This window comes from Coturnix japonica, chromosome 2, assembly GCF_001577835.2.
Source record: "Coturnix japonica isolate 7356 chromosome 2, Coturnix japonica 2.1, whole genome shotgun sequence".
Taxonomy (NCBI): Eukaryota; Metazoa; Chordata; class Aves; order Galliformes; family Phasianidae; genus Coturnix; species Coturnix japonica.
This window is the reverse complement of record NC_029517.1, coordinates 93,967,617-94,072,600: the sequence shown is the minus strand read 5'-3', so window position 1 is coordinate 94,072,600 and position 104,984 is coordinate 93,967,617. Positions and strand designations below refer to the sequence as shown.

The 104,984-nt window shown below is 40.4% G+C and overlaps 2 protein-coding genes across 6 annotated transcripts in view; one reads left to right on the top strand and one right to left on the bottom strand.

Annotated features, from left to right (window-relative positions):
* Nucleotides 1-407: 407 nt before the first annotated feature.
* TAF4B (TATA-box binding protein associated factor 4b) lies at nucleotides 408-67,502 on the bottom strand. Of its 3 annotated transcripts, none has more exons than XM_015855488.2 (15): nucleotides 67,119-67,502; nucleotides 53,877-54,025; nucleotides 52,870-52,977; nucleotides 47,943-48,110; nucleotides 47,713-47,838; nucleotides 45,542-45,631; nucleotides 40,816-41,394; nucleotides 35,626-35,761; nucleotides 34,994-35,099; nucleotides 29,388-29,560; nucleotides 26,540-26,670; nucleotides 21,344-21,469; nucleotides 20,359-20,415; nucleotides 9,848-9,967; nucleotides 408-723 (listed from the first exon to the last, which is right to left on the bottom strand). In XM_015855488.2, the coding sequence occupies exons 1-15, from the start codon at nucleotides 67,372-67,374 to the stop codon at nucleotides 556-558; spliced, it is 2,493 nt and encodes an 830-aa protein (XP_015710974.1). In that variant the 5' UTR covers nucleotides 67,375-67,502; the 3' UTR covers nucleotides 408-555. The 3 variants fall into 3 exon arrangements, with proteins under 3 accessions (XP_015710974.1, XP_015710975.1, XP_015710976.1); XM_015855489.2 differs by having other exon boundaries at nucleotides 29,388-29,557; XM_015855490.2 differs by lacking the exon at nucleotides 67,119-67,502 and adding an exon at nucleotides 55,752-55,851.
* A 15,401-nt stretch (nucleotides 67,503-82,903) lies between these two features.
* SS18 (SS18 subunit of BAF chromatin remodeling complex) overlaps nucleotides 82,904-104,984 on the top strand; it is a 40,766-nt gene continuing 18,685 nt past the window's right edge. For 2 of the 3 annotated variants that reach the window (XM_015855469.2, XM_015855467.2), the window contains exons 1-5: nucleotides 82,904-83,057; nucleotides 86,226-86,302; nucleotides 87,428-87,512; nucleotides 100,311-100,464; nucleotides 104,397-104,618. In XM_015855469.2, the coding sequence (XP_015710955.1) occupies nucleotides 82,989-83,057; nucleotides 86,226-86,302; nucleotides 87,428-87,512; nucleotides 100,311-100,464; nucleotides 104,397-104,618 (607 nt within the window). In that variant the 5' untranslated portion in view covers nucleotides 82,904-82,988. The remainder of the gene's footprint in view (nucleotides 83,058-86,225; nucleotides 86,303-87,427; nucleotides 87,513-100,310; nucleotides 100,465-104,396; nucleotides 104,619-104,984) is intronic. The other variant, XM_015855468.2, reaches the window with a different exon arrangement.

Here is a 104,984-nt window from a genome sequence, read left to right as displayed (position 1 = left end):
CCCTCACTCCTTCTGTTTGCTCCACAAAGTAGCATTCAGTAGTAATTCTAAACCCAGAAATTTTAAGGACATCTGACTTAAGGAGAATTGTTGAGACAAACAGGCAATACATTAGCATGTTGACTGACTGCTGGTTCATGAACAAATACAATTGTCATGCTGTGCAGTGCCTTTAAAGATTTACTTGTCCCCTAGATGAAGCTGGATTAGAAGAAGGCACTACAAACAGATGTTGCAGATTCTGGAGTACTGAAGCAAGTAACATACATCAACTAGGTACACATATAGAGCCCTCAGAGCCTGCAAGACACATCAATGCAAGGTAGTCAGGGGCTTGTGTGTACAGCTCAGTGTTTTCACTGGTTTACAGACTGGTTTAAGCCAAACATTATTAAAAACCCTACCGGTGCTAAGTTAGGTATTTAATAAAAATGTTTATCTGTAAACAAGAGTTATCCTTACAACGGATCATTTTCCAGAAATTGGAATTTCAAGACAGTGCAACAATGCTTCAGTGTTTTCTTTGGCAGTAGACAGCAAGTTGAAATGTGAAATTCACTTCAGAAGAGCACGGTACAAGGTTAGAGAATGCTTCATCTCCCTTTCTTGTTCCATGCAGAATATCAAGTCCCTGAGACAGACACGAGTTATTCTTGGACGAAGAAGCTGTTTTGTAAGGCTAAAATTCGATGACCCAGGAGCAATTCCATTGCTGTTCAAACCCTAAGAGTAGAAGGGGAAAGAAAAGAGAAAAACATTAACATTTCATGTCAATACAAGTTTTTAAATCAAACTAGTTGGGTTGTACTGCCTACTTGCATAGAAGTAACCCACTGATATTCAGCTTTACTTGTTACAAACCTGAAATCCAGATGCCCTTGGTACATTAGATAGTTCAAAAGACAAAGCAAACACATGCCAGTTAATGGTTTACTCCAGTCAAAGCAATGAAAAAATTCTTCCAAAAAAAAAAATAAAATTCCTTTTTATCCTTAAACTATATTAATGTAAGATAAGTAACTGCTGTTTCACTGAAGTCATATTAAACAGCTGTGCTTTCTCACCACAAGCTCACAACAAAGGCGGTACTAACACTGCTCCTGTGCAGAGCCCTGTGCTGTGCCCCTAGTTGCAAGAACTCCGAATGCTTACATCTCTTCTTAAAGAAACCATCACTTCAATGGGCATCGGCCTTAAAACATGGCCAGAAGAAACTCTTAACCTGGCCATCACCTGTCAAATATCCCTTACAAAAGCAAGACATACACATGGTCAAAGCATCTGCGCATTCAGAGTGTTGTATCCAAGCCTAGACATTTCAGACAGCAGCCTCACTTGGTTATGAAAGCACAACTGGTGTGGAGATGAGGATGTTTAGTAGTTATACATTCAGGCTATTGGAACGAGGAACCCCCATGCATTCCAAAATGTCCTAAGATTTATTATTAGGAGTGGGAAGGAGGAAGATTACCATGAGCTGCACAATAGACCGGCTACTTATCTTGGAGCCAATCTATGCTACACAGCCAGTCTCTTATCACTACTGGAGGGTTCTTGGTAATGAATGCAATTTGTACAAATACGAGTGCTCAGTCTCTGTAACTTCAGCACGGCAATGCCTGCCAGCATCAACACCACTTGGAGATGGTGTTGCTTGGATGCTGTGCTAACTATATCAATTCTTACCCTAACACTCTCTGTAAGACTTCAGCAAAATGACTTTGCCCACTTTGCTTAGAGAAATCCGGTTTAAAAACCCATATATTAGATACAAATACCAGTGGTGGACTATCTATAGCAGTGAATGCTACTATTGTTAGGAGGAAAGCATTGAAATTTATTATAAAAAAAGAAAAGAAAAAAGGATTCACCAGAGAGCACATACTGGCCACAGAAAACCCAGGGCATATTGCAGAAATGGAAGCTGTATTTCTTACTAGCAGCATGCAGGGTATTCAGCACCATTTCATTTGCTTTACAGTCGATACTATTAAACACTATGAAATGCCATCATTTGAAACTTTCAGTTTGTTAAATGGCTTGGAACAAATGCGTGTGTGGGGAAGACTGCTGGCCACATAGCACAGAGAGGGCACTGCTGTCCTGGTAAGACACAAGGGGGTCACAGTTCAAGTTTGTCATATGACAGCCCCGAAGGATCTAGGGAAAAGATAGCTCTGCAATGCAGCTGCCAGCACGGGTTGAAAAGGAGGTCAGTCCAACAGGATGCGGCAGAAGGCCCGAGGCAACGTTATAAATGAAACAAACCCCAAGGGTTTGCAGGAACCCAACAGTAATGTCCTTTGTAATTCAAAGAACTTTACAGAGGGGAAAGTATTTTCTCTCTGAACAGTCATTAAGACTAGGAGGCTTACCTTTAGAAAGATGCAAACCAAAGCCACCTCAATGCAGTTTCCCTCCTTACAAAAAGAAGGCAGACATCACAAATCTCCGAGTCTGCTTTGGAAGCTATCAGAGCAGCAAGCTGTTAAAACAGAGAAGCTGCCCATGCTTGAGATAGAATGGTGGATTTGTTTATGCTTATATTCTTAGCCATCGTGCCCAATGCAGGGACACAGAGTGATGTTCTGCAGTAAAGTCAATTCCAAGGCCAAAGCTTATACCGCACTTCTGTTTGCTAAGACAGACTATTCATACTCTTCAGTTTCACACAGCATCACACAGGTCTATCAGAGCTGAGTACGGCATTTCAGGGGCTCTTCAGCTAGCTACTGAACATATCCAAACCAATGGCTGCCACATCCATGTTAACAGAACCTCATCCTTCCTTGGACAGGTACCAGCAGCCCTTATCTTTGCATTTCATATACCCCTTCTTGAACAGAAGCTGCTTTTTAGACATCAGTATTCATGTTAGAACAACACCAGTCTGTACCTTACCCCCAGATATTTCTATTATGTTCCCTCCAGTGGGGCAGCAAAAAAAATAATAGAAAAAAAAATGTCTTGTTAGTCTGGGAGGCTGTTCACAGCAGGTTTTCTGTCTATCCTCAGACACCTCCGTCATCCTTTTCAGAAAAGAATTGAAAAATAAGGCTTTTTATTATCAGTACCTCAATGAGCAAACAAATAAGGGAATTACCCAGCACAGGTACCGCCTGCCCAACAGGGTACCAGCAGCAACGCTGCAGCTTTAGTATAGCTTACAGACCCCATCTGTAAGTTAAGGAAGGTACTGCAGCAACTGGGCTCTGCGCTGCTGGAAACCACCTCTGTCAGCATGCAAGGCAGCTGGCTTAAAGCCAGCATCACAGGGCTACACAGGCTGCAGTTCTGTGCTTCACATACCCTCAGAGTCCGGTCAAATCAGCAGCACTGTCAGAGCAACGTGCCTTTGTGATCCTCATGGCCTTTTGTATATTCCTAACAGAGATCAGTTACTCTTACTGACTGTGGCAACAGAAAATACTGTGGAGCTCCTGCAGCAGTTCCATACCTGTTTTGCAGCTCCTGTCGTCAGGAGACTGCTCCCGAAACACAACTTTAAGATCTTTAGAGCTCTCTCCAGTGGCCAGATGAAGAATTAAATATTGATTCTCTTTTCAAAGGCAAAAGCAAATTTGATACAGAGTCACAGTAAGGCTGCAAGACAAGACTCTTCCTTTACCTGAGCCATCATCATGCTCCTAATTCCTAGTCTCCAGTGTACTTGGAGAACACACGATATAGAAATCCACATCTTAAGCACTGGCAAGGAATACCAGAGCTGTTCAGAGCTATTACACAGGACTTAAAGCAACACAAAGCATTGTGGAAATGCTGATTATACAAATAAGTGCATAATTTAGGCTAGAATCAATTTAGGCAAAGTGAAAGTAGTTAATAGTTTGGTGGCAAACCAGCATACTGATTCTGCCTATTCTGTAAAGTCTTGCAGTGTACTAGAAATACACCCACACTCGCAATGCTAAAATACTACGCTACTCAGTGTTTATAAAAATGATTTATTTTTTACGATGTTGTTTTTGTTGTTGCTGTTTTTCATACGTGTTGACATTTAAATCTCATAGACCATTAGGACAGATCAAGCTGACGTCTGAAAGGCTCAGATCTCTGTTTCCTGACTGTTTCGCATACAGCTGAAAACAAACATGTATATTTATGATGTTATCTGTAGTCTACAAAGAAGTCTCACCAAGCTGTCAGATCTATACAACAGAGAATGCTATCCAACTACGCGCTTTCCTCAGATTTCATTGCAACATTCCTACAAGTCCTTTCATATGTAGGCAACAACATGCTTTACATATTGAAGCAAATTACTGTGAATGCAACGTCAGTTTATTCACTATTATGCCCAAGATTCATGTACGCATGTCGCTTCGTGTGGCTACATCAGATGCTTAATCTGTACCTGGAGGTAATGAATACTGTACAAATATGTCATGTTAGTTAATAGACAATTATTAAGCTGAAATTTTCTGGCTCTTTGCCACATCTTTTTAAGCAATGTATTGTCAACTAAATTATAAATCTCTTGACCCTTCACATGTCATCAACATTTCTGCGTTACCAATATGTTCAGCCTAAAGCTACAATGCAATTAGTCATTTAAATTGCAGATATCTTTCTCACATAAGAAGAATTAAGTTCCTATCTAGCACGGAGAAAGCACAATGTGGGCCGATGAACTGAGGTTCTGAAATGCATGAATGGCAGTCAGGAATATTTTGGCCTATTTACAGGGGGGAAAATTCACATCAAGTGTATGTATGGCCTAGACTGACAGCAGCCAGGAAATTCAGAGCTCAGATTGAAACTCCATAACTGATAGGGGTTTGCACGCATATCTGCTCTGCAAGATCTAAGTAGTACAGCTTCAGCATCTTTTCCAATACCTTCCCCAAAGGTACGACTACTCTGTAGACTCCTCAGTCGTCCAACAGCTTGAATTAAGAACTAGAAATCAAAATCAAAAGTCCACATATGTTATGCGTATGCAAAGTAGAACAAAATGAAACTCTCCCGTATCACTTTAAACCTAAGTCTCAAAACAGGCTAGGACACAAAAGGAAGAGAGAGACTGACACAGAGAGACGCTCACTGAGAGGAAGAAGAAAACTTCTCAAAAGTAGAAAGAGATTTTGTAGCCTGGATCTGAAGACCTACTTACATCAAGTAGTCTAGGTATAGTGATATAGTCTAGGTATAGTGATTGATTTTAGATCCAATTTCAGTGGCTTTTAAGAAAATACCTTAGCAGATCACCACATACCAATACCAAACAGCAGACAGAAACCTCTCTATACCCCACAGATACAGACAGGGCAGCAAACTCATCCTCCTTCACTGCAGAGCCAAGTTTAATTCACATTCAGGCACAGTCACATCCTTCACACAAATATCAAAGAAGATGAATTATGCTATTGTGTCCTCTCAGGAAGTCAGAAAGGTGGCGGTAACTTCTAAAGCTATCAGTTCTAATAGTGTAAAGCCACATGACCCTTCCCTTGACTACCACACATTCTTTTCCCAAACATTAAAAAAAAAAAAAAAGCAAACAAACCAACACAGTAATTTGATTGTCACACTGTGGGAAAACAAACTTTCCCTTCCTCAGTCATTTGGTTTTCCTTCATTTTGCAGGAAAGGACTTGTTGCTCAATGGCTTTTATCTTCCTAGGTCAGCCCAAAGAGCATCTCCAAAGCTTAAATATGCACCATTTACAGAATACGTTTGATCCACATGCATACTGGCATCCTAATCTGTAAAACAAGCAGGGTAAATTTAAGTTCTGCTAACACTGATTGGATGTGGCACAGAGGTTGCCCTAAAAGAGGAGATGACAAGCTTGCTTTCTCCACATGCATTCAATATTAAAAATGGAACAATGACCAGCACAAAAGATGTGTTTCTCCTGTTTCTTCTTGCCAAATTTTCTTCCAGAAGGAAAATGCCAATTTAGTTGTGCCCTTCAATATTGGAAGATGTGCATCACCCCCCAAACTATATGATTTTATGCTTGTTGACAAGAGCTAGGTGTTTTACAGAGAGAATGTATTTGAACAGCTATACACAGACCCCAAGATTTCAGCTGCACCCTTTGCTTCTGCAGCAATACCCCAATGCGACCAGTCTGGGAGAAGACAAATGAAGGTACAACACAACAGCGCTCTGGGGCAATGCAAACCTCAACGCTTCCTTTTTTCCTTTAGGAAAAACAAAAAGGAAGTAATCTGGATGGGTTTTCAAACTTCTAAGGCTGCGGTTACAGTGAGAACTAGACAAAACCATTTTCAGAAAGGCTTTGACATCAGAAATGCAGCAAAATAAAAAAATAATCTTGACTGTTTCTCAATATTGAACACATTAAAGTGTATGTTACTAACCAGTAAGGAAGCCATGAAACAGCACTTGAGATCAGGCAAATAAATCTGTGGCTTTGTTTTTACAAGACGTGGTCTCCCTTTCTTCAAGTTACATCTCAAGTCTTCCTACTCTTCATTAGTATTCCCCACACGCCCCCAGGATGGGGGAAGGATAAAGGAGCAATAAATACACCAGCCCCAAAACAAACATGAATCAAATCTAAAAGACTCTCCCACACTTTTGTATCCAGAATAAGGACCAGAATGAGAGATGAAGATATCACCACTTCTGAAACACAAGTAGCACCAATTACCACAGCAGATGGATTTTCTTACCACGATCTTCTGAAATTGCTGTTTCTGAACAATACCATCCAAGCGTCAAGTTGCAATGAAGTCAATGTGCAAAATAAAATTAATGTGTAAAACTACCCCAACTAGTGTTTGAAACAACAAAACTACAGAATTTCCAATATATTGTTTTGCTTTTTTTTTCCTGGACCTGACTTTTTAATTTTGTGATCTTTGTGGATTTGCCCCTGCTACCATTTCAAGTGCAGCAATGCATAAGCAATAAATGAACAGGGCAAGATACAGTTTACCACTTTTATAATGCTTTTAGGTCCAAATTGGTTGAGAAAAAATCCTCTGGGCAGGAGCATCTGGGCAGGATTTACGTTCACTTGTTCCCTGCCACTCTGCAAGATGATATGCCTGCTTGTAGGCAGGTTTTTAATGTAAAGCATGTGCCTGTGCTTCATCACATTTTAGGTCCAGAATTAAAATAATCCATAGCAGGTCTACTTAAGTAATGATACCATAATTTAAGAGAATAAGGTGTTGTGAATAAGCAGTAATAGGGGGCTCAAATATCCCAGGAAAAACACTTTCCAGAAGAGGTACAAAGCCAAGTGATTGAGTGTAGAAGAAGCAGATACTCAGAGCTGAGGAACCATCTCAAATAAACACATTCATTTGTGGAGAAACAGTCTTTTAAACAAAATGCTGTTCTACACCCTTTGCACTTCCTATTACTACAACTGAAGGTACTAAAACCAATTCCAGTCAAGTCCATTAAGCTGTACTCTTTCAGAATCTGTAACATTTTGGTACAGGATAAATGTATATAAGAAATCTGCTTACAGTATTTCACTTTTTCAATAGTGTAACCGATTATTTCTTCCCTGTCTCTCCAAATACCCCAGGGCTTCAGTTTACATCAATAACAGCTTGAAAGAATTCATTTCCTTTAATTACTACAGTAGGCAATGATTAAAAAAGCTGAATACACAACTTTGCTGTAACAGAGACTTAAGAGATACAGACTCTGTACAAAGAACATAAGGGAAGTTGAAGAAGTCTCTTAAAAAAAAAACACAAAACCATCAGTGATTACATTCAATACTATCAAAGGATCACTCACATTCAGGAATAATTCCTTCCATCATGCCTGTCTGCCAAGATATTAGGCTTAAAAAATGGTCACAGGAGTATTATGCACAGATTTACTTTTTGACATTGCACAGTCGGGAAGTTCTGACATTTAATATTATTTGTGAGTGAAGCTGTCTGTATTTGCAATTTGAAATGAGAAAGTACATCCTGCCTGTTTAAATTATTCTCAGACAGGTTGCCCGAAAAGATGATTTTAAAGATGCCCAAATGTGTATCAGCCTAAGGCCATATTGTACTTGCTTTCAGTTTCAAAGACCTCCTTTCATCTCTGAAGAATGGAATGTTGTTTACTGCTCAGAATGTTTTGCCATGTTATCATGAATGTATTACAAACGTTCTGCTTCTTGAAATATAGCGTTAGTCTGAACCATTTTTTATTCTACATGAGAAGTCTTAAGCCTTCTATAAATCTTGTTTGGATATATTGGGACACTTAAACACTTAAGTAGAAAGTGCCTTCACAAGTTTGTCATCCTGCATAATTTCACAGAAAAAGAAAATCCTGCAGAGAATTGCATATGGTAGCATGAAGATTAAGTTCTAGACACTGGAATGCAAGCAAGAACAAAAGTAGCTTCATTAGCAGAATTACTTTCCCCTTTTTCCCTTACAACTCAATAACTAGTAAGGCAATCTTAAAAGTAGCAGATACATTTGTGATAATGGCTATGGTGAGTTTCAGGCACAGTCTGCAGGTTCTTTTTAAAAATGACCATGTAAATAATGGATTGCCAGTTTATAATACCAACACTTTTCCATCTCATTTTGGCACAATTCCGTAAAGCTTTTAATAAAACCGATATACTGCAGCTGATGAGAAATAACTGAAAGGCACCCAACAGGCAGACTTGTTAAATATTCAGAAACAAATCTGGCAATAATCATAGGAAACCACTGAGAAGAAGAAAAAAAGTTATTTGATAAAAGCTTGGGAAAAAAGAGAAAAGGAACGGGAAAAGTTCTCATTTTTAAATCTTTTTTTCCAAATCCTTCCAGGAGTTTAGGAAACCTAAAGGCCAGATACCCCTGCTGTCTCAAGTGTTGCAAATATCAGTTGAGCTTCATACAAGGTCTTCCCAGATTCCGGCATACAAAATAATGGGAGAGTATTTTCATGCAAGAACCTATTTAAGCTTCTGAGAACACAAGTAAAAAAAAAGCCTAAGGTTTATCAGAAAGGAAAAGCACTGTTTCTACCACAAGTTACTTCCTGGGGCTTCTGCTCATTGTGCTCAGGTCACAGGCCAAGCAGCCATTCACTTATGCAGCACTGAGGCTTCATGATAAAGAATGGCAAACCTGGTAACATTTACATCGCAGCTGGCAATACCCTTCTCCCATTTCCAGCCAAAATGATGATGTCTAACAGAAGCAGGCTGTCAGTCGCCTTGGAAAGAACTTCAGCAGCCTCATTAACTGTTTCCAGGTTTTGGAAACAGTTAATCTCCATGAGAACATTAAGAGATATGTTCAGACCAAGGTCTGTTAAAAGCACCTTCAAGGCATTTTTAAAGTGCTGGATAAGACAGAAAAAGAGATCTGACTCACTACAGGAAGAGAACGGTCTATCTTTATATATTTATTTATTTTTGGTGGGTTTTTTTTTGGTGATTCAGCCAAGGCAAACTGAGAGCACTGTTAAAAAGAGTCCCTGTGCATTGCACATAGAATGAAGCGCACAATCAAATGCCACATTCATTTCAAAAAGCCATCCAAAACTACCATGATTTCAACTGGTAAGTGATGACAACTAGCTGCCACAGAAGACTACTACAGCAGCATTATCCTCCAGAAGTTTCTCCAAGCCACCACTTGATTCAGTCAACACACAATATTCTTCATAGCTTTTCATATAACACAAACATGCCCGTTAAATTTACCACAAGTAATCCTTGAAAGTATCTTAACACGTGGACTGGTTTCTTTACTGTAGGTAACCAGTCATTTAGTAAGAAGAAAATTCCTTTTCCCTGTAGGAATTTTTTCCTACAGTGAAGAATGAAAATTGTTCAATATAAAGACGCAACACCATCATGCATGTCATTGCAAATCATCTCAGTACCTCTGTCCCAGATCCAGCATTTGATGAATCCAATGGTCTCTTCTTCCTTGGTCCAATGGCTGCCAAAGCTGTAAGGTTAGCTTCTCTTTGTTGCATTTGTGCTAATTCCAACTGTTGCATCTAATTCAAAAAGAAAACACCTTGAAATGTTAACAGTCTTAGAGGCAGCACTGCATAAATAATGATTTTACAGAGACTGCACTGTAATATCAACACAGTCACAACAGGAGCCTCTATGCTGGTTCCTTACATCAGAAACCATTGATCATTAGCACAGAACATTTCATCAGAAGTAATGTATGTGACTGCATTAGTACTATAAACTGAAGTTACTGAGCTCTATGGATTAAGAATACGCCTAGTACCCAATCTCAATTCACAACTGTAAGACACTAAAATTCTTCAAGCTGATTTACCCCAACCAACCATAAACTTCATATAACCACTCCATAATATCTCATTATCCAGCTAAACAGGATGCTTTCAGTTCACTGATGTGTTCCCCTGCCCTCCCCGATAATACCTGAATCTCCAAACATATCATTCAAGTCAGAGACGTAGATGTGTTGGCATATATTTGGCTTTCACTCACCTCCAAAATCCCTCAATGCAAAGACATACTTAGAGACAATCTCTGCCTGAGTTAGATACACTTAGGATGGGATTATCTATTTAAAGTCAGATCAAATAGCCAGCATATCTCTTCAACAATATTTTTATGAACCTCAAGTAACAAGGCAAGACTTCCTTTTCTTTTACATGTCTGAGGATAGAAAATAGCCTCTAGAACAGAGAAGGAAGGAGAGAAGGAAGGAAGAAGAAAGGCATATGTCCACACTTCAAGATACATACTATTTTGCTCTGTTCAATAGATGCCACCTGTTCTGTAGCTCAATCCAGACAAGCCTGTTGACAGATCTGTTAGCTTGGATTGCCCCTTTGCTAATACAGCTACATCACTTTCAGATGCTTCAGCTGTCCGGCTGGGATCACAGACAGAAGGGAGTACTCTGCCTGAAGAAAACACAACTTCTCTATTTCATCAGGATGAGTTTGTCGTTCAACACAAATCTCTGAGTTTGATGCCAGTCTTTGGATTGTCTGACATGCAACTGCAATAGTTCCACTCTCCCTGCTCTCAGAACTTATAAAATCGGTTTGGATCAGAGTTCTCTGCATGCATGTGCATGCATGTGTTTTTAGAACACAACGCACAGCCACAGCATGGCAGCAAATTATCCAGTCCTCCTTTCTTCCTCCCCCCCAGTCATTAAAAAATTAACTGGAATTCCTCGTTTAGTCAGTACAGTTATTTCACTTATTAAGCCTGACACTGCTTGCTTTTATTTTTGATCGCTTTTCAGCTGAGATTTCACTTGAAGAAAAAATCAACTTGAAAGACCACCTGAGCTTGTCAGACCTACATTACCTCCTCCACTTGCCACTACCTCCTCTTAAATCAGAATCTGCAATAAATACTGTTGCTGTTTGTTTGTCACAGGGGCAAGGGGAGGGTTTCCCTTCTCCTTTTATAATTTTGCTGATTTCATTTTTTTCTACTGATTTACTTCAGATAGATGGACTCGTTCTTATTTTTACTGATGCTGGCAGCAGTACTTTTACAGTAGCAGTACTTCTGCAACATTAGATACCATCGCTCACTTACCACATGCTATTCTTGCTCTTCTGCTCAGTGTAAACATTTACAAGTTTATTCATCAGGATTAATGTAGTTCTGTGTGCTTAATATCTTCCCCTCAAAGCATTTTTTTTTCCTTCAAGTTACACTGCTTTGTTTACAAGAATGCTTTTAGAGCCTGTGAGGTTTTATGTCTCCCTTAAACTTGAGAAGTGCTAGTGCTCCACTGTTGTCCAAGGCTACCTCCAGCTGGCCTAACTGTACAAAACGTTTCAGAGCTAATGGATCTTTCACCAAGCAGTTCCCAAGATGATGTTGGAAACACAAACACACTATAATCTATTCCTACAGTAACTTCTCCACCCCGTAACCATTCAGATCATTCAAATCAGTCAGAATCAGACAAAGGCTTCAGAGCAAAACAAACAAGGAAACTGCAGTCTTGTTGCATACTTGACATCTTGTGTTTCTTTTTGAGATCATAGTTAAGACAAACAAACTTAAACATTCAATTTCATATTGTACTCAACAGATTCCCACTCAGAGATACAGGCAATCATCCAAACTACAGCAAAGCCAGCAAAGCCATCATTTCAACAAGTTCTGTTCCCTTTAGAAGTGTAGCATTAATGTCCAACCATTGTGAGAACAGCTAAAGGATTGGGATATGGAAATGGTGAAGATAGCATCAAGGGACAGCTGAGGATACTGACTGGCTTGCTACTGTTGTGTTTTCCTAAGCAAAATTAGGAAAAAATAGGCAACTAGGCTTAGTCATATCTTTTAACTGGCATATTCGTAGCACAGAAATTAGGGAAGAATGATCACTGCAATACATGAAAGGCATTAAGACTAGTATATACACCACACTGAAATACAAAGCAAATACATCTACCATTGTTTTTTATCTTGGAGCTGCTTTTTTTTTTATTAATATCAATATCTCTGAATAAAATAGGATATAAATAGAAACTGTCACATTCATACTTATATCTTGAAAACACATTTTTTTTTGTCTTCAAGACAGAAGCGTATAATGGCAATTCAAGAGGGGCAGGGTGAACCTGTCAGACGCTGACCCACAACTAGCAGGTTTCCCCCTCAATCCGACCTACTTCATCTACTGAAAGATGCTGCTGTTCTGCCATGACAGAGTCAAATTTATGGTCCATCCTAAATTCATTCCTCAGGATCGGAGTGAAGAGGGGACAAGCTCCAGGCAAGAGGCAGATGAGCGCTCCTGCTCCCCTTCTTTTCTGATTTTTACATACACAAAGAGTTACAGTACAAAGAGTTCTAAAAACCTGTATATAAAGATCAAATTGCTACGAAAACGTCTCAGAACTTGTAAAATAGTCTTTGTTGCTGCTGGCCTTTTTAATAATAAAAATAGGGTTTAAAGTCTGGTCTTGCAGCAAGCAGGAATCTCTAGGGTGACACAATAACCATTTTAGCTAATCTGACCTGCAGCACAAATCAAGAAGTAAGGTATGTTTTAAAGGCCTCCCTTATACTGAAACAGCATTTGCAGCATGGCTGTAATCACACAAAATGAAAGGTTTTCAAATTGACCTCTCTGTTCTTCACTCAATCCTCTACTGGGGAAAATATTGCTTTTTCTTCTCACAGAAATTGTGGTCACGATGCCTCGTATCCACATTTCAGAAAATATGCAAGATCTATTTTTACTGTTACATCAGTGACATCTTTGGTGGCATTTTAATATTAACAATTAAATTTCAAGCTGACAACAAGAAGCACTTGGGATGAAGCGTTGAGACTTTTTAAAGTTGATACTACATGTTATTTTTAAGCCTTCTGAGCTAAGAAGTACATGACACATGATTGTTCACACTATCAAAGCTCCAATAATTCAAGCCATGTAAATCTAGTAAAGCTTTCCCTAAACATGCAATGAAGAATCCCTTAAGCACAATGGAAAAAAGAGAAAGTATTCTCTACTAGAAATAAAGTAAACTCATTGATACCAACTAATCCATGAAGCAAATGTCAGCAGGTGACTAACATCAAGTAAGGAAAAAGGAGAGCTACCTTCCCAAACGCATCTCCACTTTTGAAAAGGAGTAATAAAAGTGCTTGTGTTCAGTCACAAAGCAGAACATGATTCCAGTATTTGGTACAAGCTGCTTCCACAGAAGAAAAAGTGCATGAAACCTTTACTCCCTATATTGTCAGTAACAGGTCTGAGGTTAAAGAGGAGTCAAACAGATAGCAGTCATCCAGCACAGTGCTGGATTCTAGATTGGGTTTTAACTGATATAAGGGAAGAGACTAAAAAGCGTATCTAGAAGATACTAGTTTCAATATCGAGCAAAGAGCAAGGATTGGGATATCTCCACATGCAACGCTGTAGACTGACAGAGTATGGGACAGATGAAATAAAATATTTAAAGTAACAGAAGAACTGGCAGGGAAGGAAAGCAGGGAAGGCAAGACAAGTTAATGTATGCCTAAGGGTTATGTGTGCTACCCAGCAATAAGTACATCAGGAGTAATAAAAGCATTACAGCAGATGAACAAGAATTTGTGTAAGACCTGCAGAGGGGAAAAAAAGTAAGGGCTACAGGCGTACAGGAGAGGTATAAGACCCAAATTCTTCCAGCTTCCAAAATGAGGAAACTAAATAATAAATTGATATTAAAACATTACAGATAAGTCAAAGCAACTCTCACCAAATGACAACATTTCCTTCTAACTAGCTTGCAGCCAAACACCTACATGTGTATATACTATTGCCCCTTACTACACGTTTTAAACACCTTAATTCTTTAAGGTGGGGCACAGAACACTCTGAAATGAATTCTCACCTTTTTATCCATTCTTTTTTTACAACCACTCTTTTCAACTGAACTATCACCGTGTCCCCCATCAAATGCTTTTCAATCTTCCTGTTGTTCTCAGTTACTTCTCCCCTTTCATTATCTTTGGAAGAAATCTTCCCAATTTTTTGCACTCCCTTTAAGCATTTTAAAGAACTTGTGACCAAAAAAATGAAAAATAAACCTTAAAAATCTGTTCTTGGTTCTGTGCCTCTCACACTGGTTGTCATAAAGCTCAATGAGCATTACTGCCTCCAGCCTCTACCTTTCCTATACAAAATGTTCTGCCCTACAGGTTGAATGCTGCTAAATAGAAGAGTTCTCATACAGGGGGCATTCTCTGAAGAAAACTGACATTTGAAGGCAGCATATTTAAACATTTACCATCCTCTCTCCTCTTGCCTATAATGCAATTTCTTTTCTTGTAATTGCTTCCTTTCAAACTGTTTTAATTAGCCATACAATTAGTTTCTACTGACTTTTCCCTCTGTTGTAACTTTAAAGTAGAAAGGCAGAATAACATGTACTGGGTTGACATGCAGCTTGACTTACAGAGTAGTACCAAATACTGTAGATTTCTTTAGAGTTAATATTCCACATAGATGCTTCAGTAGCAAAACAGGCCCAAAAACAGCTGAGATCCCAAAATCAAATGCCTTAAATATTTATACCCTAAAGGCTGCAAAATGTTTGGGAAAATAACAGAAAATTATCGCAACGCGACCATGCAGAAATCTACCAGGAAAATTGTCTAAAGGACGATTGAAAAGTTTTGTTTCTCCTTCAGTAGATACTTGACATTTTCTAACACATAAATAATAACTAAGTACCTACACATTTAAATAAAGATTTAAAGAAAAAATAATAATCCAGGAGTTAAGAAGTGACTGCACCCTAATTTTGTCCACTCTTGATAAGAATTTTTCAGGTTTGGATTGCACAATTCATTTTACTAGCTTTTTAACAAATATTTATGTATTTCTGTGTTCTCTACAACAACTGGGATATGCCCAACCTCTGCACCCCATCAGTTTGCCTTACTTAAGAGGCCCAAAGAAGTTCACGTGTCTAGCATCCAGCAGTAAGAGAGCATCGAGCTCTCTTTATGCGTGTTGTTGGATATAGTTGAGGCTACTTTTACTGTGAGGCTAAGAAAAGGCTACAGCACCCCACCAAAGCTATCAGCTACCCCATATTTTTCACTGTTTCTGATGCTACTTGTGAGAAGACTGATCATCATTGCCAGTGGACCCACATTACCACAACAGAAAAGATAGACTTGGGGGTGTTGATCGATACTTGGCTGAACAGGAGCCAGCAGTGTGTCCAGGTGGCCAAGAAGGCCAATGGCATTTTGACCTGTATCAGAAATAGTGTTGCCAGCAGAAGCAGGGAAACAATCATCCCCCTGTACTCAGCCCTGGTGAGGCCACATCTCAAGTGCTGGGCTCAGTTTTGGCTACCCCACTACAAGACAGACATTGAGGCTCTCAAGCATGTCCACAGAAGGGCAATGAAACTGTGAGAGTTCGGGAGCACAAGTCTGATGGGGAGCAGCTAAGAGGACTGGGATTGTTTAGTCTGGAGGAGAGGAGGCTCAGAAGAGCTCTTACCACTCTCTACAATTACTTCAAAAGAAGTTGTGGTAAGATGAAGGTCAGCCTCTTCTCCCACATAACTAGCAACAGGATGAGAGGGAATGGCCTCAAGTTACACCAGGGGAGATTCAGGTTGGATGTTAGGGAAAATTTCTTCTCCAAGAGAGGGGCCAGCCACTGGAATGGGCTGCCCAGGGAGGTGATGGACTCGTCATCTCTGGAGGTATTCAAGAAACCTCCGGACTTCATACTAAGGGACATGGTCTTAGTGGTAGAAGAGCAGCTGGACTGGATGTTCTTGATGATTCTGTGATTCTATAACAGGACTGTAGATGGCCATAACTTTAAAACCAATGACAGTCCTTATGGACTCGCAACACCTTGAATGATTTTCAGCTAGGTATGATGCTGTGTGTTCACTCAGAGACTCAAAGCTAAAGAATGTCTAAGACATCTTTTCCACATGCAGAAAAATAAAGACTATGTAGATCTGGTAATTAAGCTGAAGCTCTCAGGAAGTCGCTGAAAGCTCATGAAAAGCCCATTTATGGCAATGACATCTTATTTGCTTTTTTGCATTGGAAAGGAAACTGAAGAATTTTCCTCTGCCACAAGAGTGGTCTAACAGAATTCCAACCATTAGATCCAGAAGACTGAATATAGAAAAAGCAGAAGAGTTGTGGGTAGGAAAGGAAACAATTCAATAGCTTGAAAACTGAGAGCTTGAGATGGCAGGGAGAAGAACTGCGTTAGAGTTATTTGAGAATGTGTGGGGAAAGAGAGTTAGGATGGACACATGAAACAGGAAAAAAAAAAGAAGATGATTTTTGAAAAAATATAATAAGAACAACAGTATTTCAAGCCATTAGATAACACACAGGAAAGCACTGGAATAATGATGACTTCATTGTTTTCTGTGGGATTTATTTTGTCTTTACAGAAAAGGATTGTTCAAGCTTTTCCTCCAAGTTAACGATAAAGGCATTGAATTTTCTCTGTATCTCATCTGCTGACATATTTTACCATCTACATCAAAATCATAATAAAACAACTTGCAGGAACACAGAACCAGAAAGACCTGTGCAGTCCTTAGAATACAAAGCTGTCAGAACAGCAAGGGAGGGAGCAACCAAGTTTGCTGTTTATAACTAAGTCGGTACTCCACAAGCTCCTCCCCTTGTTTAAGATGCAACTGCTCACCTTTTTCACTGCAGGGTGCATCAAGGTAAGAACAGAGGTAAAGGCCGTTGTCATGGATTAAATAAAGACGCTATCAGAGTGATGCTTGTTCATCTGCTTAACCTAAAGAAGCACACCTGCACACACAAAATCCAAATGGCTTGCCCAGCCTCCCCCCTTAAACTTCCTACAGCTGCACTAGAAACACTCACTTTTCAAGATGACACAGAAGAACAAAAGATCAGTTTGCATTTAAATTTACGGTACACTGATGCATACTGCCATTTTCACAGGTCTTCTTTGATGTACTATGCGTATAGCATGCTTGCTCACTTGATAGCATCCTACACTTAAGTAATCTGCTTTCAGAAGAAGAAAGGAGGCTAGAAATAAGCCATAAATACAGCTACAAGAGTTGCATCAACTGAATACTGTTTATAACCAGAACTGTAGTTGGAAATAGAGCATGAAGTATCAGACGGCACCTGAAAATACTAAATTTAAAAGTTCAAGCATCAGGGACAGCGCAAGGACTGCATCCCTCTCAGTTTAGAGTTGCAACTAAGGGTGAATGAAAAGCAGGCAGCAATTTATCCAGGCTTTGGAAATGCTGTTATACAAAGAGCTGGCCTATGAGGTGAGCAAGGACAAAATTCTTGAGTGGATAAAGCAGCAGCTTCAGGCAAGCCCAGCAGCTGTCTCAGAAAGAATGTGCACCTTCCGTAGCTATTAAAATTTGCTGAAACAGGTGAAAGGGGGAAGTCAAAGACCTAACTCATAGCCAGCTCTGTAGACAAAGAATATAGCAAAACAAATGACTTAGCATAAGGGAAGTTTTAGGTAATAGGTCATGCAAAAAAGGACAAGAAGGTCATGGCAATTATGTATAGCCTATTAGATAAAAGAATCCACTGCCAAGTCTCTGGATGTACTTCCAGCAATTTCAAGAAGCTGCCCCCAGCTACTGGATGACAGCACATCCTGGATTTAAAAGTATTCATTGTTACAATATACACCCTACATTTTGGGAAACATGGCTTTAGAAAACACCCAGAATGTCCAGCACCATTACCTCACACCCTTTTCCCACTCCCACCAGGTCACCATTAACATACAGAAGATAGTTTTGAGGAAGGAAGACCCATATTCATTCTTTAAAACCTACAAGGGGACAATTAGATTACCCTTTGTAGTGAATACTCAACCAGAATTGCCTGGAAGGGATTCGATTCCAGCTGACATAGGAATTGCAGTTCCTACCTTTGGTTTGCAAGGAGCAGGCTACACTCACAGCTTGACCAGTAAGAATGACAATGGTGAGCCTTTACAGGCTTTCATCCCAGCACATCCTACACTAGTTTCAGACTTAGGATGCTCATTAATTTCAGTTCCACTCTTATTCCAGACCTACTTGCACTTGCATTTTCACACAAAAGTGAGCTGACCATGCATCCCCCAACCATTAATAAAGTGCCAAGTCTGAAAACAAAAATGCCGGACAAGTATGATTAAGGCTGTGTTAATCTAGCACAGGATACAACATGTAGGAAAGGATATGAACTACAGAACTTTATACTCAAGCAGTCCTCTCCATTCTGTTGGCTACTTTTTTGTATACCTATAAGAACCAGAACACACTCTTAAATTCCCCTCTTCTAAGTATGTGAGCCGTGGAAAATTCTTCAAGACCCTGTATGCTATTGTTCAGAGGCAAAGAGAAAAGTAGTTGCACAAACTGATTGCTAAAATGCAGGTTTGCAGTGGTTAAAAAAACTATAAAAAACAATCAGATGATGCTGAAGCAAGGCCACCCATAAGACAAGACAAATCAGCATTTACCCACTGATTGTTGAACCTGGTGGCAATGAGGCAAACTGGAAAGGGCTTTAAGGCAACTTCTGTACTCGCAGATTATTCGGTAAGCATGAAGAAGGAGTTGTAAGGAGGAAAAAGGAATTAAAAGATAGATTGAAAAGCACGTTTTCTCTCCTCTCATTTTACAAATTTCTTCTACTTTGCTGCAAATCCAGAGCATTGACTCTAATACTATTTTACTGGATTTCCATTTGTTTTGCCTCAGCTCCTACATTAATCCAAACAATAAGGGCCTTTAAAGCATTCATAAATAACCTGCTGCTGCTCCTGGCACCTAGGAGCCAAGTGCTGCAATGTTAAGCAACAACAAATTTCATAGTTCAAGAGGCACAGTTAAGGAAAAAGGTTGCTCAGAAAATCACACTCATTTAGCACAAAGATCCTTAAAAATTGCATGAAATCAGTCGAGTAACTATAGAAACCAATTTCTTCAGCTCTGTATCACACGTCTCACACCTCAATTGTCTTTATTATCATCTGCTGTCAGATCCTTAATCAGAAATGTGAACAGGCTTGATGATTTATTCAGCAGGGAAAAGAATCTGTAGGTCAAGTGAAAAATTTCACACACACATACACACACATCTTCAACCTTAGGTACTTTCATTTCATTCTGTTCCCAGTAGCTCTGGGGGCAACTCCAGTGAGATCCAATATTAAGGCTCAATTAAAATAAGCTCCAATTAGTGGAGCTTTTTTCTCTCAGGCTAGAAAAGTCAGGAAATGGATATTGGGAAATGTAAAAAGTCAGCTACTGAGAGGAGGCTGCAGACATAAATGAACTTATTTGTTGATTTCTACAGTTGCTATGCAGAGGCCTCTGGGAGTAAAAGCTTAACCAGTCTAAGCTATAAACTAAAACCCCTGCAGCTAAACATGAACTGTGTGAAACAAGGGCTCCATTCCAGAACAGAAAACTGCTGGGCCCAGAAAATTAAAAGCCAGAGGCGTTTTCCATTTAAAACTAAATCCCAGTACCGCCTCCCAGCCAAAGAATTATAAGCAGTATCAGATTTACAAAACGAACAATTACCCTGGAAAAATGTAGCCTATTGTACAGTCCCAGATGCTAAATCGCAAAGTTTCTTCTTTTTTTTTTTTCCTAATCCCACATCATATTCCTACCAAGTGTACCACTGTAGTTTACAAAGAGCCATTTCTAAACAAAAGTAGAACTACGAAAATAAAATGTTAAAAGAGAGCTCATAACTCATTGACCTCGTTTAAAGCACTGCCCTTGCCTGTAGCAGTTCCTGTCCTTCCCCAAGGCCTCTGCAAATGGTATGCAACAGCAAAATAAACCCTGACCTAATTGCCAGGACAGGGCTGCCAACCTTCTCTCAGCACACAAAGGCAAGCATGGTAACTTGAAAGACCTACCTCTTTCACTTTCTGCTTTAAACGCAGATGCTCTGGATCTTCTTTATTGGAACGGCTCTACCAAAGGAACGAGAAAAAGATCGAATAGGAATTACTAGCATCCAAACACCACAGCATACATTAAATATTTAATAAATGACAATTTTCTCTTGTGATTGAAAGATTTTGCTCCAGGGGCGAATGCCTCAATCCAGACCGACTCCCATCCCCCTCCACACATACAACCCCCCCCCCCCCCATCTGGGCTGGCTGCCTCTGCTCTAGCCTGAAGCAAGATTAAACTGAAAATGATGCTAACGCTGTCAGTCAGGTCCAGTCTAGGCATGATGCTGTTCATGTCAGCAGCAGACACTTACAAAGGACAGGAAGTGCAGGAAAGAAAAGGAGTCATAATTCTGTACTTCTGCAAGTACAACTCGATTCTTTCCAGTCTGGATTACATTTCCACCCAAGAGGATCCAGAACTGAGCTCAAAAACAAAACAACAGAATAGGAGAGGATCAAGTCTCATCTGATTGTGCAACATCTACTGATTTGTTGGGGTTTTTTTGTTTGTTTTTTTTTCTTTTCTGCTTTTGATGGGAGGAGAATGGGAATGATACTCATTCTGTTCTGATTTCTCAGATGCAAGGGTACCAGCTGAAAGCTGAACTCTCTGATCTAACTGCAGAAAAGAAATATACCTTGCAGGGCAGCAAATCTCACCAAATTCCAGGTATGGAGAAGGACATGGCATTTTTGAACCCAAAACCGAGCCATAAATGAAGCTTATGGCTATGCAAATGCTGCTTTTATTTCATTTTATCCAGAAGGAATAACCAAAAGAAAAGATCACCCTACCACTTATCTGAAAGAATTCCTATGATTTTAGAAGAATGTGAAAAGCATAAAACCCTTTTTTGTATGGTCTGAGCTATCCTAAACGTTAAAGACTAGTTACAAGGACAGTGTTTCAGCCCTGAAAAGCAAGAAATGATGTTCTCACCTTGGCTGCTCGTAGCAACATTTCACGTTCCTCTTCATCCTTTCTTTGCTTTTCTAGGTGATCAAGCTTTTCAAGAAATTTTAGCTGTGCTCTGGTGTCACTTGATACAATGTATGTATCACTCCCCTGAAAAGAGAATTTTGTTAGACAGGGCTTTTTTATACATCACTACAGCTAGTAAATGGAAACAGCCTGAAAAGAATGCTGTTTTCTCTAGCTGAGAAACGTCAAGTTGTTTTAGAAAGACTTCAGGTGGTACGTAGTCATTTACTTATCCCTTCTCCACTGAAGCACACTTCTTTGGATCTGTGGCTTGTAAGAGGTTATGCAGCAATTGACAAAAATCAACACCTCATTCCACTATTGACTATAACAATATTAGAATTGTAGTCTGTAAGAAAGGCTATTATAAATTTCATAACTAGTAAACAAGCAAGATTTGTCTTCTGGATGGATTATTAAGAGGAAAAAGAGCAGAACTGAGAAGTAAGAGATCATCACATCCTTTCCCATTTAAAGACAGTGAAAGAAAGATAAGCTTAAGACCCAAACTTTTGAAGTTTTTGCCGTTTAATCCAGAACTTGAAATAAGCCTTGCCTGGTGGGGAATAGAACTGATTCTATTAATTTTGTAGGTGGGGGAAGTGAGGTGATTATATATCATTTATTGTAGTTCCAGAAACAGATACTTCCGCACCAGGGGATGCTTTCAAATCACGGAATAGTTTATGTTGAAAGGCGATCTGTAGAAGTCACCTGGTCCAATGCCCAGCTCAAAGCTGGGTCAATGAATACCATTCACTGGTTGTAACACGAACTGGACATGTATGCATTGATACAAGACTACAGTACTTTAGTACATACACAGACATAAAAAGACAGCCATCAGTAGTTTTGTTTTTCTTATCATTTTTCCCCTCTTTGGAAAGACTAAGTGACTTAGTTTGTCTTGAATGGAAGAACTACAAAAGGAAAGATTTAAAATGTTGTCAGACATGAAAATCTAGACTTTAATTGCTTCTGTTCTTCCATGTGTGCTACCAAAATATATACCTTGGATGAAGGACATCAAGTAAATCAAGATACTCATTTGAACAACTCTAAAGTACATCCTAGAGTCTTTTGTCTCTGTTGTTTTGTGATATTCTCTTTTCCTGATAAATGTATATTTAGGCTTTTACCAGCCAAACAGATGCATCTTCAGTGATCCTTCTTTATACACCATCCAATCGGACATTTAAATGAAACAACCCTGACATGCAATTCTTATGGAACAAGCACAGGATGTTTTACAGGTATATTTTAAGGAAGGGTATTATTTTACATATATAAATTATCAGTGACTTCAATTTTCAAATACTTAATTTTCAGACACAGTATACTCAGACCCTTCTTCCCACACTCATATACTTTTAAAAGTTGGAAGAAAAGTAAAAGTCACATCATGAGGCGCTGCTGTCTTCCAAACTTAATTCTCACAATTCAGACCAAGCATGAAATCAATCCCTCTTCTTGTATTCAGTTCGTTCTTTTCAGTGAGCCACCACATTGTCACGTATCACCAACTGCGGCTCAGACCACACCATGTGTTGCAACTAAGGAGACTTTGTCCTTCTCCAGAAGAGCCTGTGGTTCTGCAAACAGTCTGACAAGCCTTTCTCTTCCTTCTTGTTACTGCTCTCAACTTTTTACTGCTCCCCACAAAACACACACTTCATGAGTCAGCCTCAGCACAAATACAATTTGTTTTGGAGCAGTAGTTTATAATCCACCACCACACTGCAATCCTTTTAACAGGACAAAGAAGAAAGACATATTACCAGAAGATTATTTTTCAAAGTTTAGAGATGTTTCATTCTGCAATGCTGAAAGTCAGGCTTAGATAATTACACTTTTTAAAGTCACATCAAAGACTTGATGCCAATTAGTGATGCAAGCCACCCAAGAAGAAGCACCCCAATGCAGTATCATAAACCCATACGGGAGGGACAAGAACTGGGAGAACTTATTTATTTAACACAATTTTTACTCAATAACAGATGCTTAAAACGTCTAAAGTCTCTTAAGAACCTGCAGTTATATTTTGTCGTTTCTACTCTACTAACTTGCTCTCTGTCATCTGTTAGCACAGTAACTACACTTAGACAGAAAATGCTACGCTGGGTACCTGTGAATAACTTTTAACCACTACTGTTACGAGAAAGCAAGCTGGATTAGTTTTTGTTCATATAAATGGGTAATTTCTCCACATAAGGCCAGAAAGACCCCAGCTACAGTAGCGTGCAAAAACTGACATTACACACAGGTTGTAATTAGGAAAGAGAATCTGAGGATTTAAGTTAGTGACATGTAATGTGAGTAACCACAATACAGAGCATGTCTGAAATATGTGAGAACATCCAACAACAAATTAAAAGGAAAGCTGTACATCTTGTTCACAATTTGCAAGCCCCTTTCTACACTGTCATGTACTTTCAAATGAATTTGATACCTAAGGTATTTCCAGTTTAGTATCAAGAATGCATTGTATGTCAAGAAGCACAGAAAAAAAAATGTGTGTGGAAACAATGTTCTAGTCCTCCAGTAGTGAAGCTGGAAGAATCCCGGTTCTCTTCCAAAAGCTGAACAATTTAAATCATGTTGAAAGGCCTTGCTGAGGACAGAGTATGGACTCAAGAGGCTACAAAGGATCAGCTTCTCTGCAGGAACTCACTGAGCTTCAGCTTCACCTAAACCAAATTGAGAGCAGAAGAGTCTCTTAACCTCTCAGGAGTTACTTCCCTCTGCAGTTTGATGGGTTAGATGTGGGCCAGGAGCAAGGGAAAGAAGAAAGGGAATGCTGACACTTTTCATATCTAGGAGCACTTACAGCAGAGTTTACCTTACCCCTTTAACTAACAGAGCTGCAACATCATATTGCCATACTGAGAGGACAGTCTAAGCTGCCATACTTCATTGATACCGCACACTAGGCCAGTGCTGTCATTAAGCCATGTTCACAAAAGCATACAACTCTCAAAGCCAGGAGTTCATAGCTCCAAATACAGGAAACAGAACAGCTGTCTCGTAGTGTGCTAAACCCAATCCACAGCAAAAACATTTTTAATCGCTTCATAGTTTAGCTGTCACTGTTAATTCTGGTCTTGGCTATCATATGATGTCACAGGCACTCTCAAACCTCAGCAGCTCTCCAGATCAAAGAAGAGGAGTCGAGGAATGGAACCATTTAGTGGATTGTCTTTATTGTCTTACTAGGCCTTTCTCAAGGAACTGCAATAAGAGCTGCAGAACATACATCAGCTTACAGCAGTTTAAAAGGCTACTCCCTGCTTTGGATAGAGATCACCATGACAGTTCAATACTAATTAAATTAGTAACTTCCAATTACAATTAAGCGTGTGCTTTTTCTTTTTCTTTTCTTTTTTTTTTTTTTTAAAGCAAAAATGGCAGAATTGGGAAAGTCTGCACAGTAGTAAGCTGTGATACAAATCCTCTAACCTGCCAAACCTCTTTGAAGGGCTAGCCATCAGATGGAAACTGCTAGGCAAGAGCCTAACACAATAGAAAAAGTCTCCTTGGTATTAACTCATGAATTACTAACTTTTACAATAACAACTACTCTAGTTTAGTTACCTTGATTCTACCTCTCATGATACTCTCTATTTCTAATGAAAATATGGCAATAAGAAGCCTTGCGGGGCAACTATCCAATCCTCGTGCAAAGTGTTTGGATGATTTTCTGAAATGCATGGAGTCCACATCAGAGTCTATACCCTAGAGGGACAAAAGATAGCAGTGGCAAGCACTGGGGGATACAGAACACAGGCCTATACAAATACATAGTAATGTTCTAAGACCCTGAAGTGTTCTGCTCTTGAATGCAAATTTCTAAAAGCCTGTCAGCATACTTGCAACATTATTCGTGTCACAATAATCACAAGTGCAATCTTCCAGGGCATTCACCTGCAGTTTAATACCATCTTCCTACTGAGAAAGGGCACCTCTGCCTCTAAGATTGTTATGACCAGTACAGCTTGTTCCTCTCTCTCTCTCTTTTTTTTTTTTTTATTTATTTTTGAGAAGAAGTTTATTGCAGTCATACAATCTTATCTTTGCTTCTGGCAATTTAATCAGACCAAAACCTACCAGTTTTCCCTTTGTTTTCATTGAGGAAAGTCAGCCTCTACAAGCCCACTGTCCAAAAACACCCTCTTGCCACCTTTGGTGTTTACAAGGCACTGAATCCTACCAGAGCCCCTCGGGACTTCAGCTTCCACCTCACTTTAGCTCACAGATATACCGGATCACCTACTTTGGAGACAGCACAGAACAAAGTCTTCTCATGCAAATTGTACACATCTTCTGCACTGAATTTTGGCTGGCAAGAAATGGCATGCTCCAGCTGCTCTGGACGTCATACTTGGAAAATTCCAAATAGTTCCTGCTCTTTAATATTGCTTCTCCCCTACTTAGAAGCCCACAGAAAGCATTCTATTAAAAAATAACTCCTATCCTGTCAGTTGATTGTTCTTGTTATACAGAAATAAAGTTCTGGTTTGATACTTAGAAAAGGATTCGTACCTTTGTTTAGAAAGAGAAGTCTCAAAGTGCTAGTATGATTACTAGTAAGTTATTGCTTCCTATTTGTACCGCACAAACACCACAACAACTGGCTCAGTGATATCCAACCTCCTTCATACTCATTGAAGTTGATACCACAGGGAAGAGGGTTTAAGTAGCACTGAAGGTACAAAAATTCCTAATATTAACATCAAAGGGTCTCTACTTTCACATGGAACACTGAAAATAGAATACTCAAATTCTCAAGGCCTTTTGCTGAGGCAATACCATGGTTCTACCAACAGTAAATGCTATGAGCAAATGCAAGCGTCTAAATCAATCCAACTGCCAATAGTTTTAGGTTTACCATGTAAAAGGGAGATTTTTAGAGGACAGACACCATTTCTATAGCAAACTAGAGATATATTTATGTTTGGTTTTAAGAGTGCTTATCTAGCAAGTTGAATGGAATGTATAAGGAATAATCAGAGGCTATAAACAGTTAAAACAAAAATCAGCCTACTGAAAAAAATATCACACATTGCATACGATGTACCTATGCTTGGAAGAAGTTTAGCTTCAAGGCAGCGAAGCAGGGAAACTTTGGCACAAAACTTGCTTAATGATTTCCTTTACCTTATGGGTTGATACTCTGTGCTGAGCAATTACAGTTAGTTTTTCTAGGAGCCCTCGTAATCTCTCCTGTGTAGCATGGGAGATCAAGTTCACAACATCAGAGTTAAGTTCCATAATGTCATGCCTTTTACCTGTGGAAGCAGAGAAAATCCATTACGTGTTTTAGTAGTAGCTGATAATTGAAATAATTAGCACAGCAGGTATTCTGTTCCCCCTGGAAGTCATACCCATTATGAATAAAGGTTTGGAGATTATGATTTTCCTGGTAAAGTCACAACTTCAAAGATCTTAGGCTCTACATTAATAAAACTTAGCCTGGAGCTTCAGAAAATATAGACATTGTTTCACTTAGCCTCTAGAATCACTCTCCTTGCAAGGTCATTTATAGGACGAAGTTAATAAGAACACAAATCAAGCTTCATGTTCAGGGATGGGGAGATGTGGTAGCTGTAGAAATTAGTGCCATATTCTGTTAATTTCAGTAATTAAAAAAAATAGAGAATTACATTTTGCCCTGCTTGACACCGTGCTTGTTAACAACTCATCACATTTATTCAATGAATAGGGAAAGTTTTTTTGCAGCGCTCTCCGAGCATATGAGAACCAAGCTTCCCCTCACTTACCTCAACCAACAAGGCCATAGCAGACCAACCCAACTATCCCAACGTAGAAGCTTTAAAAACAAATCACAGAATGACAGAATGGCCTGGGTTGGAAGGGACATCAAGGATCATGAAGTTCCAACCCCATTGACTGGCAGGGCCACCAAATTTCCACAATTACTAGATCAGGTTGCCCAGGGCCCCATCCAACCTGGCCTTGAACACCTCCAAGGACGGGGCAAAAATCTAGACCAATTGGGGTCATCACGCCTTCAACCCATTCCCTCTGACTTACACCACTCTCCCTGTCCACTGACAAGTACTGCTGTTCCTCTGCATTTCAGCTGCTGCTTTTGAGGCCGCCTGGACCAAATTCTCAGGGTAAGGTGTCACCTCCACACCTTCCTGCAGGCTGTGATGGAGCAGCACGGCTGTGGTTGACACAATGCAGCTCCATCAGGACACCCGGAAAGCGTTGCCTTGTGGCTGAGGCTGAGGTCTCTTCACACACCTTCTGTACAGTACCTACCAGAAGCTCTTTTCCTTGCCCCTCATAGCATTTACAATAGCTGTTAAGACTTTATGATGCAATACATAGTATGCATTCAAAATCCATTTTGGTATTTATTGCCAAGTGGAGTGTTAAGAATGGATAAACAGTACACTGTAAAAAACTAATCACCTATTTCATCTGCCTTTATTATACATTTTCAGATAGAGTAGCAAGACAGGGAGAATCTACAATGCTTTCCCAGACTATGATCAAAATGTTCTCCCTGTTTGAATTCAGAGGGTAAATATTAGACTGTATTTCATTTGAGTGCAAAGCTCATTTTGCTCAAGCATCTTTTAATGCTTCCTTCATAATTTACCACTAGTCAATCAGGACACATTAAACTTCAGTTTAAGACCAGAATTAAATTCCTCCAAACCTCAAAACTACCCTCCACGCACACTCCTTGAAAAGAAGAGGGCTTTCAGTCAAGGAACAAAAATGTTTATTTTCTAAGTTGTTGTACTCCCTGACAGTATTTCCTCCCCTCACTATCAAAACATTTTTCATTAGTAATAACTCACATCATAAATGTGCAAAAGCTACCATGCAAGCCTTGAAAGAGTCATATGTATGTTTTTCCATCTTCAAATAAGTTGTCTGAACACTGCAGAACAGTTGTACAAGTTATGATGTGGGTTTTTTTTTAGAGATCTCTTTTTTCTTATATCTGTTTCCTAGAAAACTAGATAACCTTCTACTTAATTATGAGAAATAATTAACATATATTTTCCCCTTTCAATTAGTAACACAGCACTGCTGTGTTGAAAAATATACAGTTTGCTTTAAATAACAATGTGGTGCTATACAAATGCATGCTCCGTTCCCTGCCTTGACATATCATATCTTGCCAAACAACGTCTAGTTAGTTTTCAGCAAAACAGTTACATTGATGCATATTAAAAAAAAAAAACAAACCAAAACCAACCCTTTTCTATAACATTTGACATATATTCCACAGTATTATCCACTCATACAGACAGATAACTAACATTTCTTTTTTGCATAAAACCAATGAAAGAGTTTTCCATAGAGGGAGTCATAAGCAAAGGCCTGCTTTGCTTATAGATAGTTGAGTCACCAACCCCAAATGTGTTTAAAAACTGTCTAGATGTGGTGCTTAGGCACATGATTCAGTGATGGGTTGTTAGAGTTAGGGTAGTATGGTTAGGATGAGGTTGGACTTGATGATCTTTGAGGTCTCTTCCAACTTGAGCAATTCTATGATTCTATCAGCAGCATGAAATTTCTTCCTAACCACAGAGGCAGGATCTGCAACGTTGGTCAGCAGAATATATACACCCCAACAGGCTAAGGAATGCAAATGTTTTTAGAGCAGTCAAAGTAGGAGCTGCAGGAATAGAAAAGGATACTTCAGCATGTGAAATTAATACCTTTATGTTTTTCATGTGCTCCATTAAATGTAAGAGTAGTAGTAGCTAACTTTTAATATGTAAAAGTGGCACCAGTTTTCTCCTCTAGTCTTCTCCCCTATTGTGCTTCAATCTACTTCTACATAAACAAAAATTTGAAGATTTCTTCTTTACTAGAAGGAGTCAATATAATTCAGCAGAAACACATGAATGAAGTTGACAGATTTTAGAGTTCTGACTCCCTCAAAGATGAGAGGCTGGCTAATGAAAAAGGCAATGACACACTACATCTACACATTAATTACATGTTTTGTTCGTACCGATGCTCAAAATCTTCTTCTGAAGTGCTTCAGGAAACAGAAAAGGTTCATCTTTACAAGAGCGGATCACAGTACCAACAAACTCTGAATTAGTTGCCAGAATGCATGCGCTCTCTTCATTAATGTTGACTCCAGCCATGGAAGTCACATCATTTACGTCGTCTTCATCTCTACTAAAGAGAAATAAAACATTTTATTCTTCATTTAAAATGGATACAAAGAAAAGACCCCTTCTATCAACAAGTATGTTCACATATTTCAGATGCTACCACTATTCTACAAGTTTTTGGTGTGGGAGTACATAGGTAAAGAAGCCTCGTAACAAGCCCTCACAATTCATTCAAGTTTCTCAAACATTAGTTTGACTGACTCAGTTGCTACGTAAGCAAATTCTTTAGAAGAAACTTAAATTTTGAACAACCTTGGAAACAAAGGGCTGAGGTAAACCAGGGTTTTAAATTCCCATGAGATTCCCCACCTCCACCACTGATCTTACAGCAGTGGTATTTATTAGCTTTGGTATTCAGAAGTCAAGGTTCCTAAGTTAAAGTCACAAGTTAATTGAAATTTGTCATAAAAATAAAATTATCTGAGTAGCAGCAAGTGTAGAACAAAGTTAAATATTGATGCATTAAACTATAAGCAAGGCAACTTTCTAACAGAGATGCCTGTCCTACACACTGAAGATTGCAGGAAAAATGTATTAGCACAAAGTGGATTTCTACTTCTTTTTTCTGAGTTCCCTTCTTGCCTGTATGCTGCAACCAACCCAGATCATGCTCAACAAATCAGCCCTACTGTACAGCACGTCTAGTTCTCAGCATTCCCCCGTAAGATGAATTCTGTTGTAAAAGCTCAAAATAAAAATCCAACTGTGGCATGTTTCAAGCTTGCAAAGCTAGGGCTCCCTGCCATCATGGTAAAGCTCACATTAAGCAAATAGTTTGCAAGTTTCAGCTTTAAGATCAATCTTGTAAGCTAAAATACTTAATAAATCTCATATGTGAAATTTTTTGAGAAATTTAGCAATGAAACAATCCAAGTTATTTTCAGAAAGCTTTAGATCATAAAGAGAAAGCCTTTTTGCCTGACACCGTGACAAAGGCTATAATGTTTGCTTTGAGGGTTTAGGACCAATCCAGAATAGAAGTCTGCAGTATTAATTCAGATAAGCTGTTGGAAACACTCGATTTTAATGTCTTTTGATCTGGAAAAAAGGAGTCTCTGCAAAGGTGTTCTCTGATGAAGTTCACCTTCAGAAAGCACTGTAAAGCTTAAATAACTCTTGAACCAGGAGCAGGTCAGAAACTTCCTATTCCTGGATGAAACTGGATCTCTTGGAGGCTGTTTTCTGATTACCAATAGGTATAAACTGAATTTACTGGAAAATGGGCTGGGTTTGAGTGATGCTCAAAAGATACAAGAGAGTGGTGATGTTTGTTTTTCCTTAAACTATAGACTTTTCTTTTTTTGGTCTTTAATAGCATTCCATGGTTCAAGACTTCTCCAACAATATTATGAAGAGAAGCCTGGCTAGGAAATGAATCCAGCCTTCTCCTACCCTTCCTGCCGTTCATTTGTGTACTTGCATGCCAGACAGCTTCTACATAATTTGTTTAGGGAAAAGGAGACCAACTGATTCTCAAATCAGTTTCATTCATTAAGTCTTAACTAGACATAGTTTCCTGACTAGGCTTGTGCCTCAGATTCATCACACTAAGAAAACGATTCCTGTTTATGGAGTCTACATTAGGATGCTTGTAGCACAGGTTATCTATCATACCATTTCAGTTTTCAATCTGGCTACACGCCCCAAATACTCAAGAAAGCAACAAATAAACTTATAGCCACAATTTTGTTTCAGCACACAATATCAAGTTACTATTTTCTTCTATATTTCCAATGCAATCTCTCTTATGAGTACAAACATATGAGGACTCATACAAATGTAGCCATCTGTACCCATACTGGTTTTGAAGACAAATTCCAGCTTCTTCACCGCCAGACTTAAGACTGCACTAAGTCACTAGCTTTGATGAAAGATTCTTTTGCATTCAGAAAAACACCACTGCACTTATTTTACTTAACCCAAAGAATGCACCACAAAACTTCCCTAGCAATAGTGCTCACTAGCAAATAACGTAAGTTTCAGAAGCCAAGTAAAGTTTGCACTCTTTATCATTCATTATTCCTTGTAACTTTAACAGAATTCAACCATTTTAAGCATGATATCACGTATTCAGAAAGAACTATTAAAATCATTCAATTAAAGTGATAAACGAAAAATATTCCAGAACATAGATGGAGGTGTTTGGTTAGATGCTGACTTACTTTCATTTTCAGCAAAACCTCCACAAAGTCCATCATCTTTCCTACAGCCATTAATGCTTTTTTGCATTTGCTCATATCACACCCAGGAATCAACAAGAAACACCCTTCCAGCTGTTACAAATCTCCAGTGATTAAAGTTGTGGGGACAAACAGTAAATGTTACCCTGTATGGAGTCATATCTGGCATTCAAATTGAATACTCAACTGGAAAAAGATGCTCAAGCAATGCAGATGTACCTCGTTTACAAACTTGGCTGTAGTGACTGAAAAGTAAGTCTGTGGCACCCTCTGGTGTTTGAACAATGCACTTGTTTTCTTCACAATCCATTTTCTATTTACTCATTTTGTTGTTTTTTTTTAATAGCAAAAGTGAAAACTACAGAAGTATTACTTAACCCAAACATCACAACTACAGGGGACAGAACAATTCCAGCAGAGCAAGAATCACCAGCACTCCTGATGACCATTAGCAGGAGGAGCAGCTGTCCAGATTTTGCCTCTGCTATCTGACTCCTGCTTAACTAGCAGTTCTGATTTCTGGAACCTACTAATGTAAATTCTCAAATCACCTGCATCCATTCTTGAAAATAACAAATACAACAAGATGCAAGAAATGCACAAGTACTTTAAGAAGTGAATACGCACCTTATTTTTTTTTCCCCAGATACGTATTTGTTTTGTTGTTCGACAAAGCAAAGGGCAAGGTTTTGCACTTAGGTCAAGATAATCCCAGGTATGTATACAAACTGGGAGAACTCCTTGAGAGTAACCCCACTGAGAAGGACTTAGGGGTTCTGATTGATTAAAAATATAATGCGTCAGCAGTTTGTACTTTCAGCCTGGAAGGCCAATGGTATCCTGGGTTCCATCTGAATACGGGTGGCTATAAGGGCAAGGGAGGTAACCATCCCCCTCTACTTCATCCTCATGAGGTGCCAGTTGGAGTACCATGACCAAGTCTGGGGACACCAATAAAGGAAAGATACGGAGCTTTTGGAAAGCATCCATAGGAGAGCCATGAAGATGATCAAAGGGCTGGAACACCTCTCCTATAGAAATAGGCTGCAATATTTAAAGGGAATTTATAAACATAAAGTAAATCAACTTTTTACATGGGTAGATAGTAAGAGGATAAAGGAGAATGGTTTTAAACTAACAGAAGGGAGATTCAAATGAGATGTCAGGGGGATGAAGTTTGACAAAAGCAAGTGTAGAGTCTTGCACTTAGGGAGGAATAATTGCATGCATCAGTACAGGTTGGGGGATGACCTGCTGAAGAGGAGCTCTGCTGAGAGGGACCTGGGTGTCCTGGTGGATGACAGGTTGGCCATGAGCCAGTGCCCTCGTGGTCAAAAAGGCCAATGGCATTCTGGGGTGCATTAAAAAGAGTATGGCCAGCAGGTCAAGGGAGGTGATCCACCCATCTACTCTGCCCTGGTAAGGCCTCATCTGGAATACTGTGTCCAGTTCTGGGCTCCCCAGTACAAAAAAGACAGGGATCTCTTGGAAAGAGTCCAGTGGAGGGCCACTAAGATGGTGAAGGGCCTGGAGCATCTCCCCTATGAGGAGAGACTTAGGGAACTGGGTCTGTTTAGCCTTGAGAAAAGAAGGTTGAGAAGGGACCTGATCCAGGTCTATAAATATCTGTGGTGTAGGGAACAAAGTGGTAAGGCCAGGCTCTTTTCAGCAGTGTGTGGAGACAGGACAAGGGGAAATGGCCAGAAACTGGAGCATAGGAGGTTCTGCACGAATGTGCGCAAGAACTTCTTTATGGTGAGGGTGACGGAGCACTGGAACAGGAGCGATGTCTACCTAAGCAACCTGGTGTAGGGAACCTGCTTTGGCAGGAGGGTTGGACACAATCTCTGGAGGTCCCTTCTAACCCCTACAATTCTGTGATTCTGTGAGGTACTGAGAGCGGTGAGGTGCTGGAACAGATTGCCCAGGGAGGCTGCGGATGCTCCAACCCAGGACCTGGTAAAGGCCAGGGTGGATGGGGCCCTGGACAATCTGATCTTGACCTAGAAGTTGGCAACCCTGGCTGTAGCAGGGGAGTTGGAACTTGATCATTGAGCACCCTTCCCAACCCAAGCCATTCTCTGATACTTTACCAGGAAAGCAGAACAAGTCATAAAACTCCTGATGTTTGCTTTTAAAGCAGACTGCTCCTTACAGTGCATTCCATAGGACAATCAGCTGCCAGTGATGCACAAGTGATGCTGAAATCTTCATTTTTCTAGGAGGTGTTTTCAAAATTGAAACAAGAAAATCACCCCTTCCCATTCTCATGTCTAGTAATCAAAAATGAAACTCTGAGGCCGTATCTGGAGTACTGCATCCAGTTCTGGCCTCCCTGGTTCAAGTAAGACAGGGATCTTCTAGAGAAAGTCCACTGGACTATGAAGATGATTAAGGAGTATCTCCCTTATGAATAAAAGATTGAGAGACATGGGAATGTTTAGCCTAGAGAAGGCAAAGAGAGGAAATTATCATTGATTAGAAATATCTAATGGGCATGTCTCAAATAGATGGGGACAGGCTCTTTTTGTCTGGAAGACTAACTTTAAGTTTGTCTTAAGGTCTTAAGGCTAATAATGCATAATTACGGCAGCCTGAACTTCTATTTCAACATTAGATTTTAGAGCTACAAAAAATATCATTTTTCCTTTTTAAAAGTTAATCAGTTATCAGAACTAGAAGTATTCTTCAAATCTGAAAGCCTAGAGAACATGCCAGAAGCCACAATTAGAGGTGTAGTCAAAGAGTTTCACCTCTACATACAGGAACAAGCTTGTCAGAAGAGCTAATAAAAGATATTGTAATACAGCACACAGCTTTAAACAGGTTGCCAGTCAGTCCAAATTACAGCTCAATGCCATCTGTAAAAAGTAGTAGTTATAACTGACTTAATACTACAGAGAGCTTTTTATACAGGGTAACTTTAGATTAGTTAGCGGTACTCACAGGATCAAAATCAATATGCCCCCTCTACAAATGAAAAACTGATACATACTGATGTGCACTGTTTGTGTAATTACACTCTTGAAATAACGTAATGAAAAACCTAAGTCATCGAGACAGTTTTCCTATATTAGGAATAAGATCTACTACAAGGTCTGAGTTTTTAGATTCCTCTTTGACAATTTATAATATAAGAGAAAAACACCAATCATAAGTCTCTAAAGAAAGCTGCTTTTATCCGGGCTCTGTTCCATCCTCTGTATGTGCTGCTTCTTTTGTTCCTTCCTATAGTACACTATATTGTTTATTTTTACCTTAAAGATGTTGTTCCATTCTCTTTTATTTTAGTTTTCTGAACAGGAGATGCTTGAAGCGACAGAATTTTATTTCCTGGCAGAGTAACTTGCTTCAGAACAGAGCCTAAAACAAAACAAAGAACATGCCTTTTAAAAGCAAAATGCCTTTTAATGCTGTTTAATCAGTTCATACTTCTAAGAAAGGTACCACAGACTCAGTAACAATTAAACCAGACACTCTAAAGTGCTACATTCTACATGTACTGTAAGGCCAAAAGTCCTACTCTCTCCAACATCCTCGTCTGTGCTGATTAGTGAGAGCTTTAAATGAAAGCTTGCTGGCTGCGACAAAAACTTGTTATGCATCAACCTGGATCTGCTAAGGAAGAAGTCTCTTGAAACTACTCTCAAGGTTATGACAGTTCAAAGAAAGTTTACTGCAAGGACTTTACTCACAGTATTTTAAAAAGTAAATTGCTATGGAGTGACATGTTCTTAACAGGGAACAAAAGTGGCCATGGTGCTGAGCTTGTCAACAGGATTCCTAAAACAGAACTCAATGCTCCAATATACAACATCTTATTTCCCTGCAATCTACCAACAGCCCATACTTGTTTTTACACCTCAGTAGTGTTCTCCCTTCTCCATACCAGCAGGAAATTGGTTTGCTTGAACAAGCGTATTCAGCGGCATCCTCTTCTCAACAGGTGTCTGAAGAGTCAGTGTTGAGGACTGTGGAAGTGTGGATACTTGCTTTACAATGGTTCCTGATGGTTGCTGAACTACCTGCAAGTGGAATAACCAATATGAAGAGTGAGAAAAGTGAAACAAATATACAGAGAGCTAGATAATATCAGCACGTTCATTCTGTCAGAAGTACTGCAGGGCATGCATGTATGTCTAGCTCTCAGTTTATAACAAAGAGCATGCCCAAAGAAAAACTACATTCTACTTTAAAGTCAAGAAACAAAATATCTTAATGACTAGCGTTGAGCTTGAAGCTTATTCAGCAAGCTCTAACAAGAGTTTCATCCCTATTCTCTGTAGCTATATCAGGAAAACTTTGCTGAGTTCCACAGTCTGCTACAGTAAGAAGCTTTCCTAAGTCTTTCTTAACAGGCTACCAACTGAATATCGAGACTGTCCGCCAACAAGCTCAAAATGGTAGGTATCACACACATCTAGTTTCACAAACATTAAAAATCACCAAAACAAACAGAAGCCTTGCATGAAATTCTTTTCCTGTAGCGAAGAGTACACACTATGAAGCTACTAATGCATTTTTGGGGCTGCAAGGTCGATTCAAAATTGAGATGCCAAGTTTTGAAGTGTTAAACAAAAGTACATGGAATGCACCCGTTAGATGGAACATGAAGTACTAACTAGCAATACCTGTACTGAGTAGAGCCTCTGTGCAAAAACAACCTTACGATGCTGAAGGGTATAAAGGAAAGGGCTGATAACATTGTTTAAAGAGGCTCTTGAAAGAAACACAACCTGACAGCAGGATGTCATCACAACACAGACATAAAGGCACAGCCTGTAAATACTAATCCTTCCTCTTTAGAGGTAACCATTAAAATGCAAGAAAGCAATAGTGATACTCCCAAAGCTTCATTTCTAAGGCTCCTAGCTAGCTGAACATGGACTGCAGTTTTTGATATATCTTCTGCAAAAGCTCTTAATTACAAGTTGCAGAAAGACCTTTTCACCAAGGATTAAAAGTTACCAAAATTACTATCTTCAGAATGAATCCTAACTGGTTAGAGGCAAGAAGCCAACAGAAAAATGGTCAAGAAAATACATTCTCTGCTTTTATGCCTTAAATGCATTTTCTTTTTAAGTATGCAAGCATGTATACATTAAGAATGTAATTTCACAAAGTCTAAAGAATGCTCGGAACAGTGCTTGTATTTAGATAAACTATACAAGTTTAGAGTTAAATGTAAAGAATTGACATTTATTGCACATAGAAATCAGGCTGTCTCCTTCTGCCAACTAACTTCAAATTTAATCAGTGAACACCATGAGCAGAAGAACCACATGTTCACAAAAAGATGTGCTCTGCATCTGCAGATGTCAAGGTACATTCCCCCCAACTCCTCCATTTATTATATGCTGCTTATAGCATCATGAATTGACAAAACAGTGGTAATGTAGAACAACTGAGCTGAAGGTGGTGTTTAAAAACTAGACAAAGTAAACACCATTCTTGAGGGAAAAAAACGCAAGATGCATATTCCTCTACATCTTTATGTAGTTGAAACAATCAAAGGAATACAGGCACTGATTGTGGACAAGGTCTCACAGCACTTCATCACAAACAAGTACACAAACTTGTGTTTTGCTTCTATTTGTTTTTAACCAAGACACAATTTGATCTTTTTAGAAAAGATCCAGCTTCTTTACACCAGAAGTCAAATATGTTAAGAGCACAATTTATATGTTCAGATAATAACTGAACAACCAAGCAGCTCAGACAGACTACTCACAGGATCTGCCAGCGTCCATACTGACAGGCACCTAGAGATCTTCCCTACTGTCAGTGAGCATGGTGCTTCATCTTCAGCATACAAAAAACTGAAACAGCACAGGAGGAAGCATAAGCATTCGAGATTAAGGTGTGGCAGACAAAAGAACAGATGGGCAACGTTAAATCAATAGCCTAGGTGGAGACTGGAAAAATAAATCAAGTGACTGAGGAGACTAGATCAACAAGAAAGGATGTACTGACAGTAAAGCTGCTTTTTGTCTGCCATTCTAGCTGCTAGGTGAGGAAAAGCTGAAAGTCCTCGGAACCAGCAAAGGGCAACAAACCTAGAAATTTCAAGAAGGATCTAATGCCAGAAAATAAAATTCTGCAATAAGAGGTATCTATAAGAAAAAGAGTTACTGTCTGTTTTCTTCAGGTTAGTATGCCTTACAGAAGTTGACAGACATCAGAATAAAGAGCAAGCAACACTTAAAGTGCAATGCAACATCCAGCTGGCAGCTCAGATATAGCTGCCTGAGACAGACCTGAGTGGCTTCAGCCACCAGCAGCACCAAGTGAGCACACCTTACTGGTGGCTGTGGGGACTGCACCATAAAGCTCTTGCTCTGAATGCTTTAAGCTGTAGTTTTATATGTGTTCTTACCGTTAGAAGACAGCGGCTGGGAACAAACTTTGATTTACCATGTTTTAGCATGACAAAGCAATGCTACTGAAAGAAACGCTTTATTTCTCAGGTGAAAAATCTTTTCAAGCAAATGCACTTAAATTAGTTCACAGTAAGGAAAGAAGTCACAGGGAGGGTATCCCGCAGAGCATGCAGCTGCTGGGAGCAAAGCACAGATACACAATCTGATCCCAACAGCAGCCCATAAGAGCAGATCCCTTGGAATCCACCACACGAAAAAAGAGCTGTGCCAATCACGCTCCAGAAAAGAAAGAGCTGCATGCTGCATCACTGCCACCACAGTCTTAATAGGAAACCACTGCAGGGTTGAAATCTGAAGCATCAATGATGTTAGAACAGAGCTGGCACATGAAAGCGCAGAAGACGCTTCCTTAACATTCCTTGAGCACAAGAAAAACAAATTAGAAACGGACACGCAGAGAGGATGTATGGCATCAGACAACCCTGAGGGCCAGAAAGGAAAAAAAATTGCTGGCAGCACTGTATGGACAGATTTGTATAGCTGGCATGTGCTTCCTTTCAGTTGGCAACAGGACCCTCCTCTTTAGGGAGGCAAGATCCTGGTTTGTTTTCTTGAGGGAGAAGGCAGACCTACTTCCTTTCAAAAGACAAGGCATCATGGAAGTCCTAGAAGATGCAACCACTTCCGCCAACTTGCTCCTTGTGCTAACTGGCTGCCTGAGTAAACATCAACATCCTGATCTGGATGAGCTGCCAGTGGTCAACTAAGCCCTTCAACTACATCTAAGACCAAAATTAAACATCATTCTTGAAGAGAATGCTCCAGGGCAAGTTTAGGTTGAATATTAGGAAGAACTTCTTTACAGAAAGGGTAGTTAAATACTGGAATAGACTCCCCAGGGAGGTGGTTGAATTGCCATCCCTGGATGTGTTTAAGAGCCGTTTGGATGTGGTACTCAGGGATATGATTTAGTGAAGGGTTTTTAGAGTTAGGGTTCTGGTTAGGCTGCGGTTGGACCGGATGTTCTTCAAGGTCTTTTCCAACCTGGGTAATTCTATGATTCTATGAAATTATTTTGACTGCTGTGCTTGGGATCTACCCAAACTAGATTAAAATATACTTTATATGTAAGTCAAAGTTTATAACACAGAGTAAAGAAAAGCAATTGCATTAAGGATGCCACACAGTACTGAAGGAGGCAGAAGTCATTTCATGAGTTCAACGCAATTATATTCACAAAGCATCTTGACTCCCCAGCGCAGAGTTACGTTTCCTCATCTATTTGTACAGATGGTCAATCTTTCCCCTGAATTACACGGCTTGCCATGGAGCCAACAAATGCTCTCCAGCCTTTGCATACAGCCTAAGAAGCTCTCATTTTCTTCTGGCTGGAATTTCCAATTTAGTCCTTGAAGACAATAAAGGTACCACAATTCTTTTTCCAATTTGGCTCCAGCTACGACTATCCAAGTTTGTTAGTGCATACATGATAACTGCTTCGTTTTTAAAGAAAAGCATTCATAAAAAGGATCCTCCCCTATATAGTTCAGTGCTTTTTGTTCTTGATTAAGTTTGAAGAGGTGAAAACCTGGCAGAATGAACTCTCGGAATGATTCTTATATCACATCTTCCTTACACACTTTGAAAGGAAGAAAACAAATACAAAATACCTCAACGAATCTGAATACTGTTAAATTGAATATATACAATAATCAAGCTACAATGGAAATTCACACAGTACTATACTACTACACCTGTAGTAAGCAAATTTAGATTCAGAGGAAGTATAATATTTCCCCTTTGAAGGAATGCATTTTTACAAGGAAGTCCTATATGTGAAGAGTTATTTATCTGCCAAAAGAAAACTATTCTCCCAATATTCCATGCAGGTAGACCACTTCCACAGCATACTCATTATCTCAAAACCTAACATTTCACAACATTGCTCTGTTGGATACATAGAAGTGGATCCACATTTTCTGGTATTTATTATTAGCATTTGTAAGAATGTCAAGAATATTTATTCCTCCTGGAATTGAGGAGCTTATTTCCTCAACTGAGAAACTGAGGAGGAATTACATATTGAGGCCTAATAGAAAAAAAGTTAACTTTGGACAATATCATGATTAACATATCTTAGTAAATCTGGAGGTCAGAAATTCTCCTCTGAAAAGCTCCTTGAGATAGTTCATACCTTTCACTACATATCATCAAGTCACCCAGTTCTGAAAAGTGCACAGAGCAGGGTCTATAAAGGCAGGGAGACTGGAATCCTTGGGGGATCAGCAGAGTCACAGCCCACACAGGGCATCTGATAGTAATTAACATAAAGGACCCCATCATCAATTTCTTTTTCTGACACAAGCATTTCCTGCCTTAACTTTCATATACCAAGCTAGCACAGCTGCATGCACACCAGGAGTCCAAACACATGTTCTCTCACATTCCAATCTGGATGCTCAGTCTGGTGGAACAGTGGTCAGTACATCTTGCAAAAGACCTCACTTACAGTCTGGCTTTAGATTGACCTTTTCAGCAACTGCACAACATCCACTACCATCACAGAACTGGTTAACTCATGATGGTATAACTTCATATGACAAAAGAACACCTCTAAGATGCAAATTGGTATCACTCTGACAAAAAGTTAAGAGTCAAATCAAAGAAACCCAGTTACAGAGGAGAGAAATTCATCTTACCAACTGTTTCACTTTAACCACCTGCTGAGTAGTGGCCACTGGCTGCGTAATGATGGAGTTGGGCTGTGTGATTTTAATACTGATGGGGGTGCCCATGACAGGTTTCAAAGGCTGGAGAGGGGTTGCTGCTGAGGATGCTACTGTAGAGACGAGCACTGGCTTTACAGACTGGAGAGATGACGTTGCTACTGCAGAAGTGAAGACTGGCTTTACAGTTTGGATAGCAGTGAGCCCTGATGTCGATACTGTTGTGGTGAGAACAGAAGGTGCAGGACGAAGAGAGGCTGTCACCACTGCAGAAGCAGGAACAGTTTTCATAGCCTGCAGAGAGGCTGTCACTGATGCACTGGAAAGGACTGGTTTTATAACAGTAGTGGCTGTGACTGTTGTGGAGGCAGCCACTGGTTTTATAACGGGAAGAGAACTGGTTGCTACAGGTGAGGTTACCACTGCTGTGGAAGGAGTTATTGCAGAGGTACAAGTTGAGACGGCTTCTTGGGTTGGAGCAGGCTGCTGCATACACTGCTGGATAAAACTCTGAGCATTTGGCATTAGCTGCCGTAAGGCAAGCATGCTTTTCTAGAAGACAGAAAGGAAAAAACAACAGTAATAACACCACAAAAGTCTTCAAAGATACTAAACATTACACTAGCAATTGAACCCTCTTCCTCACATTTCAATTCAATTTCTTAGCATCTGGAAATAATCCGGTTATTCCAAACAAAATATTTTGCTAGAACTCATAGAAGAAACACAAATGCTCTTGCAATGATATAGATTTAAGTTAAGAATCACCAATGTAGGTTGAACAAAGAAAACAGTCACTGTGTCCTCAGTACCTGGTGCAAACACTATCTATTGGAGACATTTGTAAGTTTCTTTTGTTTAGAATGTTTCAATGTGTAATTTCTGCTTCAGAATAAGACCAGTTGAACTATTCTACTACCTCAACAATTTTCGTTTTGCCAAAAAACCAGTCTGCTATATCATAACAGCTGTGTTTATTCCATTTAGCTCCTCCAACAGAGAGCTACAAATTATCCAATCAGATCAGAAGCAAGTCCTGAAGATACAAGCTCTTGTATATCAATACAGCTGTATCTACACTAGGGGGGGATACCACTTTACTAATGTCTGAATAGCTGCAGCAGCACAGCTTAAGCCAGCTAAGTTTTCTGCAACAGGAGAACATTAGTAAAGATATCTGGCAACATCTCATTTTTAGTACAGCTATGTTTGAGAAGGTTAATGGACAGAATAATCTTCATGCCCTCCATAGATTTTCTCCTTGACTATTTACAATCTGTTATGGCTCAGAATCAGGGGAAATCATTTCTGCAGCTACCAGTATATTCAGACAAAAACTTTTTTCCCCAGACAATTTTTTGAAGTTTGTATGTCTCCAGCACAGTGCTGTTGCTCTGGGCTTCATACAATAGGAACGTGATGTCTTGCTAATATACTGAGTGAGCAAATTGTTTGTACATCTGGGCTTTCTACAGCACTCCTATCTTTAATGTTTGCTTCCTCATCTTTTAAAGGACTGCTTAACTTTCCTCATGTCCCTGATGCAGTTTATTCACCAAAAGCATCCAGCACAGATATGAACATCAAAGGTGGCACTGCAGCCAAAGCCAATATTCTTTTCAACCTGTTAAAATGAGCGAAACAAAATACATGCAATAGCAGCATCAAAAGCTGCAGTACTGCAGATAAGGGACAACTCTACAGAGAACCTTACCTAAAATTCCACTTTACCAGCTAAAGTGAGTTGGCAACAACCCCTTATCAAATTTCTTCCAAGACTTGAGACACAAGTGTTTCCCCCCAAACAAGGCCCACAGTGAAGAGAAGTGCCTGTGAAGTCAGCCGCCATTTGGCACTCATTCCCATAGCAGCTGCCCACAGTATGTGCCAAGCAAGCCTGGTCTGTGCTGGCTACACAGCCTTAAGGTATGTCAGAAAAATTCAACCAGGGTACAAGATGCTTTAAGGGATGTGTAATGCTACAAAGTCAGTTAAATTCAACCACGATAGTGCTTGAACAGTGCTGCTGAGGTCACAGTATTTCATTATTAACATAGTATACAACTGATAGAGAGTACCTCGTTAAGGATTACAGGGGTGTGGACACAGCCAAAAGCAGAAAAGCCTGTGTGATACCTGACAGCACACAGCAGTTCTGCATGACACCAGCCCAGGCCTGACATAGGTCAATCTTAGTTCCATGGAACCACTCTGAGGTCCTTACACCAAAATGATCTGTCCCCTACATTGTGGGACAGCTTATTAACTTGGAATAAGCATTTACATCAACACATGAGGACAGAGCTATGTGTAAGCCAACGAATGCCCAAGGAACTTAAAGGGTTGTAGAAGTGTTAGCAAATGCAATGCAGCAACTCCCTGGTTCCTAGGCATGAGCTATGTCCAGGGAGCTTGCTACATCCAGGTTGAGTTCTGGCTGTGCCAGACGCAGGCTGGAGCTCTGCAGTGATACTGAGATTCCTCCACACTGCCCTGGGAACTCAGCACATGTCGAGCAGGGATTCTTAGCCAAGGCTCTGCAGAAGGCAGTCACACTACTTATGAAGCCAAACTTGCCCTGGCAGCTACCAGAGCTCAAAGAAAAGCTTTGTTAGTTGTGCTGACCCTGCATGCACAGCCTGGTCATTCTGCAGCCAGGATAAAGCTGTCCAAAAGTAACAGTGCACTCTGTGCTGCAGTTGTTGCACATATTATTCTAGAAAGTGAACATGAAAAACTCTGAACCACAGTATGTCATAATAAAATAGGGTGCAGGAAGACCTCCTTTTTTTTTTTTTTTTTTTTCCTTTCCTTGAGTTTTTGCAAGGGCATTTAAAAAATACCAGGAATTTAGACAGAATTAAAAAAAACAAACAAACAAAAAAAACACCCTAAAACCAACATTATTAAATCTAGCAGAGAACCATAGAATACCCTGGGTTGAAGAGGATCACAAAGATCATCCGGTTTCAACCCCCCTGCCATATGCAGGGTCACCAACCACCAGACCAGGCTGCCCAGAGCCACATCCAGCCTGGCCTTGAATGCCTGCAGGGATGGGGCATCCACAGCCTTCTTGGGCAACCTGTTCCAGTGCGTCACCACCCTCTGTGTGAAAAACTTCCTCCTAATCTCTAACCTAAGCCTCCCCTTTCTCCAGTGTGAAACCATTCCACCCTTGTAAAAAGACATGCCCCCTCCCTGTTTATATGCTCCCTTCAGATACTGGAAGGCTGCAATGAGGTCTCCCCAGAGCCTTCTCTTTTCCAGGCTAAACAATCCCAGTTCCCTCAACCTTTCCTCATAGGAGAGGTGCTCCAGTCCTCTGACCATCTTAGTAGTCCTCCTCTGGATTCACTCCAAGAGCTCCATGTCCTTCCTGTTTTGGGTGCCCCAGGCCTGGACACAGTAATCCAGATGGGGCCTCACAAGTGCCAAGTAGAGGGGGACAATCATCTCCCTCTCCCCATTGGTCACCCCTTTTTTAATGCAGCCCAGAGCACAGTTGACCTTCCAGGCTGCAAGCACACACTGCTGGCTCATGTACAGCTTCTCACCCACCAGAAGCCCCAGGCCTTTCTCTGCAGGGCTGCTCTCAAGGAGATCTTAGAAATCATAGATTGACTTAGGTTGGAAGGGACCTCAAAGTTCACTCAGTCCCACCCCATGCTGTGGACAGGGCTGCCACCCAACAGCTCAGCTGCCCAGGGCTCCATCCAACCTGGCCTTGAGCACCTCCAGGGATGGGGCACCACAGCTTCTCTGGGCAGCTGTGCCAGCGCCTCTCTGCTCTTATAGTAAGCGATTTCTGTCTAAAATCTGATCTAAATATCCCCCTTTAATTTAAAACCATCCCTATTTTCCTGTCACCATCTATGTAATAAGTCAGTCTTCCTCCTGTTTATAAGCTCTCTTTAAGTACTGGAAGGCCATGAGGCCTCCTTGGAGCCTTCTCCAGAATGAACAAACCCAGCTCAACTCAGCCTTTTTTCTATGAGTGGTGCTCCAGCCTTTTTACCATCCTCATGGCCTTCCTCTGGACCCCTTCCAACTGTTCTACTAGCTTCCACTAGCCTTCTGGTCTAGCAATCTTACTATCCAAGCATTTGAAGGCTGCCACTATAACAGAAATACTCATCCCATACCTGAACAGATCAGCACTAGTCACCCAAAGTACATTCAAGCAATCTTTTTTGTATGCACTATCAAGTATTAAGAAAGCAAAAAAAGTCCAACAAACTTCTCTTCCAATTTACCACTTAACTATTATTCCTTGTCTCACCACTGTGCCTACACTGAATAGTGTTTGCTTAAATACTGCAAAGCAGCTTTTATTGTCGCTCCTCTGTACTAGAATTCAAAACAACTACAGCTTTGCTGAGCAAGTAAGAAGGACAACTTAGTGTAACTGCTCTACTGTAGATGTATCAGCTTCCAAAAGATTTGTCTCCAGTAGTTACTGGAGAGTTATAACTCTCCAACCTGAGAATACAGCTGAAGGTAATTCTTGTGAAATCCCCCTCAAAAACCTCTGTCTTTCCAAGCGCAATAGTCAGAAAGCATTAGCTAAACTAACCACCATTTCCTCAACTGATTGGAGAAAATAACAATTTGATAGCAATTAAAATATATTTTCTGGTCCTCCGCCCCCCCCCCCTCCTTCCAACTAAACACTTTAAAACCACAATCAGACACTTACCTTGAGAAAAGGAACTAAATACGGCTGTGGAGAAGACTTGAGTTCTACGTACAGTTTCTTTGTAAATTCTTCTGGTTCAATTTTTGCTTCCTAAAAGGAAAGTATAACTGCAACAGTAATTCATAGGTATGAATCTTTCTTTTTCTTCCAGATATATCAACAATTCACAGAAGTTTACATTATAATGATGTTGTTCAATTTCAGTACTCAAATACTTCTTTCCTTCTGTATGTTTAAAGAAAGGATTTTAGGATAGGACTGATGTTATAATCTAGATACAGTATTAGAAAATTAAGTTCCTTTGTTCACCTACAGACACTGCAGCTGCTAATTCACATGAGAATATCAGTTCAAACATTCACTAAAGTGAACTAAAAGAAACAAATTTATAAGTAACGTCGATCCTTTTGAGCACATCTTTTATGCAGAAATATGTAAAATCCATCAGGAGTACTTACTGCTATAAAGGTAGTTTATCTGCGTGAGGATCAAAATTTATATAGAATGAAGAAAAAAACTTGATATATATTGTAAAATGACTGCAGTCTAATGCTCACAAAAGCATAATAAAGCCCAATACTTAATGCTTTCTTTCTGAATAAAGAGAAACATCAGAACATCACTTCTGTATACCATTATGGTAACAGTCCTCTTGATCAGTCTCTTCAATGCTCCTTACTCTTCTCTGCCACAGACACATATTTCATCGGCTTCAGAGGGTTAGGAAGCAGCAGCAGACTCCTGTGACCCCCTAATGCATCAGCACCCCAACAAGGGGGGGGAACACTACCCAAGAGAAAGTGACATGCAGCTCATCCTGCCAGGTGAGACCTTCCCTTTCTTCAGGAAGGTACAGAAGACAGAAGGCAGAGAGGCCCTCTTGTCAGCAGAGAAATGATGCCTTTCACCCCCATCCTTCTACAGAACAACTATGTGATCAGAGGAGGGGGCTTAAGGACCGTGTATTCACAGGAGAACAGAACTTCAAGCAGCTCAATTCTTGTATCTGCTGCCTGTCTGGCTGTGGATATAGGTCACTAAAGTCCCACTGATAGAATTGCAAGGTCTTGGTACAACACATCTCAGTGCATATTAAGGCTCTTGACACCCACTCCATGAAATGCTGCCTTAAGGACCACTTTACTTCACAGCTGCTGCTTACGTGTTTCCCTCATGCATATGAAACATTAATTTATTCTGCATTCACACCATACATACATACTGAAAAACAGCATTTTAAAAATACTGCAGAAAAGCAAACAAATGCACAGTTAAACAATTTATTAATGGCTGGTAATTACTGTTCTTTATAAAAAGCGCTGTAAGCACAACAAGGATTAATTCTAGTACGCTCCAATGGAATTGCAGTGTATACTCCAACAGAGACAAAAAGAAGGCAGTGGTAGAAGAGAAATCAAAGATTTTTGCAAGGCTGCATCTTAAAACAACCTGTTCTCTCAAATTACACCTCTTTCTACACTATGCTTTCCCAGACTAAGAAATTCCTTCGATACCACTTGCAAAGCCATCTCCCTCTACCAGCACATATCCATCTGCTGAAGTGGAATGACAAAACCACAGTAGTGTTCAAATGCCAAGAAAAGGAGTAGCAGGAGAAACTATTACCAATGAAGTCCAGCTCTGCTGGGGTACAGCACAAGGCAAGGAAATAGGTTGGCAAGCCATCACATTATTTACTCCATCCCACTGGCTAAAGACATAGATAATTTCCCATTCATTTCAACAGAGCTTCACCATCAATGTGCAACTCGGTTCAGTCCTGGCATGAAACAGTAATACAGACTCAGCACTGAACTACAATCACCACAGTAAAACTCTCACTACCGAGAACTCAGACTTCACCAACATAGAATAGCTCAGACCCAAAAACTACATAAAAACAACAAACTCTTCCTGTTGTCACAGTTACCTGCGTGCATAAAATGAAATAGAAAAGAGAGGGAAAATTACAATATGGAATCCAGTCAAAATGCAGGCTATAACATAATATTTTGGAGAATCTGATGTATTCTGCCATAAATCCAAGTCTTGAGCTGTTTAAAAAGCAACAAACCAACGCAAGTAGAAAAACAAGGAACAAATTTATGAAGTCAACATTAAAATCAATATGTAAATATCAGACTTCACTCTAAAAAGGAAAGCAGCCTCACCAATAGATTTTGCACCAGATTCTTCACATTCTGCCCCATCTCAGTGGCTTGAGGTCCACTACCAGATGCCAATTTTATTAGCGTAGCAAGGAAATTCTTGCATTTCTTCACATTCTCCAGCATCTCCTATGGTGGAAATAAAGAGAAGACTGTTAGATGTCAAGTTGGCTCTCCAAGCTCTGATGAATGCAGAGAATGTTAATTTTTAATTAAAAACTTTTTTTCCTTACTGTAGAAGCGCTGGTCTGTGCTACCGTTGTGCCCTCTGCTTTCACAGAGATTGCCTTTTGGGAGATGGATTGTGCAGGTGGTCCTGTAACTGGAAGTTTTACAGGTGTTCCAGTACTCAAAGGCTTTACAGCAGTAACTGCAGTAACACTAGCTGTTGCAGCTGCTGGCTGAAAAGAAAAAGAAATTAACACTTTTTAAACCGAAGACTAACACAAATAGCACATGCTGCATTCTGCTATACATTAAATAGCATCCTCCCTCCTCATTCAAGATTACTACTTAAAAGATAAAGGAATAAATCTTATCTTTGTTTTCAGAAGTTAGAAATTTATTTTCTTTTCCTTTGAGAGACTAATAGTCCAAGTCACAGAACTTCCATAGCCAACCTGTTTTTAAGTCAGTGGGTGGTGAGGAAGGACAAAGGCTTACCAATATTAAGGAAACTGCCTGTAATTTCAAGTGAAGGAAAAGGTAGAGTAGTCATGAAGAAACACATAGTTCAATAAAACCAAAGTCCAAACTTTGTCAGGCTTCTACAGTTTAAGTCTAATCAGTTCCAGACTAAGCCAAGTGACACTACTGTGAAGATAAATACAACTTTAGGTGATTATATATATTCCTTCCTTCCTCTGCAGCTCCTCTCCCACTTGTGATATTCCTTATGTTTCCTATCACATAGGTACAAGAAGAAAAATGTCTTGTGTCCATTTTGGAAAGACACTTCAACAAAAACCAGCTGAACAAAAGCACCTAATAAGTTCTTCTGTTTTTTCACCATGGACACCAATGTCAATCTGTCTCAAATTCATCCAGACCCAAAACCTGTCAAAACACATGTATAAGAATTTCACCCCCTTTCCCAATTTCTTAATCAATCAACAGATTGAGAAGCTCCAGTAGCATGAAAGTTGTGAACACAAATGCCCTTCTCCTTTGCAAACTAGGCTGAAAAATACTAGTTGCCAAAGAAAACCTACTAAACACGAGTATTTCTATTTCGGGTCTAATTTGAAAAAAAAAAACAACCAACCACACCACATTCTTCTAATACAACAGAACACAACTAAAGATTTGGCCTGTAAAAACCCCCACTTCTTTCATTTTGTCAAGTTGCCTACTAAAAAGCCACAGATTGAAGCCACAAAATAAAGAATTAAGCGAAAGTTTCAGTTTAGCATTTGAAGCTTGTAGTTAAGTATTGTTTTTTCCTCCAGCCCTTCCCCAAAAGTCTCAAAAGAAAGGCTGCTTTGTAGGTCAAATTCATGTTTCAGATCTGCCCAACACAGCTTCTTTCACTGAATGTCAACACATTTAAACATCAATTTTGTTCAACAGTCACACTGCTAATTGATCATTAGTCATAAGATGGTAATGTAAGAACCCAACTTACCTCATCATCAATTTAAAAAAAAATAATTAAAAAATCAGAACTGGACAGAGTATGTGTAGAATATCAATGTGTTTTTTATATTTTAGGACAGAGAAAATTAGTGAGAAAATGATTAAAACTAGAGCAAAACAGTGTCACTTCTGTTAATTCTTTTTTTTTTTTTTTCCTGGGTGTATCCTGCTCCCCCACAAAGTGCTGCCAGCTTGATATGAAAGAAGCAGGCAGCTACCAGAAAGCTTTCCAGCTTGGACTCCCACCGTTGGTAACACTTTAATAGCTCTCTGCAGGATCTTTGCCACCACCACTGCCTCTTCCAAGGATGAAGCTCAACAGCTCTAAGACCACAGGGAGGCAAACCGGGCATGAGAATCCCACAAACAGATGGAAGGGAGGAAGACAGAAGGGGACAAAGTACAGAACTGTCAAGCTGCAATGCCCTGGGCTTTTAAAAACTGAAAACATGAGGTTTGCTGGAGCTGCTCTCTTGCACATTCCAGCGTGTTTACACATCAGGTCCAGAACAGTATTTTATCAGCTGAGGGAGGGAACAACAGGAAGTCTGTCGGACCCTTTTCCCAGGAAGACAAGTATACGGGAATTAACTTCTGTCATCTACCCTCAACCTTTTTACACTACTGACAATTCTCATTCTCACTTCGAGCAACAGAGAAACAATCTCTCTCTCACACACATGCACACACACACAAATGGCATTAATCCTGCATATTTTGAAGTCATTTCAAGAGAAGTGTTCTGCATCTAAATGAAGGTGCCCCAGCATGACGCTAATTAGATACTTTGCAACTATGTTATTCCATCTGGGAAGAAGGAAAAAATTAAAAAGTGTAGGTATTTTGTACAAACTCTGAGCTCAAACATCCAGGAATCAAAACAAATAAATATCTTTGTAGATGAAGAAAACGGTCATGGAGTCAGCAAACAGAGTTTTGCAATGTATGACAGGTTATATACTTCAAATGGGATAAGAGAGAAATTAAGGCAAGTATCATTTCATCTCCACTGTCTCCCACTTTTTGTGAGGACTGACTTGTACACCAACATTCCCCTTCTGGACCTCACAGAATCACAGAATTGTAGGGGTTGGAAGGGACCTCTAGAGATCATCGAGTCCAACCCCCCTGCCAAAGCAGGCTCCCTACACCACGTCACACAGGTAGGCGTCCAGGTGGGTCTTGAATATCTCCAGAGATGGAGACTCCACCACCTCCCTGGGCAGCCTGTTCCAGTGCTCCGTCACCCTCACTGTAAAGAAGTTCTTGCGCACATTCGTGCGGAACTTCCTATGCTGTACTTTCATCCCATTACCCCTAGTCCTGTCCTCACGCACTAATGAAAAGAGACCAGCCTCGCCACTATGGCTCCCACACCTCAGGTATTTATAAACCTGGATCAAATCCCCTCTCAGCCTTCTTTTCCCAAGGCTAAACAGACCCAGTTCCCTAAGTCTCTCCTCATAGGGGAGATGCTCCAGGCCCTTCACCGTCTTTGTGGCCCTCCGAAAAACAACCTCAAATAACAACTAAGGCTCTCACCAGCAAGTTCTTTTAGGACTTCTGAACAACACTGCCACTAAGGAACCCAGGCTCAAGGGCTCCTTTGCTTTCTTTCCACAGGCAGCTCTTGTAGCCATACACGAAGTCTCCCTTGTCAGACCTTTTCCTTTTGGTTGCCCCAGAACTAACACTGAAGTGGCCCTATAACAGTGTGCATCCATACTGCACTTATTCACACTACAATAAAAGGGACTTGTACAGAGCGTTTTGCAACGCTGTGCTAAGCAGGCTCTGAGAAAACCATTCCAAACAAGACAGCAGTATTAACTTTTCCTAGTCATCCCTCCTGCAGCCTAAATCAAGCTCAACACTCAATTAGAAGTGCTCAAGTATCAACAAACTTTCTCGCCAAAAATACTATCTGCCTCTTTAAACACCTCACAAGATCACAAGTGGAACTGATTACATCAAAGATGAACCAAGTACAGAAGAACCTTTTCAAAGACAAATGGAAGTGAAAATTAGCAAATAGCATCATAATCCTCAACATTTATTCATATTACATGGTGAAGACATATGCAGCTTCACCCATCTAATGGAAAAAATCTTTATCTCTTCCCTGAAGCATGAAGGTAGTACAGCAAATGACTCTTGTTTTTACATTCAAAAGACCTCTGCATAGAGATCACAAACACATGGTTTGCAAGCTACTATTCCAAAATAAAAGTAGGTCAGGAATACCCACTATTATTCTTGACAGAAAGAAAGCATACTTTGGTTTCATTCTAAGTAAAATAGACAACGTATTAGAAGAGGTCTCTGGGTTTCCCTTTCATTTCCAATATTATCCACCTATAGTGAGAAGGAAGAGAAAATATCACAGACGGACCTGTGGGTAGTTTTCTGTTACTAATACAGAAGAACAGCAGGAGGACAAATCTGTAAGCCAGACTATTAGTTACTGTTGTCAGCAAACTTATCTCTCCGTCTTTCGAACACTCAAGGTCAAGAACACACATCCAGCTTGGATTTTTTTTCCCTCTCCTCATTTTCTGAATGCTTTGGTCACAGAATCACAGAATTGCAGGGGTTGGAAGGGACCTCTAGAGATCATCAAGTCCAACCCCCCTGCCAAAGCAGGCTCCCTACACCACGTAGGGAGTCCTACCTACATGGCCAACTACTACAGCTCAGTCAGCTTGGACACAAAAAGAGGCAAGTAGAAGCCAAATCTCTACAATTTTTCCTCCAGCCTACAGGGAGAACAGAACAGAAAGAAGCAGTTTTCTTTTCATCCCACGTGCACACACATATATCCAGACCTGTGGTCCCCCGGAACAGAGAAAGAAGAGGATCTATAAGTCTCATACTCTACAAGTACCAATGGTCTCACCAGAGTAGTCCTACAGCCTTTCTCTCCACTAAAGAGAAACAAGACAAAAATATACAGTATAAAAACAGTTTTTTTCCAGTAACTGTATTTCTACAGTCATATTTTTGGAATCTGTTCACTTAATTCACTTGGAGAACAGGTCTTCAGCTATGACCCTCCTTCAGCATCTAATGAGAAGAAGGAAACAAAGTCTCAAAACCTCAAACATGGGAAAGAAAACCAACTGACTGCTACAAATGGCTCATTTTCCCCTCAGCACCATCTTAAGTATATTTTCCCCCCTGCCTTAATAATCAGGGAACCCAAACATAAAAGCATTAGGAAGTCTCCACTGCCCAGAAAAGCTTCAGTCGGAGCTTGGAGGAGCTCAGTCAGAGAGCACAAATGCATTGAAAATGGTTCTTCAGACTATTTATTTTACACATTGTTCACTGCCACTGTGCAAGCACTTTCTACTGCAGTGAGGGAAGATGATCTGACACATACTGGCAGAAGCATAATTAAATTAAGAGCAAAAGTTATCAGCTTAGTGAAAACCAGATCAAAGTCAGAAATAACAAGAACTCATCTATGTTTTCTCCAGTTCTCTCCACCACTTCTTTCATTGTACAATGAATCTTGCCACCTACCTGTATAACAGCAGGTGACTGAACAGTAGAAGTCACAGCATTTGTTGTTTGAGATAATGTTTTCAAAGGAGTAGGTACTGCTTTCTTTATTAACTGGGTGCCAGAGTTCTTAAAAAGAAAAAAGAAAAAAAGAAAGTAATAACAGTAATCGTACACATGCAGAGAACAGTCGTCAGACAAGCCAGTGACAAAACAGGCCCTGAAGCTTGGATTTGTTCTTGTTTGATATAAACCAAGATACCCGCTCATAAAATAACAAGACAAGTAACATTCATACAACCCATATTCTTGGAATACTCTTCAACAAAGCTGCCTACTGATTTTATATGTGAGAAAATATTCAAGGACAGTTAGCCACAATACCTAATCAAAATAAAATGATTAAAGGATGAGGATGTTGTGAGTATTAAGTAGATGCCTCTTTTTTGGATCAATTCTTACTTTCCATCATAAAAAATATAAGCAAAAGCCAGCAGAATTTAGGAAATGAGAAGGAACTTCATTCAGTGGAACAAGGGGAAGGTTCTCAGCTTCCTTTTGCTTCAGAGAAGTACCACAGAATCACACAGAATGACCTGGGTTGGAAGGAACCTCAAGGATCATGAAGCTCCAACCCCCCTGCCTGGCAGAGCCACCAAACTTCCATAGTTACTAGATCAGGTTGCCCAGGGCCCCATCCAACCTGGCCTTGAACACCTCCAAGGATGAGTACCATCAGATATGGGTTATATCTGTTATACTAGCAGTGACCATTTAGGTAGCAGCTGGTTTAAAAGAAAAACAACACAAAAGAGTTTTAAGAGAGGAACTCCTTAAGTTATACTACACCAAATGTAACTATTAGCAGTTTGAAAGACAGAAAGACAGTCACAGTGATGTTTACATACAAAACACACCAACCATGCTACTCAGAAAACATTCAAATACTTAGTTAACCCTTAACAACTTATTTGCAACACCTGCATTGACCAAGTTAACGTACAATCTAAACCCATGAGGGAACTTACCTGTACAGCACATATTCTGACTGCAGGTGTGGTGGTAGGTACAGACAGTCGTACACTCGTGTTATTTTGTTGTTGAGGCTGTGCTCGTGCTATTGCTTGTTGAGATACTAGCATCAGTTGGCCATTACTGCTTCTGATCAGAACAGTTCCTGTTGAAGAAAAACATCCAGACTATTAAAAATTAAGGGATGTTATGGCTTTGCTGCTTATGTGGAAGAAATAGAGACACCAGATTGATAAGCAAATGTAATATTTAGTTTCTTACTCCAAAGAACAGCTGCCCAGAAATAAGAGCTAAAAGCCTACAACAGCTGTATGCCACATTTTATGACAGAAAAAAACTCTCAGCATCAAATGACAAACTTGACCAGACAGTCATATCAAAACTTTACATGACTAATTGCAAATCAAGCCATCACTTGAGTCAAAACAAATATGGGAATAGAACAAAAAGACAAGCCGTTCTTCCCCACCACCACACAGACCTTCTGGAATTACTTTCACTGTAAACACCCTTCAAACAGTTCTTCAGCCTGCAATAATGCATCACCACTACCAGAGTTAGCTGCTTCTACACTTTTTGACTTTCTGAACATTTAGGTGCACACTTACAGGTGAAGACACAGCTTAAAGGAAGCCTGCATTGAAAACTAAAGCCCGAATAATGCCAGTTAACCTGCCTACACCAAGGCCATTCCCTTCAACAGAAGGAAGTGGTCCCCAATGAAAGCTAAGGCTATTCACACATTTGAAGATGTCCCTCTATCAAGGATCTGTCCAAAAACATTCAAATTTATGAATTTAATCAAAGTCGCTTACAAACAACCAGAAAGGTTCTGATAAAGTAGATTCTCCTGCTTCGTTTCATTGCTGTTTATTTTTCCTGCTAAGCCCACAGAAATGCCAACAGAGAACAACTGAGCCTACCACCTTTCTCTCAGCCCGCCAGCAATAATGACCAACAATTTAACAATTAACAAACAGAAGTATTTTTCGCTAAATCTTCCAATTAAAAGTACTCTAAGGACTACTATCATACGCTACAACACAGTGTCACGCACTCTGCATTTGGAAGTTGCTCAGCTACCAATGCCCCCTCCCCACCCCTCCCTGTCAGTCCTTAGAAGGGCTGGACTCTTGAAAATCCAGATCTTTCATCATGGTCACAACTACAAAAAGCCAGACGGATTCCTGGCCTCAACTGCTGCAGAACCTTCATAGGAGCTACAGAGCAGCTTGTTTTTGCTGGCACATCGTCTCCTTTTGCCTTCAACAGCAGCTACCACCATTGCCCCACACAGTTTTTGCTCACACATCCCAGTACATAAGTACATCTGAGTAAATAAATAAGAGTAAATAAGAGTATTTAAACTTATTTTGTTCTTTGAGGACTGCACAGAACTCCAGGGAACCTGCTTTAGCAGGGATGGGGGTTGATCCCATCCCTTCCAACTCCTACAATTCTGTAATTCTGAGAGCCAACATCTGAAGAATCCCATATACTCTATGCACGCTTATGATATTTTCTGGTGTATAACAACTCTGTATCAAGAGAAAAATCTTTTCACTACCTGGTTTGTTGAAAGAAGTCCAAATACACCATACAATACAACCTAAAGCTTTTCTTTCGTCTGAGTTAAAATAAATAGCACAGTTAAAGCAGCAAGTGCCAAAAAAGAAAAGCCAATAAGCACAGCTACATCCTTAGGAGCAGCTTTTCATTGTCCACATCCAAAAGCATAAGAGGAAACTGCAATGCAACAAAAAAAAACTTTGCATAACATTCTGTAAAGAAAACATATTGCTACTTAAGTAACATATAAACTAAGACTGCAAAAGCAGCATCTAGAATGATTCCCCCCATTCTCAACCAACCTTGCCAGGGCAGATTCACAAGACAGTTGCATATCCAGAAAAACACTTGTTCCATCTGACAATTCAGCTTACTCCTGCTCCACTGAAATCTTGACTATAGTTATATTTCGGTACAGATGGATGTTTTAATTTAATCCATGAACTCCTGGAATCACAGAAGACATACCTGATTTTCAGTTTTCTTTTCCACACTATCTCATTTAAACAGCGATTCACAGCATGCAATTTCTCATCAGTCAGAAAAAGTGCATTTTTCCTTGTTCACGTCACACGTTTATGCAGATTCCAGGGGAAGAGAGAAAGCTGACAATGCACATTTTGATGGCAAGAGCATTTCTCTCTGCACTAGGTCTATATCCAGGACTATAGAAGTATTACTTCTACTATTTAGGTTCTCCCTCTCTCAGCTTACTTAAAAACGCCACTGCTACTTCTACTCCTTAAGAACATCCATAACTAATCAAAACTGTTAAAAATCCCTTTAAGTTTATTCTGGGTGACAGCATCCACAGCAGAAGTTACCCAAAGTCACTCCAGTCCTGTAAGCCTCTCTGGCATAACAGGAACGTTTCCACTTAGAACAAACAAACAATTCTGCTCTATTTGTACAATTCAGCAGAATTTATACACAGTGGCAGCTTCTTCATGTTAGTATATTTTTGCAGCAACTTGTGAAACTAGAACTCCAAAACCAACAAGCCCAAAGTGATGGTAATCTGCTACTATTGTCCTTGCAGGTGTAATACTATTAATGGCTGGTACTAGAAAATAAATGAAGACAAATTTGGAACTTCCACTATTACAGTCTGTGTTATGAAAAGCCATAATACATCACTTTAAAGCCTCAAACGCAGTTCTAGTACTTACAACCTGAAGTTAAGAATTGACTATCCGAACTAGAAAGGAGATAAGTGCAACAATCCAGTCTTCAACACTCAAATAATAAAAACAGACAAAAAAAAATACCGCTTATCAGGAGTTGTTTTCACATTCACTAGAATCCAATTTTTGCCAAGCTACACAGACCAGGTCTTGCAGTCACTCAGTACACTGCAATCCCACAGGAACAACAGGGAATAAAATATCTGAAGAGTTGAAAATGAAGTTCCAGTCAACAGCACTCAGCACAACTTTAACATCTGAAAAGATACCCGCAGTCTCTGACCACAACATCAAACAGTTACAGAATACTGCCATGCATCTTTTTAACACCAAAGGTGCCCTCTTTAGGGCAGCACTGGCAAGGAAGTTTACATACCGGAATGCTGCTTCTTTACCTTAACTGACAGCAAAGCCATCTGAAGTAAAACTAGATACTTGGAGTAATTCTTTTGCTCCCTACACACCTGTCTCCAGATGCAGTCCTGTAGGAAAGCCAAGAGGAAAGGATCTGACAATCAAGTCCGAACTCAGCTTCATTTGAAGCTAACCAGGAAGAACCACGCTACACGTTCCCTACCCTGTCTCCTCAGTGACCTGCCTTCTCCCTTAGAGAAGCCTCAGGAGCTCAGCCTTCAGAAAGGGTGCACAGCACCACTCAGACCAGGGCTGGGCAGTAACTACTCACAACAGCAGCTTGTGCTATGGAAAACCAAAGCCTGTCTATTAAATTCCCATTTGCTGCTTCAAATACAAGACAATTCAGCTGTAAGTTTATGCTTTGCCTATCCTACCTGCCAAGGAAACCAAGCTTTTTCTACACCAGATTAGAATCTAATTTGAGTTTTCTAAGCTATGGCTGTGCTTACCATACAAGTTGGGAATAAAAAAAATGGAACAAACATAGGTTAGTGGAAGGAGCAGCATCCAGGCACCAGGGGAAGCTGAGGGACAAGTATCTCTTCATTATATCCAGACATCAGAAGCAAAATGTTACCAGATATGTAGACAACACACCATGAGATTAAGGCAGAGATCTGTTTCACGGTAACATCACCTGCATGGGCTTCAGGGAATAGTGTCAAGAAAACTGCACTATTGCACAACGTTAAGTCGTGCCACCAATCAAAGCCCAGGAGTTCCCCTGGGCACTGCTCAACAATGAATGTTAAAAGCAGCCCACAAGGGCAACTTTCACTGTTCAATTTCTGTCAAGGCCACTTCTGAAGGAGAACATCCAAAAGGAGTTTTGCAGATACCTGAGATGCACTAACTAGCAGGTGTGCTCCTGTGGAGATGCACCATATGTTGATACATTTGAATCTTAAACTGTCACGTTGAATTGCTGCTTTGATTACATGATTTCCAACAGAACTGCTTAGCACAACAGCTCTTTAGAACTGCTTTGCAATAGTAGACTGCAGCGCAACATAAGAAAGTGAAAAGCAGTCTCCTACTTAGGAAATCATACCTTTCACTCCTGCTTCCTAAATAAAACACAAGCAAGAACTAACTAAATCAGGCCCTACTCATTTAAGAGAATACAAGGTACCATAGCTGCTTTCAAACAATGGTTGTTTGTTTTGAAACAAGGTTAAAAGTTACAGATTTCAGTAATAAGACAGACCTAAAACACTTGTTATTAAAGACATCCCAATCCGGACACAACATCAATGACAAATGCAACTTCCCACTGTCTTAAAATGATGCAACCACAGAGGTTTAGCTGCTAGGTTTAGCACCTAGACCACAGAGATGAATGCTATCTTCTATTCTAAAGCAAATACAATTGTATTTGGACAACTGATCTTCTGGGTAGCCACAAACATCTCCTGTTTGGGAATTTCTTTTGATATCTCTTAAGAGTTTCCAGACAAGCAGGACAGAGGGCTTGTCCACACTACATTGGAGCAAATTGACTTGCTTGTAGGAGACTACTTTCATAAAGCATTTCACTGCATGAGACAATCATTACCAACCTGTGGAAGATGTTATCAGTAGATGCAAGAGGAATTCAACCACAATCAACCCATAGCCAGCACTTGTATGGCATCAACCAGAATCACTCACCACATGCACAAACCCTAAAGAAGTTGATTCTCCTAATGTGTCGTTTTGTAAATTCACTAATTACCTACTCCAGAAGATATCCTTTGCATGGTTTCTCTGCTCCAGGGATGTTTGTATACTAATAGGTGTTTGTGCCACTGACACAGGAACTGTGACCATTGCGTGGATTTTGCAGTACCAGCTTGAGATGCCCAACATTTACTTCTAATTCAAGATGCATTGTTTTGCACAGAGGTACATGGATCTCTGCATCAAGAAAAGCATCCAAAGGGAATAATCCTAATTTGTGTTTATGCTATACAAGAACAGAGATAAGCTTGATAAAACACAAGGGTGCGAGGAAATACCATATCCCACAGATGCTTTAAATGAGTTGATTGCATCTTTGCCCACTGCACAAACACAACACAACATGAACTTGTGAACTCTGTCTTCACTTCAGCTGCGACAGAATTGGTTTCTTCAGTGTGTCTGATATGATGCTGTTTTGGTTCTAGAAGAAAAACAAAGTTGATAACACAGGTGCTTGCAATCGCCTGCTAAACAGTGTTGTACAAAGGCAAGGCCATTCACAGTGAAGGACCGAAGGGAACTGAATTAGAACAGCTGACTTAAACTGGCCAATTGGATATTCTATACCACATAACATCGAGCAGAACAAGTTTTGAGGGGGGTGGGAGTTCATTGCTTCCTCTTTCACAGCTCAAGAGGCCAGCTGGGCATCAGTCAGGGGGTAGTGAGCAGTTACTCGTGCATCGCTTGTTATATACATTCATATATACATATAGACATAACTATTTTCCCTTCCCTAACTTAGTAAATAGTTTTATCTCAACCCACGAGTTCTACTTTGGTGTTTGTTTGTTCTTTTAATTCTCTCCCTCAGTGTGGAGATGAGCCAGCCACCTGCAAGGTTACACCACAACACTCTGGCCTACAACTTCTAATGTAACAAAACACTAAAAACACAAATATCTGAAGCCAAGTTTCACACACAGCTTACCGAGTAAGTCTTATCCAAGCTGCTGGATACTAGCTGCTCACTAATGCATTTTTTGTGTCCAGACAGATATCTCTGTGTCACAGACTAGCAGTCCCACCCTCACCACCGCCCCCCACCCCCCCAGCATTTATGCCTTTTCACAAAGTACAGGCCCATTAATCGTTTTCCTACACTGCTCACACAGCTAAAACTTCATTAATTGAAAGTATATTAACATCCATGCAGTTTACAGAGTTACAGTAAAAATTCTATACAAAAACATAACCACCCCATCTGCAAGGTATAGCACTTTTATTTATAGCGAACAAGAAATGTCCATATCAAACTCTGGAGAAAATCTGGATATTGTGTTGAATCTTGAAGAGGCCGTAAATAACTGACAGATCATAGATGTTTTCTGGGCCTAGTTCCAAGATGACACTACCGTTTCTGTTCAAATTCAAAGCATATTTATTACACTAGAATCCCAAGAGTTTCTGGTTTTATTATGGGCAAGCACGTGGGATTCCAAGCCAACTTCTGCATTCCACTAGGCAGTCTTATCTGATATCGTGAGAACATCTAGCTCACGTCCTTGAGCCATGTCTTTCAGCTCCTGGGATCGCTCTATGATTTCCCACCAGCATTTCCACATCTTATCTTTGTGGCTTGCAACCTCACTACACAAGGCTTGGTTTCTTGCTTGTCAAAGAAATCAGACAGTTCTAGGATTGTCTATAGATTAAATAATATGACTTTGAGTTCTAATGGACCCAAGTTACTTCATGAAGGAGTTTTGTGTATTTGCAGAGGACTCAGCTGATAGCAATGACATAGTACTTCAAAGGAGCTCAAGTGGCATTTCCTTGCTTTCAAAAGAACAGCTGCTACAAAAAAAACTACTGAATCCACACACTACACACCACTTGTAGCTTGCCCTGAAGTTCCAGTCTTTACTGAAATTACTTAAATCTCAAGTCTGAAGTCTGACACGCTGTGGCACACAGCTTGATAAGAACCAGTACCATGGCACTTAGCATTTCCAGAACACTCTTAAAGACAAGATGTTACAAAGAAACAAGAAACCTACATAACATTTAATTATAAAAACTGAAATTTAAATTAAGAGATGGTGAAAAAAAACAAAAACCGACCTGGCACCACTACAGAGTACAAATACAAGGCAGTATCATCCCCTCTAGATCCCCACCTCCTTTAACTAAGAGGAGAATTAACTCAATTAATCCAGATTAGCTTTACAATGAGACTTTTGTTTTCTTGGGAGTTCACACAGAGAACAGCAGCAGCAGGTTGCATTCCACTTGATTTCCTCTAACAGCACAGATTCACCCCTCTTCTGGATAGATTTTCATAAATTTCAATAAGGCTTAACACTGAGTTATAACACTGATCATCGGCCTTCTCCTAAACAGGATGGAGCAAACAAAAATTCTTGTAAAAGACAGCAAAACTTTCATGGAAGTATTAACCCCTCTCTACACAGACACTAGTGAAACTGTAATGAACCCTGTGATATTTCAACAGTAATAAGAAGTTACATAAAGGTGTTCTGAAGAAGGGCAATGGAGATGTGATGAATCTAGTCTTACGGGTAGCAGCTGAGGGAACTGGAACTAACAAATCCATCTCTTCTGCCTCCAACAAACTGGAACTGTGCACTAGAAGAAGCCGGCAACCATGAGCTATGAAAACCAAGGGCCATCATAACATCCATCTGCTCCACTATGTTACCCAGCAAGAACAGTGAGCTTCATGAATTCTTCAGGCTTAACAGAAACTAGATTTACTCATTAGTAACAAGGACTGTCTATCGGCCATTGTGTTTTTCCTACTTCAGTCTTGATCACAGAGTAATTTCCTGAGATACTGGTACAAAAGATCTGCCATTCTTAAGGTGACAGAAATGGCAGGACTTAATCATCACAATCCGAATAACAAAGTAAGTTACCTGCCTCTCTTGTGTTATTTTCACCATTGTAAACTAAACATCATTTTCTTGTGAAATCACCAAATTTTCAGGGAAACAGCTTTGTGCAAAAAACTTCAGATGGCAAAAGACAATGACAAACCCTAGGACAATACTAATTATTCATTTTCTATGCTCCCCAAAAGCTTTGCAACTTCTAACAAGCTTTGCATAAGAATCTCTAAGATGCAATTCTACTCAATAAGGAAACCACAGATTTCCACCACGTGGCATAGCAAATACTTGGTTCTGCAAGAGAACTTAAAGAAGGCTATTATTACAAACTGCTCAATATAAGCAACTCAAAGCTTATCTACTTTACCAGTCTTTGAGAAAGTAATACTGAATTATCTTTAGTATTTTTTGTCCATTTATGCACAGATGATGCTATTTTTGCTGCCATTACCTAAAGGGTCCTTTAAGTACCACAAAATCAATAGAAGTCAGGCTCACATTTTCTAAGGATTAAAAGAAAGTTAAACATTCACCAATCAACAGCTGTAATTCTGTGTAATTCGGAACAGCCTAAAACACTCATTTTACTCAGTGTCATATTTCAGAGCTTCAGTATTCAGAGCGCATCTGCTTTTATGTGAAAACTATAAATCTAGAAATTACCTTTAAATCTACTGCCAAGATTTAAATCATAATCCCCATAGGGCAGTTTAATTATATGAAGGCATTGTTTTGCTAGACACATTCAGTCATGAAAGTCAAATCAGATCCTACAGAGCAGTTGAAATTTCTACTGGTTGCAATGGAAGACTTCTACTCACAATCTGTTCAATTGGAATTAGTTTCTCAAGTCTGCCACAGCTTTGACGACCCCTCCTCAGGACAGCTGACTGACACTGGCTCTTTTAAAGAATCACAGAATCACAGAATTATCAAGGTTGGAAAAGACCTAGAAGATCATCTAGTCCAACCATTACCAATACTTCCCAGCTAAATCATATTCATCAACACAACATCCAAATATTTCTTGAACACTCCCATGGTCGGTGACTCCACCACCTCCCTGGGCAGTGCATTCCAATGCCTGACTACCCTTTCTGAGAAGTAATACTTCCTAATGTCCAGCCTGAATCTCCCCTGGCACAGCTTAAAACCATTCCCTCTAGTTCTGTCATCGATTACACAAGAGAAGAGGCCAACCCCCAGCTCACTACAACCCCCCTTCAGGAAGTTATAGAGAGCAATAAGGTCTCCCCTGAGCCTCCTCTTCTCCAGGCTGAACAAACCTAGCTCCCTCAGCCGCTCCTCATAAGGCCTGTGCTCCAGACCCCTCACCAGCTTTGTAGCCCTCCTCTGAACACGTTCCAGGGCCTCAATGTCTTTATTGCAGTGAGGGGCCCAAAACTGAACAATCTAAGAAAGAGGTAAGTCTGCTAAGCCGTGGACACCACTGGGATATTAAAGGTTGAAAGAATGCATCATTTAGCACCTACTGATCATCTACAGAACAAGTTCTATGCTAAGAATTCAAGAAACTGTCCACATCCATGACCTTGAAGCAAAGTCTTTGGTTTCCTGATGTGCTGGAAGAACATTTTGACTAACCACTTCCTAAATAATCAAAACATAAAATAAGAAGTTAAAAATTAGCACTTCTATTCCAAAGCGAAGGACTGATGCAACTATGAAAACATGGAAACCCTCACACAGCTTTTCAAACAAAAAAACCAGCACCAGAATGGAACAAGGGCGATTCAGAGTACAGTACAGGAAAGACACAATGCTGGCTGCAGAGGTGGATGTTTGTCTGCCTTCACCTACACAAACAACCTCAGAGCCCACACAATTAGGAGAAACGTGGGGACATCGCTTCAGCTCCCTCCTCCTTTCTGCAGGTGCCTACTCTGTCCACCACCTCCCTGCCACGACACTCAGTTGAGCCTTCCCAACAGCTATCTGCTATCAGCCCAGATAAGCTGCAGGCAGCAGAAAGCTTGCCAGGGACAGGCCAAAATACACAAGTGAAGACAACTGAGCTGCAAATAGGAGCCAAGGACCTGTACCTGTCACTGTTTTGCCTACAAGGCAGATGGAGAGGAGCCTTAATGCAGCAGCTGAGGCTAACACCAGCATGCTAGCCTAAAGTAAGGCAGAGTCAGGACACAAGCCCAGATGTGTGAAGTACACACCTCCAGCAGTACTGGCTGACCCAGCAGCACCAACCAGAGCCAGGCAGATCAGCTCTCTCCCACAGAAAGCCTAACACAGCAAGCAGATCCAGAGGTAACAACAGAGGATGCTCAGCAGCCAGCTGAGCTCTGCAATGTGTTGTCCCTCAGGACAGAAGCAGATATGACTGACTTCCAACACCTGCATGCAATGTGAGGGACAGCATAAAACCCACATAGAGACAGAGAACTGCATTCAAGAAAAGTTAAGAAAAAAGGAAATCAAAGGGTGACAATCTCCTCATTTTCACACTACTTCTCTACTCCCTACTTGCCCAAACACACTAAACTGAGCTATGAACATTTCACATGGGCCCTTCAAAACATTCTTATTACTTAACGCTATTTAGTATTTTAGTATTTGCAGAACTCAGCTATAATGAAGGAGAGACAGAAATGCAACAAGGGTTACTAGAAACCTCGCCACCCCTACTGCTTCCCAAACCTTTACCTATTTCCTCCTCTTAACAGCACAGCCCAACAATTTCCTCCTGCAGTAGGAAGCTTAACCAAAGGTGTAATTCCTTGTTAAGAATGTTGTCCATGACATAAGACAATTGCAGTTTAGGGAGGAACAGCACAGACCACACAGCTCCCAGAGCTGTGGTTAGAAGCATATGTTGTTGGCAGCACTGCACTCATTCTGCTTACCTGGTCTTCACCATATATATATAGACAAGTTCATCAATTACAAAACTCTGAAATGCTCCAAAAATGTTCTTGTTAACAAAGACAGTATATATAGTATAGTATATATATATACTATACTATATATATATAGTACAGTATATATATTCCTTCTATTTAGAAAGAGACAGACCCACCATCCAGTCTAAGAGCTAATAGCATTTTAAGGGCAAAATACAACTGCCAAAGCCTCACAGTAGAATCTGGCCTATTGAAGGTGTGGGAAAGAGTCCCTGGCTGAAAACATAGTACAGGCGGGCAGACAAGGTCTCCCACCTCATGACTGCTGGTACAGGAGATACTCAAAGGACAAAAGAGGAACATGGCACTGGTCTGGCTATTCAGTCCCAAACCTGCATTTTGTAGAGGAAAATGATGAAGAATGCTTGTTAGTCATGTACAAGTCTGGGCTCTGTACACACTGCAGAACTTATGAAGCTCAACAACCTTATGTGGGAAAGTGAAGTAGCACTTGGCAGAAGTATAATCCAGGTTCAGAGGAGTGAAGTACCTGGTCACCAGTCATTTCCCACCTCCTGGCTTTACTCTGGGCAAGGAAGGAAAAAGCAGAAGTTGAAAAAGAAAGAACAGCCTAAATCCATGACTTTTAAGAACTTTTTCTGCCCCCCAAACAATAGAGTCAAGTTCTGCGTTCCTGGGTGCGTTTCTTTACTGCAAACAGCAACTATCTACAACTCTAAAGGATCAAAACCTGCTCTAGACTGCAAGTTCATAAGTACTGCAAAATGACTGATAAGAGCGCTGCTGTCACCCACCTTTTCTTAAAAGAAGCCATTTCCAGTGCCTCCAACTGCACTTCAGAGAGAGCATACTTTTTGCATGCATTTTTCTTACCAGCTTTCACAGGTACTGCAGGTTGAATGCCCCTGTTTTAAAGCCAGATGCATTCTCCCGACCTACCTCATTTTAGATTGTATGGCTAGGTTTTATCATTTCTTTGGAATAAACTCTGCAAGCTCCAGGATCATATTCCACTGTCTTTTCTAAGTAGTCCAACACTTACAGTTCTAATGCTATACCATCTTATAGTCAAGCACCTGGATGATTTTTACATCAATTCAATTTGCAGTGAGTAATAAAGACAAAGGTAGACCATTAACACTTTACCAAGCAAGAACGCACTTTTAAAACTGTCCTTAGGATGATCGTTTTAAAACATTTCCTGGAGACAGTCGCTGATTCATGGGAAATCCAACATCTTTGATGCTCTTTTTGAAGTACTAAGTTCTAGTTAAAAATGTTATAGAATAACTTCACCTCTGAACTTTCAACACAAAGTCTTCTACCTTAGTTTTGTCCCAAGAGCAAGGAAAACAAGATGATGCAACAGAAGGGTAACAGTACTTTTGTTACAACCACCTCCTGCCTCAACACCAGCCAGTTTATACCCAGCGCTAGGCTTTCACATATCCATACTAAGCTATAATAGAGAAAAAAGAAAGAAAAAGTATTGCTAAGTTGAACTTCCTAGACTAAAAGCTACTCATATATGCCTTCACCAGCATGGGAAGATGTTTAACTCAATGCCAGCACTCTGCAGAGGATCAAAATAGGTAAAAAACCTGAAAAATTGACACACACAACCATTAAATAATAAAGAAACAAATAGTTTTCACCCTGTTTCATTTCAGAGGAAAGTTGGCAGGGAGTTAGACTCATCCCTGACTGCTGACTTACCCAGACATCACAGCACATGTGAGTGCTGGGAAACCCAAAGCAAAACTTAACTTATTAAACATTTTCTTTCCCCTTATGTTGACAAATGCTAAAGTGTCCTTGAAAAAGAAGCGGAAAAAGTAAAGAAAGAAAAACGAAACAGAAACAAAAAAGAGGAAATGCAAGCATGCAGCAGCAGCGCAGGACTGAACATACCTCCATTTAGGCAGCATCCTACCTGGAAATAACTAAGATGCTCCAACAAAGGAGCTGTCCTGGCAGAAAATAGCTGCAGCAACAATAGCACTGAGGCAATTGCATACCTCAGTAGACTAAGAGTAGTGGAATTGGTTATCATAGTGCAGGTAGGAACACCTGGGCAGTCCCTAGTAACATCCCAAGTCATTGCTACCACTTCTGTATGGGTGCTGTTCCAGTATTCTCTTTGCTGTTCAGCTCTGAAGTACATCCATAAACTTATTACCCACATAGGTGTGCTTGAAGGAACTCCGAGCATCCTCACTGCGCACCTTACACACGGTGATGCTTTGATCCACGAAGGGCTCGCAGGGGCCTGGTTAGCCACCACAGCAGAAAGAACTCTACTATAACAGCTCATACGGAACGTGAAAAGTTGCCTTTTGCAAAGGTTTCCACATCCACCTCAGACGCTGCGAGCACCTCTAACAGAGCCTGAATCAAGCCGCTTGTTCTCTCCACGTCCCGCAAGACAGGCGAACACCTCACCCACCCACCCACCTCACAGGGCAGAAAAGCGACCCTCTCTCCACTCCTGGAGCACTCATCCCAACTTTCCCCGTCTCACCCATCCGCCTGAGCTCCCATTTGCCCACGAGGAGCAAACGAGGCGGGAGGACACGCGTGGGGGTGCACGCACTCACCTGGGGGCAGCTGGAAGTTGGCCGGCAGCTGGATGGTGGCGGTAGGCGGCCCCTTGGGTACCACCACTGGCCGCTGGCCCCCCGCAGCAGCCACCCGCACTGCCGGGGGCCCCGCAGAAGGAGCGGAGGGCGCCGGGCAGCCGGGCACCTTGGCGGCGGGGCTGGCGCACGCGGGGGCCGGGCCCCCGGCGGGAGGCTGCTCCGTGTGCCCGCCGGGCATCAGCCTGACGGGAGCCGCCGCCGCCGGGGCACTCATGGAGAAGGAGAAGGCGAAGGGGGCGGCCGGGTCGCGTAGGGCCCCGCGCCGCCCCGCAGCATCGCTCAGCGCTCAGGCGCTGCCCCAGCCGGCGGCACGCCGCCCCACACACATGGTCACCCCGCCGCCGCCTACTGCTCGGCGGCCCCACGTGGGCCCGGCCTCTCCTGCCGGCGGGAGGGAGAGAGGGCGGGCGGAGGGCGGGCCTGGGCCGCTGGCTCGTCCTACTGCGGCGGCGCCCAGCACAGCCCTGCCCCGCGACTCTCAGGGCCCGCGCCCGGCCGCCGCCCGCCGTGTTTATAGCGCCATGCGGAGGACGCGCAGGCGCTCGGGCCGCGTCATGGGGCGGAGCTGGAGGCAACGCGTGGCGGGGGGAGGTTGGGGATGTTGCCACCTGCCCGGCCCCAGCGGGAGCTGGGAGCCGTACCTTCCGATCTCTGCGACCGGCCTGAGGAGAGGATGCCCTTGGGAAACAACCGCGGCCCTTCCTCGCACTTCCCGCCTCACGCTGAAAGTTGTGTGTCTCAAAGGCAGCCGTTGTGTTGTGCTGCTCTGTACGGGGATGTCGGCGTGACCTTCAGCTATTTTAGGGCTGTGTTTCAGCATGCTTATGCCCATAAAGCTGAAGGAGCGCCGCTCACCTGCTCAAGGTGAGTGCAAAAGTCAGGGCTGTGTGTGCAGTACAAAAAGCACAACGAGAAGCAGAAAGCAAGAAAGGAAAAAAAAAGAAGTTTCGTTTCATTCACATTACTCATCCTTTTCAACATTTGTCAGGTAGAAACATACAGAAAAAAATACAACCCTTCATAGAATTTCAGCGTTTGGTAGGGACCTATAGAGATCAGGTAGTCCAGTTCCTCTACTAGAGCTGGTTTGCTCAGATGTATCCCTTCAAAATACAATGAAAATCACGTGAAATGTGAATAGAACGAATAAATAAATAAATAAATAAACAAACAAACCTACAGCTGTCCTCTGTGCCCTGAGAGATGGCTCCGTGTACTGCTGCTCGCAGTTCATCCCCACTGCAGGAGGAAGACAAACACTCTCCAACCATTTCCACTCACAACTTTGTTTAATCTCACGGTGTTACTGCTTTAAAATGCTGTCAGCAGATGCTGAAACAGAACAGAGCACTACAGAACGCTCAGAACTACAAACACATGGTCACAGCTTCACATCTTGCAAGGTCAAGCCATACTCTCCTGAACTGCTACAGGCAGCAGCAGCACAGAAACACACCACAGAGGCTGGCTGAGGAAACACCTTGATATTTACCCACCTCAAGGTCATCCTACCCTACCTGCACCTGTTGGACTTGGTGGTCTTTTCCAACCTTAATGATTCTATGAATGGTTACAGTTTCAAAGATGGATGAAAAGGACTCTGGAAGAGGAGGCTATGGGGTACATCAGGGAGGAGGCAGTCTCCACACGTCTTACAGATCTTCCAAGTCTAAGCAAATTAAATCACAGTTATTTATGCGTATAGGCCTACATTCCATGCCTAAGGTAACAACCAGGGCATGAGTTATCTCCCACATGCTGAAGGATGCCCAGAGAAGATGGAGAAATTTCTGTTCCTGCAATCAAAACCAATAGTGACTGGTGACAGAAGGAATATGATGCACAGAAAGGCATGCTGTGCACAGAACAAGTTCTACCATTTAATTCTGTTTGTTAAGATGGATGATGTTAATGGGAGAAACGAAAAGATCATATCTAGGTTTACCATGAAACATGTTTAGTATTAACGAAGAAGATGAGCTTTTCAGGAAGAAAGATGCTGAAAGAAGTGAGATGTTGTAGATAAGATTAATAGGAATCAGAGAAGAGAAAATTTCACACCAAATAAAAAAAGGAAGGCGTGAGAATGACTTAGCTGGAAATTAATGAGTAGAAGATGAGACCAAAAAGATTAAGTAATGAGATAACTTCTGCAAATGTTTGTTAACTTATTTACTAATGAAAATGGACAAGTAAAACTATGTCTGGATGTTTAATATCCTTAAATAACCATGACTTTACATTATGTTAGCGATTTCAGTAGACTTTTTAAAATTGATAGTCGGTGTCACAGTCTGCCCTATTTTTTTTCTTGACTGATGATCTTTTACAGAGATGTCTTTTTCTTTTTGAACCTTCAGGCTGACAGATGCCAAAGCAAATATTACACTTACATAAGTCAAACTCTTTGTTCCGTGAGGTGCAGTGCACTGCAGCTTTAAACCTCATAAAACATTCAAAAGTACAGCAGGAAGGTAGAACAAAAGAATTAGGTGTATACTTGTATATTGTTCTGAGCTATAAAGTTTGTTCAACTATACTGAGTTACAAACAGCATGTGAGCTTACTGAGCATAGAGCTTAGGCAGAAGATGAGCCGTACGATGGCAAATTAAAATACTGCCTGCAACCAACAGAAGAGCTACCTGAGAGACTAAATGGGACTACATCTCCTTCCCATCATTAACACTGTGAAGCAAGCGTGGTCTTGTGTTATGCTGCAAACCAGTAGCCATTTCATTGAGGAGCATCTTAGTGCTGTTGAGGCTACAGCAATAACTGTAACAAATTACTCTGCTAATATCTGAACTCTGGGTACAGATAAGTCAAAGTTGCATTGTTCTCCTATGTCTTTAATCAGAGACTGGGATTCTGTTGCTGTAGATGGAAACAGCATGAACAGTCCTAAGTTCAGATGCCATTTAATTGTTGCTCTTCCCCCCCTTTTCTCTATGCTGTTTCCCTAAACATCCAAGTCACAGTCACTTACCATATTGTTTTAGGATCAAATGTATGATAAAATGCACAGCAGGTCTCAAAGCACACTCAACACAGTTTTGAAAATGTTCTGTTTTCTTGCACTACTATCACAGAATCTCAGGCTGAATTTGGAAGGGATCTCTGGAGATCCTGCTCAAGCAGGGCCACCCAGAGCAGTATGTTCAGGCCCATGTCCCAGCAGATTCCAGAGATCATCAAGGAGGAGACTCCACAGCCTCTATACAACCTTTGCCAATTCTCCACCATCCCCACAGAAGTGCTTTCAGGTGTTCAGAGCAAGCCTCCTCGGCTCCAGTTTGTGACTACTAATTCTAGTTCAGGCAACAGTTCTGTCACTGGACATCGCTGAATAGAACCTGGCCTCAATCCCCATCATACCTTCCCTTCAAGCATATATACACACTGATGAGAATATTCCCCCCCCCCAAGCCTCCTCTACTCCACACTGAACACCCTCAGCTTTCTAAGCCTCTCCTCACAGTATAGATGCTCCAGATCCTTCAGGACTTGTATGGCCTACATTCATGTCCATGTCTCTTTTGTAGTGGGGAGCCCAGAACTGGACCCGGCCCTCCACATGTGGCCTCACTGGTGGTGTTAGCAGTACTTGGCCTGAGGTACCATTAGCTTTCTTTGCTGAAAGAGCACATTACTAGCCAAGTAATTTCTTGCATTTCTCCTAAACAGTCAAAATATTTTATTTCTCACGTCTCATGACTAGAGTGGGAGTTCTTCAAGACACAGCAGAAACAATTACAAGCTAGAAAAACACTTGGTCATTTGATACCGATGAGTTTGTTTAGCGTCTCAGTAACGTCCTAGATAGCTCAGCATTTTATGTATTCTCTTTTTGTCACACAATATAGTCAGTAGTGAAAATATAGCTGTTCCAAAAATAAAATACAATAAAGAAGATCCAAAACAAACTACACACATTTCGATATTTTTAATGGTAATTTTTTGTACATATCTTAAAGTCTATATCTCCTACTTGTGATTGAAACAGAAGCTATGAAAGGACCACAGCATATCAGAAATGCTGCGACACAAATTACTACAGGATAAAACATTCCTAGTAGTTCCATAATTTTCCAAAGTGATGATAATGTGTTATAACCAATGCAAATAGCATGTTGCCATACACCTTCCTACATTCCTTCCTGTATGAAACATGCCCAACAATATCTTACTCTATTACAAATCAGCAGCAATCACTAAAGCTCCCAGCACTATTAATCTACAGAGACGCTATAAAAGTCACCTAACATTGTACCACCAGATGTTAGGAGAACATTCATATTTCAGCCTGAATGCACAGGTGTCACCTGGAGTAATTGCCATGAGAAGGTTTTGTACAAAGTTTTATACTTGCTTCCTATGAAGTCATTAACACATACCTGTAAGTGGCTGGTTTCTCATTTGTATAGGAAGTTCAGTGTCATTTTCCACCACATTTCACAGCACGACGTACAATGAAATCATTAAACCAAGTAGGTTTAACCAAGCACTTTACATTTTTGTAGCGGAAATAAATCCAAGCATTTCTTCAAGCACTTACCACGTGCATTGTACTACATTACTTATATTACTTACTTCTATCTTTGATGGTATCCTTATGAGCTTTCTTCTTCCAAAAACTTTTATACTGTTCAGCATCACATTGGCCTGTGGAGTACAGAAAGGACAATATCTCACCACAACATGAACAAATTTACCTGCTGCAGTCAATCTCAGAAAGACTTGTACACACTTCATAATGGGATTCTCTCAACATCACCATGCAATATACAGTTCAGAAATTGCATCTCTGCCAGAGATTTCCCCTCTACTTAAAATCTCATAACATTTCAACATTATGTTCCCAGATACGCCATTAGAACAGCAGTTCTCAACTTTTTCAAGCCACGCATCTTTTTAGTTAAGCAGAGTACACAAGCTATTTTGTGTTTGCTAAAACTTCTGATGCAGAGCTAGGAGAAGGACAGGCATTTTGAAACTATTTAACATGGTCCCATAAACAATAGTTGAATAAACTCAAATTCTGCTTATGAGAAATGCATTCTGAGTAAGCAGGATGTATAATACTTCATTAACCAGTGAAGAGCTGTATTCAGGAGTTGTTAGCTAGTCCTTAGCTTTTCTGGGGCTCATTCCTTGATCTATTTAATATGTATCTCCATGTCCCAAAATTCTTGTCCAGCAAGACTTCCTTTGAAGTATTATGGTAGCTCATGAGAGTAGCGTTCTGTGTTTTGGTCTGAGTTCATTAGAGATGAAAGAAATCCACACAACAGGGGAAAAGCAGATGGTGGCTAAGGACTTCTCTGCTTTCTTGTTCTTGGGAACCAAGCAGAGAACATGAACTGTAATCCAATTAACTACACCCCTGATGCAAAAAATAGAAAATAAAAAGAAACTACGGGATGTTCCCAGCGGGACAGAGAACCAAAAACAAGGTGTGATGGGCACATCCCAGTACAAAATAATAGATTATAAAACAAAAATGCTACCACTTGCATCAGTAAGTTAGCTCTGCTACTGTATACTCACCTTGGGGGAAATAAAATAAACAACCATGCAATAGGTAAGAAAGAAAGAAGGAATTAGTATTTCTGCTTGCCTTTTGTCTGTAGCTGGCCAAGGAGATAATTAACATCAAGAATAGCTACTACCTGACCTATGAAAGGTATTGATGTAAATGCTAACTTCATCCACAAAGTTTTGTGGTAAAAACAACACAAAGTGCTTGTTTCTTGTCAACACTAGCAGCTATGTTAAGGCCATCAGAGATGTGCTGGAAAAGGACAAAAATGTAATACTAATAAAACTAGAATATTAATGAGAAAATTATGTATTAGCACTATCCACTTGGAAACAAAGATAGGCCAGTACGTATGTGATAGTCACTATTTAACTTTCTGTTTTGAAGGTTTTTTTTTATTTCACTGGTGGCCAAAAACAGCAAGAAATTCATGAAGTACACAGAAAAATAAATACAACTTGTGTAAGACTTTAAAGGACCTTCAGTCCTGTGCCTCGAAGGAAACGTGATCTTTGGTTTTTCACATACACTTATAGGTTTGGGGAGTTCTAATCCATTTTACAGGAAATTTTTCCTTATTTACACACAAGAAAGGACAGACGGAATTAAAATATGTTGACTATCTTTCTCCTGCCTCTTATCCTACTAAGAGCAAAAGATACCCGTACCGTACTGTTCAAGAGAATTAAGCCAAGGCATTCCTGAATAGGTGGACACTGCTTCTGTCTATGGTGGAGAGATCAATCTGCTGCTACAGCAGCTTTCAGTCATCTATGCAAGAAAAGTTATCAGTCCATGGGTCCAGACACTAAAGCTGGATTATCTCTGTTGCTACAACAGTCTGTGGCATCCTCTCATTCAGCCTAAGTAGTCCTCCCTAGACAATGCCTGAGTTGCAGTCAGGAATAGTTAGATAGAATACAGATGGTTGATTCCAGAGATAAGGGGAGCCTGGTAGAAAAGGATGCTCTTGGGGACAGAAATTGGCCTTTGGCACTCTCATTCAGTAATGAAGATGAACCCCATGAGCTCATGCACTGTAAGAACCTTCAGCAGCCAGTAGGCACAAAGCCAGACATGAAGTTACTCCAGTAAATTAAAGTGGTAAATAATCTGAGCACAAAGCACAAGCTGTAGCCAGGTGCAACCACTTCTTCAGTGCCAGAGTGCTTCCAAAACTACTTCAGTCTGCCTTCCTTTAACAACAATTAATAAAATACGTACTCTTGGACACTGCAACCATGAATAATCAATACACTCAAGAGTTCCCCTCTAGTTGGTCTAGAAACCTGAGTATAACCACCCAAATTAGCTTTCTCACTATTCTTTCCAATGGCACAGCTGCACCTCCAAAACGGAGATCTTTTCATTTACAGTCTACACACAAGGGAGTCCCGCCCAAGTAAGTTGTGAAACCCATGATCAAGAGCAAGTGATGATTTAAAATCTACTAGCACAAAACCTCTTGCAATGTCTTAGTTGCTTTTGCATGCCTTCAAATATGGTTTGCAGGAGAATTTTCAGCATCCACAAAGAAAAGTTTCTATAAAAAGCAACAAAGTGAACAAAAGAATCACAAGGAAACAAATTTCAGATGGAATCCACTTACTGTTTTCTGTATGAAAAGGCCACTATTTCTTGAAGAGTACATCAAGCTTCGTATATCTTTTACACCTATTCATATATCTTTGCTGTAGCTTATCATAAATTTATTTCCAAGTACACTTCCCTAGCTCACTTGAATTTTCTAATCCTGCTGGTATATCTATATATATCTATATGTACACATGTGTATATATATTATTGACACCTTCCAAAACTGCTAGGTACTAGATAAATCTGTATGGTACAACCCAGGACTTCCACTGCTATCAAAACCCACAGTCAAGACAGATATACCCAAAGGTCTACAGCCAGTGCCTTATGGCTGGCACTATGAGGAGGCTGACCAGTATTGGCGTCCCATAAAATTAAGACGCTAGCCCAATATACAAGAAAAACACAGAATTGAAAAGGTTAAATATGGATGCTTACCACAGATCTATTAATTTCTCATATAAGAGATTATTTTTGATAATCAGTGGTTAGTTCATAGGAGGCATTCCAGCTGAGCAAATCCACTCAAATCACACAGAAATGACAAAGGTAGAATTGATAATCATTCTCTCTGAAAATCACAGAGACTACAGAAAGTAAGTCTTAATTAGGGGATCCTTTAACAGGACCTCAGGCACAGATGTGAGCAGATTCAAAGGAGCATCTCAGACGGTTGCAATCAATCAGCCCACTACAGGTGTTGCACTGGTCTTCAACATTAGAAATGAGGAACGTATCTATTAGTATTCATTTCAGTTTTTCTGTTCACACTGCTCTCTTCTGTAAGAGATTTTATTGTTGTTTTTAAGTTTACAGTTTCAGCTCAACTTTTTTATATAGTAGTATTTTTTTGGTTCTTCTTTCTGCATCATCACTTCCAGGTTACACGAGAAAGCTCTCCACCTTTACACACAAGGAGTATGAAAGGTATTCGAGTGTTTCTAGATCCTTAAGAGACAGTTTATGATGCTATAAATCACCCTTTCAGCACTAGCTGACAACATAAGCATAATGCTAAAGAAATCACAACGATTATTTTATTAGTTAAGAAATTCAACAAGCAAATTATTGTGAAGGTTTCTTTAAGTCGGAAACTGCTGAAAAGGCAATACAGGTGAAGACAAGCACAAATTTAAAAGGGCATGTTAATAAAATTTCTCAGGATTATGAAGTAAAATTCATAAACATAAAAGTTTTGTTGTTGTTGTTTTCTGAAGTTTACTGAAAGTTCACTTATGGAATTAAATATGGACTTAGATCCTCCAAAAACACATTAAAAATAGTTGGCTCCCTACTGTACCACCACACATCATGTTTTTTATATTGCACCACTCCTTCCACCCTCCTGCACCATGAAACTGGGCTGGTAGCACCATTACAGCACATAACAAGAGAGAGTTGCTGAGGTACATCCTTATTCTTCTTTGTTACAAACAACTGTAGAAAATCCAAGGCAGAATTTCACATTTTAGTTTGCCTAAAAGTAAAGCCAGTTGAAAAGGTGTATGATTCAGTTATCCACTCACTGGCATAGTTCATCCTCCCATTTTTTTGTATCTGTTATGTAGTAACTCAAGGTCCTTTCCAATCCCTGACACGATTCTGTGATTTCCTAATATCGAGCTCCCAAACCACTGAGTCCATCTTCACAATGCTTTTCACAAGAGCAGTCTTTAAAAGTGTTTTTCATGCCCCAAACCTGAAACAGAACATATTGTAGAGTAATAAAACCAGGAAAAATACCTGCAAAGGTCAAACAGATGTGATCATCAAGTGTATATATTTTCCTTACAATTCTTTTCTCCTGAAGGATGTTGACATGCGTGCATCCAACACAGCTGTATCCAGCACTGAAATTCCAAAGTGGTACATTAAAGACATCGTTCTAATTTTCAAGATTAACTTACATTATGTTGAGGCGTTATAAAACTAAGCCTTTTCACAATTATCTAGACATACAGTTCTGTGAAGGCTGTGTCATCCTCACCAAGCAATAAATAGTAATGTCTAGCATCTGTTAGGAAGGGGAAAAAATACATTGTGGTAAAGATCACAGCAAAAAATTGCAAAGTTGCAGAAGTTGTGGTTTACAAAGTCAATACAGATGCAGTCCCTGAACACTTACAAACAAAGCAAAAGTTAAAGGAAATAAGGTGGTTACAAACACGTGGCTGCAGGGAGATAGCAAGACAACACAGATCAAAGTGATAACCAGTGTTCTGAGTGCACTAGGTGTTTGTAGCTGCAATCATGGCTAAGCTGATCTAAAAGTTAATTGCTGACAAAGAAGGGCAATTCTGCTCAACTCTTCTGCCCCAGTTATTGTCTAACCTTGCTTGGACGCTGAAACTCAGCTGCTCCCAGTTCATGAGATACAGCAGGCCTAAAACTACTCATATAAAAAAGCAATTGTTTTTCTGATATTTTAGCTTTTTTTAGCCATCTCATTACAAGATCACATGAGTAACAGTGATGGCACAGGAGGCAAAGTGAGAACATGGGACCACATATGAGTGTAGAGTGGCTGTAGGAAAACATGGTTCTTGAGAATGACTAGCTGTGAGGTTCACTTTGCTACAGAATAATGCCAAATTGCAACTTAAGTGCTGTCCCTGGTTTCGTGGTTATTTCAGTGGCGAAAAGTTTTGAAGGTAGACAGTGATGTACTGCAGACATTTATGAGAAGCTCCTTCCATGCTTGTTGGTAGAGAAAAAAAAACACAAGGACTGCAGCTTTGGAAACTTTTAAGAAGGACTAATGGAGGGGATGCTAAAGTCAACAGCTCAACAACTAATAAGAAGATAAACTTGATAAAGAGCATAATGTTTTTCTTTAGTGGTTGATTTGAACTTTAGTATTTCCTCTCATAAAACTTTTTTTCTTAGATAATATAAATCTTTACATTTTGGAAAGGAAATTGTGAGCGGTGCTTTGTCAGGTCTGACAATGGGCTGAAGAAATAAAAATCTATCAGTGATCAGCATTTAACTAGGATTTTGGGCTGAAAGTCTCAAGCATGATTGAAATAGCACATAAGTGTCCCTTCCTTTGCTTTCTCAAAATCTATCCGTGTGTGCTACTTGCTTTTCCTATTCCTTCCCAGCACCTTTTGGTGGGCCTGCTCCTGTGAGCACACAGGCAGGTCCTCCTGGGCATGCAGGAGTACACCTTGCACACCAGAGCAGTACCCAAACAATTTTTCCTCATTGGGATATGAGGAAATGGCTTCAAGTTGCACCATGGAGGTTCAGATTAGATGTTAGGCAGATTTTCTTCATGGAAGGAGTAACACAAGTTGGAGACATTACCATGTCAAACAACCCTTCCCTGTTCCTGATCAGTCTATGTTAGGAATTTGGACTAGGTAAAGGAAACATTTCAGAATATCTTAGTCTTTTTTGACCTTTGAAAATACATACCTACTCTGTTTCCACTGATGATGGAACTACTCAGGACAGAAAGCTATAAATGAGTAAGCTTTCAAAGGAAACAAGATTTAGCCTTCAGTGAGTCCTGTGCCTCATGTAGTCCTGGAGACAAAATGACTAGACGCATATGAAATACAGAAATGGGGGCAAAGGGAAACAGGACATTTCTGAAAGGACAAATACCATGGTACAAATAATGATGCAATATATGTCTTCAACATAAATATATGTCTGTTTCTTCTAAAATATTATAAAATATGAATATTCAGTATCTCTCATTTCAAGCTAAGAGTGAAATATATATGCAGTGTGTGTGTAAGGTAAGAAGTGTTAAAGACCCTCACCTTGCAACAGATCAACAGTCATAATAATTCTATCCTTGAAAATACTTGGAAAACAGAAAAAAAGCAAGCGAGCAGCAAGAATACCAGGCATTAAAAGTGGAGAACAATAAATGTACATTCAATACAACAAGATTTCAGTTAGTGTATATTTTCCCAAATTGGTTTCATGCACAGTAATACTCACAGATGTTATTTACAGGAATCTAAGTATATAGTTTCTTTGCTGTGTTTTGTTGTCACTGAGGTGCTGTATAAGAGAAATTACACTGCTGGCTATTAAGAGTGACAAGATTTTCTCTGTCATCTATTTTTGGACAAATAAAACTGTATTCCCTGATTTGTATTTCATGGTATAATTTATTGATTTTTATTTACCAAAAGAATTAGTCTTGAAGAGCTTCTGATAAAATATACAGTGACTTTGAGAAATTTTATATATAGAAAGCTAAAGAACATAGTTTTAAAATGGCAATGTTATTTTTCTTCTATAATTTAAAGAGCAATATATAAGGTATATAAAAAATGAGCAGAGAGAAGAGAACAAAAACAAATACTGTTTATGTGAGGCCACAGCAGAAATGGAGTATGAAGCTCTGCCCTGGGATGGATGAGGAGTCAATTCAATTATATTTGTCCAAAACTAGATTAGAGACAGTCTTGTCACTGTTAATAACCAGTGGTGCCATTTCTCTTATACAGCACCTCAGTGACAACAAGTGGTGCAGAACAGCACTGGTGAACTTGTTCTGTGTCTGTACTCAATTGGGAAGAAGTACAACCAGTGCTATACATCACAATATGGGAAGAATATAAAACTATTAGACAGTGTCCAAAGGAGGGCTACAAAGATGGTGAAGGGTCTAGAGGGCAAGGTGTACGAGGAGCGGCTGAGGTATCTGGGTTTGCTTGGCCCCAAGCAGAGGAGGCTGAGGGGAGGCCATTATCATGGCCTGCAGCTCCTCACCAGGGGAGAAGAGGGGGAGTGCTGAGCTCTGCTCTCTGGTGCAATATTGTGACAGAGCCTGAGAGAACATCATAGAGCTGCATCAGGAGAGGGTCAAGTAGAGGTTAGGAAAAGTTTCTTCACCAGAGGGAGGTAGGCATGGAAAAGGCTGCCCAGGGCAGTGGTCACAGCCCCAAGCTGTTGGGGCTTAAGGGGTGTTTGGACAATGGACAAATATGATTTGAATTTTGGATGGTCCTGTGTGGAGCCAGGAGTTGGGTCCCTTCCAACTTGGGATATCCTATGTTTCTATGATTCTATGATCATAAGTAAAAGGCCTTCTTCAGGCAGTTGGTAGAGGTCTAACATTTGCCCTATGGTTCTAGAGAGAGGAGGGATCCATGAGAGATGGCCAATTTTCAAAGACCAGTTCCTCCAAACTCACTAATGGCCTACTTTGACAAGCAGGAGACTAAGCAAGAAGGCCTGCATAAAAGCTGAAGTATTCAGTATGTTCTCTGCCTCAATCTTTAAGACCAGCTTTCAGAAACCACTGCTCTTAGAGAAACATGGGATATTCTGGAGCAAGGACAACTTGGTGGAAGACGATTAGATTAAGGAATATTTAAGCAAAATGAACTTACATAGGTCCATGGGGCCTGGTGGGAGGCACCCATCATCAAGAAGGGCAAGAAGGAGGATCCAGGGGACTACAGGCCATTCAGCCTCACCTTGATCCCTGGGGAGGTGATGGAACAAATAACCTTGGAAACCATTTCTAAGTATATTAAGGATGAGAAGGTGATGGAGAATAGTCAGCATGGATTTCTGAAGAAAACCCACTTGATAGCCTTTTGTGAAGAGACAGCAGGTTTGGCGGAAAATACTGGATATTTTAATCCCAACCTTTATGACACTTCAGCCAGTATCTCCCATAACATCCTCACAGACAAATAGATAAAGTAGAGATTAGGTAAGAATAGAGTATTGTGTACTGAAAATGAGAAGAAATGTCATGTTTGTAAGGTTGTTGCCAGTGTTATGGAGTCCAGCAGGACAGTCAGTAGTGACCCCACTCGGGGGTCAGTATGAGGGCCAATGCTGTTTAACTGAGAGGAGTGACTGCTGCCACTGAGAGAGATTTCAACAGGTTAAAGAAATGGTCAGATATGAACCTCATAAAATTCAGCAAAGGGAAGTGTACTTCACCTCAGTAAGAATAACCTCACATGTACCAGTACATGTTAGGGGCCAACTGGCTAGAAAGCAGCCCAGCAGAAAAGAATGTGGAGATCCAGGTGGACAAGGTGTGAGTCAGAAATATGCCCTTTTGGCAAAGAACAAGAGCATCCTGGGCAGTATTGGAAAAACTAACAGAGGAATGAGGGAGGTCTTAATTAGTTGAAGAGATCAGTCTTTCTTCAGAGAAAGAAAACTATCTTTCTGTATCATGTGGTTGATTAGAATTCCAATGACAAGGCAGAAGTACTATCCTGTAGCTGCACAGTCTCCTCCTCTGTCCTTTTCGTTAACGAGACTTCAAAAGGCTGAGGATGATGCAGAAATGAAAGTCTCCAGAATCATTTCCAGAAAAGTGCACATATTCACTGCAAACTGTCAAAGTTGCCTTAAACAGATAAGAATATGAAGTTATATTCAAGAACACTGATATCCTCTCTTCACTGCTGCTTGGTAGTATTATCTCAGGTTTATCATTTCTGCTTTGCTTTTGACATTTGAAAAATAAAGAAATCAGGTACTATAGAACTTCTCTTCCATGTTCTAAAATAAAATATTAACATCTAAGAATTCTTGAAGAATTTTCAGCTCCAAAGAGGCTTAAATTACATGTTCTGCGATTCCTTAATTATAGCATACATTCCTCCTAGCTGGAGATTCCCTTTTGAAGAATAAAATCAGGACACAGAAAGATTTTCTTTATTCAGCTGCTGCACTTACTCCCATTAGTGCCAGCTGCTGAACATGATGCAAGTGACCTTATTCTAAATATTTATATTTTCAGACTAAAATGACAGACACTAGAATAAAAAATTAGCATCACGTTGATTTTCGGTGGTTTTGTTATTGCCCCTCTGGAACATGGCAGAGCTACCAATATAACTATCATGTGCAATGCTGTTTGAGTAATCCACTTTTTATCAATACGTAGAGGCTTGCATTTCATGTGCTACTTCTTATTAATATTCTATACAATAGCCAGCGCAAAATACAAATGGCAAAACTGAAAGTATGAAACAAGAAGCTGAAAGAATTCAAGACAAATTTAACATTAGTGCAATCCCTTTTTGGAACAAGAGAAACATAATTTACCCTCACATTAATATTGCTGTGCATTTTGATAACAACTTACTGCTTATCAAATAGAATCTAAATCATTTTTGAGACTCGACCATTTAAACAGACAGACACTAGCTTCATTTTGCAGCAACGTGAATGGCCATGGAGGCTGGGCATGTAGGAAATCCCACCAAAGTCATGAGGTGACAGCAAGTTCAGTTGGGAAAGGAACACCAAACCAACAACAGTAATTCTTCCTCCTGCTACCTTCTATCTTCATCTATCAAGTGCTTACTTGGGGTTTGCTCTAACTGTTATCTGATTGTATTGCTGATGTTATAAAACACACACACAGAAAAGAAACACCCTGATGTTGTCCCCCCCCCAAATAAAAAAGGCTGTAATTCAACCTACCATCCTACTAGCAAAGATCTGATTGAAATATATTTGTATTTGAAGCTCTTGGTGATGATCTAGATTTATGCATCTAAATTACAATTAAATAATGTTAAAGTTGTGAGTAACTCACAAGAGCAAATAAATACGCAATTAAAGAGAAAATATACCATATGTCCTTTGATATCTAGGCACATTGCAATGCATTAAGAAAGTCATAAAAGAGGCACCCTGTTGTGGTTATGTGTTCTGAGACATGTGGCACATTTCCATTGCAGCTATCTATTTCCTTACTTGTACGCATCTGTGCCATTATTTACATGTTGTTTTTAAAGCAGAGCTGTGGAGTCTTTTTCTACTGTTTCTTTAGATCTGTGGCTATTTATGAATACAGAAGCCCAGCATTTTAAAAATAGGAATGATTAATCGTCGCAAAGAAAAGGGAAATAAATGGATTCAATTTAACTGCCTGACAAAGCAAGGAAAGAGATGTGGTTCTAATTATTAGGAATGAATGATTTTACACACATACCAGTTGAATTCTATACACCATTCTCCCATGTTTTGTGTGGAAATAGGAAGGCACTTAAAAGTTTTTCATATTTAATTAGGACAGTTATTGCAAAATATGATCTTCTTCACTCAGAGGGTGGTGAGGCGCTGGCACAGCTGCCCATAGAAGCTGTGGTGCCCCATCCCTGGAGGTGCTCAAGGCCAGGTTGGATGGGGCCCTGGGCAGCTGAGCTGCTGGGGGGCAGCCCTGCCCATGGCACGGGGTGGGACTGGGTGGGCTGTGAGGTCCCTTCCAACCCTGTTAATTAACAAATCTCATCAGTTTAATCAAAGCTGCTGTGACTGCGTTCACTCAAAGCGCAGGGAATGGTAACCATGAGTCACCGTGATGTCTATCAACTTCAGCATAACAGGTTTCTGTCCGGCGCTGAGCAGAGCGGGGTCGGAATGAACCAACGCCGCGATACACAGAGGGGTGGCTGAGGAGGTCGGCATGGCGCAGGGCGGCTGTATTCAAACGGCGCAACGAGCTCTTGATGCCGCTTCTTTGCCTAGCCTTGCAAAAAAGCCTTGTCCCCCTCATGGTTACCTTCTTGCTGCTGAAAAGCGAGGAGGAGCTCGCGGCCCAACTTCGGTTCCCCGGCGGGAGCAGGATGGGCCGTCCCGCTGTGCGGGCTCCCCGCCCTCTCGCAGCTCTGTTCCCGGATCGCGGGTTGTGCGTGAGCGGGCGGGTGGGCGCGGGCTGGGCCCTGCTGTGGCCTGTACGACATGTCGGTGGCGTTCGCGGCCCCCCGGCAGCGGGGGAAGGGCGAGATCACGCCGGCCGCCATCCAGAAGGTGAGGGAGGGCTCGGGGCTTCGCGCCGTGACGGGACGGCGGGGTGGAGCGGAGCGAGGCTGAGGCCTTGGTGCGATGGAGGGCTGCGGGCCTGCAAGCGCTGTGCGAGGCCGTCATGGAAAACAGAGCCGGGCCCTGCGTAACTGTGGGCTCGGCCTACGTGGGGAGAGTGCTGGGGCCGCTGAGAAACATGGCCCTCTCCAGCTCTGCTCCTCTCCTAAAGCTTAAAGGGAAGCGGTATGGCTGGCGGCCGTGACAGGGCTGCGGAGAGAGGGAAGCGTGCCTGTGGTGTGTATGTACTAACACTGAGTATTCCGTGTTGGTGGGGGTGAGGGAGTTCAGTGCTGTGCTTTGGAGCTTAACCGTAGGCCCTCGCTCTTTTCCATGAGAGGCCCTCTCAATTCTTGCTCTGGGATCTCTCCCACTCAATGATGGCAGGCTCCTTGTGTGGGAGCTCGTCGGATACAATCAGCTTGTGGCTTAAGAAAGAACGTGGGTGTCAGCAGGGAGGGTTTTGCAGTTCAGGGCGTTACAGAAGGTATGGGACTTCAGTGGAACCTTGCACAGTACCACAACAGTCTGTGCTTCACAAATGAAGGTGGGAAATGCATATCCACCAGGTAGAAAGCTGCCTTCAGGTCACTTACTTAAGTGTGAGAATGTAGATAATTAGGTTTTTCTTGTGCTGTAGTCAAGCTAGTAATTTGATGTTAGTGTACTGGCAGAACTCTGCTATAGCTAAAGCTGGAGAATCTTTGTAACTGGCACATGTAAGTTGTCAGGAGTCTTGAAGGTGCCTTCATCCAGCCAGTAACTAGGCTGTCTTGTGATGGCAGGTGTCTGTAACTTCTTCAAAGAACTGGTTTTCCATCAGCAGTAGCTTGATAAAAAACATATAAAACAGTGCTTTCAGTCCTGTCAGGCATACAACTGTATTCCTTCTTGTTTGTTTTTCTCTGCTTTTCTCCTAGCTTTATTTCTTTATTTTCCCTAAAGATGTCCAGCCTGTATGGCCACAGTGGAGAGAACAACCATCTCGCTGGCAGTTCTGATTTCTATCTGTATTGTAGAATGGCTTAGATCGGAAGGGACTTCAAAGCCCACCCAGTCCCACCATGTACTGTGGGCACCCAGTAGCTCAGCTGCCCAGGCCCCCATCCAGACTGGCCTTGAGCACCTTCAGTTATGGGGCCCCACAGCTTCTCTCTCTGGGCAGCTTGTTCAGCACATCACCACTCCAGGTGCTAACATGCTTTAAGTAAATGCTGCCTTTCTCTAGATGCTTGGAGACTTTTTGAGGAGGTCCTTCATTCAAGGCTTCCCTTACAAGTACTCTGTGTACTGTATAAATTATACTAATTGCTTTTTCTCCGTTCTCTTTTTCTGTTGAATTTGGCCACTGGGTTTCCTTAACACTTGATGTTAGCACATATGAAGTGTGCCAGTGTAGGAGTGTGTCCGGGATCCTCTTAGGAGTTTGCAGATGTAGTTCTGCATAGTGTCAGGAGTTCAGAAACTTGGAATATTGTGGTTCTGTCTGTGGTTCCTGCTTACGGGTGATGTTTCCAGGTCTAGCAATTTCAGGAAAGATCTGTTTCTCACTGATTGTTCTCCTGTATTTTGGTGAATTGCTAGTTTGAGTTTAGGGAAGACTCAACTCTTTGCTTTATTCTTATCTGGATGTAAATCCTGAGTGGACTGCATAAGGTTCTAAGGCTTATGACCTTTGTAGTAGAGGTGGATTAGTCAAAAGGATTAACAAAGAAGTTGTCTTTTTTTTCTGGTAGAATTTGCTAAAGTTGGATCCCCAGGGAAATGGAAGTGATGTAATTATAGTGCTTGTGCTTCCCTTGTAGAATCATAAACTTGGCTAATCTCAGCCACATTCTGATTTGTGATGTTTTGATTCGGTGTTCAGAAGATGGGAAGAGCCTCAAAGATGATTAAGTTCGTATTAGTTTTGTGAAATTCAGTAGCTGAGTGTCACGTCCATATTGTAAGGGGAGAGAAGAAGTGACCAGATTTGCAGATCTAGGATGTGACACTTGATAGGCTGCAAGGATCTGAACTAGTTTTCCACTGGGGAAACCAAGAAATTGATGTAAGATTTTCCACTTAGCTGAGCAGGCTTGGATAACTTGGTTGGTAGCTCAGATTTGCCTTGGTTTTACTGAACTTCTGCCTGATCAGAGTGCAGATGAGTGGTTAAGACAGAGATATGAGCATGAGGATGTGCAAGTTTGGGAAACTTTCTTCACTAGGAGAGTGGTTAGGCCCTGGAACAGGCTGCCCAGGGAGGTTGTGGATGCCCCGTCCTTGGAGGTGTTCAAGACCAGGTTGGACGGGGCCCTGGGCAACCTGATCTAGTAAATGTGTATGTTTGGTGGCCCTGCCAGGCAGGGGGGTTGGAACTACATGATCCTTGAGGTCCCTTCCAACCCGGGTCATTCTGTGATTCTGTGAAACTAGGCTGTTTATTTTTTCCTGCTTGTTAGCATAGAACATCTTTATTTCATGTACTTCCTGCAGAAGGCTGTGAGACCTGCAGTTTCCCATGGTTTTAGAACTTTATTTTCCCCAGAAAAGTAATTAGTATGTGTTCATATTCCCAAACGCTTCTGAAATATTGTCTATTGTGCTGGTTAAACCACGCTTTAAGAGCGTGTAATTATACAGAACATTTGTAATGTAAATCTGGCTTTACTTTTCAAGGCATTTCCTTGAAACAATCTTGTATGTTAAGCTCAGTTTCTATCAGTTAACCATTACAGTGCCTTTTATTATTGGATTGTGGGCTTCAGAGGGAGAAGGAAGATTTATGCCCCAAGTCTTCAAGTTTGTTCTTTGGTTGAGATTACATAAAAACTCAGAAAACTTCCCATGAACTTCTTGTAGTTAGAATGTAAGTACTTAAATAGGGAACATCATAAATGTATTTATAATAATGACTTAAAACCCTCGTACTGGAACCTATAAAACTAAGGAGGAAGAGCGAAAGATGTAAGTAACTGGTTAAAGAAGGGCTTTCTGGAATACTAATTTTGTTTAAATTTTGTTAATTTTCTTTATTTTAAAAAAGAAATCAAACTTTTAAGAGTACAACTTACCTTCAGTTATTTTTTCCCGTAAAGAATGTTACACTTACCTCAGATTTCTTTATTCTTTCAGATGCTGGATGAAAATAACCATCTTATTCAGTGTATAATGGACTACCAAAACAAAGGGAAGACATCTGAATGCTCTCAGTAAGACATTAATCCAAATCTACTGTGGACTGGGTGGATTTCCATCTAGATCAGTTGTTGATTTATTTAGCTCACTTTGAAGGAGGACCACGCTGAGAACAGTAGAAAAATATTGCTGCAAATAATGCAGTTAATTTTTTTCTTTGCTGTGTAAATATCACTTCCATCACTGAAACATTGCAACTTGAGTAGTACAAGTTGATAGCATAATGACAGAAAAATGGGGACTGTGTAACTGAGAGATCTACCTCTGTGTTGTAATTACAGTTTGCAAAGGAGGTAGTTTCCTTCTTAGACCTTTCGAAACGATGTAATATTTCTGCTGTTTATCACTTGCCTGAGAACAAACAGACTCCACCTTAAGTTTGGCTTGCCAGAATATACCATGTAAACTTGTTGTCTAATGGAGTTTCTGGAGGGTGAGACAGCTGTGGACCTGGACAGATATTCCTCCATGTGATGACAGATGGGTTATCACAATGTGGCTGTTGAGGCCCTTTCTAAGAGGCTGGTAATGTGGGAGGAAAGCTGGAATGATGAATGGTAGGTATTTTTGTTTCAGGGGATTACTTCTATTGATATGAGTAGAGTTACTATATTAAGCTGTATGCAAGCCTGTAGTTACTCTGCTCCTGCTTACAGGCTTGTTCTTTTGACTCTGGGCTGGATGTGGATACTCTGGAATTTAGTTCTGCAGCAGAAAAAAAGTTGAACAGTGAATATCCAGGTCTCGGTCCTGATGGAATGTTTACGCTGTCCTTGGTCATGATTCATTTCGATATGATACCTCACATCTAGGGACATTAGGGAAAGAGAGCTCTTTTTATAGTGTTTCTGTTGGAAATGACATCATACAGACACGTACTCTAAATGCCTGCTTGTGACTTTGTTTAGGGTAGGAAGTGAAACAGTTGAGGTCACCATGTTTTAGGTTTAATTTGCAATACAGAAACTGTAGAGGGCAAGCAAGCCAGATCTGGCAGAAAAATTGGGAAAGGTTGGCCAGTAGGGAGATGTGAGGAAAGCACGTAGAATTCTTAAGAACAGTACTCTTGTAAGTTGTTGGAAGTTGTTTCTTGACACACTGTGACTTAAGGCCTCTTTTTCCTTTGTTCATTTTGGTAGATACCAGCAGATGCTACACACAAACTTGGTTTATCTAGCTACTATAGCTGACTCCAACCAGAACATGCAGTCTCTGCTACCAGCAGTAAGTACAAACTAGCATAACACTGAGGAAATAGGTGTAATAATTTGGATTCACGGGGAGGGGGAGATGATTGAAAAACTGTCCAAACGGTCTGCAATTTACTATGCAGTGAATACAAGATGGAATGTCTCTTCATGTCATATAAGTCTCATTAGCTCACTGCTTATGTTATGCTCACAATCCGAGTTATTTAATTGAAGGCTTATATTCTGGGATTAAGCATGTTGTGCATGCAGGATGTCTGGCTTGGCTTGCAGATGACTTAGATTTTTCTCAACTAAGAAGTCTCCTGGTGTGGCTCTTGGTCAGCTCTTACAACAGTAGTCTCTTTTTCCCCTTACATCAGGGAAAAGTGAGGTGTTTAGTTTTGTTTTACTTCTTGTTTTTTGCTGGAATATCATCCATTCTTCAGCTTTCATGGAATGGGGTTGGGTAAATATCAGCTTTGAGGTACTTTAGGTGGGTCTCTTAAATTCTTTTCTTCTCTCCTTTATCGTAAAGCAACCTCTATGCATTGTGGATAGTGCTAATGAACAAGAAATAAGGTTGCGTGGGTTTATCTTGAAACACTGCATATCTTTGGCATTGAAGCATTTGTTGGGATAATACTTGCTTCTTTTTAAAAAATAATCTGTATTTTCTCTGTATCACCGAACTTTTTATTTCAAAAGACACCACCAATTTTTCCACTATTTTTTCTGTTTGTGGAGTGGCAAGGAAAGATACAATGAGCATTAAAGTAACTTGCTATCTGACTGTGGTTATGTGTTAATCAGAAAGCTCTGGGAGTTCACTGCGAGTAACACAAGGAAGTTATTTTGTTTTTTAGTCATAAGACTTTTCTTGAATTAATATAGTCTTGATTCATTTCTGTAATATGAAGCTAAAAAGAATGTCTATAAAACAGCCATTCCTAGATACTAGTTCTTACCAACTGAAATTGAATTACTTTTTCTTTGGTCTCTGGAGAAGTGTTCTCCAATCATTGCTACTAGCGAAGCATCTTTTCAAGTTGGTACCTAGAGGACTATAGAAACGGTGCTTCATTATGTCCAACCTGTTGTGCCTGTGGAGGCTTCTCTTTATAAATCCAAGCTTGTAGCTGTGGGGGGAAGGGAAGGAAACCTTTAAGAGGGCTGTGTATGTTACTCAGCTAATATGTTCTTGGAGGCTTAATTCATATCCTGGTTCTGATGACAAGTGGAAATGAATTTGACCTTATTCTAGTCCCTGGTGCACAGCCCTGTTCTTAGAGTTGAATGTGGTGACATTCCCTTCTTAAGAAAAAAGTGAGGGTAAGGCCATGAAAGGTTTTTGCAGACCAGGACTGAAGTGCGTTTCTGCTCCTCAGTGTAAGGAATATTTTTCAGCAATGACAAAATAGTATAGCATTTTTTCTGCTTTGAATAACTGGACAGGGAATACAAAGTAATACACAATTAAACTTAGATGTTCAGTCTTAGTAAAGCATAGATGCTTTCACCTACTAAGTAAAATTGTTGAAGAATTGCTTGAAATGAAGTAACTTAATCAGATAAGAACAACTTTTTTGTTGAAGGTTTTGGAAAAAATTGTTCTTTAATCTATCTTCCCAATGAGGTTTAGCCAGGAGGATTTGGGAACGTGTGAGTTACTGCTTTTTTACTGTAAGATAAACTTCTTCAAGCTTGCTTCATTTAGTTTTTCACTTAAGACCTAAGGAAGCTGATGAAGTGTTACGTTTCAGTTCACCACACTTCTGTGGCAGCATTCGAACAGTCTTAGTAAAATTCAAGTTTTGTGGCTGACACCAATGAAATATGAAGCAAGATAATGTGTGTGAACACCTCCTTTTCTCTTTTAAGTAGTAGAATATAAAAATGTCACAGTATTGCTGTTGCAGTAGCTTCTCGTATAATTTAAGAGGGCTTAAGAGTTGTAGTAGACGAAGTAAACATTGGAGGCTGTGAGTGAAGAGAGCTGGAAAGATGTTCTGATATTGTAATAAAGTTCTTGTTTCAGTTGTATATTGTAATATTCAACATTTATGATGCGTGTCTCCAGTTACAAGAGAGCTGCCTGCACATTGGAATACAAAGGAAGCATGAGGTTAATCTTGAGTTGACCAGCCACGGCAGTGTCAATAGCAGCATTGCTCAGGGTAGCGTCTTCTGAACAGGATGGGAGTGGTGGCTAAGTCTGCAGTTGATGCAACTTTTTGTTGCATCTTACTAAGTTTACAGGTGCTTTCCTTCGACAGCAGTGGAAAATCTGTTTGTCATCACCATATTGGGTAAGCTTCCCAACAAGAGCTTGTCTTGTGTTCTTTGCTATACAGATGTATTTGGTTTCTTTTGGTCTATTTTCAAGGGAAGTAACACCAAAATATTGGTGTCCTTGAACAGTAGATGCAATTAAAGGTCATTACTGGGACTTCCAGCCCTCCCCCTGATATAGTAGGTGCAAGGAAATTTGAAGCTATGTGATGTCTAGAACTACATCTTGCTCTCTTCAGCCTTTGTTTTAGTTCTTAGGATTTCTTGAGATAATGGCATTAAAAGGTTATTACCAACTGCTGAATCATAGAATTACCCAGGTTGGAAAAAGACCTTGAAGATCATCAAGTCCAACCGCAGCTTAACCAGAACCCTAACTCTAAAAACCCTACACTAAATCATATCCCTGAGCACCACATCCAAACGGCTCTTAAACACAACCAGGGATGGCGATTCAACCATCTCCTCGGGGAGCCTACTCCAGTACCTAACTACCCTTTCTGTAAAGAATGAAATTAGACTTATTTGTTCAGGCCTTTTTCCTCTCCTGTCCCACTGCTTCTTACTGGAAATTCATGAGAGAGCCACTCATGATAACTTTTCTGAAAGAAACAAGAGGAGAAGGTCAGTCCTACACGTGTACACATTAGTGGTTTTTATAACTGCAGATAGAGAGGTCTACAATAATTATTAGATAGGGGACTTTCTGTCTTTTTAAACTCAGAAGTTTCTCATTGTTTCTCTTACACAGCGCACAGAGCTCTTGATGTCTGTGTGCACTTCAGGATTGTGATGAAAATGAAGGCTAATAATTTGTACTTTGTTACTAAAGTGAGTTAACTCTGCTAGCAAACTAAATTCTAAATGTGAAGGAAACACAGTGCTCGAGTTACAGGAAAATGTATGCGTCTTGTTACATTTTTTTTCTTGATATCATAATATTGAAAAGTTCATTAATAAAATTAATAAAGTCATTTTTTTTTCTTGCTTGAGAAATTTATCTCATAAATAAAGCTGCCTCTAGGATTTGTGTGATTCTTCCATCCGTCTTTCACAATGTAGTTCCCCTCTTGCCGCAGTCCAAATCATTGTTTTTACTAAATAGTTCTAAGATAAATTGGTGATCTAACAACTTTAGTAACTTAAAGTAACATTTGCAAGTACAACTCAAGTTCCCAAGGGTGAAAGGAATACTAAACGCATGTGACTTGTGACAAGTTATACACTAAATGTTTGAGGCAGTCTCTATTGTATGATAGTGGAAAATCTGTTAGTGCTATTTTCTTTCCTCACGTTCACAACTGGCATCAGTCTTTGAAATTTGGGCCTAATTCTTCACATAGAGAATGACAGGGTTAAATTATTTTCCAAACAGAAGCTGAAAGCAGTAACGGTATGTTATTCTGGATGAGCATTTCAGAAGTCCACAAATAACTCAAACACAAATAATAATTATGCCCCGTCCTTGGAGGTGTTCAAGACCAGGTTGGATGGGGCCCTGGGTAACCTGATCTAGTAAAGGTGTATGTTTGGTGGCCCTGCCAGGCAGGGGGGCTGGAACTACATGATCCTTGAGGTCCCTTCCAACCCGGGTCATTCTGTGATTCTGTAACTCAGGTTCAACTGTAAATTGAAGTAATAGGCATCAGGGTGTAAAAGAAAGATTCAGTGTTTCCTCTCATGAAGCAAGTGAGCTATTAGTTGTAGGTAAAGCATGAATTTTGGATAAAAATCACTCCTATTAAATGTTTAAAAAAGTAGTTTTCAGAAATACAGTAACTTCTAGAATAGATTTTTGAAAGACAAATCCTAGATAGGGGGTGATGAGCAGAATAGTAACCAAGCTAAAATCTCTGAAAAAAGGAATGGTGTGGCATTCATCATTTTTATATTGTGCAGGTACACTCCAAGGGGGATTTCTGTCAGTGTTTGTGCTCTTTAAAACAAGAAATTTAGATGCTTCTGTTTGGTGTGAAGTTTCACATTAGAGTAACTTAAACAGAAGGACCATTTCCCAGCTGTTCTTTGAACGAGAGGCAACCAGAGCAGCTCTGGCGTAGATAAATTAAGGTTTGTGTTCTGTACAGTTACTAGAAGATTTCAAGACAGTGGAAATCTTGAATTGGAATCTTGAATCTTGAAGGAACGTTGTTCTTTCATCTAAGTCTTTTTGTAACTCTCAGACAAATATTTACTCTGTTTTGTGAGCCAAAAGTGAGAGCGATATGACCCCTTTGATGATGTCTGTAGCTTCTAGTTAGGCTGTCTTTGTAGCTAAGGAACGAGAAATTGAGAGCGTTTAGATTTATTTTGAAGTACCACGATTCTAGTAGTCCTGCATCGTCCCTGTATTTGAATGATTTTGGAGATTAAACACTTTCAGTGGAAGGGTGAAGGAGATTTTTCCAGAAGTGATACAGTATTGTGGGTCTATTAGAGATGAGACGTAATTCTTTTTTGCTGTCAATAGCCTAGTTCTTAAGCATGACTGTAACAACCAGCTGTAAACACAGTGTGCTGTGATCTAGCTGTATGAGCCCTTACAAGAGAGATCTGCATCCATTAATTGACTTGGTTCTGTGGCCAGCACATGAGTATCTGTTTCCATTTTCTTTGTGTGAGGTTTTGGATGTTTTTACCCCTGCACGAGCACTGATTGCCTACGTGTTCATCATATGTAAAAACATGCTTGCGGGATATTAGGCGAAAAAATACGTTTTAAAAATAATCAGATTTTATTCTATTTGTTTCACTCTAGTGCGTGGAAGAATACAATTAAGAAACTTCTCTTCATGAGGAGGAAGTCTTGTAATGTGATCAGTATTACAAGCTTGTTAGAAAACATAAGGGCCAAAGGGACAAATCCTTATAACATAGGTTTGGTGAGCTGTTCCTCACCTGGTTTGTTTTTTGACTCTCTGTAACAACACCAAATCTGGAAGTTGCTCTGTATCTTTTGGGGCCAGTAAGGTCATCACAGAATCACAGAATTGTAGGGGTTGGAAGGCACCTCTAGAGAGCATCGAGTCCATCCCCCCTGCCAAAGCAGGCTCCCTACACCACGTCACACAGGTAGGCGTCCAGGCGGGTCTTGAATATCTCCAGAGAAGGAGACTCCACCACCTCCCTGGGCAGCCTGTTCCAGTGCTCCGTCACCCTCACCATAAAGAAGTTCTTCCGCACATTCATGTGGAACTTCCTATGCTGTAGTTTCATCCCATTCCCCCTAGTCCTGTCCCCACGCACTAATGAAAAGAGACCAGCCTCACCACTATGGCTCCCACACCTCAGGTATTTATAAACCTGGATCAAGTCCCCTCTCAGCCTTCTTTTCTCAAGGCTAAACAGACCCAGTTCCCTAAGTCTCTCCTCATAGGGGAGATGCTTCATCCTTCTTAAGCAAAAGTGAATTATATATAATGTGTTTCTAAAAGAATTTTCAGATTGTGGATCTCCATCTTATCCACTTTTTCAGGTGGTTTGTTTTACTCCAGAGAGGCTTTTAAATGTTTTAAGTTTGGCTGTTGAACAAGTTTCCCTTTACCTGGTTAAGCTGACACAACCAGTGCTGTACTGTCATCAGATGCAATCCTGCTGCATGATGTTTTACTGTTTTTGTTTGATAAACCTGTCTGGAGAAATCAATGGAATAATTATGGAGAAAGGGGAATATTCTCTTTCTGAATTAGTTCAGGTTAACTGCGGGGCTGTGTAAATGACTGTCAGCAACACTGGTCAGTCAGTATTAGGAAGTGGAGACCAACTGCAGGGAGTGCTGCCAGCACTTAACAGAAATTCTTACTAGAGTGTGGGGTTTTGAGCTGTTACCATGTTACGGGTGGATTCATAGACAACTTGAAACAAGAGGATGGCTGTAACTTTTGCAAACTACTTTGCGTGTATTGCTAATCAAGTGTGTCCACATGGGGAGCTAGTGCACTGTGCACGGAAAACTGCTGACATTGCCTACAACTTCTGTGGCTGATGTAGAAATCACTGAAACACAACGACCAATTTGATTAAGGTTATGTTCTAAAATGTAATTCTTGTGCTTGAAGATGTGATTTACCTCCCTTCAGTACAATATTTGTACAATACATTTCTGTCTCAGCCCCGAACAGTTTGCTGAGAGTGGCACAAAGCACACTGGTAATATCAATGTTATTTGTACAGATGCAAGTCCTTTTGACTGTACAGCTTTGCTGTTTCTTTAATGAAACTTACATCGGGTTCACAGGATTCTTTGTGCTTTAATTGAGTGTTCTTAAAGCCTGCTAGATGAAGTAAAGATGGAATTTTTCCCCTATGTTAATAAACACGGGTGAAACCTGTAAATATTGGTCCGGGTCTTAAAGCATCTTAAAAGCCAAAGAGTTGAAGATTAATGATTATGAAACTGAAATTTCTGATATAAACAGCATTCTATGGGGGAGCTACAGAGCACCTCTTAATTACAGCCTGGTTCCAGTAGCTGAAGGTTCTCTGAGTTAATGCCCATGGTTACTTATTCCTAGTCTGGGTGCTGTTCTCTGAGGCTGGGGCACGTGTTGTGCTATTAGCAACATGATATTAGCAGGCCACAGTACCTCCTGGGGTAGGATATTTTGCTTTGCAGAAAATGGTATTTGAGAGCTGAAAACAAAGATGATCGATTAAATCCCGAGTTAGAGCCCCCCTTAGAATGATTAGAAGACTTTTATGTTGGCGCTGCGTGTAGCTTGTAATTGTTATTCTGAGAGAATTTCAAGAAAATTGAATTTGTGGTAGTGTCCATTAAATATCTATCGCTATGTGTATTGATTAGCAATACTTTGCTTCATCATGTGCTGAGTTGTATTTCCTGACTTGTACGTTTTTACTGCTTTAAGTTTTTTGACTACTGAGTTTGTATTCCATCATTATGATACATAATCAAAACTTTCAACCTACTGTTGGTGGTAAGAAAAATCTGGTATTTTTGGCATAGGGCAGGCAAGAAATGATAGATAAAAGTTCCAGATGTACAATTTTACCATGACACGTTTTTGTTTGATTTCTTGCATTTGATTTAGGATGCTGAGCACATAGAGCAGGTTGAGAGGAGGGCCACTATCATCAGTGGGCTGGAGCACCTCTCCTATGAGGAAAGGTTGAGGGAACTGGGATTGTTTAGCTTGGAGAAGAAAAGGCTCCGGGGAGACCTCATTGTGGCCTTCCAGTACTTGAAGGGAGCATATAAACAGGAAGGGGCATGGCTGTTTACAAGGGTAGATAGTGATATGACAAGGGGGAATGGTTTCAAACTGAGACAGGGGAGGTTTAGGTTGGATATTAGAAGGATGTTTTTTCACACAGAGGGTGGTGACGCCCTGGAACAGGTTGCCCAAGGAGGCTGTGGATGCCCCATCCCTGGAGGCATTCAAGGCCTGACTGGATGGTTGGTGACCGTACACATGGCAGAGGGGTTGAAACCAGATGATCATTGTGGTCCTTTTCTGTGATTCTATGATTTATTTTATTGCCTAAAAGATCATGGTCAATAAAAAGCGGTTTAACTGTTGTTGTGAGTTTTTGCTTTCAAGTAATTTCTAAGATTTGTTTGTTGAAAACTGTCCAGTGTTTATTTTTCTTGTTTCTCTTTTTTAACTTATAATTGTAGGCCAATTTCAGTCTTTCTCTAGTTCAGCTTTCCAGAACTAGACAACATAGTTTAAACTTTCTGTCATGCTCTGATAAATTATAGATGCTTACAGTGGCTGTAAATTGCAATCTGTATTTGGAAACATGACCCAAAAATCAGTGTTTAGCAAGTGAAGCTGTGTTTAATGCTTATCTTATTTCTAATTTTCTAATTTACTTCTTACTGATAGTAACACATTTAACATTTTCTACTTCATAATTGGAATAAAATTAGGGGAGGCTTTAATTTTCATTCCTTTCTGTTGCTTATTCAGAAGAATGAAGAAAGTAGCCTTTCCTTTGGTACTTCCAACCTAACGACACATGGATGTGCTCTTACCAAGTGACTGAACGTATAGAGTTCAAGTTGAGTCACTTTGCTTTCACAGTTTTCTTTGTTTGTTTTCTTATTTTCATTTTTATTCAAGTATTTAGCTTTTGGATATTGTGCTAATTTTGCACTTCAGAAGGTCTTTCTCATGATCACTGCATATTACAGGGACATTCAATTAAAAAAAAAAAAAAAAGGCTAAGTGACCCAGGTTTACTTCCTTTTAATTAAAGATGATTTAAAGGAAGTGTTATTACCTCTCAAAGCATGGAAAAACTGTGAGAGAAACAGGGAAACTGCCATTCTAAAATATTTTTTTCTTCTTTTTCCTTCTGTCTGCGGCAAGTGGAGAGATGCTGTAGAGGAATTTCACAGGGGAATAATTATATCTGCTGGAGACACTTCTTTTTAATTGCTATCAGGTTGTGATTGGTTTATGACCCTGACATGAAAGCTAACAACACCCTTTAAAAATATTATATGTAATGTAACTTTGTTTCTATCGCATACATGTATGTGTAATTATCTCCAAATCCTATTTAAACCTTGTTCTGATATCTTGTGTTGTTGAATTCCTCAGGTTTATGTGATTTATATGGTGTCTCATATGTTTAATGTTATTCCTCAATTTATTGACTGTTCTCCTGGGGTTTTCTTTGTTGTTAAAACATAAATTGGATGATCTATTTTTTCTGTAGATCATACATTAAATTGTATTTCTGACACATCCTCTTATGTTCATTTCCTTTCCCTGTAAAAATAAAAATCTGTCGTTTTTGATTTGTTTCAGGTAAAAGAAATTCCAAGTCTTTAATCACTGGTTGCCTGTCTTTGGAGTCCTTTTGCTTTTATAGTATCTCTCTGTGATTGCTTTCTCTGAACCAAACATGTATTATTATCACAAATGCCATGGCATTTTATTTCTAGTGTTTTATACCTGACTTTTGCTAAATCAAGTACTGAAGATGATCAGAGAATAGATCTACATATTTTGAGTGGTTTTAATGGAATTTTTTATCCCTCAAATCTCTCCAGGTAGTTGTCATTTTTTTTTCCTCCATATCAGTTACAGTGTTTGTTCTTTCGAAAGAAAGAATGGTTCAAAATTCAGTGTAATTGTCTTCCTTGTTTTTCCATTTGGATTTCACCTGGCACTATTCTATTTACTCTTTCATCAGTTAATCTTGCAGCATCTTCAAATGCTGGTGTTTAATGTATTTTCAAGAGATTTCTGTATGTTTCTTTATTCTTTGAGCCTTGTGTGTTTTCTTTTTACTTCTCACCGGGTATTTAGAATCATAGAATTACCCAGGTTGGAAAAGACCTTGAAGATCATCAAGTCCAAACGCAGCCTAACCATTTTCTGATCAATGATAGCATATATCCACATACAACATTTAGCCTAAAGGCTTTGTCAAAAAAAAACCCAAAAACTTGTATTAAGAAACTTTTGTTATATATACAACTAAATGGTTTTTATTTAAATTTTTGAAGAATTTGAATAGAGTAAAAAGACATAACTTCCCCGTATTGACAGTTTACTTGCTCATCTCCTCCATTCTTGAAAGTTTGTCATTCTCTGTTTGGTTTCATCAATATACTTGTAGCTTGGAGGGCAAGGTTTACAAATCTGGGAGATTTGTGGTTCCTAGAATCAGTCCTGCTACTTTTTATGCAAAGAGCTTAGTGTTCACTACTTTCTGGTTATCTCATGCAATAGTTTATATTAATGGAAGGTTACACTGGACCTTTCCTTTACATTATTTTCAAGAATCTCAGATGGATTCACACAGGTCTTCAGGCTGTTGGCATACACAGATGTTCCTCTAGATAAATTATGAGAGCTGCACCAAAAGTAATGCCTCTTATTTAATTATGTTGGCTGGTGGCATCAGAAGCAGATATTGGTAATATTGTTGATTGGTAGGGGTTGAACCTTCCCACCAGTCTTCTGTTATGTTTGGCTACGGTATCATTGATGGCTGACAGAATGGTGTATGAAGCAAAAGTGCGTCACTGAATTCCCCAATACAGAAAAAATGGCGCCTGTTGATATTTGTTGATGCTTGCTGAACATTTATGGAGACCAAACAGTGGATGTGAATACAGTGAGGGTGGTGTGTTTAATCAGTGGTGACAGTGACATACAGCCAGACAAAGCATGTTGAGGATGGCCATGCAGAACTGTGACACCATGAAATGAAGAGTGTCTTGATAGATTCATCCACATAAGCTGGTTAATTATGGCCAGGGAACTGTACATGGGGCTGAACATCAACTTCAGTTGGGTGGAAACAACAGTGGCAAAGTTGGAATATTAGGAAGTTTGTGCCATTTGGGTTTCAAGAACACAGGAACAGAAAGAGCATCGTATGCAACTTTGTCAGGACCTATTTAACCAAGGCTGAATATGAATGTTTTCTGGATCACATCATTACCAGTGATGAGTTGTGGTGTCACCACTATAAGCTAGAATCAAAACAGCAGTCCATGGAGTGACGAGATGTGAATTCCCCGCTGAAGAAAAAGGTTGAAGATGCAGCCCAAAGTCTATAAAGTGATGTTCTCTGTCTTCCGGGATAGGAAAGGAGCAATCCTTATAGATTTCTTGGAACTCGAGCAAACCATCAGTTCTGACCTCTCTTAGCTGAAGGCTCAAACCTATAGAGTCAGGCCAGAGAAGAGGACAGCCTTTCTCTTGCAACACAATAACGCCAGGCCCCATGGGCGAGATTTTCCTAGCAACAACACCACTGTAGCAGCTATGAAAGAGTGGGTCACCTCCACTGGTGTAGATTTTTTTAAGCGAGGCATACAGGGTCTTGTTCATCACTGGCAAAAAAGCAGGACTGTTAGTGGTGACTGTTGAAAAACAGTGCTTTGTAGCTGAGAATATGCTCAGTCAAGAATGTTACTGTACTCTTTGTTGTAGTTTCCATGGAAATAAATGAGGCATTACTTTCAGAGCGACCTGTGTACTTACTTGCATTTTTCTTCATCTCCTTCCTTCCTCTTCATCAGAATAGCCTTTCTGTGATCAGTGTTGTTCCTTCCTTTCCTGTCTCCAAGAAGTGAATACGTGTCTCTGTTATCCATGTGTATTAGAGCCATACAAAATCCCATGTTGGAAGGGACCCACAAGGATCACTGAGCCAACTCCTGGCTCCACACAGGACCACCCGAAATTCAAATCATAGTTCTGAAGGTGCTGTCCAAAGGCTTTTTCAACTCCAGCAGCTTATGGCCATGCCCACTGCCATCCAGATGCAGAACCTTTTCCTAACCTCCAACCTGACCCTCGCCCAATGCAGCTCCATACTATTCCCTCCATCCTGTTGCTGTCACCAGAGCACTCCGACTCTTCCTGCTTAATGCTCTTTCTTCAGGTTTTGCCATTTCCAAGGCAAAAAAAAAACAGGTCCTGCTTTACACTCAGGTGTAAAGAGTTGCTCTTTTTACCGTATTATGCTTTGTATCTTCATGAGTAGGTTTAGCAATAAGAGGGGGGCTGTGCTACGTAAGGACTTATTTCTCTCTCTGAGTTCTTCCTGTGGAGAGAATTGTGGAAAAATACACCCATCATTATCTTACAGGATGGAGTTTTGCATGAACTTTTCAGATAGGGTTCTCAAAAGCCAGAGGCCAGTGTTTTCACTGACTCGAATAATTTTTATTCCCCTGGAAGCATTTGGCTAAGGTGCATGAGGAGAATAGTGCAGTCTCACAGGAGATTTTAATAGGAAAACGAAACTGCCTACTGGCAGTTTCTGTGCCTCCTTGCGTTGCCGAGTGTAGAACCTAATAGTAAATTCCCCCTTGTATTTGTTGTTTTTCTTGCTCTCCCTCTTTGAACTCTCAAGGTTATTCAGTTATTTTCCTCACAATTTCATTAGGAAATTTGCCAAAAACATCCTTTCTAGGCAGCTGTCTCTGGACCTTTGGAGGCCAGCACTAATGTGCTTCCAGTCTGTAGGGGGTGTTTGGCACAAAATTATGAACTAGGCCTTCAGTGCTTCAGGGGAGAGAGGAGAAGAGATCTCAAACATTTTACCACACCCAGGTGCAAATTTTTGCTCGTCTATGAGCATTTAGAGGCTTTCATCTCTGGTCGTACCTGCTTTGTCCTGGTGCAAGGTCTGTTAACAACAACAAATTGTTGATAGGAGAGAATTATAACTGGAGAGTTATTTGTCTGTTGAGCAAACGCTGCTTTGAGGGAAAGCTTTGTGTGGGAGGGAGTAATTCTAGCAGTCTTAGGCTGTTCTGATATAATTTTTTAATGAGGCATTGATTTGGTTTTTATTTATTTTAAAGCAATGCCCAAAGGTACCGTGGTGCTGTCCGCTTGCAATACTTCATGTAAAATTGATGGAAATACTAAATGTTTTGCCCAAATTAATACTGAGTTAAACATACCGGAAAAAAGCGAGAAATCCTTTTCAGTGCTTTTTCATACACCGCTTAGCGATATAGGCAACTGCCTTACCATATGTACATATAATATATTTGTCAGCCTAACTGCTTCTCTTGTTTGACTAAACTGTCTCCTTCCAGCCACCCACACAGAATATGCCTATGGGTCCAGGAGGGATGAGTCAGAGCGGCCCCCCTCCGCCCCCGCGCTCGCACAACATGTCTTCAGATGGACTGGTAGGTGGGGGCCCTCCTGCGCCACACATGCAGAACCAGATGAACGGCCAGATGCCTGGTAAGTTTTTCTCCTCTAAGACATTAACACCAGCGTTGCTTAGCAACTGGAACGACATGGGGGCTCAGGGGATACTAGATTGTTGATGACAAAACTGCTTTGAATGCCCCCGAGTACGAGCTCTCTTAGAGTTTGTTAGCTACAGAGCTACGTGACCTGTATTCAGTGTTTATCAGGCTGCCCTTGGGCTTTGATGTAGCTGACACACAGCATTCCTCTGATGAACAGAACTGGCTAAATTTAGTCTGTTTGAAACCATGCAGTACAGCTGGCTTTAGAAGGCTTACTGGGGAAAGGTATTGGCCTGTGGCTGAGTGAATGCAAATCCTTCCATAAAAAGATAATGTGAAATCATCACAACTAAATAATTAGATAATAATAAAATAGATATATTTTACTCACATTCAAAACTCACTCAGTACTTATAAGGGGAAAAAAATAATTAGATCACTTTTGTACAGAAAGTCACCAGTTGCCACTAATCCTCTGTGTTCTTTATTATTGAAGACGTTGAATGGTAAGGGATTTGTAAAGAAACAGCCTCCAGATTATTGTTCTAGGTATAAAATTTAGGTCTTTTTTATGCCATCCTGTTTTGTAATAAAAATACTTGGGAAGTCAAAAACAAAGCAATGAAACAAGATGATAAAATTATACATTGTGCCTACCAGTACTGGCTTTGGGCTAACTATTCCCTTCAGCAGTCAGTTCAGAAAGGAGGGAGCCCTGGAAAAAGCCTGCTTCTTTATAGAGAGGCTGTTTTCCAGAATTTCCACTCATAAAGTCATACTGCCTCTTCGGTGAGAGTTGGCTTTCAACTTAAAATTACATTCCCAGGATTGCTTTTGTTCTGGACCTCTTTTCGTACGAAAGCTCTTCAGGGTATTGATTCTTCCAGGAAAGGAAACTGCTATCAAAGGATCTTTGTATAGTCACCTCTCAGTGGTCACAAGGATAAGCTCCACGACAGTCAACACAGGGAAACTTTAGCTAAAAATATAAAGATAGCTATGGTTTCTAATTTGCATTCAAATCTTGATAAAATGGACCTGATAGTGGTAGCTTTCCAGAAAAGAGTAGCTCAATGGCATCACAAAGCCTTGTGAAATCAGTAAATAATAGAAGATCTAGAGGAGAAGTCAGTTTCATCATACACGTTGATTATTGTTTGTGCTTCAAAGTACAAAAGAACATTATATGCTAGCTCCTTAAGTAGGGCAGAGATATTATGGTTGAGGAGTCTTCTATCCATCTAAGATCCATCAGCTCCCATGGAGAATAGCATTGCTTCTCACAAATCAGTCTCTTTGACCCTCTAGTGTAATCATATTATTGTTATTATAATGATCTTTTCCAAGGAGAAGGATTACTAAGTCACAATGTGAGCATAATGACTTCACTGCAGAGCCACAGGGGAGGAAAGTCACTCCTTAAACACACATATTTTGTAATTAGATAGAATAAGAAAAGAGTGTTTATGAAGATATGTGAAAGGTAAATAGGTTTGTTTGGGTATTCACCTAGACAAATGCTTAAAAACAGTTTCCAGCTAAGCTTCAATTTAGCCTTTCTTCCCAACCTATACCTTTTTTGAATGTCTGTTCCTTCCCATCTGTGTTTAAGGTCGTCTCTGAGGATGTGAAGATAAACAGCTTAGGATGAGGGCATCTCTAATATTGGGAAGGCATGCTAAAATTGCTTCCTAGTTACACTCTGGAGAAGGGGAAAGAGAATCATCTCATTAAGTGGATATCTTAATGTTGTTTTTCCTTTAATGTTTGCTAGTTTGCCTGTGAGTCTTTCTGTATTTTGTAGGCACATATTTGCAATTATTTATTCAATGTATACATTTGCTTTCTCTTCACAGGGCAGTAAGTGTAAAATTACATAAGATGCTTTATGATAGAAGTCAGATACAAAACTTTAGCTGAAGAGATGGTCTGTCCTAAAGGAGTTCAGTGCAAGACATGAGAATCCAGGGTCAAAAATCACAAGTTGACTGGAAGAAATAAAATTTAGGCTTTTAAAATTGCCAGCTAAGGATTTCTGGTAGGCCTCATCTGAGTAAGGGACTAAGTATGGGTGGAAGGGCTGATGGGATGATTAAAAGAGCTCTCTAGTAACAGTGCATGAGCTGCTGAAAAGTTCTGCCACGGACCTTTCCCATTACCTAAAGGGCAAAAGGTGATTTTTCTTACATTTGTGTTCTGGGTAATAAAGAGCCTGAAGTACTGCTGAGACCCTTAATTGCTTCCCCTGACAGATAAGCGTCTGTATCCTCTTACCAGTGAAGACGGTCAAGACAAGCCTTTTTCAGCCTGTAGTGGAATTCGATGCACCTGTACCTGTAACAGATGATCGGTGTTATCTTAAAATACTACTACTACTACTACTACTACTACTACTACTAATAATAATAATAATAATAATAATAATAATAATCTTGTGCAAATAATTGCATTCATTGAATTTGTGATGCAGATTAAGGGTAGTGCATGGATTTGGATAAAAAGGTTTTTGCTGCTGTCAGATTATCTCCCTGATTTCTTCAGCTTTTTTGGCAAGTAGAAAGTTGAAAGATAAGACCAGCTCTGACCTTTGCTTTGGCAGTGGTAGGTGTCCTTCCTGAATAATACGTGCTTGTATGTCTCCAGCAAGTTCTCCCGAATTCTTCTTTGCTTCCTACAAAAATAGTCTCAAATGCACTTACAGCTTAGTCTCAGGATGGAGATGCTGTCTTATTAGCATTTGAGAGTTAACTTCAATTTTAGTTGGGTAAGATACTTACTCCACTAACTTTAGTTTAACACAGAATCTAATATGTAAAGCATTGAAAGCAATTACTTTAATGACAGATAGGCACTTCTTGTCCCATTCATTCATATTCCTCATTTCATGTTCTTCATATTTCATTAAGAAAAATTAACTGTTGTGTCCTTACATGCAGGAGAATCTCCTGAATTATATTGGCAAACTGTATTAAAAAGTTATTTCTCAAATGTGTTCTTATTCTCCATTTTCAAGGTTTTTTCCATACTATTATCTTAGCTTTACCTCTGTCCTTTTCCTCTAGCTCCGTACTAACAAACTTCAGGTTTTGATCTCAGAAATACACGTGCCTGATATTGCCTCTGCCCACTGTTTCTTGAGTGCTTTCTTTTGTTTTGATGCTCCCCTAGATATTAAGTGTAAAATAATTTCCCTGAGGGGCTGGTTTATGTGCTTAACAATTTCTCTCTTTCTGTCCTCCCTGTTCCACTTCTTATATTACTGGTTTTCAAAAGCATATTCCACTGTGTATTTGGTGAGCTCCCTAGTATCTGTTCTAGACAATTTCTTCCTTTACAAAGAAATGTAAAAAAACAAAAAACAAAAAACAAACCAAAACCACTTCCACGCCCTTACTTTCTGACATCAATCCCGAGTCTTCATTTTCTTAGGAAACAAAAAGAGGAAGAAGTCTTCTCACCATCCTGTAATAGCTGCTTGTTGTCACAGCCTGGAGCTTTTTTTCGCCTTAGCTTTACTTCAGCACAATGATCACGTGGTTAGTGATGATCTCCTGCCTCTCTGTGTAGCACAGTCCAGGAGTACTGAATGGACAGTATTGCTAACTGTAGTTCTCTGTCATGGTCATCGTCCTATTTATTGGCTTTCCTGCATTTGTGGTGGATCTGTCTTTGTACAATTCAGCAATCTCTGATTATCTTGTTTTGCAGGAGCGGCAAACCTTTATTACTCTTTTCACTTTCCTTGATAAAATAAGCATGTTTCTTTATTTCAGGAAGATGTCTTGAAAAGAGGATAAACAGCCTTAAACATGTTGTATTTAATAGCTTTTTTTCAGTTTTGTAATTTGGTGTGACTGTATTTGTCTGTTACATAGCCCTTAATATAGAACCCTTTTTCTCCCCCTTCTTTTCTTTTTGAAGGACCTAACCATATGCCTATGCAAGGACCTGGACCTAACCAACTCAATATGACAAACAGTTCCATGAACATGCCTTCAAGTAGCCATGGGTCGATGGGCGGCTATAATCACTCAGTGCCATCCTCACAGAGTATGCCAGTGCAGAATCAGATGACCATGAGCCAGGGACAGCCAATGGGCAACTATGGTCCCAGACCAAACATGAACATGCAACCAAACCAAGGTAAATGAGGTGCTTATTTTCTTCTGCCAAAAATGAAGCTTCTCACTCAGATTTTCTTAACAGAACTCTTCTTGTAGATTTCCTTCCCTAAATGCACGTCCCATGTTTGTAGGGCTCTGCATCTCTATTCTCCAGTGTGCTGATGAATTTTTATGATTGCAGACACTGTTTTCTGGCTTTTTGTGACAAGATCACAGAATCACAGAATCACAGAATTACCCAGGTTGGAAGGGACCTCAAGGATCATGTAGTTCCAACCCCCCTGCCTGGCAGGGCCACCAAACATACACATTTACTAGATCAGGTTGCCCAGGGCCCCGTCCAATCTGGCCTTGAACACCTCCAAGGACGGGGCATCCACAACCT

Excerpts from the sequence above, each read along its gene's own strand:
- TAF4B (XM_015855488.2), bottom strand. The coding sequence starts at position 67,374 with ATGAGTGCCCCGGCGGCGGCGGCTCCCGTCAGGCTGATGCCCGGCGGG. Across the intron at positions 52,978-53,876 it reads TCAGAATATGTGCTGTACAG|AACTCTGGCACCCAGTTAAT; the intron begins GTAAGTTCCCTC and ends TTTCTTTTTAAG. Across the intron at positions 21,470-26,539 it reads ACAGAGTATCAACCCATAAG|GGGAGTGATACATACATTGT; the intron begins GTAAAGGAAATC and ends TTCTCTTTTCAG.